Below are 128339 nucleotides of genomic sequence, written 5' to 3'. Positions count from 1 at the left end.
GGAGGCAGAAATGGGCGATAAGAATCTAAAATGGCGAGGTGATTTAGAATTCGCAATTGTTGATCTCCCACTGGCTTACAACATAATTCTGGGACGGCCATTCCTGTCGGAGACGGAGTCGCTCATCTCAATGAAGCATTTGACGTTACATTTGCCAACACACCAAGGGCGAGTCATAGTTGAAGGTGATCAACTTGTATCTCAACAGGCCTATACATTATCACTTGAACCAAAACCGGAAGAGGGGGATAAAGTCGAAGAGAAGCTGCCGGCGGAAGCATTGGGAGAAACGAAACTATTCGCCATCTCGAATGACAAGAACGTGCGAATAACGGCTGGACTCTCAGAAGAAACAAAGAAAGCCATTACCGAGGTATTGACCCAATGTGAGTCGGCATTTGCCGCCCCAAATGAAGTTCTAAAAGGAATAAGCCCAGACGTAGTAACCCATCGGTTGAATGTAGACAAAGGGGCAACCCCAGTGCGGCAAAAGAAGAGGGGACATGCTCCTGAGCGGCAAAAGGCGATTGAAAAAGCAGTGGCGGACTTGCTAAGGTCGGATGCGATTCGAGAAGTCACCTATCCGGAATGGCTAGCCAATGTGGTGCTAGTCAAAAAGCCAAATGGAACGTACAGAATGTGCGTCGACTTCAAAGATCTGAACAAGGCATGTCCGAAGGATATGTATCCGCTTCCTAACATTGATATATTGGTAGATGGAACTGCAGGATATGAAGCCTTATCATTCACCGACGTGAAATCCAGTTACCATCAGATACCCATGGAGAAGGCGGATGAAATCAAAACATCGTTCATAACTCACCAGGCGACTTATTGCTTCAAGGTGATGCCCTTCGGATTGAAAAACGCGGGAGCAACATACCAGAGGATGATGAATAAGATATTTTCAGACAAATCCGGCGAGAACTTCTCGATCTATGTTGATGACATGATCATCAAAAGCAAGAAAATGCAAGACCACCCGCGGGATATCAAAGAAATCCTAGAAGTGTTGATCAAATATGGCCTCAAATTGAACCCAGAGAAATGCACATTCGGAGCAAGAGCGGGAAAGTTCCTGGGTTTCATTGTTAGCGGCAAAGGGGTTGAGGCGAATCCTGAGAAGGTTAAAGCAGTAATGGAGATGAAGACGCCAAGGAACATAAGGGAAGTACAGAGACTGAACGGGCGGTTGGTGGCATTAGGGCGATTCATATCATGCTCAGCTAGGCGATGTCTACCTTTCTACAATGCCATCAAAAAATCCAAGTCCTTTGAATGGACGCCGGATTGTGAAGAAGCATTTGAGGGGATAAAGCGATTACTATGTTATCCGCCCTTAATGAGCAGGCCGGAAGACGGAGAAGATTTGTTTCTTTATGTATCCGTCACCAGCATGGCGATATGCACTGTGATGGTGCGAGAAGAAAAAGGGCAACAATATCCAGTGTACTACGTGAGCAAAGTCCTGAAGGATGCAGAACTCCGGTATTCGAAGTTGGACAAAATGGCCCTCGCAGTGATAACCACGGCGGCTAGATTGAAACCATACTTTCAGGCGCATACTATCATTGTGAGAACTGGCATCCCAATGCGAAAGGTACTGCAGAAACCTGACGCATCCGGCCGGTTGATGGAATGGTCAATTCGCCTGGGCGAATTCGATATCCGCTATGAAGGAAGACCAGCGCTAAAGAGCCAAGTGCTCGCCGACTTCGTGAACGAATTCACTTGGGATGATGATGAATGTCCAAAGGCACAAAAAGAAGAGTGAAGCATGTACACAGATGGGGCCTTATCTGCAGACGGAGCTGGGCTAGGAGTCGTCATCAAGGGCCCGGAGGTTATTCGCCTGTGCTATGCAGCAAAATTAACTTTCAAAACTACCAATAATGCCACAGAGTATGAAGCAATGATATGCGGATTGAAGTTGCTCAATGAACTCACCCCAGAAAGAGTGGTAATCTACAGCGATTCCAAACTCATGATAAACCAGATCACAAAAAATTATCTGGTGAAACAGGAGGAGCTCGTAAAATACCATCAGGTAGTCGGCCGATTGACACAAGAGTTAACACACAAGGGAGTCGTTTGGGAGATGGTGCATGTTCCGCGAGGCCAAAATGCAAAAGCTGACGAATTGGCAAAGGCAGCGGCAAGTAGAGAGCCATGGAGTCAAAAAGCATGCAGCTTGGAAATAAAATCGGCACCAGCATTCGAGGTTGATCAGATTATGATCATCGAGGAACTGGAAGACGATGAAGATTGGCGGATGCCAATCCGTCAATATCTGGAGCAGGGAGATTTGCCGGTTGATAAGAGCTTGGCCAGAAAAATAATTGGGCAGTCGGCACGATACTCAATGCGGGATGGAAATTTGTATCGGAAATCGTACACATGTCCATGGTTGAAATGCGTTAGTCGCAATGAAGGAGACCATGTGCTGCGAGAACTACACGAAGGAATTTGTGGCGCGCATGAAGCTTCGGCGGCATTGGCAAGAAAGGTCAAACTGCTGGGATACTACTGGCCCAAGGTGGTGGAAGATTCCCAGAAGATGGTTGCGGAATGTCACAACTGTCAAATCCATGCGAATGAAAAGCATGTTCCCAGAGCTGAACAAATCACTATAATGACGGCGTGGCCATTCGCAACATGGGGAATTGATATAGTGGGTCCATTGCCAGAAACAACAAAGAAAAGGAAGTATTTGATAGTCGCAGTGGACCACTTCAGCAAATGGGTAGAAGCGGAGGCAGTAACCGCACAAACACCTGAGCGAATGATCGAGTTCTTACGAGAGAACATTATCATGCGATTTGGGATCCCGCAGAAGCTTATAACCGAAAATGGCACCCAGTTCAACTGTGCCAAGTTCAAAACATACTGCGAAAGCATGGGAATCAAGAATCATTTTTCTTCTGTAAACCATCCCCAATCAAATGGTATGACAGAAGTTACCAACAGGGCCATGGTTCAAGGCATCAAAAAGCGGCTAGGTGATAAAAAAACAGGTTGGGCGGATGAGATACCCCATATGTTGTGGGCATACAGAACCTCTGTAAAGGCAGCAACAGGCGAAACACCTTTCTCGCTAGTTTATGGAGCCGAAGCAGTCCTACCTGTTGAAATCAAGTCGCCCACAGATCGGACAATTTATTATTGCGACACACAAAATCCTATCAACATCAGAGATGCTTTGGATTCTGTGGAGGAACGAAGAGAGAAAGCTTACATGCGAATGGCAATGTACCGCAATAGAATCAAGAAATACCATGACAGAAGAATGCGAAAAGTAATAATCAATGAAAACGACTTGGTCTTGAAAAAAGCGGATAAAATACAATCCAGAGATGGCAAAGGCAAGCTGGGCGTCAACTGGATCGGACCATACAAAGTATCCAAGAAGCTGGGACCAGCCACTTTTGAAATAGAAGAAATGAGCGGAAAGAAGCTCCCGCGCACCTGGAATCTAGAGAATCTACGCCTATATAGAAAGGCCGAGTAGTTCGAGGAAATGACGAGTACTCTTTTTCCTTTTATGAGTTTTTCCCACTGGGTTTTCTGATAAAAGGTTTTAATGAGGCTTCGATCCCGCACAATTGGTGTACATATGTAATAAACTTTTTCTCGTCATCAATAAAAATTATTACATTCACTCAGTATGTTACAACAAAATGCGGATTCTTTACAAAAACACATAAATGTGTTGCCTCTTAAAGAAAGGCGGATGCATGATTACGCATCACTCGCAAAAAACCTTAGGGTTAAAATCAAAAACACATAAATGTGTTGCCTGTTAAAGAAAGGCGGATGCATGATTACGCATCACTCGCAAAACCTTATGATCAAAACTTATGACTATTTTCGAAAGAAGAATTATAAGTTAAGGCATAAAATTAAGCGAATAAACGAGTACTCAAAATTGCAAAAAGGGTCTGGCCACCCTAGCTATGAAGAAACACAAATATGGAGTCGGCAAAAAGACAAAGGGCACATATAAACGGCAAAAAAGTGACAATCACACACATATGAAAAGCAACAACCGAAAGAAAAAATATATATCAGAACGGTTTGTTACATGGTTTTTACATAGAAAAGTCCAAATATAAGTTAAGCTATGCTACAGCTTCCTCTCCTTCGCCCCTAATGCCCTCCTGGACTGCGGCGACTCCCTCATCTCCTCCGATAGGAGGATCTACTTCAAGCGAATCCTCAACCCTTGAATCGGTAACCGCTTTAGTAACCTCTTCGGCGAGAGGTACCTCTTGCACAGGCTGAGAAACGGCTTGGGGTGCCTCTCCTTCCGCGGGCTGAATAGGGATCTCGCAGCCAATCGGAGGATCCTGAAGACTCTTCCAATCTAAGAAGAGTACCTCATCCATATCAGCATCCTCGGCTTCCAGCTTATCCCACTCCCCAGTTAAATCCTTTTCAGGGATGGGAACTTTGGGGCGGTTAAGTACTAGACCCTGATGCCCGTGCTCATAAGCCGCATGAATCCACTCCCCATACCAGTAGATGCGGGCGCCATCTTCAGCCAAAATCTCCTCAACCCTCTTCTTTTGGGCCTCCTTGAAAGCAGCTAGGTCGTCGAGGGCTTTTTTCAGTTCATCGGACTTGGCCTGAAGGGATTTAAGGGCCTCCTCCTTCTCGCCCACGGCCTTCTGACAGGTGCCCTCTGGGACCTTCACCTTCCCTTGGACATCATCATAAAGCGACTTTTGAGTCGCCAATTCCGTACCAAGACTTTCCAACTCCTTGGCTCGCTCTGTATCCCTTCGGAGAATGCCCTCAGCGAAATTGATAATCTGCATATAACACGTCTCACAAATAAAAATGGGCGAATAGAAATATGCGGTTACAATGAACACAAGATATTTGAAAGCGAAAGGACAAAGCAATAATATACTTCTACAGAACGCTTCTCGATCCCTTCCACAGCAGTAGGGAGCGATACTTGCTCGCGCACACGGGAGGCAGAGGGAAGTCGCCCGAGGACATTGCATATGGAAGATACAATATCCTTGCAAGAGAAATTCACGGCCAGGCCGAAAGTCCTAGTCCACCATCCGCTAATATCGGGGATTGGCTGCAAAAGCATAAAGAAAAATATCAAGAGAATGGCAGATAGCTCATGAGGAAAAAGTAGCAATACGAGAGGGAGTAGATCAAGATACCTCGTGAATGGGGGTACTGCTCTTTCCTTTAGATGAGGCGGATACAGGTGCGCCGCCAACAGTAAGGGACACAGAAGTGTTCTTCTTTTTAGAACGAGAAGACTCTGTATCCGCACTTATCTTCCGCTTCCTGGTTAAAGGAAGATCCTCAGAGGCAGAAGCGGGACCTTGTGAAGCGGAAGCCCTAACCGGGGAATCCGCCCCAATAGAAGGAATCGTCCCTCCAGAAGGATCCGCCCCTACAATGGGAGCGGTTTCCGTCATCCGCTTCTTTCTTCTCGCCAGGGCTTTGGCCTCCCGATCTGCAGCGATTTGAGATAAAGGATCACCCCTGCAAAGGGTTAAAAGAAACCATCAACTTGGAAATAAAAAGTACCTTGCACAAAAACGCGATAAGGAATATAGACAACACGATCCCCCTCGCGGTATGCAATCGCTACTCGGCTCCTTAGCATATGAAAGGCCTGATCGTATGTCCATACAAAAGGTGGAGTGCTCTTCAGGAACTTGATAACGGCGGATTCTTCCTGGCTGGGATACCCGAAGTTCAAACTCTTTACGTTGGGTTGGCTCCAGCAACGAAGGAAGTTCAGGTTCTCCTCATTAAACTTGATGAAAAAGTAAGATCGATCCCACTCGCGGATCTTGTTCAGCTTCTCGTCAAAACCATAGTATCCGCTCTGGCGGATGAAAGTGAAATACCCCGCCGAGCTTTTGAAATGGTGGAGCTTGGAGAAGATTTTGGGCGAAAAGGGAACCTCCAAACAATCCGCCAAGAATTTGTCCAGAGTCAAATCGGCCCAGCCGTTAGGATGCAATTGCCCGGGCGCGATTCCGTAACCGCCTAGGACGGAAGCAATCTCATCCGCCAGCGGATAAGTGAAGCCGCAGATAATCTGGGCCACGAAAATAGTGAAGTACCCCTTTGGGTAATCGCCCGGTCCCCTATCCTCCCCAGGAATGATAATCTCGAGACCACGGAGCCAGGGATAATGCTCCCGCAAATCATCGATTGTCTCTTGACAAACCAGACTTCCCGACCTGTCCTTCTTTGGTAACAAACGAGGGGTTGGGACAGGTGGCGGAATCAACTTTTTGGGGTCAAAACCTAAACCCTCGTCGCTTGTATTCGCCAGATGAAGGAAGTCGGCGGGATGAGAATTACACCCAGGAGAGCTGGTCGAAGCTTCCTCAACCATCTCTTCGACCTCGTTAGAGACCTCGCGGACATAATCGTCGTCAAACGGCGCGAAGTCGAGGTCTGACATGATCGATAAAAGGAAAACAGAAGCAAAAAACTGAACAAGGAACAAATGTGAAAAGAAAAACTTACATGAAAAAGACAACACAGTGAAGTGACGGGATTAAAAGGTCAACGCCGGAAAAGAAGTAACGAAATTAAAAGGTCGACGCCGGAGAAAACGAAAGAGGGGAAATGCACAAGTTCAAAACTTTGAAATAATCGGACAAAGACGAAGCGTCCCCTATAAAAAGACCCTAAAAGGGCTCTTACTAGACCAAGGGGGAGGCATGTGATAACCCGCGAAGCCCAAAACGGGTTATATTCATTTCGCAAGCCCAGCCCATATTAAAGCCCCATGGACTAAGATTGGACGGGACCCGAATGAAGGAAGCGGGCGCAGCGAGTAAACCGCCCCGAATTCCTAAACGGAGCGCCAAGACTCCCACTCAGAACCACGTTCGTTGCCATGAAAACCACGAAAGGGACAGGGCCTAAAAAGGGATAACCGCCCTCAGAACGTGGCCCACTAAGGAGTAACCACCCTCGGCGGTTATCCAAAAAACACCTATAAAAGGCCCTAAAAATAAGGGAGGAGGTACGTTCACATTTTTTCCCACAAAGCTATTGCTAAATTATAGACTCATTCTGACAAAAACTGACTTGATCGTCGGAGAGTTTTCCCGGAGATCCTGTCTCCGGTTTTGTTTTGCAGGTAACTCCGGCAAAGGATATCAAAGCGGATCCAGCAAGTTATAGGCTTTGTTGGGGAAAAGGTTAATGAAGTTAAATGGAAGTAATAAAAATAAAACATTAATCTTGTTTGTGATTTTTTTTTTTGTGAATAAATAAAGATTAATTAAAGTTATTTAACTTTTAAATTCTAACCTCTAAATCGGGAATTAATGGAAATAACTAAAATTTCATTAAAATTTTGTTTTTTTTGCAGAATAAATTTTAACTTTCATTCCACTTCATGTTAAACTCCTAAACGATAAGTTAAACTTTTAACTCTAATTTACATTTTATAAGTTCCCAAACAAAATTAGTTTTTAACTTTCATTTCCATCACGTGCATTTCCTTTCCATTACCATCTTTAACTCTAACATCCATTAACCTCTAACCTCCCAATTTAAGTGACAAATTGAAGGATTCAATGTTAAAAAATTTGAGAGAAAGTACATGGATTAGCCCTCTAAAGAAAATGTGCCTAAGCCATCAAAGGTTAACTCCTATTTTATTTTATTTTATTTTATTATTTTATTTTTTTTTGGTAGAAAAGGAAAGGAAAGCAATGCAAAACAAACAACTACACCGGGATTAGCCTAGGAAAGCTAACCCCAATCCTATCCTCTAAAAGAAGAGGAGAAAGAGCGATAGGGGGAACGGTAAGGGTAGAAACACCTAACACTCCCTCATGGCCTGCCGCCGCCAAGTGATCTGCAATACGGTTCTACTCCCGGAAAATGTGGCTGAACTCAAGGATATCAAATGAGGGGCTAAGCCTCTTAATAGCTTTAATAAGGTTGCGGCTATGAAGACCCATGGCATGACTACCCAAAATCATATTGATGGCCTCCAAGTTATCTGACTCCACAGAAAGCCTCTTAACACCCAGCCTAATCGCCAGCTGGATCCCAGAAAGAATGCCCCAGAGCTCCGCAGAGAAGGAAGAACCCAAACCCAAATTCTGGGTAAACCCAGAAAGCCAGGCGCCTCCCGCATCCCAAAGAACACCTCCGGCAGCAATCTTACCATTACTGAGGCAGGAACCATCAGTATTCAGCTTCACAACCCCCTCTCTCAGCCTGCTCCAGCTCACGAGGTGGACATCACTACTCGGGGAAGATCTGGCAAGGGACTCACCTTTGAAACTATCAATAATAGAGGAGAGTTTCTTCAAGAAGAACTCATCTAAGTTAGGCAAAAGCACAACTTTATTATCAAAAATCTCCTCGTTCCTCCATTTCCACACTTGATGACAGATAATGGCAATGAAAATGTCCCCATGCTCCATATAAGACAATAACTTTCCCCTAATACCATCTGAGAACCAGTCGTTCACAGAATGGGACATGAAGGAAGAGAAAGTATGATGAGGGAGAATTTTCTTCCAAACCTCTTCACTCTTAGGGCAATCCCTAAGAGCGTGGCACAACGATTCAACATGGCCTTTACATCTACCGCAAGCTCCAGAGGTCGCCAAATGCCTTCTGTATCTATCTGAGTTAGTAAGTAATCTGTCTTTAACGCCCAGCCACAGGAAGCTCCTCATGCGGTAGGGGATTTTAAGGGACCAAATGGTCTTCCAAATATCCGAGGGATTATCAGTCCTGTTAAGGGAAAAAGCTTCAAAGGCAGATTTGCAAGAATAGACTCCATTGTTAGTCAGCGCCCAGCAATGCTTATCCATGTCTTCCTCTTGATTACTCACCTTCACTCCTCTAATTTTTGACAACCAATGAAGCATATATTAACAATCAAGAAGAAGCATATTACAAATAAAATCGAGTAAATTACACCCATGGCCACTGAACTATACTCATTTTCACATTATGGCCACTGAACTTCAATTCTTCCCGGTATGGCCATTGCACTTTACACTATGTTACACCGGTGGCCACTATGACCGTTGACCATCAATTTTTACCTTTGACTCTCATTTTCTACTGGTTCTCTCTCTCCTCCTCTCTTTCTAAAATTTTATATTACCATTTTACCCTAATTCTTTTCTTTCTCTCTTCATCATTTTCTTTCTTTCTCTCTCTTCATTTCCACCATTAAAGCTTCTTCCTTTCTCCTTTCTCCCTAGACTCCTCCTTTTGGGTTCAAATGGGTTGTGCTCTGTCTAAGCAAGAGGAAGAAGATGATGTTTTGTCTCTGTGTAGGGAGAGAAAAAGGTTTCTGAAATTAGCTTTAGAGAGAAGGTTTGGTTTTGCACATGCTCAATTTAAGTATAATCGATCTCTTTATGCTTTAGCTATGACTTTGAGATTGTTTGTTGGTCGGCATTCTTCTCATTCTTCTCCTTTTCTCATCACTTTTTCTGATGCTCCCAATGAAACCCCTATGAAATGCCAGAAATTATGGATAGAATTGTTGTCAAATTGAGAAATTATATTTAAATGACTCTCTTTGAAACCACGACTCTTTGGCATCGTTGTTCATTTCCATATAAGGTTTTGCAAAAATGAAAAGCTAGAGGCCAATGATTTGATTCCTCGTCATCATTGTTGACATTTCAATCTTCTTTTCTAATTCTTTCAATTGGTTTTGTTAAAATCATTCAAAAAAAAAGGGTTTGAGCCTGTGGACACTAAGATCTGAAAACACATCTTTCAATTGTCTCGTACTACGACTAGAAAAGACATCGGACACCGTATCTAAGATCGTATTCGAATCTCTATCCAAGATTTTGAAAATGCTATTGTAATAAAATTCTTTTTCTGAAGGAGCAGCACCTGAACTTGATGTCGAAGAAGAGAAATCCAAGCAAGAAGAAGAAGAAGGGAGTGAGGATGAAAAAGATATTTGAGGGGTAAAATAGGAAAAAATAGAAAAGTTAACCTGTTGAATATGAAGTCAAAGGTAAAATTGTTGGTCAACGGTCATAGTGGCCACTGGTGTAACAAAGTGTAAAGTGCAGTGGCCATACCGGGAAGAATTGAAGTTTAGTGGCCATAATGTGAAAATGGGTATAGTTCAGTGGCCATGGGTGTAATTTACCCAAATAAAATCAGGGGGTACAGAAAACAACTCACCCCGATGTAAAAGTAAAATACTACTTCTAGCTAACAAATGAGCAACAGAATTTGTAGAACGACAGACAAATCGAATAGAGTAATTAAAAAGCTCGTTCAATAAAAAATGACAATCATTGGCTAAGACGTTAAAAGGAGATGAAACCTCTAACGGCCGGACCATAGACTGAACCACGATCAAAGAATCTGATTCAATGATAACATCCTTCCATCCGCGATCTTTGATCCAACTGAGAGCTTCATGGACCGATAGCGCTTCAATGAACGATGCATCTTGATAATTCTGCAAGATACCATTTTTAGCCGCAACAAACCTGCCCAACTCATCCCGAACGATACACCCAAACCCAGCCATATTCTCGTTTGCAAATGATGCACCATCCACATTTAGTTTTAGAAAGCCTGTTGGAGGACGCTGTCACACCGTCGGGTTTGGCACAACCGGACAGCCAAAAGGAGAAACCGATGCCTGCGCTTTCTTCCATGCCTGTAGAAAGGAACCGGCCGAATGGTACAGGATCGAGGTGTGTGAATCCTTCTGACTCCACACAACGTCGTTTCTATAACACCAAATAATCCACCATAAAACCGCTACAAGCTCAACAAGCTCCACCGGTTTAGAAAAGATCCAACCCCAATAATAAAAAAGGTTATAAAATTGGGTTCCACATCCCCAATAGGCGAGAGAGTCCAAATAGCTCGAACCATAGTACATTTTGTTGAAACACCTTTCCACATGATTTTGATTTGACAAAATTATTTAAGTAATTGATAAAAAAATATTCTAACACATTAAATTTAAATGCTTTGATTTATTTACACTAATGTGTTTGTTCAATGTTGAGTTTATTGATTTATAAGACATTAAGATATAAAGCCCATAAGTGGAAGTCAAGCCCAAGTCAACACATCAAGACATCACGGCCCAAGATTTCAAAACGCGGTCGTTTTGTACAAAGCACAAGCTCAGCATGAAGAAGGATCGAGAAGCCTTCTCTCAATTGCTTCAAGATGAAGCTGCTGGGTGTATCGACAAGAAGTACAAGACAGTGGCAGACAAGAACCAACTTCTAGACAAAGTATTTCTACTTTGGGTAAAGTTCAGAAGGCGCAGGAAGCTGTCTGGAAGACTTTGCCAAAAATGTCGAAACATTCTGTTTATCGGACGAAAAGCTGCCGAGCACTGCCGTGGACAGAAGATGCAAGAATCTCATTGGCCAACGACACTGAGCACGTACTGAGTGACAACGACAGGAAGCCGTTTCCCTCCAACGGTTATTTCGAAATTCAAAATTACTGGTGCCTCAAGTGTCACTATATAAAGGCCTCTCATTTGCTTCATTCGATGCAGATCTTCAATTAGTCGAAACGCTGACCAAATTCATACACGAAGTTCTGTGAGAAAAGCAAAGCAAAAATCTTACACCAATTTCCAATTATTGTGTAAAAGTCTAGAGTGATTTCAATCATCTAAAGTGTCTTAGCAATTGTTGTTTAGGACAAACACTTTATCATTTCTAGAAGAATAGAAAGGAGAGGCTGAGTACTCGGTTATAGTACTCAGCGGTAGTTATAGGAGTGAGTAGAGGTATAGAGGAAGATACTCTTGTATACTCAGCTTCTATCGTAAAAGGTTTCGTGCACTACCTTTAAAGAGCTCAGTAGAGAATTCAAAAAGCTCGGAACGAGTTCCGGGGACTGGACGTAGGCGGAGAGGCCGAACCAGGATACGTCTGCTGAGTAACATATTTCTAACCCTTAAACTTCTTTATATATTGCTTGCTATAAAACTGGCTAAGTAACGAACTCACGCTGAGTTGAGTGCACTAAGAAGCTGAGTTCAGGAATAGACTTTAAGTGCTATCTCCTGACTCAAGTAAAGAAACAGACTTAGTCACAAGTTGACTAAGCTTGTGTCTTAGAATTACTTAGCGCCGCTGTGTAAACCTTTTCTTAAGAAAAGAAGTCAGTCTCAACGGACAAAATTTTAAATAGTTCTTATCCCCCCCCCTTGGAACTAACCTTGTCACGTTATAAGGGACCAACAAGTGGTATCAGAGCTTAACAGCTCACTGAGCAAGATATAACTATCTTGAGCTGATCCCCACAATGGCTGAGAACAGCACTCGTTTCCTCCCAGGAAATCAGACAACTCAGATTTTACCTGAGGGACTGTCCATTACTCGGCCTCCTCTGTTCTTCGGGTCTAACTATACCTTTTGGAAGAACAGAATGAAAAATTTCATTCAGGCAACAAATATGAGTGCATGGCTTTCTATAGTCCAAGGCCCATTTGTTCCTGTTGAAACTATTGACGGCCAAACGGTTGTTAAAGCTGAGACTAAATGGACAGAGGATGATCTCAAGAAGCTACAAAATCATGCTTCGGCTATAAACATGCTTCACTGTGCGTTAGATGCTGCAGAGTACAACAAAATTTCAGGTTCTGAGTCAGCGCAGGAGATCTGGAAGAAGCTGGAGGTCACCTACGAAGGAACCAACAAAGTGAAGGAGTCCAAGGTGAATCAGCACATGAGGTTGTACGAGCTCTTTGAAATGAATGATGATGAAGGAATCTCTGACATGAACTCAAGATTCACAAACATAATCAACGAGTTCAAGAGACTTGGCAAGATCTTTACTGAGGGAGAGCAAGTCAAGAAGATACTAAGGAGTCTTCCTAAAAGCTGGCAAGCCACGAAAACTGCTGTTGAGGAAGCTCAAGACTTAACCACCTACAAGTATGATGAACTCATTGGCTCGCTACTGACCCATGAGATCTCAATGAAGAACTTCGAGGTGAAGGAGAAGTCTGAAGACAAGAAGCAAAAGTCTCTTGTCATGAAAGCTGACTCCACTAATGGGAGCTCAACAGAAGATGAAGAAATGGCAATGTTCACTAGAAAGATGAAAAGGTTGTTCAGAAAGAATGATAAATATTCCAAGAAGCCTTACAAGAAGTTTGATAAGTACAAAGCTGAGTCAAGCGACAGCAAGTACAAGAAGGACAGCTCAAAGCCCATTACATGCTTTGAATGTCATCAAACTGGCCATATCAAATCAAGCTGTCCTACCTTGAGGAAGGAAAGGAAGAACGGCAAGAAGGCAATGGTGGCAACCTGGAGTGATAGTGATGAGTCATCATCATCAGAAGCTGATGCCACTGAGTCAGCAAAGATCTGCTTCATGGCAGATGAGCTTGCTGAGCCTTGTGTTTCTGAGCATGCTGACCCCTCCATTGCATCTGACGATGAGGTACACTCAACTGAGGTAATATCACTACCCTTGCTCAGAAATGAAATGGTTAATTCCATGAGTGACCTCTACACACTTGTCAAAAAGTGTAACAAGAAGGTTAGAGCACTCAGCAGGCGATGTGACGAGATTGAGGAGGGCAGCACAGCTTATCCCATGATTTCCAGTGTAAACTACCTTTACCTGAATTATCCGATCCCCACCAAAAAGAATTCATCAACTTCTCTAGATCATCACAGATATTCATAGGAAATAGGAAGAGACTCATAGCATAAGTAGGAAGCACCTGCACAACAGATTTGATCATAATCTCCTTTCCTGCTCTTGATAGAAACTTGGTTTTCCAACTCTTTAATCTAGACCGCACCATGTCCTCAGCAAAGCCAAAAACCTGTGACTTATTCCTTCCTACCACCGAAGGTAGACCCAGATACTTATCCGGGAGGGCTACAGTGGAAACGCCCAAGATATTACTAGTTTCTGCACACCCACCATCTGGGCAGTTTCAACTGAACGATATAGAGGATTTTGATAAATTTATTTTCTGTCCAGAAGCACACTCATAGTCATTTAGAGCTTGTTTAATTGTTGAAGCTTCTGATCGATTGGCTCCAAAGAAGAAGTAACTATCATCAGTGAAGAACAGATGAGAGATTACTGGCGCTTGGTCCGCAACAACACAACCTTGGATCCGACCCTCTGACTCCAGTCGAGATAAGTAGAGAGAGAGACCCTCCGCACAGATAATAAAAAGATAAAGTGACAGCGGATCCCCTTGACGGAGTCCCCTCTGTGGAACAATAGGGCCCACTACATGCTTCCCATGAACAACCCTATATTTAACCTTTGTAACGCACTGCATTAAAAGGTTAACAAAGCTTGATGGGAACCCAAGATTCAATAACATCTCCTGAAGAAATCTCCATTCCACCCTGTCATATGCTTTAGACATATCAAGCTTAAGAGCAGCCATACCACTTGAAACCCTTATAGTCCTCTGATGGAGATAATGATTCACCTCAAATGCCAGCATAACATTATCAGTGATTAGTCTGCCTGGGATAAAGGCACTCTGGGATGGAGATATAAGAACATGAAGGACTTTCCTTAACCGATTAGCTAAGACTTTAGAAACAATTTTGTATATCACATTACAAAGAGCTATCGGTCTCAAGTCAGAAACCATCTCAGGTTTTGATTTCTTAGGGATTAATACAATATTAGTTTCATGAATCACATCAGGCAACACTCCAGAATTTAACCATAACAAATAAGCTTCAGTAACATGACCTCCTACTACATCCCAAAATTTCTGATAAAATCCGGGGTTAAAACCATCAGGACCAAGGCTTTTGTCAGGGTGCATTGAAAACAAGGCTTCTTTAATTTCCACAGCATTAAAAACACCACAGAGCATATCACAATTTTCCACAGACAACTTCGGCTCCACATTTTCAATAATAGGACCCAAAACACAACCATTCGAGGTAAAAAGCTGGGAAAAGTAAGAGAGAATAACAGAATCCAAACCTGCACCCCAGCTGCGCCATTCTCCATCTGCATCACGAAGCCTCTCAAAGCTATTCTTTTTCCTCCTATTATTAGCAGCTGCATGAAATTTTTTTGAATTCATATCACCGCCAACCAGCCACAATTTTTTTGCTCTTTGCTTCCAATACAATTCCTGTTGGTACATGATATTTTCCAGCTTTTCCCGAGCTTCTATGAGTAACGGTTGATCTGCCCCGTTGACGCAATTCTGCAGCCTTTTAATCTCAGCTCGACAATCTACAAGTTTGGAAGAAAACCGACTGCGCAGCTCGGTTCCCCACTGATACAGCGCCTGCCCGCACTGCTCCAACCGAACCAAAATGTCAGCCGAGCCATTCACATTCTAGGAGCTTACAATCCGATCACGGCAATCAGGTTCTTGAGTCCAGGCAGCTTCGAATCGGAACCGGCGAACAAACACCCATTCATTAGAGGTCGGATATAGCACAAGAGCTGAATGGTCAGAGGTTGAAGCTTCCTCATTAATAACTTTGCCCGAAGGAAACAATTGAAACCAACTGGACGACGCTAATCCCCGATCTAACTTCTCTTCAACAAAATTATGACAGCCTCTGCTCTTTTCCCAAGTAAACGCATGCCCAATCATAGGGACCTCGAACAGCTTACATTGCTCAATCACATCAGAAAAACCATTAATTAAATTAGGTGGATATTTGCGACCACCACTCTTCTCACTCTGTAAAGCCATGTCATTAAAGTCTCCAATAATTACCCAAGGCAAAGAATGATTACTACACAGATCCCGGATCATCTCCCAAGAAGCTGACCTTCTAGAGCGCTCAGGAAAACCATAAAAACCGGTTAATCGATACTCCGGCAAACCCAGTAAAGAGACTTTGACATCAATAAAATTTCTAGAAGCACGTAGCAAACTGATTGAACCATTAATTTTCCAAAGTAAAGCCAACCCCCCACCTTGGTTAATAGGATCAATGAAAAAGAGACCAGAATAAGAAAGACTACGCTTTATCACCTCAATTTTCTCGCGGTTGCATTTCACCTCCATCAGAAAAATAAAGTCGGGCTTGAACCTAGCAACTAAGTTCTTTAACATACGAACTGTTCGAGGGTTGCCCATACCTCGACAGTTCCAGCTTAACGTACTCATTCTCCTCGGTGGGTCTGGTCTCCAGAGCCCGCCTGCTGTAAGTTTTTTGAACCAGTCACCATTGGTGTTGTATCCATCACCATATCAGAGGTTTTATCCTCAAGTACCTCCTCTTTTCTTCTCCTCTTTGTCTCCATTACAACCAGGCTATCCTTCTTGTCTCCTTGCTTTGAGACAGTCCCTTTATTATTTTCAAACAAGGAAACAGTATTCTTTACTGTCTTTGTTCCAACTCCTTGTTTCATAATCCCTCCAATAGGACTTTCCAGGGCCGCAATAATTTCCATCGGATGAGCAGTTTCAGGCGGCTTTGTCAAGAGCCACTTCGACTGTGGTGGGGGCTGCAACCTACGGGGCAGAGCACGTAGTTCGACCGAGAATGGCCGTATGACAGTAGCCGGATCAGGCACTTCAAGCAATTTCAGACAAAATCTCTCAGCATGCCCTAAACAACCACAGAAGAAACAGAATATAGTCAGGCGTTCATATTTGAACGTAATGGTTTACGGAGTCTCACCCGCTCTGCCGATAGGCATGGAAGCACACAAGCTTTTCCGAACATCAAGAGAAACCCTAACCCTCATATACGATCTACCGACGCCATTGAAGTTGTTCGGATCCGATTCAACGAAACTCCCTAAAGTATTGCCAATCAATACAGTCACCCTCTCTGACATAAAACCACTCGACAAATTATGAACTTGAACCCACATTTCCGTATGCATTAGTTCTTCATCACCACGTACAACATCCCCTTCAAGTTTCTGCATGATTAAAAGATGTTGGTCAAAAGTCCAAGGGCCTCCTTTTAAGATCTGTTCACGCTCCCATGGATGATATAGATCAAACCGAAACAGATTAGGACCCAATGGTTCCACCGTCAAACCTTTTGCCGGCTGCCAGATATCAGCCAAAACACTCGACATTTTTTGGGTCTTTATAATCCTCTCTGTCAAAAAACGCCCAAGAAAGCTCCAACGTTGAATTGGCGCCGTTTGTACCACATCATCTGCTTCAATCACAAGTCCCAACTGCAGATTTCTTTCCACCCCATCAACCATATCATGATTACTTGAAGACGCTATTGAAATGAATACAACGACAGGATCGGAAAGCAGGAAGAAATTACAGTAAAATTGACCGGTAAGATACTCAAGTCCTAACCCTACAACTCCTCATACGGGAGAGATTCTTAAATCTTACTGTTAAAAATAAACTTGTTCAATGACCAATTAATAATGAAATAAATCCCTTTTTATCTTTTTACTTGTACCAAAGGTTTAATATAATTATTGTTCTTTTCCATTTTTCAAAATAAACTCAAAATTATTTATTCCAAAAGAGCCGCAGATTCTCGAATACGGATCGGACCGGCACCGGAGCAGAACCGCGAGCCAACAGAGAAGAGAACGACGATTAGGGAGAGCAGCGAATAGAACGGCGGCAGGGGAACAACCACATAAGCGAACTTAACGGCAACAGGGAGAGAACACACAGGTCCACGGTCTAAATAGAAGGGAACGGTGGTGAATAACCTTCACGATTCCGGATCGGAACAGCGCCGTACAGATCTGCGAAACTGAGTGAGTATACGGCGACGAAGAGACGGCGGCGGACGAGAGAACAGATCCGTGAATCTAATCGAGGAGACGACGACGAGAAGGGAGCGGCGGCGGAGAAATACAAAACCCTAGCAAAACCATTCTTTTCCTCTGTTGCGATTTATTACTCCGGTTACTATTGTCTGAATCTAAGCGGGGAGACGACGACGAAGAGAACGACGACAGACGGGAGATCAGATTCGCGGAACTAATTGAGGGGACGACGGCAAGAAGGGAGCGGCAGCGAAGCAATATAAAACCCTAGCAGAGCCATTCCTTCAATGATGGCTACTTTTGTTATCCACTTGATTTCAAGTATATTTAACTCCTATTTAGTATTTGGGATAAGGTATAAATTTAATCTCTAAAGGGCGGCCCGGTCGCATTATGCGTCCCCGCTGAGCGAGGGTCAGGAGATGGGTCCCACCACAAGGGTGTATTGGGAGCAAGCCTTCCCTTGCCAATTTAATTGGCAAGAGGCCGCTCCTAAGACTCGAACCCGTGACCTCTGGTCACACGACAACAACGTTTTTACCGTTGCGCCAACAACGTTTTAATCTCTAAATAAAAAAAAATACAATCTTAAATTTAACGTTTACCAATTCGTAAAATTTCAAGCTTAATAAATGAAAATAGTTTTTTTTCTACATTTGTAATTTCCTGTTCTGATTGCATTCCAATCTACCTCCCAATCAAGTTTGAAACTACATATCTTCTATTAATAAAAAAACCATTTTTTTTGTCGATTAATCTTGAAATTGCACCAGCTGGTAAATATTAATATTAAAATTTCATCGTTGTATAAGTGGAGACTAAATCTGCTCTCCTCTAATAATCATGTCTAAATTTGTACGTTACTCATTATTATTTCTACGAGAAGTTTGAATAACAATGACAGATATTTTTTTTATGGAAACTATAGTGTGAAAACATGAAAATAATCACAATTGAAGGTGGACTCTCTCTCTAATGTATTGGGTACTTGAAGGAATGGCTGTGAGATGGTTTGCGTGTCGATTAAAATGGATAATACATCCAAGCAATGGAGAACCACAAAAGAAATAAGAAAAAAAAGCATGTAAGGTTGTGGGGGTCACCTGCAACAAGACAAGTCTACAACAGTAAGCATACACAAACTTCCATGAAGATTATCATTTGTATTCATGACAATGAACCAGCTACCTTCTCCGTTAAGGTAAGACAAAATAGAGGACTACTACTATTCTACCAATTAAAATTGATTTCATATACTGATGCACATCATTTTTCATTACCTAGCAAGCAAAGCAATCAAAGGCTAGGCTATGATTCATTGTTTTGGAAGCAGAGTTTGAAAAATACAAGATAATGGCGAAGAATGCATTGTTTATGAGACAGAGAGAGAACTTACAAGAGATAAGATTCCACAGACACACAAACATTCCATTCACAGGTCAAGAACTTGAGGGAAACATCAACTAAACTCTACACCGACTGCATCTTGATAAATACTAACAAATATTCAATGTAAGTGGCTGAGTCTTGGCGTTGTTGTCGTATGACCGAGAGGTCACGAGTTCGAATCTTAGGAGCGGTTTCTTGCAAAAAAAAAAAAAAAAATTAGCAGGGAAAGACTTACCTCCAATACAACCTTGTGGTGGGACCCCTCTCCGGACCCTCGCTTAACGGGGACAGGGCCGTCCTTTATTGAGGACCACTGTAATTAACAATTAAAATATGTATACTTTATCTTTGCCGAGCAATTCAATAAACTAACACTTCATTTTGTGGTTCTCGCAATTCTAAAATTAGAAAATGATTAAATATGAAAAGCAAAACATAAATGAAGTACTATTGCACAAGACTATAGACCATAAAGACTACATAGAATACTAACCTCCTACATATGACTAGCTTCAAATGTACAAGACTATAGACTATAGTAGACTAGCGCAAATCAATAATACAAATTTAGTAACTTCAATTATTGATGATAAAACAGAACAATAATACAAATTTTAGCAACTTTAATATTGACCAGTATATAATGACAAGTGTTCTGAGTCCACTAAATTCGTAGAATATCAAACTACAGCAAGTAAAACCTCAAACAAAGTCTTAAAATAGTAAAGATCAAGGAACTATTTAGAAGACCAAGACTCGAGATCCATAATTTAAATAAAAGTACATATATTATCAAAATAAGTTAAAAGAAAACAGAAAAAAAAAATACACAAACAAAACCGTGCAATCAGCATAAAAAATTTAGCTAAATCCCACGCTAGACTTTCACTATCTACAGCCTCTAATAACGGCTCGGCGTTTGGCTCAGTAAAAGTTCGACAGTGTTCGGCTCGAGTTATAAACAAGTCAAACATGAGCACGGCAAAACTTGGTTCGGAAGCTCCCAGACTCGGTCATAGATTCATGAGCAAACTCAATTATAAAATTCATGAACAGGCTCGTGCACAAGCTTCGTTCGATTATTTTTTGAATAATAGTACTCTATAAAATAGGAAATGTACAGTTACGTAGTTTTATATGAAACTTTAATTTTGTAGGTTTCAAAAAAATTTCAAATGGACATAATTAACGAATTGTTCGCGAGGAAAGTACATTAACAAAATTAATGAGCTACTCCCGAACAAAGCTCGAGAACAAATAAACGAGTTGCTCGCGAGCAGCTCACAAACAGGATCTTAAGCTCGAGCTCGAGCTTGTCAATTTTTTGCTGAACCAAGCATGAGCTGGACAAAGCTCGACTCGGCTGGATTACAGCCCTATTATCTACCATAAAAATACATATTGCAAATTTGCAATCACTTGATTGTTTCCATTTCAAATACCAAGTCCCTTTTGTCTGTTGCTTATAATTTGTAACATGCCATAAATATGGGACTACTCATGTTTGCAATTACCATAATTACCAATCATGAATAATGAAGCCTAGGGTTATATTCGACATTAATACCGCTTATGATGGCTACTTGGCTACCTAATGCTTTCAATACACGAAGAGAGAAATTCAAGCCATACATAATGCAAAAGTACATGACGTTGGATCTTATCAACAAAGATTAGCAAGGGATTGGTCGAATCACAACTTCAGTGGACCAACGCCCCAGTAATCAAATGTAAGGAAATGCCAATTAGTAAAATTGTTAAAAACATATTGAAGCAAAATGCCAATAAGAAAAGCAGAGACCTTATTACGGCTTCGGCCACATGCTTTCCCAATGAAAAAAGCACCTCCAAACTTATCCAAAGCCAAACTGGACCAAGATATATTTTAAATTTCTCAAGCTTTTATTTCCAGCCACATAAATAGGAGAGCACAGGAAATGAAAGCAAATCCGAAGGGGTTTGCTGCTTTGCTGGAAGAAGATGAAATGAAACATAATCACCCATCAGTTATGACACCAAGAGATTATATTTGCAAGTTGGACAAATCACAGAGGAAATAACAGTACCTGTCTGTTAAAAAAATACAATAACCAGTAGCAAGTCCAATGTACTAACAGTAAGCTAACTGGAAAATCTATATGCATCAACTATAATTTCAGAGCATTGAATGGAAGTAGAAAAAGGCTGCAGGAATCCAGGAAAATAATCCATTGTCATGATATACAAATTTATATTTGTTGGCAATGTTGCTTAAATTGCAGCTGTTTACACAGTTTACGCTGTTGCTGGAAACAAATTCAAAAGCCTTAAACCAGGACTAGTGAAAGGTAGGAGTACTCCCCAAAATATCAGAGTTCTTCATCATTGGAGATATTTCAACATTTTAATAGGAAGTTTATAAGAGTGAAAAATACAGGGGAAAATACTCAACAGATAAGTTTTGAAATGCAAGATGTCAAATACAACTTGAGTCGACATCATGAAATCACAAACAAAACTCACCAAATGAATGGATGAAAATTGATATCGAAGCATTAAATTTTTTTGGTTTGATTCAATGTCGATAAAGAGCTACCGCGTATGGTAAAAAAGACTGTGAAAAGGTAGGCTGACTAATTTTGATTTTTTGCACTTTTTCACTTTTTAAATCAAGAGCTGTCTCCATCAAATCCTGAATCAGACTTCTCTTTTATAAATAAACACATCCAACCTTCATTCCTTTCTACAATTATTCTCTCTTCAATTCTAAAAACACCAAAGAGAAATATGGCTCTAACATTACGTTCTTCAACGTCTTTCATAAATCTGAAAGACCCCAAAAACCTCAAGAATCTTGATGGAATCTCTAGCACAATTTGCTTTGCACAAATGATGCCATCTTGCCGTCTTCGTGCAAAGAATTCAACACAAGAAGCACAGCTCTCAGGTGATAACATTTTAATGCTGGAAGGCAGTAAAAGCAATAAGTGGGAGAAGGCAAGTGCAATATCCAGTCCTCAAACTAGCAATGGCCCCAAGGTACCAGTGTTTGTGATGTTGCCACTTGACACAATAACAGTTGGAGGAAATTTGAATAGGCCACGAGCACTGAATGCTAGTTTGATGGCTTTGAAGAGCGCAGGAGTGGAAGGAGTAATGGTTGATGTTTGGTGGGGTCTGGTGGAGAAAGATGGACCTCTTATATACAATTGGGATGGGTATGCTGATCTAGTGCAGACGGTACAAAAGCATGGTCTGAAACTTCAAGCTGTTATGTCCTTCCATCAGTGTGGAGGAAATGTCGGAGATTCATGCAGGTAATTTAGGATCTATGTAGTGGACTTTTAATTGATAGTTAACAGCTCTCAGTTTCAATCTTCTTTTTCCATTGAAGATTCTTCACCTGGGCATATTTTGCACATCACTTTGAGATCTAGGCTATACATATGATTTCATTCTTAGATTCCCTAATGACTTATTCCTTCAGTCCTGGATTACTTTGCCATCTTTAGGCCTTCTCAATTGTCTGCTAAACAATGAACTGTATTCTAAGAAATGATTGAACAGTAACTGATCCATCTTTCTCTTGAAATTTTAGCATTCCCTTGCCTCCATGGGTGCTTGAAGAGATTAGCAAAAATCCAGATCTTGTCTATACAGACAGATCAGGTAGGAGGAATCCAGAGTACATCTCCTTGGGTTCTGACTCTTTACCAGTGCTAAGGGGAAGAACACCAATACAGGTCTATGCCGATTACATGAGAAGCTTCAGCAACAGATTCAAAGATTACCTTGGAGAAGTTATCGTGGTAAGCTTTCATACTTCATACCTTTTGATATTGCTTCATGAGGGAGGCTAGAATTCATGAAAGACAACCCAAATATCATCAAATCATTTCATAAGAGGAAACAATTGGTACATATTACTACCCTGTGATTTGGTTAACACTTCAAAGGGTGTGCTTTCATTCATATCAGATTAATATATGCTATGAAATCAAATCATATCCATGGAGTATCACGCCCCAAACCACATGATAGTTTAGTGTATATGGAATTTACAAAAGATTAATATTATGTATGTCACTCATTAGAAATCTATAATCTAATTTAGAAGAGGGAAGATTTTTTTTTTAAATCACTTTCTCTATTTTAAGACAAAAGACAGCTGAAAAGGTTAAAACCCCAACATATAGTTTCACTTGAAACTTGCCACCGTCATTTGTATAAAATATTATTTTAAAGTGCTCCCAGGATTTAATTATAGTTTTTTTTCAAACTGAAAATTAGCTTCTACTTTAACTTGATCAAAATAACAGAAGGTACAAATATATATCTTTTGTCCTATCCATCCTGCCACCCTTTTCTCAGGTCCACCCAACATTTCTTTCTTTTATATGTATGCCTAGACTAGATGTTATGTCTTTTAGTTTAAGAAACTAACTCAACTCGATTGCAGGAAATCCAAGTGGGAATGGGTCCTTGTGGAGAGCTAAGATACCCAGCTTATCCAGAAAGCAATGGAGCATGGAGCTTTCCAGGAATTGGAGAATTCCAATGCTACGACAAGGTAAAGTTTCCCAGTGATCATGGAAAATTACATAATTAAAACAAAATGAAAGAAAAATTAACCTATTCTGGTTTGCTAGGGTTAGTTCCTAACTAAAATTATATTTTGAACAGTATATGATCGCTTCACTGAAAGCATCAGCTGAAGCCATTAGAAAGAAGGATTGGGGTCTGGGTGGACCTCATGATGCAGGCCAGTACAAGCAATTCCCTGAAGAAACTGGATTTTTCCGAAGAGATGGAACATGGAAAACTGAATATGGTCAGTTCTTCCTAGAATGGTACTCAGGCATGCTACTAGATCACGGTGACAGAATCCTAGGAGCTGCACAAGGAATATTTCGAGGAAGCGGAGCAAAGCTATCAGGAAAAGTAGCTGGAATTCATTGGCATTACAGAACAAGATCCCACGCAGCTGAACTCACTGCAGGATACTACAATACCAGACACCATGATGGCTACCTACCAGTGGCAAGAATATTTGGCAAACATGGAGTTGTATTTAATTTTACCTGCATGGAAATGCGTGATCGAGAACAACCTGAAAGTGCAAATTGCTCACCAGAAGGACTAGTAGAGCAAGTCAAGATGGCTACAAATGCCACTGGAATTGAACTGGCTGGAGAAAATGCACTGGAGAGGTATGACGCAGGTGCATATGCACAAGTTTTGGCAACAAGTAGATCAGAATCTGGCAACCGATTGATTGCATTTACGTTTCTGAGAATGAATAAGAAGGTGTTTGAAGGGGATAATTGGCGAAACCTTGTGGAGTTTGTAGAAAGCATGTCAGAACATGGTCAAAACAAAAGATTGCCAGAATGTGACACCCGAGGAACCAACCTTTACGTTGGCTTTCTCATCAACAAAAAAGTTGGAGAAACCGATGAAGTTGCTCTTATGTAAATATACGTGCAGCTTAAGATCTGAAGGTGCACACCTCAATGTATTATAGATAAAAGAGGGGAAACAACAAAAAGGAAAAAATGTTCTCTGATATATACACCTCACTTTTGGCATTACATGTCATCCTCTTAGATGGTTGAAAAATGAAAATGTTATAAGAGAAAAGCTTGGAGAATCTATCGTGAGATTTGGACTTTCAAGTAATGGATGGGTTGGGATTCAAAAGGTTTTCCATTCTTCTATTTATAGTTGTAGATCAGTAATTGCTATTTGGAAGTTGCAGAGAAAATGAACATGCAGTTTCCACTCCTCCAACACTGCTAGATTCTTCTCTATAACTGCTCAACTTCCTCAACTGTAAAGAAAACCTATAGCTCCCACTTTCTCCACCTCTCTTCCATTATTGGAATTAAAAAAAAAAATATGGTGTAAATAATAACAATAGCAGCTTCCACAAATCAATTGAAACAGTTGGATATAATGATCAGAGACAACCAGTGCTGCTGTGAATCTGTAATACAAATTCTCAAATTTGTAGTTTAACAAGAATTTTACTTTACCTAACAAGTTACAACTAAGAAATTAATAATCTCAACAATAAAAATAACATTATTTCCTTATTATAATTGATAGAGCAGCAATAATAACATTTAAAGTACACTATAACAAAATTTTAAAATATGAGAAGGATATACTTAAGCTAATGAAAAAAAAAAGGATTTAAAGGAGGTAAAGACAAAAGTATTAATACATATAAGAAAGAGGTCCTTCCACCAGTTGCAGCCTTAATAGCATCTACATGCCTTCTCTTTCTCAGTTTCTTGTTTTTCTCTTCTTTCTTTCTTTTTTCTTTTTTGAAATAAATTATGTGATATTTTCTTCTCACACCACATATTATAATGGCCATATAAATTGTATCCGGCTATTTTCATGAAAATTTGAAATCACCAAATATGATAATACTGTAAAATTACTGCCCAACTTTCTGCTGCATAAAAAGAACAGTACTTATCAACCAATACATAAACCTTGCTTATAACAGTGTAGTCAGACAAATTGAGCACATGAACATCTACTGGGAGAAAGCACAAAACAATGGGCTCAACAATGACATTTAAGTACCAATCTACCAATTTTATAGAGAATTTTCTCACAGAAAAAGAACCACATGAGCTGGTGTACAGTAGAGAATTCATGCTCTCAGTATCGACTATTTCTACAAGGAATTAAGAAAAACTCTTGGCTAGAGGTACTAATTTCAGTATTTTGCATTGAATTGTTTCTAACAGGATATTACTGCCCAATCTTAACCCAATATCAGCAAAAGAAAAAAAAAAAGTAAAATAAAATAAGCAGCACATAGTTTATGGATACAACATGAAAAATTATGAGCTTATATCACTTACACCACTAAAAGTTAGAAAATCCACTACACAAATAAAGAGGTATAGTTTCAATTTTTTATGTAAATGTTAGGCATCTGCCCTTCAATAGATCAATTACATATATTACATCTACAAAAATCAGCTATCATCCAGTACAAGTAAAATGAGGAATGTTACCATCACAAGCAGACAATCACTGGAAAGGGATGATGATGTAGAAACCTAGTTCCAACACAAATTCATTCAGCACCAAAAACAATCATGCCAAAGGGTTACAACCTTCAAATTTAGAAATATAAAATTGCTAATACACACTACTAAAACTTAGAAATGAGAATTCTTGTATAAAATTTCCATCCCAAACTGTTACATAGAGGAGTTTGGCTTTCTAATTGGTCCTTTGTAAAACGAGCTTGTGATAGAAAACAACAAGCTCGCACACAATCAAACACTGAAATAGAGATCAACAATGGAGAAATAAGGCCTTTATTGATGAATGAACTCATAAACATCAGTAAGAGTAACAAACAAGAAATGAGCAAAACAGAACCTGGAAAACAATAAGGAAAATATATGTGCAAAGCACACCCAGGAAAACTGGCCTATCAATGAGCCAAGAGACCCATAAGCCCTAATATAACTTTCCAAAAGCTGCTGCTAAAGCACTGTTGGCTGCATATATAACTGCCAGCCTTCTCTCCTCTTGCTGTCACACACCTCACACCATAACTAACTCCTATTCCTCATTACCACATGTGTGTCTACATTCAATAGCCCCAATTGTCTTTCTCTGTAGATTCAGCTGTTCTTCAGTAGATCCATTATGTTTGTACTTCCTGAGAAGCCATATTTTCAGCTAAGCAACCTGCTATCGTTAAAACATGATCTATCATTTTCAGATCCATTTTTAGGTAGTTTAAAAGTCTAAAGATCTTTCTAGGCTAGTACTAACCTGTTAGGTTCTCTTGGCAGTATAGCAGGAAAATGTTTCTGCCGTGCTTTTGTCAAATTTCAAAAGTGAATTTAACTCATCTTAAGAATTGACAAGCCATCTCTCTTGCCGAATTAGAACTACATCATCGGCTAAAAACTACAAATTCCTATTTCTTTTTCTTCCCCCTTCATTCCATATCCACCATAAGAATGTCTTGTTAGAGACTCTAGTATATTCATGTGAAGACCAGTCCCAAACTATATTAATGGTTACAAATTAATCTAACAGTTGGATTGGATATCGGAATTGGACTTTAGATGGTAGCTACTGAAATATATAAACCCATTAATTCATATTCAACTCTTTCTTAGCCTGAAGATCAAGGAACTATGCTGTATGTTGATCAACTCACTAGAGCAGTTTTTCACTACATACAAAAAAAATTGAAAGATGATAAAATTCATAGAAAAAAAAATTGGGATAATTTTTAGATTCAAAATGCAGAAGGCACGCGGATGAATAAAAAGAACATACATACTGAAACAATAAATAAATCAAAAGAATTCATTTGGCAACTAAGAGAATGAGCGCCTTAACAGTCTTGCTTTCTTTGTACCCATAAATAATCGAGTAACATAGAAGTAAAGCAACAAAATCATACATTTAAAAACAATTAAGTAACCACTCATCCACATCACCCACAAGGCTCATTATCATTAATAAAGATTACATTTCGAAAGCCATATATGCTGAAATTTAACCGCATAAGTACCACTTAAGAATGCGAAGGAGGATCTGAAGTGGGATTTCCACGGCGAAGATCATCAATCAAATTACCGAGCTCTTTCCGAGCTGATTCTCTTCCAAACGTAAAACCATACCTGAAAAGTCCCCCAAAAATATAAAGCGAAAAATTCATAACAGCACAGTCTCGAGAGAGTGAGAAAGCAAGTAAAAGTTAGAGATAGAGATAGAGCTAGAGAAACTTGAGATTGACCAGAAGGAAATAGCAGAGAAAACGCCTGCAGTGGCAACCGTTTGAAGGAGAGTTAACGTTTTCTCCATTCTTGTTCTTCGATTTAATTCGTTCAAACAAATTTTGAGTGAAAATTATATTATGGGTCTCGTGATAAAATAAGCGGGGTAGACATTTTACTTTTAAAATGTAGTGGAGCCTACTTAAACGGGGCTTCTCAATTGGCCTACGAATCCTCTAGAGTTGAAATTCTCCGGAGTTGGTGGAGTTATAATCATCTCAACCATTAATTGCAAAATGAATGGATGAGATTTGATTGATCAATAAATGACTAATTAAATATTAAAATTTATCAATTAAATCTCATCCATTTATTTTGCAATTAAAATTGATAGTGGTGTGACTAAATTTTGCAGCTTCTCTCGTAAAATAAGATAGAAATGGGTCAACCCTGGACCCGATTCTGGTTAACCCATTTTGGTGTTTAAGTCATTTTTAGGGATGAATTAAGAATGAACGCAATAAATAAAAGTTAGGATGAAAGCTTAGTGAATATGAATAATATAGTGTACCTTAAAAGGTGTCTTACTGTGATCGAATTATGAGAAGCACTTAAGGTGTCTCTCGATCAAATGCACCCTCTCGAAACACCGGGATAGGATGGTATGCTTATTTTATTTTTTCCCTCATATTATTGATGTGACTGCGCCGGTGATTAGGATTCTCCAATGTACTGAAGTCCTCCGTAGTCTCAATCACATTTTCATTACTTTGATCTCAAAAATTTGAGCTCCTGTTTCAATGAAAGGTTACGTCATATTAGCATCTGTAATGTGATTTATAAATTGGTCTGAGAAGGTGCTAGCTAATAGAGTAAAGTTAGTTTTCGACTCTATCATTAATGAGATTCAATGTGCTTTTGTTCGTGGAAGATTAATGACTGATAATACTCTTCTTGTGTTTGAACTGTTTCATGAAGTATGTGGAAGGGGGCAAGGGTTTTCGTGCTTTGACGGGCAAGAATCAAACTTGCTGAGCTTTTATGGTCTAAAAAGCTACCCAAGTAAATATCTCACTGATCTTCACTTCTCTCAAACTTACGTACCGAGTGTTTAAGAAACCCACATCTTAGTAAAACAAACTCTATTGAGAAACTTACGACTTTATGCTTATGAATGCATAAGAACGTACACTTTTCAAATGATCTAATAAGGAGAACAAAAAACTCAAACTATCTTTTTACAAATGATTGAGAAATATTTAAATTCTAATTACTCTTTTCTTTTAAGTCACTAGGAAGGAAAAAAGATTGCAAGAAATACAATAAGAATTTTCACAACAATGTAGTATTTTCTCTTTCATATTTTTTGTATTTTTTCCATAAGCAAATGAGAAGGATGCTTTCCTATTTATAGGCAAAAATGGTGATGTATCCGATGGAGAAGGAGAGGGAGCTTTTTGTATCTTTTCCAAATCAGTCTTGATGGATAACTTAACATTTAGTCCCTCTTTTATCCCATTTTCAAATTTGGCAGTCGACATCAACTTATACATTACCTTTGATATTAGCCTCGGTCTTTATCTTGAACTTTAGTTTGAATATTGGCTTGAGATTTAGGTTGAGTTTTAACTTAAACATTAGTTTGAGCTTTAACATGAATATTAGCTTCCATTTTCAATTTTAAATCCGAACAAGTACATGATGAAGTTGATTTTAATTTGAAAGTTAACCTTTACTTTACCTTGGAAATTAACTTGAACATTCGCTGTCATTTTCAAATATGTAAATGATGAACAAAAAATAAATATAAAGTATCATTTCATTGAAAGTGCAATGTATATATGAAAGTGTTATATGGATATAATTTACGGATAATATCATATATGTTAATTACTTTGAGTATAAAATAGTTTGAAACCTTACAACCTATTCAAAATAATTTGTATGTTTAAACTTTACTTTAGATTTTAGATTTTAACTTTGATTTAAATTAACTGAACTGTGATGTTGCAGTTAGGCCATCTCCAAGGGCTCTTCAAGGAGGGGCGTATTACTAAGTGGAGCTTGTCCGGTGGGGAGAATATGGTTCATGGGAAAATTGCATGCATTATTACAAGGTCTCGTCTCCACCAAAAATGATTGCCTTTGTTGTGACAGTGATATGAGTTATATCGAATCTATTGTTCAAATTATCAAGACTGAAATGGATTTATTAGATGAAGTTTGTTTTATCCATAAGGATCGGAAACAAAATTATGCTGCTCATAATCTCCTTTAAAATGGTACTAGAATTCAAAAAACAAGAGACAGCAACCAAGAGAATGAAATTGTATCGTATTAATTTATAAGAGAAGTAGTAAAGTAAAGATCTCATTTGGAACAAAAGTTCCTACCTAATTTAACAATTTCTTCTTCTCCAGTCCACATATAATTTTTACAATCAATGAATAGTTACATATAATTTCCAACAACATCTACAAATATATATTGCTTGCTCAATTTCCATGGATTTATACCTGCCACAGATTCAAAACATGAATTATTGGAATGATTTCTTGATAATCTCACTCTGATTAATAAACAAAGATTGCCATAAACTAACTAACCTTGTTCATCTTTCCATTACTCAATCTATGTCCAGATGATTTAACATTTTTCGTATCAGAAGTGCTTGCGCCTTCTATTTCTTCTATTGCTTTCTTTAAGCTATCAACCACCTCAATCATTGTCGGCCGCTCTTTCGGAGTTTTTATCAGGCAGCTATCTGCTAACTTAGCAATTCTCTTTGCTGCTGAAATGGAGTATTCATTTCGGAGTCTCGGGTCTATAATCATACTGAACTTTTTGCTGTCTGCTGGGAATTGTTTCACCCAATCCAGAAGCTTTTGCTCCTTTGTTGGCAAGTTTCTTTCCAGAGTTCGTCGTCCTGTAAGTATTTCGTACAGCACCACACCGAAACTCCATACATCACTATGGATTGTTAGATGACCTGTCTCAACGTATTCTGGGCAAGCATACCCATATGTCCCAACCACCTAATACCAAACACAGTTCATCAGTCAACTAGAGTATAAATTCAAATGAGGAGATAAAAAAATACTGTATTCATAATCCTTTTCGAAGTTCTAAACACGTAACTTGGGGTCCTTGGAATCAAACAAACATATACATATAGCAGGAGGAGCTACTTACCCCTGTGGATACATGAGTATGGTCGCCTGTTGGCCCTTCTCTAGCAAGTCCAAAATCTGAGAGCTTTGCCTTAAAATTCTCATCCAGTAGCACATTGGATGATTTAAAATCGCGACATATTACCTTCAAAATTAGGGAAATAAATGGGAAAACAGAGTCAACAACTATCATCATGTACTCTAATGTTCCGTATCAACATTCGACTCTTGAGACATTTATAAGAATAATTTATTACCTCATTGGCTAATTTTTACATGTACATACTTCAACATTGCTATAGAACTACTAAGTTGTTCAAGAAAGTTTCACACATTAAGCTTAGAAGAACGGTACTCAATTAGCTGATTCATACTCAGTAATTCAATGTTGCAAGAACTAGTAAGTTGTGTGAATAATACAACAGTACCTGAACTTCCATTCCTCCATGCAAGTAAACCAATCCTTCAGCTGCACCGAGCATAATCTCTAATCTTTTTCTCCATGGCAAAACAGGTAAGCCTCTGTTGAAAAGATGGTCCTCTAGGCTCTTATTAGGCATATATTCATACACCAACAATCGTTGGATCCCTCTTTCATCGTCAACCGAGCAGTAGCCTAAAAGTTTTACTAGGTTGGGATGACTAACAACTCCAAGATATTGAACTTCTGCAAGCCATTGCTTATGGCCCTATATCAACAAAACAAATAACAGATTAAAGCAACAAAGTGCTAAAGAAGTCTAACATTTATTGTGTTATACTTGAAGTTTAAGCAGGAGATACTCCAAAAATCGAAATCAGTTATGAGAATAAGTCACATTCATCACTGTTCTCAGCCAAATTCACATTAAGTAAAGCCAAAAACTGTCAGAGACTATACTATATAGTCAACACTTGAAGAGAAAAAGATACCAAAGCAGCTGCTGCTGAAAACTGATATCCAACAATTTTCATTTCATAATATATCCTTGTCATAACCCAATACACTCTGGAAAAATCAACACAAAAGAATGGCAACTGCAGAATATAATCGGGACGGATCCAAGGGGAAGGGCAGGAGGGCTTGAGCACCCACTCACTAGTCACCCAAAAATGCCAGAAAACGAGCTTTAATTTTTTGTGTAAACATGCCCAAAACATATTTTTGAGCACCCATAGATCACCCGAGAACGCCTCAAAGCAAGTCGAAGTATCTCTGTCAGCGAATCATGGATCCATCACTAATAATCCACACATTGGGAAAACAAACTTAGCAACAGCATTTATCAGTTGCATCATGCCTTTCCATATTTTATCCAAAATTTCCCCTGTCCCTCAGTGTTTAATCCAAGACCATCATCAAAAAGTTTCTTTATGTTATTTTCTTTTTTCATTCTCTTTTCCCTATTGTGAGAGTTGGAACTGAGTGAGGAATAAGCCAGCTCAAATGGAATTATCATGCCATTTGATAAAATATATTATTATCAAGTAGTCAAACTCAAAACATGAGTCCAATTTATAAAATCACATTTAAATTCCTAATCTAAACCAGTTTCAACACTTGTATTATTTTATTATCACTACAAACACAATAATGGATAAGGCATTACAATCTACATTATTTTCAATCCAAATGAATGAAAATGTAAGAGGTAACTAATGAAAGTATACCTGCAGGCCGTGCTTGTTAAGCTTCTTAATGGCAACAACTATAGAATCAGATTGACCATTATTAGGTCTTATTGAACCCTTATATACACTGCCAAAACCACCTTCACCAATTTTCAGTAATCTGCTAAAACTATGAGTTGCCTCTTTGAGCTCTTGAAAAGAGAAGACTCTCAAGTTTTGCTCCTTTTCTTTGTACAATTCAGTTATGCTTCGTCTTGGCGATGGTAAAGATCTCGATGTAAGGTTCGATTTTGAGGTTTCTGGTTTGCTTTGATTGCTCAATTCTGGGGCTGATCGTGAATCTCCTTTCTTCTTCTTCTTTGATTTATCTTTAAAAATAAGAAAGCAATTCATATTTGATCTTGTTCTTCGAAACACTCAATTGTACCTAGAACTAGAACAAGAATGATCAAATTGTACCAAGTCATAACCTACGGGAGCTGCAAACAATCTCTCAACGTATCGGTAAATAGCAGCCACGTTTGGAGGATGACTGCCAACGCGAGCTATATCTCCAATGGAGACATATCTGGATTAACATAATATTCAGTTGTCAGAAGGATACGAGTGAAAAACTAAGATGCAACTAGACTCTAAATGGAGAAATGCCTCACAATACCATGCTGTTACAGAACCTTGCAATAGTTGCATCATGTACCTCGGGCTATTAAAATAATGCAATATCTTAAAACAAGCAATCAATTGACTCTTATTTAGCGTGCTTCAAAGACGCCTTGAAGATTATATTTCTACGGGATCAAACTCATTACACACCTTCTATGAATATCATTGTCCCTTGTCCTCCTATGCTACACAATATCTTACAACTTCACTATTTGCTATACATACCAACTCTTTGTTACTTCAAAATTCCAAAGACATGGTTGAAATAATTACAAAACAAGATGGTGTCAGTTCATGTTTCTGGTTTACCTGATTGATGATAGAACCCTTACCTAAATCTAAAAGAGAGAAAAAAAAGACTAAAAGAAGTAAAAATTTCATTAACCCATCTTCAAAACATAAATAGCACTATGATAGAACCCTACTTAAATCTAAGAGAAATAGAGACTAAAAGAAGTAAAAATTCCATTAACCCATCTTCAAAACATAAATAGCACTAATTAAAATTTTCAGCCTACATCATAACATATCCAAGAAAGACGAAAAGTTTAAATCATACAAGGTTACAGCAGAGAATTTGAATATGTAATAATGTAAAAGTAACAAACAGCAGTTACCCGTTGGGACAAATGGGTCTCCAAATGCTACACATTCTGTCATCCTCCAGATCCTGAAAAACAAGTACATGCTTTATTTTAAATTTCAAGGAATGAAACGAAACATAATCTAGCAAGCAACAGTGTATACCACCCAATTCAAAACATCTATTAGACCAAAATTGAGCGATCTTTATGTGGAAAAGCACCTGTTTCCTGCATAATTTGTATCGGCCTTTAGGTTCTCGCTCGCTGCTCCAAATCTTTGAAAAGTTGATACTATGTCTGATGAACTTCCCTTCATCAGATGCAGAAATGGATGAAGATGTCTCCCTTAACTTGAAAATTGTTTTACTTGGGATATGTTGTTCTCCTCCATTGGCTTCACCCGGAGAAAAGTAGACATGTCTCTGACTTGAAGGAACCTAAACAAAACACCATGGAGAAAAACTTATTAGAATCACATAATAAAATCACTCATCTCAGAATCAATGCAATCCAAATCACATGTATGCTGTCTAATATAATTACAAATCTTTATCTACGCAACAACCTTTAAAGTTGATCTTTTTGTATCAGACTGGTACATTTTCCACACCCTACGGATTGCAGAACATATTCTAACAGCTTGAGGTTCATTCTCATCAGACTCATCTTCAACATTACATTTTATGACTCGAACAAAATTTTCTGATCTTTTAAAGTGCCTGAGATGGAGGAGCAAGTGAGAAGCTTGACCATGCCCCGCTTTTGCCAGCTCCAAAGCCATAAGGTCCTCCCATGGCACATCCCACATGATCTTGGAAGGTTTCTTGTCCATCTTGTCTAGAGATGAGCACTGGATACAAGTAGAACAGAAAGAATGTTTGTCATGAAACCCTATCTAGAAAGAAAACAGAATATATATTAAATTAGAAAACTGTTTGTGAAAATGTAGGGATTATCCTCTTTTACTAACCTGCAGCAGCATGGCCCTTTTGTTGCTCACTAACACAATCCTTTGATAAGGTACGAAAAATAGTTCTTCAAAATAATCAGACCAAGCAAATTTTGACGGCTCCTTAAATATTTCAGTACAGCCAAAACGCCGACTTGCCTCCGCAAGGTAAAGTATCATCTGGACACCAATAGGAGAAAATTAAGAACTTATATACTAAGAATTGTATCAGTATTTTCAGAGAAACTTAGGTTATTACTGATCTTGGCGGTAAAATACAATTTCAAGTCCTAACTATCTTTAATAAGCTGCATTTTGGTCATTGTCATTAGCACAAAAGATTCCCACTCTCTCCTAATTTCTCAACCAATATCCAAGAACAGCTAAACTGTCTCAACCACATCACCAATTCACTTATTTGGGTTATTCAGAAATTGAGATAATGAAGAATATGTTTATATTTTTCACTGGAATATTGTGCTAAGCCAGCTCAAAACTCATGTGCAATATGTCCAATATGTTCCGTGCTGTGCTAGTACGACATTTATTAGGGAATCGAAGGGGGAGGTGGGGGAGAAGGAGCTAATATATTCTCGTTCCTAATATCTCATGCTATAACTGCAAGGAACAAGTTACGTCATGTCACTTTTTTTATCCCTCCTTTTTGAGGGATCTATATAAGAGAGATTCACATTTTTTGAATGAAAAAAAAAAAGCCAATTCAGTTGTCATATACCAAAAAGTCATTCAAGCCAAAACGCTAGGAACTCCCTAAATTAAACTTATACATAAGAAATAGCAACTGTACCTGCCCCATAGCTTCTTTCTCAGAATAATCTCTAAGTATACAATCAGCATGAATTGCCCGGGGGTTTCTAACTCTCTGGAAGGTGGTCTTATTACTCAAACCCTCTAAGCAGTTGGAACAACTTGCACCGATTCCATCAACAGTAAGTGAGAAAAAATCAAATGCACCACTAACTGGTTGCACAATAAATCCCAAAAATGCACGCCCAAGTCCATGAGCAAGTCCTAAGAGACCATTTTGCCTGGCACTCTCCATTGGCTTTGTCAGCACTCCAGATACTCCAAAGGCAAAACCTTGTGCCAGAGCTTCTGTTCCTTTTACAATTCCATCACCTACCCCTGTGATTCTCCTTAATCCCACCTGTTCACATGTTTTAATATAGTTTATGACTAGGATTAGCAAATAACACAACTGGGTTTTAATATAGTTTATGACTTGGATTAGCAAATAACACCACTGGATATAGTAGTTTAACCAAGTCACCTGCTTAGAGCGTAAGTGCAGAAATTGTCCATCAGTTGAAAGTTCAGCAAATCCTTTACTTAGAGAAGCCAATGTTGAACTTGTCATACCAAGTACATCTACAGAAAATATTAGATGCAAAGGATTATGGATCAGGTCTCTCCAAATGCGGTTTCCAATGGCAGGAACAATGGAACTCTTTCGCATAAATCTGTCTTTATGCATAACCCTCCTCAAATGGACCTAAATAGAGAGACAATAATGTTACATCTCTTCTCTGAAAACTCTGAGTCTTGACATCATTTTAGTTTTTAGAAGGATAGTTGTTAAAAGCATCAAGAAAATAAAATAAAGCATCAAAATGCAACATCCATTCACTGATTGGATAAAAAAAGGCACTCTAGAATCATTGCACACTTCACAATGTATAATGCACCAGTTTTTACATTTAAGGCGGGTCACTGTATTGAATTATGCATTCATTAGTACTAACAATAGAGAACAAGCATCAGTCAGGAAAAGAAAAAAAAAGAACAAGCACTTGCAGGCCTCCAAATATATACTGTAATCAAAGCAGAAGCTACAGAAGCAAGCTTGAAACAATCTATGCAACAGTTAGAACTCCCTCTCCCTCTCAGCTCTAAGATGAAACTATGGTCTGCAAGTTCATAGATTGTTCAAAGTTGTCTGTTGATTTTCTTCATCAATATTGTATTCTTATTAAACTTATTTTGTCAAACAGTTGGAATGTAGATCTATTTCTAATGTTTTCTCAAAAATCACAATTTACTTGTCTTCTACTACCATCATCTAATAGACTAATTCCCCAATTTTTGCAAATAAATTTTGTAATAAAACTAAATTACTGCACAATAATTCTCCAAACTTCTCCTTTGGAAGCTCACCCCTTACGGCACAACCACATAGAGAAGGCAGGATAATGGAATCAAACGTAGCTATCATTAGCACTAATGACCATTTTATGGTAATATGCAAAAAATATTATGATTTTAGGGTAGCTGATAAACAATTTGCAATTTTAGGGTGATCAGCAGAGTCAAAACAAGCAAACTGCCAGTCTTACCAATGTTGACTTACCAACACGAATGATAGATCTAAAATACATTAATGAAACTGAAAATATACGGAAACATAAGGATTTCTAATGTTATTTGCCCAAAATAATGGCAGACAGGACCGTTACAACATGCTACTTCTGTAGCTAGTTATTTTGTATCAGTCATCATTGATCAGTCAACAGCAACCATTGTTCTGCTAGTTTGATTACAATCAAAAGATATATACTCCCTTGGTTCTTTTTTATATCCCATTTAATGTTTATCAATTTGTTCACTTTTATATCAAGTTTTGTACTACCAATACACTTTTGACAAATTTTCCTTTATTTATGGTAAGAGAAACGTTTAGTATCAATGCACACAATCCTATAAGAGCATCTCCAAGAGGCTCTTAGTTCACTCTCTAAAAATAATATAAACAATTGACTCTTCATTAAAATACATGCCATCCCCAACAATACTCCTCATCTCACTCCTTATTTATTTATTTTTACCATTAAAATTATTATGTATTGTTACATTTACCAATAGTGAGAGGAAAGAGACTCCTCAGCAATAAATTATTAATGAAAAGTGAAATAAAGAGTGGATTAGGAGGGGAGAGAGCCTCTTCAATAATAGAGAGGAAATAAAGCCTCTTAGTGATTTGAGGAGGAACTAAGAGGCTTTTGAAGTTGGATTTTGCCACAAAATTTAACTTAAAGAGCCTAAAGAAGAAGTCTCTTGGAGATGCTCTAACTAAGCCATAATAATTAAGAGGAAAAAGAATTTTCATCTAAAAAGTAGAGTTTTAAGAGAAAACTATCAAGGGTAAATTAGTCATTTTTAATATTGTAATTAATACTTCATTAGTCGTACTGAAAAACCTTAAAACGACATACAAAAAAAGAAAGGAAGGAGTAAATTATAAGGACTTTGCAATGATCAATTTTTTTTGTATAATCCAATTTAATTCACAAGAAATTTATGCCATAGTGCAAGTGTTTAGGACAGAAAAACAAACACTTAAAAGGTAACTCATACATTTACATGTCCAGAATTTCAAGAGAACAAATTGGGTCTTCTTGAAGTAACTGAACTGAATAACTTTTTCCATTACTTTATGGGTAAATTGCATAGACCATCTCTAAACTTTGAGTCAGGTTTCACAATACAACAAAACTTTAATTTGTTGCAAAAAGATCACAAATTAACTTAGTTGCATAGAAAACCAAAATCCACCATTAACCTGACTGAAATTCTAACCTAACAGGAAAATCACATTTCTTTCATGTCACGTCCTTTGAATCTCACGTAAGCACTAAATAAGAAAATTAAAAAAACATTGATGTTGATGAGGATAAATTTTCTCTCATTGATAATCTTTTATGTTTTAATTTTCTTACTAAATGCTTACATGGAATTCAGTGACATGCCCAAGTGTCATATTGATGTCAAGCATTACGATGAATTAAGGGATGATGGTCAAATTTTCCCTAACGTTAATGGGAAAGATCAATTTTACCCTTACCGTACAAAATAGCTCAATTTTTCTCCCATGGTAGAAACTTAAGCTCAATTTAACCATCATGATAGATAACCTAGTCCAACTTTAAACTTTTGTAAGTAAATAGGTACGGAAATTAGCGACGGAATACTGGGAAAGGGAAAAATTGAGCTGTTTTGTAGGATGAGGAAAAAATTGAGCTTTCCAATAACCTTAGGGGGAAAATTGTCCCTTATCCCATGAAAAAAATACCAATTTTTAATGACTTTGATTTTCTACACAATGAAATTGAAGTTTTGTGATTTTTCTAAATAAATTGAAGTTTTAAGGCTTTTGTGAACCTTGACCCAAAGTTTAGGAACAGCATGGGCAATTTACCTCTATTTTAATAGTAAGTTTCTGAACTGACCTGAATTTTGAATGCATTTCCAACAGCAGACAAAATAGGACTCCAAACACCTAGAACACCATGAGGTCTCTGTGCTGGTGCTGTCTCTAGGGAAACCTTCAGCCTTATTTCTGAAACATCTATTAGCCTGAACAGATGAGAAGAACAGCCTTCTTTAAATTCAAATCGAAAAAAGTATCCATCTTTGTATCTCTTAGACATAAAAATTCCATAGGCAGGATAAATTCACTTCTTGAAGGACAAGGATGTTTAACTAATAAACTTCTTACAATGAGTAACATAGAGAACATGAATCCCCCAATCAACTATAAAGAAAGCATCCCAATACAAACTTTATGAGCTTGGCACACGCACAATTTCAATGAAAACAAGGTGAATAAAACAAGTAGAAAAGAGGGCTGTAATCGAGCCGAGCCGAGCTGAGCTGAGCTTTGACTTGCTCAGGCTCGGTTCATTATAATATTAACAAACTCGAGACGAGCTTCGAGCTCAAATTTGTGTTTGAGCTCGGCTCATTTAGTAGTTCGTTTGTTCACGAGCTGCTCATTTATTTTGTTCGTTAAGCATGTTCATGAACAAAGAGGAATGGGAGGAGGAGAAGTGAATGTAAGTGAATGACAGGGTTATAGATCAACGTTTCAACGCAATATATCTTCTCATCATTCTATCACTATGGAAGAAGAGGGAAGAAGCCTAGTGATAGAATGATGAGAAGCCTAGTGACAGAATAATAACACGTAAAGTACACTATAACAAAATTCCAAAATATGAGAAGGATATATTTAAGCTAATGAAAAAAAGAGGATTTAAAGGAGGTAAAGACAAAAGTATTAATACATATAAGAAAGAGGTGCTTCCACCACTTGCAGCCTTAATAGCATCTACATGCCTTCTCTTTCTCAGTTTCTTGCTTTTCTCTTCTTTCTTTCTTTTTTCTTTCTTGAAATAAATTATGTGATATTTTCTTCTCACACCGCATATTATAATGGCCACATAAATTGTATCCTTCTATTTTCATGAAAATTTGAAATCACCAAATATCATAAAAGGGCGGCCCGGTCGCATTACGCATCCCCGCTGAGCGAGGGTCCGGGGAGGGGTCCCACCACAAGGGTGTATTGGGGGCAAGCCTTCCCTTGTCAATTTAATTGGCAAGAGGCCGCTCCTAAGACTCGAACCCGTGACCTCTGGTCACACGACAACAACGTTTTACCGTTGCGCCAAGGCTCGCCCTCAAATCACCAAATATCATAATACTGTAAAATTACTGTCCAACTTTCTGATACATAAAAAGAACATTACTTATGAACCAGTACATAAACCCTTGCTTATAACAGTGTAGTCAGAAAAATTCCGCAAATGTATAATATGTACCGTGAGAAAGCACTAAACAATGGGCTCAACAATGGCATTTGAGTACCAATCTACCAATTTTATATAGAATTTTCTCACAAAAAGAAAACCACATGAGCTGGTGTACAATAGAGATTTCATGCTCTCACTATCGACTATTTCTACAAGGAATTAAGAAAAGGACCAAGTAGAAATCCAAACTCTTCTATTACAAACTTAGAAATTAGGATTCAATGCAATAGAAGAGTTTGGAGTTCTACTTGGTCCTTTGAAAAGCTCTTGGCTAGAAATCCAAACTCTTCTATTACAAACTTAGAAATTAGGATTCTTGAATAAAATTTCCATCCTAAACTGTTGCATAGAAGAGTTTGGATTTCTACTTGGTCCTTTGCAAAACTAGCTTGTGATAGAAAACAACAAGCTCGCCCACAATCAAACACTCAAATGGAGATCAATAATGGAGAAATAAGGCCTTCATTGATGAATGAACTCACAAACATCAGTAAGAGTAACAAACAGGAAATGAGCAAAACAGAACTTGGAAAACAACAAGGAAAATATCTGTGCAAAGCACACCCAGGAAAACTGTCCTATCCATGAGCTAAGAGACCCAAAAGCCCTAATATAATTTTCTAAAAGCTGCTGCTAAAGCACTGTTGCCTGCTTATATAACTGCGTGCTCCTCTTGTTGTCACACACCCCACACCATAACTAACTCCTACTCCTCATTATCACATGTCCGTCTACATTCAATAGCCTCAATTGTCTTCCTTTGTAGATTCAGCTGTTCTCCAGTAGATCCATTATGTTTGTACTTCCTGAGAAGCCATATTTTCAGCTAAGCAACCTGCTATCGTTAAAACATGATCTATCATTTTCAGATCCATTTTTAGGTAGTTTAAAAGTCTAAAGATCTTTCTAGGCTAGTACTAACCTGTTAGGTTCTCTTGGCAGTATAGCAGGAAAATGTTTCTGCCGTGCTTTTGTCAAATTTCAAAAGTGAATTTAACTCATCTTAAGAATTGACAAGCCATCTCTCTTGCCGAATTAGAACTACATCATCGGCTAAAAACTACAAATTCCTATTTCTTTTTCTTCCCCCTTCATTCCATATCCACCATAAGAATGTCTTGTTAGAGACTCTAGTATATTCATGTGAAGACCAGTCCCAAACTATATTAATGGTTACAAATTAATCTAACAGTTGGATTGGATATCGGAATTGGACTTTAGATGGTAGCTACTGAAATATATAAACCCATTAATTCATATTCAACTCTTTCTTAGCCTGAAGATCAAGGAACTATGCTGTATGTTGATCAACTCACTAGAGCAGTTTTTCACTACATACAAAAAAAATTGAAAGATGATAAAATTCATAGAAAAAAAAATTGGGATAATTTTTAGATTCAAAATGCAGAAGGCACGCGGATGAATAAAAAGAACATACATACTGAAACAATAAATAAATCAAAAGAATTCATTTGGCAACTAAGAGAATGAGCGCCTTAACAGTCTTGCTTTCTTTGTACCCATAAATAATCGAGTAACATAGAAGTAAAGCAACAAAATCATACATTTAAAAACAATTAAGTAACCACTCATCCACATCACCCACAAGGCTCATTATCATTAATAAAGATTACATTTCGAAAGCCATATATGCTGAAATTTAACCGCATAAGTACCACTTAAGAATGCGAAGGAGGATCTGAAGTGGGATTTCCACGGCGAAGATCATCAATCAAATTACCGAGCTCTTTCCTAGCTGATTCTCTTCCAAACGTAAAACCATACCTGAAAAGTCCCCCAAAAATATAAAGCGAAAAATTCATAACAGCACAGTCTCGAGAGAGTGAGAAAGCAATTAAAAGTTAGAGATAGAGATAGAGCTAGAGAAACTTGAGATTGACCAGAAGGAAATAGCAGAGAAAACGCCTGCAGTGGCAACCGTTTGAAGGAGAGTTAACGTTTTCTCCATTCTTGTTCTTCGATTTAATTCGTTCAAACAAATTTTGAGTGAAAATTATATTATGGGTCTCGTGATAAAATAAGCGGGGGGGCAAGTCTGTTCGAGACCATCTAGATAGTTAAGATTGGCTCTCGCTTTTGTCGAGCTAGTTCCGCCGCCCTCGCCGTCTACGTTTTCTGGACCTGCAGCTTCGCCGGATTCTTCCCTGCCGCTCCGCCTCGTCTCTGCTGTCTCTCTTCCGTCGCCGCTGTCGCTTTTCCTGTGGTTTCCACCGTCGTCGCCTTCCGGTAGTTGTGACCTAAAACTTCGCCTGCCTAGTTCCGTTGTCAACCGCCGCTCCGTTTCGTCTCCGTTCTGCCTCCCTCCGTTCCGCCTCCGACTCCGATCCGACTGGTTCTGCCGTCGTCCTCCGCCTCCGACTACGATCCGCGTGGTTATGCCGTCGTCGTCCGCCTCCCTTAGTCTTTGGTTCAGTTAAACGCCTTGTACTGAATTTCAAAAAGACAAATTTGGCCCTAACTTGGAACCTGAATTTGGAGTTTTATTAATTTACAAAAAAGAACCTGCAGATTTTAATCCCTAAACAGATTTAAGCATTTAATATTTATTTGTAATAGGATGGCGAAAGGGAAAGAGAGAGCTAGGGCGACAGGGGCGATTGGCTTGGCGAGGACGGTGGGGTGCGCGGCGTGGGAATCGGCTGGTGCGGATGGGGATCGGTCGGCGGGGAGGTTGGAGGCTGCCGATCCAGGGCTGGGGTTGAGGGGAGCGAAGGGGTGGCGGTAGGGTTTGCCCGCTACCGCCGTCGGAGTGGGGATAGGGGGCGGGACCGATCGGCTGATCGGTCTTGGCCGGTTTTTTCGGAAGGGGACAGGGGCGTTGAGGGGATGGGCGATGGAGGTAGGGGAGAGGGAGAGGCGGAGCCGGCTGTGGTTAGGGTTTCGGCGGGTTGCGGATTAGATTCAGGCGGGGATTTGGGGAAGGCTGTGGGGGAGCCGGATCTGTGGCTTGGGGCTGGGTTTGAAGCGAAGCGGGTTGGGGTTGGTGCGGGGGCGACACGTGCCCCGGATTTCTTGGCGCCTGTTTCTGGATTGCATCAGGCTGACCCGTCCGTGCCGGCGGCTCCGGCCACTCTGTCCTCACAGGACATTCATGCCTTGGCGGTTTTACTTGCTGGGCATTCTGCTCAGACAGATCAGTCCTCGACAGTTCCTATCTCGGGTTCTGCAGGACAGCTTAACCAAAGTTATAAGAAGAATGGGGGTTCTCCCTCCTGGAGGGATAAGGTGTTAGGGGTGGTTGAGGAGGACCCCTTGATGGATGAAGACACATTGGATGTTGATTCTGATGACTTCCTTTCCGACTCCGATGTGGAGGATGGAGAGCCAGAAAACCCGATGTGTCCTAGAATTCGTCTCTCCTCAGAATGTCGCGCCCGTGCCCGCAGATCGCGAACTGTTATATCTCAAATGGCTCCCGCTCTACTGGTTTATTAACGGTGATGGACAGTCCCTCTAGGGAGATAAATCCAATGGGTTTTTGAGTCGCCACCAATCAGTTTGACGGTCTGATTGGACACCGATTTGATTCCGAATTGACCCATTCGGGTAAGCTCGGATAAGGTAATGGTCTACGGTGATTCTAAGCTCGGTTTCCGGTTACGTGTAGGGAAGAGACGCAATCTCACCCTACCCCGCCCGATAAATCGGTACTGTTGTATTTCTATGTGCTTGTTTTACGTGTTTGTTTACTATTGCTTTGAAGGGTTAATTGTATATATTCAAGCCATTGACGATACTCGTAAGGTTGTGGTCATATGACCGTAATAGAATCGTTATCCAACGATCAAAATCTATAGAGGAACTCGTAAAAAGGTCGTGGCCATACGACCGTAATAGAATCGTTATCCAACGATCAAAATCTATAGAGGAACTTGTAAAAAAAGGTCGTGGTCATACGACCGTAATAGAATCGTTATCCAACGATCAAAATTGGTAGAGGAACCCGTAAATTATTTTTATTTGTTGATTAAATATAGTTTAAAACATTAATTAATGTATATATATATATATATATATATATATATATTCTTTTTAAAGATATAATAGTTTATAGTTTGTTAATTATTTATCATTCATTTATTTAGATCATTATTCAACGATTTGGATAATCGAGTCAATTTGCAATCGCTATCCAGCCATTAAACCCGATATACTGAAATTATCATGTTTTTATTATTAGTGTATGGTTTATTAATTATTTACCGAGACCACTATTCGGTGATCCAGATAAACCAATCACGTTATTACCATATTAAAATTGCTATACAGCAATTTGAATCCGATAAACGAGAATAAAACACAAATTATTATATCATTTGAATAAGGATTACTATTGTCAAAATTTTAATTAAAGATTAACCAATCTAACTCTAAACTAAAATCTAGTTCATTTGAGTTAACAATAATTAGCTAATTAACCTAAACCTTAATTGAACTAAAATAATCTAATATGAATTATAAATTAACTAACTAAATTATTTATCAATTATTAAAGAGAATGGATTAAATTGAAGCTTAGATAAGAGAAAAGAAAACAAAACGAATGGGCTTTAAGTTAAATAGGGATGGTCTGCCCTGAGTTGGATTCGGGCCCAAAACCCTTGACCCGGTTCGAACTTCCCATTTTAGAATTAGGGATCCGTAATGTCTGTCTCTCTCACTCTCGACATTCGCTCGATCTCCTCCGTCTTCCAGCCTTCACCATCTCTCTCACCGCTAGTTGGTTCTAGTCGCAGCGGCGGGGGTCTTTTCATGGAGTCTGCCGGTGATGACTTCGTCTGAGGAACGACGATGAGGAGGCGCTGTACTGGTCGGTCTTTATTTCCGACGGTGAGGGATGTTCCTCTGGACCAAACGAAGAGAATGAGCGGCGTCCGCCGCATCAGACCAGCGTCGGATTGATTCCGGCAAGAGCTCTTATTCCGTTTATTTATGGGTGAGTTTCTGCGTTCCCTTTCTCTGCTATAACTTCACTTACTTCGTTTGATTTCGTGCGAGGTCTAAATTAAGGTCTTTTTTGGTTCAGAGACTTGAATATAGATTACAGGCACATCCCAAACAGAGGAAGGCGTCCGCAGCAACAGAACGTTTGGTTTCGTTTTCTATGGTTCTAGCTAGGGGGTCTCATCTCCCTTATCGGTAAGTTTCTGTAACCTCACCTCACTGTATTCGTTTGATTTTTGCTGGAAGCTTCGATTAATGCTTAGAATGTGATTGATTTCCTTTGTTTGAAGCTTAAATGAGATTGATTCTTGTATGTTTAAAGCTTAGATGAAATTGATTCCCTCTGTTCAGGAATTGATTTACAGGTTTAGGCACATCACACGTTGTTCTTCTCTAATTTTTATTCGAAGCAAACCTGAACTACTGATTGTGATTTCGTGGATGTTTATGCTTGTTTTTTTTTTGGAATTGTATGTATATGGCTGCGGTTCTTTGGTTGTTCATGTTTTTTTTCTGGGTCATTCATGATAATAGGTTGGGTATTTCGATTATCTTTTTGTTGGAATGCATTCAACAGAAAAGGGTATTTTGAAGGATTCCTATCAATTTCTGGGTCTTAGCTTTCTAAAAAGGGTAAATACAGTGGTTTTTTCTTTTACAATTTGATGTTATTTTGTGTCCTTGTTAGTTGGAACTTTAAATGGGAAATAGTTATTTAGTAGATCACATTTTACACCAATATGGAAAGATAAGAAAAGGCTACATTTTATTTAATACTATGATAGCTTAAGACCTTATTAGAGCTTAGGACAAGTAAGTAAATAGAAACTAGTAAAGATTTAGATCAGGCAACGTACAGATGACATATATGCTGAATATTTAAAAAGTGCAGAACTTAAAAATGAAGGTTGAAGCTGCTAAAGCAGAATTATATTACACCACCAACCTTACAAAGCGGTACCGACTATGAGTTTGGAACTCCTTAGCACGAGTATTGCTTTCCAATTACAGAGAGGAACCGACCAGATCACTTCCTAAAGCTAGAACTCTCTCTATTACAATTTTAATTGATCTTGCCTCTCTTTTTTTTTGCTTTTTCTGCTTCCTTTTTTTTTAAATGTTGCTGCTCTTTTTGCTGTATTTCCCTTTTTCTGCCCTAATGTTCCTAATCTTCTTTTCTTTTTTGCTCTAATCATTTTTTCCTCTCTCTTGTTCTTTTTTGTGTGTCCTTTTTGTTGGAGAATTCCTCCTTTTATAGCTTTATTTCATCATGGGTGTAGCTGCCTTAGTATGGGTGTGACTGCTCCCTTGCCCCCAAATTGGGACACTTTTTTCAAATAATATATTTGTCTCTTGTGTTTTCTGCAGGACCTGCTCTATATAATTGAAAAAGGATCAGCTTGACTTTGCTTCATAACTGTGCTTGGAGTGGTCTCTCTGTGCTTGGAATGGTCTCTTTTGTAGCAGGATTTGGGAGCCCATAATGTTGTCTAATTAGATGATTTCTCCATTATTTGAATTCTGAATCATTGCTTTGGGAAAGTTTCATCTAAATTTGGGCTTCATTTGAGTTTGGAATGCTGGAAAAACAATAGGCAAATTGTGATTAGTTTGTAAATATCATTATTTATTAATGAAAAATCTTAATTTATTTTAATTTGCTTCCAACTTCCATCTAATAGCTTGATTTAGATAATAATTTTAATTCATTGGTCATTAATTAAGTTTGAAGATAAATTATATTCTGAACATAATATATAATCAAAAATCATTCTTAAAATTACATGAGTAACTTTAGCGAATAATTTTCTAATTATAACTTACATTTAGACTATATATATTTCTAACATAATCTCACAATTAATGAATTAAAATTGAAAAATTAATTTAACCAGTTAGATACAAGTTGAATTTAACTAATAAATTTGAAGCATAACAATTTCAAAGATTATATTTAGACACAACATATTATATCTCAAATGTAATTTATAACTTTGGAAAAATATATTTTCAACTCCAATGAATTATACCTCTAATATAATTTGATAATTATATTAAGATATAACGAATCGATATAAAAAATCTAATTTTCCTCATAAATTACATTCATGATAGAAAGTTTGTATTTCTAATATAATTTACGAATTTGTTAGAATTTCAAATATAATCAATTAAAGCATAAAAAAAATGCCCGGATAAAAATGGGTATCTACACGGAAGACAAGCGTGTCCTCAGGTCACAGTGGAAATTGGCTTTAATTGTCACTGTTCTGGGAAAAAGGATCAGCTTTAATTACTTTGCCCAGAGGATCCAGGCCCAATGGGCGAAGGTTGGGAAAGTGACCATCACTGACCTTGAGAATGACTATTATGTTATCAAATTTTCAAAGGCTGAGGATTTCAATGCTGTGGTTAATGGGGGTCCCTATATTATCTCCAATCATGTCTTGGCTCTGAGACCTTGGGTCCCAAACTTCGATCCCCATGATTGCTCGGTGAACCGGATCCTTACTTGGGTTAGATTTACAGGCCTTCCTCTGGAATATTACAGTGAGAGATTATTGAATAAGATTGGTAGCCTGGTTGGGAAGGTGCACCATGTTGATAAGACTACCATTGGGGCAGTAAGGGGCAAGTTTGCCAGGGTCTGTATTGACATTGATCTCGCTAAGCCTCTTCTCTCTCAATTCTGTGTTCAGAATAAGGTTTTTCATATTGAGTATGAAGGTCTTCACAATATATGCTATGAATGTGGTATTTTTGGCCATACCTTTGAGGGGTGCCCTAGTAAGAGGAAGGTGGGGGAAGAGATCGTGCATCCTGCTATTGGCAGGGTGGAGAAATGCCAGGGGGAGGAAAGGAGTTTTGGCCCATGGATGCTTGCCAAGAGGAATGGGAGAAGGAAGCCACGCGCTAATGCTACTACCAGTCATTCTCCAGATATCAGTCAGAAGATGATTGCTCTCCAGATTGCTCCTAAGATCAAGGTCAAGCCACCGGATACCAAGAAGGGTAGTGAGGTTGGTGTGGTTTCTGCCTCTGGTTCGGGGTCTAGGTTCGGTGTTCTGTCCATGGAGGAAGGACAGGGCTCGGATAATTCTGATGAGCAGAGTGATTTAAGCATGCCAGGTCTGGAATCAGCTGAGCCTGTTTCTAGTCTGGGTAAGGCTACTAATCCCCTCTTTATTCCTAATGCGGAGGCCGAAGGTAGCTCCCAGTCTCTTCTCTCAAAAGGGAAAGGGTTGAACAAGGAGGGTAGTAATCTGATTCCTCCTGCGGAGGTCCCTATTGGGAAAGCTATTGGAGTGAATAAGTTGAATATGAAGAAACCCAAACCAAAAGCTAAACCTAAAAAGAACCTTAATAGGTTAGATTCTTGGGACAAAAGGGGGCCTTCTGGTTCTTCTGCTAGGCTCTCTGGAGCCCCGAATAAATACCGGATCTAGGGTTTGGGCTTGTGTCAGTAGTTTTCCTTCCTGATGGATTTCTTTGTTTGGAATGTTAGAGGTGCGGCGAGCAAGGCAACCTGCATTCATGTTAATGATTTCATTAAACAATTTAACCCTTCTTATTTTGTTCTTCTGGAGACCAAGGTCAGTGGTTCTAAAGCAGATGAGGTGGTTAAAAAGTTTAAGAGTTGGAATTGTGTCAGATCGGAGGCTACTGGCCGGGCTGGGGGGATTTGGCTCTTCTGGAAGCCAGGTCGAATCAATATTGATATTGTTACTATGGACTATCAATTCATCCATTGTAAGGTGTGTTTCCCTGGGAATAAACCTTTCTTTGTTACCTTTGTTTATGCTGATCCTATTTTATCTAACCGGAGAAGACTGTGGGAGGTTCTTCATTCTGTTAGTTCTAATATGGTGGATGCGTGGTTGGTTGCTGGGGATTTTAATGACATTGCCCTTCTGAGCGATCAGAGAGGAGGGGGTAATCATTATGTTAACCGGTGTCTGAACCACAAACAAAGTATGGATCTTTGTGGTCTTTCGGACCTGGGAGCTGCCGGTCACAAGTTTACCTGGAAAAGGAATAATGTGTTTGTTAGGCTGGATAAGGTGTACGCCAATGTTGCGGCTATCTGTAGGTTTCCTGAGGTCAATGTGCTTAATCTCCCTTTTCGGCACTCTGACCATTGCCCTATCCTCATTAGGATGGTTAAAGGAAACCGGCTGAAAGGGAACAGACCTTTTAGGTATCTGGTGGCTTGGGATTCGCATCCTGAGTTTAAGAATTTTGTTAAAAACAATTGGCATCCTCACTCTGATGTCCTTCTTGCTGCTGAGGAGTTCAGGAGGAATGTGGCTGGTTGGAACAAAAACATCTTTGGCCACATTATCAGAAGGAAAAACAAGCTTTTAAGAAGGATGGAAGGCATTCAACGTTGCTTGGAGGCCCGCTTCGACCACAGCCTGAATGGTCATCTTAGATCTCTCCAGAACGAGTTGGAAGCAGTGCTTAGACAGGAAGAGCTTCTTTGGTTCCAGAAATCTAGGAAGGCTTGGATTCAAGACGGGGACCGGAACACCAGATTTTTCCACCTCTCCACTATCATTAGAAGACAGAGGAATAGGATCGATGCTATCAAGGACACTAATGGTGTTTGGGTCTTGGAGGAGGAGGACATTCGGCGCCTTGCTCTTGATTTCTATAAGGACCTGTTCAGGGAGGAAGAGGTGTTCTTGGAGAGGGCCTACTCTGATACTTCCTTTCCTCGGTTAGGGGAGGATGCTATTAAGGAAGCTTTCCATCCTATTGACCTAAAGGAAATTGATCTGGCCTTTGCCAGTATTGGTTCCACTAAGGCGCCCTGCTAGCTTCTACCATAAACACTAGGATACTGTAAAAGAGGGAATTTACAGCTTTGTGTTAGGTGTTTTTGGTGGTTCTAACGATATCAGGTTGGTTAATAAAACCCTCCTTGTTCTGGTTCCTAAGGTTGACAAGCCCTCTTCCTTTCTTCAGATGAGACCTATCAGCCTCTGTAATGTTTTGTATAAAGCTATCACCAAGATTATGGCTAATTGGATCCGGAAGATCCTGCCGGACATTATCAGCCAGAATCAAGGGAGCTTTGTTCCTGGCAGACAAATGATGGATAACGTTGTTATTGCCCAGGAGGTTGTCCATTCTATGAAGATTAAGAAAGGGAAGAAAGGGATTGTGGCTCTCAAACTGGATCTGGAGAAAGCCTATGATAGACTTAACTGGAGCTTTCTTCTGGATAGTTTAGTCAAGCTGGTATCCCGGAGAGCTGGAGGAATCTGATTGAGAAGTGCATCTCCTCTCCTGTTTTCCAGGTTATGATTAATGGGGACATGTCTGATGAGTTCTCTCCCTCCAGGGGTATTCGCCAAGGGGATCCTATGAGCCCTTTCCTTTTTGTTATTGCCATGGAAAGACTTTCTCACCTGATTCAAGAGGCGGTTAGCAAGGGGACTCTCCACCCTGTCTCCATCAATAGACATTGCCCACCTATTACCCATTTGTTTTTTGCTGATGATGTGATGTTTTTTGTGGAGGGGAATGTGGAGCAAATTAAGGTTGTTATGGATATCCTCAAGTGCTTTTGTGATGCTTCTGGCCAGAAGATTAACATCCAAAAGTCCTGTATGCTGTGTTCTAAGAACATGGATAACGGCTTGTGCAGAAGACTTAGTGAGCTCTCTAGCACCCCCTGACCCAATCTTTGGGGAAGTATCTCGGGGTCCCTCTTCATAGTGACAGGGTCTCTAAATCCTCCTTTAAGGACATTTTGGATAAAACTAACGGTTTGTGTGCCAGCTGGAAAGCTAATTCTCTTTCCCTTGCTGGTCGCCTTACCCTTATCCAATCTGTCATCTGCGCGGCACCGAACCATATCATGCAAGCCTGTAAACTTCATGAGCCGGTTCTTAATGACCTTGATAAGATTAATCGGTGTTTCTTGTAGGGAGAGTCTGGTGAGGGTAAAAAGGTTCACTTGGTTCCTTGGAAAGAAGCCTGCCAGCCTAAAAGCAGGGGGGGTCTTGGCATAAGGCAGGCGAAGGATAACAATAAAGTCCTCTTAATGAAACTCCTTTGGAGAATGTGGCAATGCCTCTCCTCTCTTTGGGCCCGTTTTCTGTGCGGCAAATATTGGAAAGATAAAATTTTCGGAGGTCCTAAGGAGAGGGTTGTCAGCTGCTCTTTCCTTTGGAAAGGGCTTAGTGATGTTTTTGCGGAGTTCTGCACGGGGGTTGGCCTAGAGGTGGGTAATGGTAAATCCATTAGCTTCTGGGACGACACCTAGATTGGTGATAAACCTCTTATTGATGTGTGTAGCTCTCCTCCTCCTAGAAATATCCGTCACTGGAAGGTTGCTGATGTGGTGGACTCGGAGGGAGACTGGATCTGGTCTAAGTTTGACTCTTTCCTTAGCCTTGAGATCCTCCTTAAAATCAGAGGAGTTAAAATTAGCAACCTCGAGGAGGATAAAGACAGACACTGCTGGGCTTTGACTAAGAATGGCATCTATTCTTGTAAATCGGCCTATGAAGCTTTTTCCCCTAGTAGGGAGAATCCTCATTTGGAGATTTGGAAGACTATTTGGGCCCTTAAAATCCCTTATCAAATTAGGAGTTTCCTGTGGCTGGGGATTAAAGACAGGCTGCTCACTAATGTGGGTAGGCAGAGAAGGCACTTGATGGAGTCAGGAGCCTGTAGTAGATGCAGAGGTCATGTGGAAACCTTATGCCATGCTCTGAGGGATTGCCCTAATAGTAAAAAGATTTGGGAGGGGATTCTTCCTAACCACACCCTTCCTTCCTTCATAGCTCATTCTGCAGTTGATTGGTTCTCTGATGGCGCTAAGGGGAAGTTATTGGCTAATTTGGAGCACGGTGACATTCTCTTCGCTATTATCTGTCACCATATTTGGAAATGGAGGAACGAAGAGTTATTTGCTGAGAAGACTACCCTTATCCCTGACTTATTTGATTTCTTCTCGAAGAAACTCTCTGTTATTCTGCAAAGCTTTAAAGGGGAGCCCCTGGTTAATCCTTCCCCGGCTAAAGTGGTTCATTTAGTTGGTTGGAGTAAGCCTAGAGAAGGGGTGGTGAAGTTGAATACGGATGGCTCCTGCCTTAGCAACGGTAGAATTGCTGCCGGAGGAGTTCTTCGGGACGCTGGAGGTGCTTGGGTGGCTGGGTTTACCCATAACTTGGGGATGGGCTCGGCCTTTTCTGCGGAGCTCTGGGGGATTCTGTCAGGCATTAAGCTTGCCATTCGCATGGGTGTTAGAGGCTTGCGGTGGAATCTGACAATTTGGAGGCTATCAACAGGATTTCTGCTAGCCAGGTTTCTTGTCTTTCTAGCCAGAATCTAATCAAAGCTATTGTGAGACTTCGTCCTGCTTTCGAGGATCTTAGTTTCTCCCATATCTTTAGGGAGCAAAACCGGGTGGCGGATTGCTTGGCTGCTGCTGGGCATGGGGGGATGTTAGGTGTTTCTACCCTTTCTACTCCTCCTTCTTCTATTTTGTCCTTTCTGCTTGAGGATAGGGTTGGGGTCAGCCTCCCTAGACTGATCCCGGGTTAGGTTTTTGTGGTTGTTTGTTTTCTTTTCCTTGTCCTACCAAAAAAAAAATAAGCAGGGTAGACATTTTACTTTTAAAATGTAGTGGAGCCTACTTAAATGGGGCATCTTAATTGATAGTGATGTGACTAAATTTTGCAGCTTCTCTCGTAAAATGAGATAGAAATGGGTCAATCCAGGGATCCGAATCTAGCTAAACCATTTCGATGTTTAAGTCATTTTTAGGGATGAATTGAAAATGAACACAATAAATAAAAGTTAGGATGAAAGTTTAGTGCATATAAATGAAATAGTGTATTTTGAAAGGTGTTTTACTATGATCGAGCTATGAGAAGCACTTACGGGGTGTTTGTTAGGAGGGATATAGGAGGTGGGATAGGAATAAAAAACACGAGATAAGTTATCCCGCGTTTGTTTGTGAGATAGAAGAGTGAGACAGATGAGGGATAAGTCTCTTATCCCTTAAATCCTTTACCCAGGAAGGGAGTGGTATAAGGAGGTGGGATAAACTCCTGCGATTTTAATAGGATGAAAAAGTCCATCTTATCCCTCAAATTAATGTTATGTAGTTTAAATAAGGTTAAAATAGTAAAATGTATTATTTTATCCCTATCCCTATCCCACGTATCAAACATTGAATAATAATTCTAGAATTATATTTTTATCTTTATCCCAACTATTTATCCTTGTACATATCCCAACCTTTATCCTTATCCCTATCCCAATAGAATACCAAACGCCCCGTTAAGGTGTCTCTTGATCAAATGCACCCTCTCAAAGTACCGGACAAGATGGTATGCCTATCTTAATTTTTTCCTCATATTTTGGGCAATGATATGATTTCATTGGTGATTAGGATTCTTCAATGTACTGAATTCCCCTTTAGTCTTAATCACACTTTCATTACTTTGATCCCAAAAATTCGAGCTCATGTTTCCATGAAAGATTACGTTATATTAACATCCGTAATGTGATTTATAAATTGGTCTTAGAAGGTGCTAGCTTTGGTAAAGTTAGTTCTTGACTCTATCGTTAATGAGATTCAATATGCTTTTGTTTCTGGAAGAATAATGACTGATAATACTCTTATTGTGTTTTGAACGGTTTCATTCTATGAAGTATGTGGAAGCGGGTAAGGGTTTTCGTGCTTTGACGGGCAAGAATCAAGCTTGCGGAGCTTTTACAGCCTAAAAGCTACTCAAGTAAATATCTCACTGATCTTCACTTCTCTCAAACTTACCAAGTGTTTAAAAAACTCACCTCTTAATTTTTACAAGCTCTATTGAGAAACTTACAATTTTATGCTTACGAGTACTTAAGAACCTACATTTTTTAGAGAATCTAATGAGAGCGAAAGACTCAAACTATCTTTTTACAAATAATTGAGGAATATTTAAATTCTAATTACTCTCTTCTTTTAAGCTCATTAGGAATGAAAAAAGATTTCAAGAATACAATAAAAAAATTCACAACAATGTAGTATTCTCTTTTTTTTTTTTTTCATAAGCAAATGAGAACGATGGCTTTGCTATCTATAGGCAAAAATGGTGATGTATCCGATGGAGAAGAAAAGGGAGCTTTTTGCATCTTTTCCAAAGCAGTTGCTGGGCTTCTGATACACGACTCGGAGGGAGGGGCATGTTACTAAGTGGAGCTTGTCCCATGGGGAGAATATGGTTCATGGGAAAATTGCTTGCATTATTACAGGGTCTCGTCTCCACCAGAGATGATCGAGTGATATGAGTTATATCGATTCTATTGTTCAGACTATCAAGACCGAAACGGATTTATTAGATGAAGTTTGTTTTATCCATAAGGGTCGAAAACAAAATTATGCTGCTCACAATCTCCTTTAAAATGGTACTAGAATTCAAAAAAACAAGAGACAGCAACCAAGAGAATGAAATTGTATCGTACTAATTTATAAGAGAAGTAGTAAAGTAAAGATCTCATTTGGAACAAAAGTTCCTACCTAATTTAACAGTTCGTTCTTCTGCCTTCTTCTCTAGTCCACATATAATTTTTACAATCAATGAATAGTTACATATAATTTCCAACAACATCTACAAGTATATATTGCTTGCTCAATTTCCATGGATTTATACCTGCCAGAAATTCAAAACATGAATTATTGGAATCATTTCTTGATAATCTGACTCTCATTAATAAACAAAGATTGCCATAAACTAACTAACCTTGTTCATCTTTCCATTACTCAATCTATGTCCAGATGATTTAACATTTTTCGTATCAGAAGTGCTTGCGCCTTCTGTTTCTTCTATTGCTTTATTTAAGCTATCAACCACCTCAATCATTGTAGGCCGCTCTTTTGGATTTTTTATCAGGCAGCTATCTGCTAACTTAGCAATTCTCTTTGCTGCTGAAATGGAGTACTCATTTCGGAGTTTCGGGTCTATAATCATACTGAACTTTTTGCTGTCTGCTGGGAATTGTTTCACCCAATCCAGAAGTTTTTGCTCCTTTGTTGGCAAGTTTCTTTCCAGAGTTCGTCGTCCTGTAAGTATTTCGTACAGCACCACACCGAAGCTCCATACATCGCTATGTATTGTTAGATGACCTGTCTCAACATATTCTGGGCAAGCATACCCATATGTACCAACCACCTAATACCAAACACAGTTCATCAGTCAACTAGAGTATAAATTCAAATGAGGAGATAAAAAATATTGTATTTATAATCCTTTTCGAAGTTCTAAACACGTAATTTCGGGTTGTGGAATCAAACAAACATATAAATATAGCAGGAGGAACTACTTACCCCTGTGGATACATGAGTATGGTCGCCTGTTGGCCCTTCTCTAGCAAGTCCAAAATCTGAGAGCTTTGCCTTAAAATTCTCATCCAGTAGCACATTGGATGATTTAAAATCGCGATATATTACCTTCAAAATTAGGGAAATAAATGGGAAAACAGAGTCAACAACTATCATCATGTACTCTAATGTTCCGTATCAACATTCAGACACTTGAGACATTTATATGAACAATTTATTACCCCATTGGCTAATTTTTACATGTACATACTTCAACATTGCTAGAACTACTAAGTTGTTCAAGAAAGTTTCACACATTAAGCTTAGAAGAACGGTACTCAATTAGCTGATTCATACTCAGTAATTCAATGTTGCAAGAACTAGTAAGTAGTGTGAATAATACAACAGTACCTGAACTTCCATTCCTCCATGCAAGTAAACCAATCCTTCAGCTGCACCAAGCATAATCTCTAATCTTTTTCTCCATGGCAAAACAGGTAAGCCTCTGTTGAAAAGATGGTCCTCTAGGCTCTTATTAGGCATATATTCATACACCAACAATCGTTGAATCCCTCTTTCATCGTCAACGGAGCAGTAGCCTAAAAGTTTTACTAGGTTGGGATGACTAACAACTCCAAGATATTGAACTTCTGCAAGCCATTGCTTATGGCCCTATATCAACAAAACAAATAGATGTAATCAAAATTACTAAAACAATTTGTTTATCCAAAAAGGAAAAAAAAGCATATCAAATAACAGATTAAAGCAACAAAGGGCTAAAGAAGCCTAACATTATTGTATTATACTTGGAAGTTTAAGCAGGAGATACTCCAAAAATCGAAATCAGTTATGAGAATAAGTCACATTCATCAAGCCACATCCATCATGCAGTTCTCAGCCAAATTCACATTAAATAAGCCAAAAACTGTCAGAGAGTATATTATATAGTCAACACTTAAAGAGAAAAAGACAGCAAAGCAGCTGCTGCTGAAGACTGATATCCAATGATTTTCATTTTGATATGGTGTGTAATGAAGAGTGGACCTCGAATGGTTCTCAAAAGCCCACTAATCCATACTTTTGGGCCGGCCCATCTAGGGTCCCCAAAGGTTCTTAGAAGAAATGATAAGTATGATGTCTTCGGATCTCAATCATACGCTAAAGCCATTTGGTATGGGAATTTAGATTCCGGACCAATATGATGATGACACGTGTATCCAAGCCTCAGCTCAAATGTCTATAAATAGGAGCCAAGTTCAAAGAGGAAGGTACACAATTCTAGATACTAAAACTCATTTACATCCTCCTTAAGCTTTGTATTCGGATACTAACTTAGGCATCGGAGAGGGTTCGCCGGTCTCCAGCCCCCAGTCTAATTGTTCACTGGAAGCAGAATTCATATACTTTGAGCATATTCCGATATCACATTTCATAATATTAGATAATCCACTTAAATGCTTCATAATATATCCTTGTCAGTAATAACCTAATACACTCTGGAAAAATCAACACAACAGAATGGCAAGTGCAGAATATAATCGGGATGGATCCAAGGGGAAGTGCAGGAGGGCTTGAGCACCCACTAGTCACCCAAAAATGCAGAAAACGAGCTTTAATTTTTGGTGTAACCACGCACAGAAGATATTTTTGAGCACCCATAGATCACTAGAGAACGCCTCAAAGCACATTGAAGCATCTCTGTCAGCGAATCATGGATCCGTCACTAATAATCCACACATTGGGAAAACAAACAATCCACATATTGGGAAAACAAACTTAGCAACAGCATTTATCAGTTGCATCATGCCTTTCCATATTTTATCCAAAATTTCCCCTGTCCCTCAGTGTTTAATCCAAGGCCATCATCAAAAAGTTTCTTTTTGTTACTTTCTTTTTTCATTCTCTTTTCCCTATTGTAAGAATATTGGAACTGAGTGAGGAATAAGCCAGCTCAAACGGAATTATCATGCCATTTGATAAAATATATTATCAAGTAGTCAAACTCAAAACATGAGTCCAATTTATAAAATCACATTTAAATTCCTAATCTAAACCAGTTTCAACACTTGTATTATTTTATTATCACTACAAACACAATAATGGATAAGGCATTACAATCTACATTATTTTCAATCCAAATGAATGAAAATGTTACAGATAATTAATGAAAGTATACCTGCAAGCCGTGCTTGTTAAGCTTCTTAATGGCAACAACTATAGAATCAGATTGACCATTATTAGGTCTTATTGAACCCTTATACACACTGCCAAAACCACCTTCACCAATTTTCAGTAATCTGCTAAAACTATGAGTTGCCTCTTTGAGCTCTTGAAAAGAGAAGACTCTCAAGTTTTGCTCCTTTTCTTTGTACAATTCAGTTATGCTTCGTCTTGGCGATGGTAAAGATCTCGATGTAAGGTTGGGTTTTGAGGTATCTGGTTTGCTTTGATTGCTCAATTCTGGGGCTGATCGTGAATCTCCTTTCTTCTTCTTCTTCGATTTATCCTTAAAAATAAGAAAGCAATTCATATTTGCTCTTGTTCTTCGAGACACCCAATTGTACCTAGAACTAGAACAAGAATGATGAAATTGTAAAGAAAAGAAAGCAGATAAGATATATAGTGGGAACGGAAGAACACAGCAGGAGGAAAATTGAAGTGGGGAATCATAAATAGGAAAGGGAAAACGAAGCAGGGGAGTAATTTAATTTGATTGAAGGAAATATAACTAGAAAAAGAGGAAGGAGAAAAGGAAAAAACAGCTCAAAAGATTGGAAATTTTGGGGCAAACAGACACAGGAAGAGAAAAAGAAAATGAAAATGGCGTGTGTGAAACGGAAAAAAGAAAGAGAAGGTGATATTAGTGAGACAAGGATTGAAGTCGACTGGACTAATATTTTATTATTATTTAATTTGAATGGGTTTACTTCTGTCTCCATTATCATAATCCTACAAGAAGACCAAGAAGAAGACCCATATTTCTTCTCTTCCTCTTTAAGAGATAGGCGAATTGTTACATTTGATTTGTACCATATAAAATAATATTATTTTAATCTCGATGTTTATAAAAGGGTGTTGTTAACCCAGTCCCAAATTCCCACCCCTAGCCCTGTGAAAGGACGAAAATACACTTTCATGAGTTTTGAGGAGGAAAAAGCTCTTTTTTTTGCTCTTCCGACACGCGGACGTGTGCCTATCACGCCTCACCTTGTGGTCGGGCGTGATAGCCCCACGCCTCACCGTGTGGCCGGACGTGATCGCTACACGCCCGACCACACGGTGAGACGTGGGGCTATCACGCCCGACCACAAGGTGAGGCGTGATAGGCACACGCCCGCGTGTCGGGAGAGCAAAAAAAATAGCTAGTCCGCTATTGAATTAAATCCGTAAATACCTGTTACGTAAAAAAAATTAGTCTGCCGTTGAATTAAACCCGTAAAAAAATTAGTCCGCTATTGAATTAAATCCGTAAATACCTGTTACGTTAAAAAAATTAGTCCGCTGTTGAATTAAACCCGTAAAAAAATTAGTCCGCTATTGAATTTAACCCGTAAATACCTGAATTAACAAAATAAAAATTTAACTAAAATTAACAAAATAAAGATTTAGTTAAACTAAATTAAACAAAATAAAATTTACAACAACTAAAATTTACGATATAAAAATTTAGTTAAACTAAATTAAACAAACTAAAAATTACAAAAAATTAATTAAATTAATTAAAACCCCTCGGGCGTATGAACATCACGTCCGAACCATAGGTCGGGCGTATAAACATCACGCCCGACCTATGGTGCGGGCGTATGAACATCACGCCCGAACCATAGGTCGGGCGTGATAGCCTCACGCCCGAACCACAGGTCGGGCGTGATATTCATACGCCGGAACCGTAGGTCGGGCGTGATGTTCATACGCCCGACTGCGATTCCGGCGTTTTTAAAAAATCACCCACAGATTCAATTTTTAAGCTTAAATCAAAAAACAAAAACGGTAAATCTTATTATTTTCGCTTTCCCTTTACGGTTGTTGTTACACTCCATGTTTTGGTTCACAAATTAGTCCGGATTTGATCAAAGAGTGTGTAGGGTATTTGAGAGGTTTTGTGTTTTTTCAAATTTTGGGTAAAGGGTAGTTTGGTCTTTTCATGGGGCTAGGGGTGGGAATTCATGGCTGGGTTTAGTAATCCACTTATAAAATGATCCCCCATCCGTTTTTTATTATATAACTCATTTGTTTTACTTAGTCTTTATTTGGGAGTTTGGAGGTTAATGGAGGTGAGAGTTAAAGGAGGTAATGGAAAGGGAAGGGAAGTGATGAAATGGAAAGTTAAAAGTTAACCTTATTTGGGAGTTTATAGGATGTAAATGAGGTTAAATGTTTAACCTTATTTGGGAGTTTAAATATGGAGAGGAAGGAATGTTAAATTTACACTGCAGAGATAAGAAATTTTAAAAAAGTTTACGTTACTCCCATTAACTTCCAATTTGGAGGTTAGAGGAAGTAAAGATTTAACCCCATTAACCTCCATTTACTCTCAAAAAATAACTCTCAAACAAGGTTAACTTAATACTTAACCTTCCATTACTTCCATTTACTCCCATTAACCTCCTCCCAAACAAGGGCTTACTGTTTATTGCTATGGTTTGCTATTTGCGTGTTTCTGTTTGTTGTTGGTGTTTGCTGTTACCATTTGTTTGCTATTGAAAAAAACTGATTTTCCAAAAAGCAGAAATTTTCTGCTTTTGTAAAAGGCTGTTTTTCAGGTGTTAAAGATAAATAGGAGGTCATTAACCAAACACATAATACTATTGTTCAAATGTAAAAGGCAAACAAAAAGTCACTAACCAAACACCTAAATCTCAAAAGGCGTAGAACATGAAAAGGAGCATACAAAATTTTCTTTGGAGAATAAGTATTGGAATATTAAACACGTATAGATATATTGAAAATCAAAACAAAAATACAATGTTTGAAATTATAACTACTTTGGAAAAAAATCATTTTCTAAAACCACTTATAACCACTTATGTATAATGGGACAGAGAATAGTACTTCTCATATTCTATTATTTAAGGCATAATTGATATCATTTTACGGATATTATTGGTTATTTTGCATGTTGAAAATAAAATGGTAGACAGTTTTATTATTTTATTTTTATCTTTTAATCTTACTCTACAACAAAAAAAACAAGAGAGTTAAACCTCGTTTATTTGCCCGAAAATATTGGATAAAAATTTATGTTGAAAATAAAATAATTTTTTATGTTTAGCTATAGCATCAGAAATAAAAAGAATTAGTGAGTACTATTGTTTTTAAAAGGATGAGAAATAATGAAGTAGAGTTCCAAAAGGTTAGAAAAATATTTTATTCACTTTTTTCTTATGTTTTTTCTGTTGACTAACAAAAAAAAAAATTCATTGACTTGTTTTTCTGAAAAAACAAACAGTGAAAAATAAAAAATAAAAAATTCTACATACTTGTATTTTCTGATAAATAAATAGACATTAATTAATTCAATGCCTTATTAAATGTTCCCCATTTCAAGAGAAATACATGACTTTATAAAAGTAATTAATTTTGTTAAATATATCATTATTTAATAAATGATTCATTAAATAGTGAATGAAGTTAATATAAAGATTAGAAAAAAATTTAGTTGAAATATTTGATCAATTAATTATATTTTTTTAATCCTTGTGCATTTTTTTTTATGGTTTGTCCAATTTTTTGGTTCAAGACTCGTGAGATACTCTTTAGATAGGTCTTCTTTCAATTGAAGTTTTATGTTCGAACACGAAATTTCTAGCTTAAACGATTTAAACAAATGGAATAAATGGTTTAAGGTTTATTTATCTTGACCAATAAGATATTAATTACTTTGTTGAAATTATTAATTTAACTTTAATATTTGTCTCAATAAAATTTTATTTTGCATGCAAAAATAGTCCAGTTTTTTTTTAATGAAAAATGCTTCTCATTAAGAATTAAGATTAAGTAAATCATTACAAATGACACTCCAAACAGGAGCAGACAGTCTTCAATGAAAACTAATAGGGAAGATAAATTACTAGCCCATTCTGCCATGGAGTGAGCTGCAAAATTGCTCTCTCTATAAGAAAAAGAAAAGGACCAGGATGGAAAAATGGTACTCCAAGCAGTGACGTCCCTGTACAGGAGTAGGAGTGAAGCTCGTGGGGGGGTTTCAGCCTTGAGCGCATCAATCACGATCTTGGCATCTTATTCTATAATAATGTGATTAAAACTACAGTCACGAGTTAGGAGGAGACCTTCCAAAATAACTATGAGTTCCGCTTCCTCAACCGTCTGCGATAGGAATTCCTGCCGAGGCCATCACATTCCCTATCGAGTCCCGAGTAATCAACCCCACTCTACACGCAAGGCTATTATCTCCAAATTTGACGTCGCAGACGACACCGTCTAGGGAAGGATACCAAACTTTCGTAGAGCCAGGAGGAGAGAGCTGAGTCTCAAAGGCAACTATTGTTGTATACTTGCTTGTATCGGTAAGTTATTGATTTCAGCAATGTACTCTCGAACTCTGGACAGTATCGCTCCCTTTTCAATCCAGAACTTTTCGTGAACCCATCTGTTCCTCCTATACCAAAACCACTATAACGTTACAACAACCAGTAGGAGCTCCTTCGAATTGACTATATTCACGCACAGTTCCAGCCACGACTGAAAATCCGGCGCTAGGAACTTATCTACACGAATCGGAAGTCCAATTGTTTTCCATATATCCCGTGCTGATCTACAGCCAACGAACGCATGTATGGGCGTCTCTAGAGTCAATTGGCAAACTGGGCAGATTTGATCATAATTTATTCCTCTTAGAAAAATTGTTGTGAGACAAGGAAGCGTGCCAGACAACAGTTTCCATTTTTCTATGGGAAATTTTCGCCGGGCAACACAATTTCCAGATTCTCCGGTGTATCCCATAATTTTGGTCAGAGCTTGCTAGGACGTCCGCAAGCCCCCTCAGTCGTTCCTCAACAAGATAATACGCACTCTTAACAGTCAAAAGTGTATTAATAATACTAAACATATATAATAAATGAATAAACTCATAAATTTTAAACTATACTTAAAAAAACAAAAGTAGTGAAAATAACAAATTGGTAATTCTTAAATAAATTAAAAAAATACTAATTTTGAAGAAGCTGTTTCAGGAGGTTTTTCAATTAGCTTATTGATTCATCTCTTTCCAATGGCATTTTCACCCTTTATTACTACACTTTAACCTCAAATAAATGATTTATCATGTCATTATTTGTCATTTTACATAAACAGTTATTAGCAATCAACTAAATTTTACCAAATAATTTTACACAATCAATTAATCAAATCAAATAGTTAAATCAGCTAACAGAAAAAATAATCAACTAACAGCCAATGTAATAAGCTAACAGTTATTTGCCAAACATGGACATACTCTTTATTAAAAAAGTGCATGTACTTTATAAAGTTTTAAGGCCTAATGCTTCCACAATCCCCTTAACTTGTCCAAATTGGTCATTTTACCCCCTCAACTCATCGAATGTTCTATTTACCCCCTTAACTCCATAAAAGTGGTATTTCTCACCCCCTCAACTTGTCCATTTAGGCCCCCAATTCATAAAATGTCTTATTTACTCCCTTAACTCCATAAAACTGGTATTTCTCACCCCTTACAATCCGTTATCGATGCCTAAATTGATACCATTTTTTAAATGTTAAACCTATATTGGTGCTATTTTGTACGTGGAACCTAAATTGATACTTTTCCAAAAACTATCGGCCTATTTTAGTACCGTATCCCTACATATAATGTCTTTAACTTGTTTAACAAAATAAAAAGTTGATATTAAAAAATATATATTTTCAAATTCATTTGAATAAGTCCTATTAATTTTTCACTATAAAGGGTAAGAAATACTACTTTTATGGAGTTAACGGCGTAAATATGATCATAAGGGGTGAGAAATACCACTTTTATGGAGTTAATGAGGTAAATAGAACATTCAATGAGTTGTAAATGAGTAAAATGACCAATTTGGACAGGTTAAGGGTGTAAGAAATATCATTTTTATGGAGTTAATGGAGTAAATAGGATATTCGATGAGTTGAAGGGGCAAAATGACCAATTTGGACAAATTAAGGGGCTGTGGAAGCATTAGGCCAAGTTTTAATGACACAGCGCGTTTACTTGTTGATTTTCTAATATATTAAAATATTAACTTTTACAGATATGATAAGTTAACTTAATGACGTGATAAATGATACTAATTATTTTTTTTTTAAGAATAATTGTTTCATTCAAGAAAAATTAGTATATCTTAACATAAGTAATTAAAAAATTACAATCAAAAAATACATTAGAGAAACTTGAATCTTCATTTTCAATATCATAGATCGTGATAAAACAATAATAGACAGTGTTTGAAACTGTTATTGGCACAACAACGAGTAACACATTTCACTCAGAATCGACTTCATGGTATTTTTATGGGTAAATTCCAAAAAAAACCCCTGTGGTTTCATGTTCTTCCAAAAAAACCCTTGTGGTTTGTTTTTACAAAAAAAAACCCCTGTGGTTTACGCCGTTACCCGAAAAACGGAAAATGGCTTAACACCGTTAAAAAAGCTGACGTGGCACATGGGTAAAATTGGAAAATCGAATTTTTTTTTTTATTTTTTTCCCTCTCTCTCCTCCTTCTTCCTCCTCCTCCTCATTCTTCTTCCTTTTCTTCTTCCTTTTCTTCTTCTTCTTCTTCTTCCTCTTCTTCTTCTTCTCCTCTTCCTTCTTCTTCTTCTTCTTCTCCCCTCCTCCATTCTTCTTCTTCTTCTTCTTCTTCTTCTTCTTCTTCTTCCTCCTTCTTCTTCTTCATTTTTTTTCTTTTTTTTTTAAGTTTCGGAAATTTCCAGATTTCTGGAAAATTCCAGATTTCTTCGGAAATCTGGAAATTTTCCAGAAATCTGGAAATTTTTCAGATTTCCGACGGAGAAAATTTTCAGAATTCCGTCGGAAATCTGGAAAATTTCCAGATTTCTGGAAATTTCCAGATTTCCATGCGATGCCAATCCCTACAATTTCTTTTGTTATTTCTTATTCTCTCTTCGCCTTTTGTTTATTCGTTCAATTTTGATACTGCGAAGAGGAGGTTGTGGATTAAGCTCGGATAACATACTCTGAACCCAACCAGAAAGATCGGAGGGGTTATAATGAACGGTATCAGAAAGAAGAGAAATCCAATCTTGATGAGCAGTACCCATAACCATTTCAAGTTGTTCAAACTTGTGAGCAACATCGGCCATATCTGAAGAACGAACCTTGTAACCAAGAACAGCGAGCAATTCATCCATACCTCCAGCATCTGAGTCATCTTCCCACAATTTTGGTTTGGGCAAGGAAGAGGAAGAGGAAGAGGGTTCTCCCTTGGTGGTGGTGGAGGCGGCGCCGGCAAGGCAGGTTTGTTGATGATCTCTCTTCATGTTATGGTGAAGTTAGGGCAACATCAACACAACAGAGAATTTTATTGACTAGTGACTGATGGATAGATGGAAAGAGGAGGGAGGGTTGGTTAATGGAGGAACGAACAAAAGAAACAGAGAGGAGAGAGTGAAAATGAAAAAGATAAAGATAAAAGAAGCAAACAAGGCCACAATAATGATAAGTATTTCTTTTTTTTATATTATTATATAATTATTATAAGGGTTGGTTATATGCTATTACAGTGATTTTGAAGTGCTTTTGAAGCTTATAAGGAAGAAGAAGAATAAGTAGGAGGAAGAAGAAGAAGAAGTAGGAGGAAGGAAGAAGGAGGAGAGAGAGAGAGGGGGAAAAATTAAAAAAATAAAAAAAAAATCGATTTTCCAATTTTACCCCTGTGCCACGTCATCTTTTTTAACGGTGTTAAGCCATTTTCTGTTTTTCGGGTAACGGCGTAAACCACATGAGTTTTTTTTTTTGTAAAAACAAACCACAAGGGTTTTTTTGGAAGAACATGAAACCATAAGGGTTTTTTTTGAAATTTACCCTATTTTTATTTAGGAATGACTTCATGATATTTCAATGAGTAAGATCTATGTGATAATAGACAAAATGTTTATATTTTTTCAATGAAGGAAAATATGATAAATACTCGGGAGACATACTACAATCATTCATAAAAGATAAATAATAAAAAAACTAAAAACAAAAAAGAATTACTGAATTTTTCTAAAAGAAAAATTAACTGAATCCATAATAATAATAATAGATCATTCAAAAATTTATTAAATGAAAAAAAGAAAGCAAAACAAATCCATGAAAGAAAAATCCCCAAACAAAATATTTTTATTTTTATTTTCCCCAAGTAATTAGAGTTGCAAGGGTTAAATTAGTGAAAGTACTACTTTGCTTAAAATGTCAATGTATTTTTTTTTTTTTTTTCAAAGTAAGGGTCAAAATCTTAGTACCTTGATATCTGTTTCCTTTGCTTTTACTGATTTTCATGTCTGATTCTATTAAAATGACGCGTTTGTTTGCTGAACTCTTTTTTTAATGGTCACATCATCTGGAAGCTATTTTGTTCTTTCTTAATTTTTGATTTCATACTTTTATATCCTTAATTAAAGTTTGACCGGACCTTTTTTTAGCTTACAATCCACTGCAGCCGGTCAATTTGTTCCAATACTCACAATTTTTTTAGGTTACGTTAAAAAAGGTTACAAACTTTGGTATTGTTTTAATTAAGCACTCCTTATTTTCATTAAGATATTCTAAGTTCAGTCAAATATCACATTGAAAAGAATATTGTTATAACCGTCCATACCATGAATATTCATGTGGATTAAATAAACAATAAATATAATTCTATTTTTTTTTTATTATTTAATGTCAATCATTTCCAACGTGGTTATTATGTCACTATGCATGTGATAACCATACATCTAACTTGGACAGAGAGTTTGAATATCTTGTTGAATCTTCCTTGACCAAAACCTGTAAAACATAACTAATGTTAGAGCAGGACTGGAGTCCGACGAATCCAGTCTTATGTCTAAGTCAGTCAAGTACTTGGAAAATGGTTGAAGAGTATCAACTAGTTGTAAGATAATAGTTAACGTCTGTGATTATATATGTCTATATGTATATATATAGGATTTAAGTTGAACCTTTCGTTAACTAGTAGTCCTTTTAGATTTAGGATTTATTTCTTTTGTTATGAAAAGTCATTTACCATTTGGAGTTCTAATTGTTCTAAAACATTCCCCTTATAGGAAAATAGAAGTTTCTAAGGATTCTGAATACCTGTTTTTATCACGCATAGTGTAATAGCGTTGTGAGCACGGACTTTTTCCGGCCTAGGGATGAGTCTATGTTACACTCTAGCTAACAGTTTGTGTATGTGGGCTTCACACGATGCACTGTGCGAGATACGAGCTAAGACCTGGACCCCATTTTCTGAGTTATTTAGCTTTTTTTACTTCATTTTTATCAAAATTCTCTTAGATTTATACTTTCTGAGATTTTAAAATACTCGTTGCCACGTAGGTCTTCGATCGGCTACCTAGTCCCGATCGGTGATCTTCGGGCAGTTTTCTGGCAATTTTTGTCTCTTTCCCACTACTAAAAGGGAAGGAAACTGCCAGACAAAGAGAGATGAAAGTTTTCTATCACAAAAATCAATTTTAGAGAGAAAGAAGAAAGAAACTTAGTGAAACTTAGTGAAATTGAGTGAAAAAAGTGAGGTTTCTACACCAAATCTTACCAAATTAGCCATTTTTAGAGATTCTAACACCCAAATCCAACATCATTTTAAGGTTATTAGTCAAGGAAACACGTTTACTACAACTTTTCCTCACTGATTATCAATTCTGAAGTCACTAAACTTCCACAGTTGAACTTTTGGGTCAAAATCTCTTTTAAACCGGTGAATTCCGGTTCAAGTTTGTGGGATACCACATTCTGATCATTTTAAGACACTTGCTGCACGGATCCGGGTAGGGGTGAGCAGGAACCGAACCGAAAACCCAAAGAAAAAAAAATCGGGCTGAATTATATTTTGGTTTGGTTCGATCCTAATTTTTAAGCTAGTTTGGTTTTTAGTTCGGTTTGGTTTGGTTCGATTCAAAACCGAACAAAACCAAACCGAAATACGATATATATACTACTTTTAGTTTTAAGGTTTTAAATTAATTAACTAACTATGTATAGAAAAGAAAAAACAATTAAAATGTTTCTTCTCTCTTAACTAATTATATATACAAAAGAAAAAACTAATTATTTGATTATTACCTTTATATAATTATTTAATTAGTGAAAGGACAAGTAGTAGTATGGCTCTAATGCTTTGTTTGGTCCAAATATGAACCAAACCGGACCAGGCCGAAATAATTCAGTTCGATCCAGACCTAACCGAATAATAATTTGGTTTAGTTTTTAGACTGAACCGGACCGTGATCACCCCTAGGCCTGGTGTCACACCCGACCCTAAACGACCTCAATCGGCATCGGGCGTGAAATAGAAAGATCATAATCAATACTTAATAGTCTCCAAATATCATAAATATCACTATATTACAATTGCAATATCAAAGTTCTAACCATAATTCTAACAATAAGTAGTCAACTTCCAAACTTCGCCTAATCTGTCGTTAACCTTCTCTACATCCTGTACTTTCTCACCTAAAAACATTAAAACATTTAAAAACGTGAGACAAAAATCTCAGTAAGAAATTATCAACTATAAAAACCATCTTTACTTAACATAGCTACATATATACGTTTATAAAGGGATTTAATCAAAACCTTATAAAATATACTCAAAACTTAAGTTTATAATATAATCATCAAAACCTTATAACATATACTTAAAACTTAAGTTCATAATATAGTCAAAGTAGTAAACCAAAAACATATAAAATATATAATATTGTATCCATCCTCGAATTCCACCCGTGTAGATCATAACATCAATCATAACAATATCGAGATATCTCATTTATATCTCGTTCCTTGCCTAACAGTTAGGACTACCAGCCGTGCACTCTGGCCATACCGCCATTAGGTATGGTCTTACAAATACAACTCCTACCTCGGGCAATCCTAGATGGACAAAACCATTTAATCTTCCGAAATATCACAACTCATAAAAATCATATTTGGACTTTAATCCAAAATAATAACAACAATAACCGCAATAGATTTCTCAATCCAAAAACAATTCGTAAGAAATCCTCAAATTCATTTTATACATTGAAACCAAAAACATATATGTATATATGTAAATCAACCAAATCAAGCCTTAAATCAACATAATCAAGTACAATCTGAAATTCACATAGAAGCATAATCAATAGCTTCATTTGAACCATAATTTCACAATAAAAAGCAAAATCATGAAAAACCTAAATTTTACAAAATTCATGCATAACCCTAAAATATCATTTTCTCAAAATTCTTTGATTATATATATATATATATACATAAAACTCAAAATATAGTTGATAGTTACTTACCTTGGCTACTAATTGAGGAAAACACACCTGTTCAATTCTCCTCTAAATCCTGTCTAAGACGTTTCCCTCCAAACACTGCCGAAACTCAAAAACTCTTCGGTTAGGACTTAGATCTATATATAAGGATGCTATGGTTCCAATTTCAAGTGATTCGGACGGTCAAATCTTCGTAAATCAAAGAAACGGTGGAGAAACGGTTCAAGAACGATAAAAGCTGATGACAGAAGAAGAAAAGGAAAAAAGAAAAGAAAAGATAATGAATACATCATCTGGAACCTTTCGCGGTATACATATCCAAATTTGGCAAAGATCCAGTTTGATCCCTCATCTTTATATAATCTTTAAAAATTACTCTAAACTTTTAATTTACACATAAAACCATCAAATTAACTCCAAACTTTTCCTATAACACCGATTTAACTTCACACATCCAATAATTATAATATATATTACTATCAAGGTATAAATTTTAGAAATTTAGACCCGGACGTGACACCTGGGTTGCTGCTCAAGTCACAATCACGCATACGTCGGTCTACTTTGCACCAAAAACTGGAAAAACGTTTCAGATGTAACTTGTGAAGGGTTTTAAAAGCTCATCCCTACTGTCTGAAACTTTTTTTTCCTTTTTTTCTCCTTCTTTCCTCTGTTTTCTGGTCCTGACATGTAAAACAAAGGGTCTACCTGAAAGGCAGTCACTGATCGAAGATGTAGTCTTCGATCGGGAACCCCTGTTACCGATCGGGGACCATCCCAAATCAATAACAGGGAACAGGCGAGCAGACCCATGTTTTTCTATCTGGGTAGTTTAGGTTTCATTTTCGGTGAATTTATTATTTATGTCTTATTATAAATGAGGATAAAAGCAATCCTGGATTATAAGGGTATTTTAGTCATTTCTATTAAAATCTACAAGATAAATGGCCTAGGCTTCGAAATAATTGCATGTTGATGTGTTAGATCATAGGAATAAATGAGTCCTATTTGATCGAGTCTGACGTCGTAGTTAAATCCGAAAGATGAGTCCCAATGTCCCGCAGCTAGCGTTTATTATCTTGCAGGTTTAATAGATTTACTTTCATAGAGCTAGATTTGATGTATTAGGGCAGAATGGTGCCATTTATGAAATGATGTAATAATTTTACATTTCAATATTTATTTATCGCTTTTGAACGCTAAAACGATATCTAATTGAATCTTAAATAGATATATTATGGTATTTTAATAAAGACAAGTCTACATGTTTATTAATTAGACCCTTGAACCGTTTAAGTCACGAGTCTAACTCTGAATAGATAGCATGTTGCGGGCCCATGTGTCATCTAGTTGTTTGACATGTTCCCAAGCACTAAAAATCGGATGGCGACTCTGATATAAGTATTCTAACCTTCAAAACATGATAAAAAGGGTTAGGATATAACTAAAAGAATGCATGCACTGGAAAGGACACGCTAAGCATCGTCTTTAAAAACGGTAAGTGACGGTGACATGTAAAAACGGAACTCTATTTGTCGAAATCCTTCCCGATAGTAGGATAGTCGGGTTCTGCGGCCGCTCACAAGCGTAGATGGCTGTGATGATGTCACACATATGATGTCAAATGTCACTTTTGACTTTTAAATTCTTTCAGGATTAAACTGCGCACATGAGGGATGCAAAAAGGACCTTTTTAGTTTTTAGCTTGCTTTGTTTTGGTTTTTTTTTATTTGGACATGTGTCATCCTACGCATTTTTCAGAATTGATTGCTTTTCTTAACACGCCTTGCCAATGTATTTCTTTTTAACTGGTTCGGAGGATTTGTGTGGACCATATTTTCTCGAGAATGACAATTGCTCTTAATGATTAGCAACATTTATTTCTCTACCTTTCTATCTTCCATCTCTTCCTCTTCATATGCTTTCATCGATTTTCTCATTGTCTTTCCACATCTTCTACTTTCATTAAAGTCTTCTAGTATCACTTCCACTTCTCTATTCTTAATCTTTTTCTCCTTTGTTTCCATCTTTTCGCCATTTACCTTCAAAGAGACCTTCAACTTGATTAAATCTACATCTCGAAGTGGCATCAAAATCCAATCAGATTGCTATAAAACATTATGTAGTATATACTTCTTATCTTTATCTTCATATGTTCTTCTTGATTGTCTAAAATTATTTAGAGATTTGGATAATTGCTCTATCTCCTTTGTTAGACGTTCAATGAACTTGACAACTCACTCCTTAATGAGAGCACTCACTTTTAAGTCTGTTCACGGTGTGTCATGTCCACCACCCCTCCTCATTGATATTCTTTCTTTTGATTCGTTATTTCTTAAATAAAACAAAAAGTTAAGGCGAAAGGCACATCCTTGTGGAAGCAAATGAAACCCACGGCCTGATAACCATACCATCCTAACACAAAGCATTATTTATGGATTTGTAATTTAATGCAATCTTTGGTTTTCCGCTTTATATAATATAATGGATCACGTAACAAAGCAATATACATATTTGAATTTGGAAACATATTATGTAGTATTAAATAATCCTGACATTAGGAGACCAAAGTAATCTGCGGTTTTGGACAGGAGGTGCTAATCCTGGAATATCCCGAATCTCCTTGTTGTTTGGGTTCACTATCTGAAACAACCAAACAAATCAAAATCAAAATCAACATAATCTAATCTAATCTAGTAAGAAATAAATAAAAAGAATTGAAAAGAAATAGGTACCTTGACAATAATGATAGAAACGACACCAAGCACAATGAGAAAGAGCATTGCGACTATACATTTATCAGTTGCAATCTGCCTACCTATCTCTTTCACTAGCTTTGAAGCTTTCTTTATTGAAAAATTTATAGTGTCTAATTCATTCACTATTCTACTCATTTGTTCTGTCTGCATATACATACATATATAATTAAATTACTTTAATTTCATTTGTTATTTCATAATAATATTTATTAACTGATTTATAGGTATACCTGAGACTTTAATGCTGCTGCTGTTTCTGTCCCAATACTGATCGTCTCTTGAACAATCTGTCCTCATAAATACCAACTTCAATTTCTTCAACAAACACCCCAATAAATTTTTATTCTTTTAAAATTTAAAATAAGCATACCTTCTTGCCTCTCTCAATTGCATTGTCAGTATCATCCATCATTTGATGTCCATGATCCACTAATTCCTGATTTGACATTGCTGCAATTACATTTTTTTGAATCCTTCAGCTTTAATCTTTGATTCAATTTGAGTTACTTTTATGCTTTAAAAGGATTCAATTGAAAAAAATAAAAACTTACAGGAACCAAGTAAGACATTTTGTTCATATGTTTCTTCACTAGGCCCATCAAATAAATCAACTCTCTTATTATTGTTCTCTAGATTTGTTGAATATCTGTATTTCATAACAAAATAAATAAATATAAATTCACAAAAAATAATAAACAATAATCCATAATAATCAGATAATAGTATATTTATTTATGAATATATATGAACTTACTTCTTTTTAAGAGCAACATATGAATTCAACTCTTTTATCTGCATTACAACAAAAATGTTAGGACAAAATTAAGCTATGTTTAAATAACAAATAATAGAACTTAAAGAACATAATGAATAATAAAAACCCACCATTGATTGTTTTTTATCATTCAATAATCTAATTGTGTTTTGATCATGCAATCTCTCCATGTTTTTTACTTCACTGTCAAATTCTTTTATAAGTCTAGGAGATAAGAGAAAAAATAAATATTATTAGGCTTTTATTTTAAGAAAAAAAAATCAAAAAAGAAACAGAAATAATAACAACAATTTATGCAATTAGTTTGACAAAAAAAAGAAAAAACTACCTTTTACAATCTCGCATTTTTTGGGTAAGTTCTTCCAATTGTCGACTTTGCCTGTTAGCATCCTTAATTTTTTCCATTTTCTGGAACCCATTTCTGCAATAATAATTCAATTAGAATTTTTCAGTATATATATCAATTATAAATACATTCTAACTTTTAGAAAAATGTATAATTATAATTCTCACGGATCAATTGATATATAAAATATCAATTTGACAGTATGAGCTTTTTTTTTTCTTTTCCAGATTCAAATTATGCATATTAATAGCTAAGAAAAAAAATATATGTAGCTGCTCAGAACATAAATTCTTACGATAACATTCGAAAAACGTCAGCTATTTCTCCATCAATTTGTGCTAACTCTTCGTTTTCCGCCAATATGGAATCCATCCTTTAAAAAAAAAAATTTGAAAAAAAACCTAATTTCCTCTAAAATTTCAAACTCCAACCAAAAATTTATTTAATTTTAGAAAATGGAGGTCAGAAACATAAACTGTAAATGCATGCTTCGAACTTTGATCCGTATAGTCAAAGAATCTTTAATCTAGAAATTTGAATTTGTAAATAAAAGTTTCAGAAATAATCCAATAGCTCTAAACACGAAATGCCTGTACCAAATTTAAATAAAAAAACAATTCTCAGAATTGGAGTTTAATTCTGAATTTTGGCCAAAACAAATTATGGTTGTTATAGGGAAACCAAAACTATAAGGAAAACAAACAAGCAAAAAAAAAGATCAAAGTATCTATTTTATGTTTATTTTTGTGATAAAAAAAACTGCTTTAACTGTAAAAAGAATTTTTTTTTTTTTGGAAAAAAAAGAAATTGATCTGGAAATTTAGAAGTATATATAGCATGGAATGGAGGGAGGGGTTTTGTCATGTAATTAAAAATTGAGAGGATTAGAAAAATTATCTATTTTTATGGGCGTTTATTAAGGATTGTTGGCGGCAATGCAATTCCAAACCCATCTACTCAATTTTTTTCTTCTTTAAACAATATTTATTTTCCATTTATATAAAGTATTAGTTTTTGTATCCGACTATTATTTATATATAATATAAAACAGTAATGATGGAGCTGAGGTGTCACTTCCTCCTTTTTTTAGTGATAAAAAAACATAATATAATATATAATTTTAATTATATTATTATATTTATTTATAAAAAGATTATTTTATCCGTACTATATCTAAGAGTTCTACAAGATTTAAATTAATCCACAAAATCTCTCTAATTCTTTGCATATCTATATATAATATAAAACAGTAACGATGGAGCTGATGTGTGATTTACTCATTTTTTACCGATAAAAATATAATATAATATATAATATATTAATTTTAATTATATTATTATATTTATCTATAAAAAGATTATTTTATTCGTACTATATCTAACATGGTGTTTGTTAGAAGGGATATAGAAGGTGGGATAAGGATAAAAAAATACGAGATAAGTTATCTTGCGTTTGTTTGAGAGATAGAAGAGTGAGACAGATGAGGGATAAGCCGCTTATCCCTCAAATCATATACCTAAGAGGGGGTGGTATAAGGAGGTGAGATCAGCTCCTGCGATTTTAACAGGATGAAAAAGTTCATCTTATCCCTCAAATTAATGTTATGTAGTTTAAATAAGGTTAAAATAGTAAAATGTATTATTTTATCCCTATCCCTATCTCACATACCAAATATTGAATAATAATTCTCGACTATCATATTTTTATCTTTATTTCAACCATTTATCCTTATCATTATCCCTATCCCAAGCTTTATCTTTATCCCTATTGTTAAGCCCAAAATATACCTAAAATATCATTAATATTCACATCAGTTTTGTCATGAAATCGTGCTATTTATATCTATTTAGAGTACTTTTACGTCCGAATATGTTTCTTTGATGCAATGTACCTAAATATTTGGTAAAATCCAAATAGGAGCGAAAATAGATCAAAAACAAAGAAAAAACCCTAAGTTACGAGCCAAAAGTACGAGAAAATCAGCGCACCAATACGAGAAGATGGGAACGGAGTCAGAACCGGGAGGAACATCCCGTGCCGCGATCGAGATTCCCATATCTCGGTCGCGACACGCTGTTTTCAGACTCCGGAAACAAAGTCGTTCTGAGGAAATTTTTGTTCCCCATGTCATGACAGGGATCCCAGAATCTCGGTAGGACCAGCAGCCTTTGCAACACTAAATTCACTTGTTGAAATTCCAAGAAGCGCATCTGTTCGGGTGGATAGAAACGACTCTTCACAGTGGACACGACCTTTCAAACACGACTCTTCAACATCTATAAATAAAGAGTTTATTTCAGAGTTAAAGGGTTGAGTTGGTAGATTAATTAAGAGTTTAGAGAGTAGATATTATGTTGAATCTCTGACTCAGAAAAGAGTCAGAGATTAGTTTTCAATTCTGTAAAGCAAACTTGCCGTACACAAGATTGTTCTTAGATTATACAAACACAGTAGCAGTTAAGTTTAGATTAAGAATTGTTCGAAGACGAGTTTTCATTCTGGTAGAAGACAAACAATCTTTATTCTGAAGATTCAACGAGAAGAACAAACAGCGGAAGCGACCCTAGAGTCTGACAAACTCCAACGAAGTTTGAGGAAAGGATTGACAACCCGGAACTCAAATTAGTTAGAATGCTCTCATGTTTTCTTTTCTCTGTTAACTTGTTATGATTCACAAATTCTATAATAAAAAGTTTACACAATTCAATATACATTTCTGTAGTTACTTTGATAATATCTTCGAAGTAAGATTCTGGTGTTTCCATTAAAATGTATTTAATTTCACATAGTTACAAAGAAACTTAGTTGAACACTTGAAAGAATTAATGTTTATAGATGATATGATCGTTAGGTCGGCTTATCGGAAATAAATACCAATTTGATTAAGGTGGAAATCTACTCTAAACCAGAGAGATTTCTACGGTTCAAAGCCTATTAATTGAAGGAATTTACCTTTTATTACATGCTTATAATCTTTACAAAGTTTAAGTTTATATCTTTGCTTAATGCAAATAAGTTTAACGCTTTTCTTACTTTAAACGCTAAAAGTTTCTGTCTTGTAATCCAATCTCGAGACAGAATTGATTCTAAATTTCTAACATAAAACTCTCATCTGATTCTGATTAATTCAATTCAATATAATCCAATTCAATTAAACGATTTTCTATAATATAAACCTAAAGACGTATTCAAAATTGTATCAAAAAAAGTTTTTGTGAAAAAACGTTCCCTGTAGGATCGATATCTTTTTATTACTACAATCGAAACCATGCACTTGTGGAAATCGTTCAACAAGTTTTTGGCGCCGTTGCCGGGGAACGCCAAAATTTTTAACAAAAATTTATATTTTTCATGTTTTGTTCCGAACCTTGGTTTATAGTATAAGTATTTATTTATTTTATAGTTTATTTATTTATTTATTGAGGATGGTCGCTAGGACTAAATCCTCGTTGTTATTTAACGTTTGTATTTAGATGTTTGCAGATTAACAGAAAAAAAAATCCAAGTTTCTCAAAAGATAACCTGAAGATTTGATTATCAATGAAATTCACAGAAGGAGTCTACAGAAAAGAAATTCGGCTAGTCGATACATCAGAAGGGAAAGGAAATTTTTGAAAAAGCTTGTCAGACGTCACAGATGGTTTTTCCAGAGAAATTTACCTCTTCCCAAACACCTCTAACTCTTTTCTATAAACTTAACCCTTCACCAAAACATCATATCTCTTTGTAAAAAATTTATTCAAATCCTACATTAAAACCAAATAATTTCTTTTTCTTTAGACATATCATTTCCTTAAAACACCTACATTTATCTCTCTAAGAAACAGTTGATCAACTCTTCTCAGACAGATATATCAGAAAGTAGGAATGAGGAATACAGTCGATGAAATTATCTTATCCGTCAGGAAGAAATTATCTACTTTTAGTGTAGTTTTGAAAGTTTCGGTTCATGTGCGTAGTTTTTGTTCGTGCGCAGAACTAGAAGTTCGGGCATTTAACTGAAATTACTAGATCCTTAATTTGAGAAATCGCAAAAAAAAAATATAAAAAATAAAATAAAAGAAGGAAAAAACAAAAAAAAAAAGTTTTTCAAAGTTGTGGATATAGTTCTATTATTTCCAAGTAAGTTAAAATGGAAATGACCATATTTAGTTAATTAAACGTTTGAGTATGGAGCTTTGGAATTAGAAAATTCTAAAGGCGATCGATTTAAGATTAACGGCAATCGATGCAAAATTTATTACGAAGAAGCTCCAATTCAAGCAATTGAATCAGTAGACGAATTTTATGAAAATTAATCTAATTAGTTTTCGTACTTTAATTTTTCATTTTTCTTATATTTTGTTCGTCATTTTAATTTTTACTTAGTTTAGTTTCATTTATTTTCAATTTCTATTATTGATTTTTATTTTTAGTTTAATGTACAAGTAAGATTCATTAAATAAAAAAATCAATTCAGTCATGTTTATTAAATTTATTTCAGAAATTATTATGTGTTTTTGAAAATTTCAAGAATCTGAGTTGAGATTCAGGAAATCTCAGTAGAGATTTTAAGTATAGATTTTTCAGGTGTAGATTAGGAAGGTCCTGCTCGTACCGAGATTATAGAATCTCAGTCATGACGAGGGGATAGGTTTCGACGTGTCTTTACCCAGGATGGGTAAAGCGTGTCGCGACCGAGATTCCAGAATCTCGATTGCGACACGGGCACTGTGACGACCTGTCACCTTTGTTTTCTTCATTTTCCTTAAACTCTTTGCTGAATTTCGAAATTTTTGTCAGTTTTTCACCCAAAAGGAACCAATTGACACCATTTCGTTCCTAATAGACATAATTTTTCATTTTGTTTAACTATATATATTTCAGAAAGGATCAAAATTCTTTTACTTTCATTTCAACTATTTCAGAATTCTGATATTCTTCACAAACTTTTAAAAGTTACAGAACATATCTTCTCCAAACATGACTTCCTCTCTCAAAATTTCAAAGAAAACTGCCTCTGCACGCACCAAACGTACTGACATATCAGCACGCTATGGAGCACCATTTCCATCTATAACACTGATGAGGGCAGATGCTACTATCGATTCCGATATGCAATGTTCGTCGGGATGATGTATATGGACGAGTTCTTTAATGATGAACTCGGGATCAGCGATGATATGGATCGCTATCTGAGGTCCAAGATACAGATTTGTATGTATTGGGAGACATATTCCAAGGCAACACTGTTAATTCCTCAAAGATTTTAATGGAGGGGTTAGTTGTCGCATCACGTTCAAAGGAAAGAAAGCTTGGATATGGGAACATTATTTGTGGAATCATCCTTGGAACGAAAGGATCAGTTTCGGTTCCCTGGACTGATAAGGAACCATTCCCTATCCTTGACTATGAATTCCTGAAAAGTGAGGAACTTGTCAAACGAGTGTTTAGAGTCGGCCCACGATTTCTTTCTCCTGAAGAAAGACAGATCTTCGTACAAGCAAAGATCAATTAGGCTCGTGCAATGCGTATTCCAATTCAACAGGATACCATTTGATTTTGTTTTGTTTTGTTTGTTTGTAAATATATGTATATAGGTTTGTTTTATAATTCCATGTATATATGTTTTCTTTCATTATTAATCATGTAAATATGTTTTTCTTTAATAAATTTTCATGTTTGAATTTATGTTAATTGCATATATATAAATGATTAATTCATGTTTCTTATTGTTTCTATATATATCTGTTTATGAATATTAATTAGAGTATTAATTTTAAATTCAATTCACTTAAGGTATTAATAAACATTTATGATTAATGACAATTCATGTTTTAAATTCAATTCACTTAAGGTATTAATGAACATTTATGATTCATTTAATTCACTTAAGTCATTAATTGGTTCATTAATTTAGTATTTATCAAGGTTAAACCTTTGTTTCCCTTCGTTTAATGTTTTAATTGTGTTTTTAAGTTACATGTATTAATACATGCATTAATAGGACATAATTGCAAGAAGAATTAGTTAATGCGGAGTTAAAATTACGCGTTTTTCAGCCACCAGGTCACGAATCTCGGTAGGGATTTCATAATCCATACACGAACAGCGAAGGAACAGATTTCAGGGAAATTTTCTTCCCCTGAAAAGCTCTTGTCGCGACCGAGATTCATGAATCTCGGTCGCGACACGCGTCCTGCAGGACGTGATTAGGCACAATTTGAGACAATTTTCTACCTTTTCCTATTCCTACACTAATTCCTAACCCCTATTTTCATACCTATATATACCTATCTCTTACACAACCTTACATCACCTCCAATTTTCACCAATTACACACTCAATACTCTTCCCAATACAAAGATCTTTTACTCTTCCCCATATATTCACAACTATTCATCATCTTCCTCCCTCATTCAAACATAATTCTCATTCACAACCCTTTCAACTGTCTTTCATCTTTTCCAATTCTCTCAACTTTCACACCATTTTTCAAGTTCAAACACCATGCCAAGAACTAAGAAAGTCGCTCACAAAACCAAGGCAACCGAAGCAAACCGTATTCGAGTTCAATATGGAGCCATTTTCAATATCGAGTCCGAAGCGGAAGGAAAATGTTATCTTCACTTCAACGGAACCAAAATGGAGTTCATAGATATGTCGTTCCTACACTTTGACACGGTAAATGTACTATCTTTTTCCGACCGCATTAATGAATTTCTCAATGCTCTTGGATGGAATAAGTTTGCTAGCTTGAAGTTTCCACATAATGATGAATATATTATAGAGTTTTTAGTCACTTTGAAGTATGATAAGAAGAAGAAAATTATTTCTTTTAGAAATAATGGGGTTAGATATGAAATTGACTATGAAGGTACGAGTGAAATGTTCGATTTTCCTACTAGCAATTTTGTTCAAAAGCCAAAAATAATTGAAACACATACCATTTGGAATGCTTTGTCCAACCAAGATGTTTTTTATCCCAAGAATACATCAAGCAAGTGGATTAGAGACAATTGTGTTTTCTATTTTCACAAATTTTTATCTTTTTCCTTGTTTGGTCGGGTAGAAAGTTCTAAGGTTCAAAGTAGGGATTTGTTCGTGCTAGATAGCATTCTTAAAGGTCTTCAAATTGATAGCATTGGCATGCTATTCGACAATTTGCAACGTGCCGCTGCATCCCACACTGGGCAAGTGCCTATGAGTAATTTAATTACCGGGATTGCTTTAGGTGCACGTGGTGAATTGGCGGATTATCAAAAGCTCACTTACCATGGAAATTTACCTCTTTTGGATGTTTCGTCTCTTCAACGAGCTAATTTATTACATAAAGAAGGTCCCCCCGTGTTTATATCTTATGAAGAACGCGTTAAGCATCTAGTTGCTCGCACGGGTGGAGGAGCTTCTAGCTCTCAAGGGTTAGGTACCGAAGAGGGTGATGATGATGAAGAAGAAGAGGGTGAGGAGGAGGAGCATGTTGAAGCCCAAGCACAAACACAAGAGCATGTTGAAGGAGAACACAATGTTGATGATCAAGTTGATTTGCAAAGAATTTTGAACCAAATGAATGCCCACAACTGTCAAATGAATTTGCGGATTAGATGATATTGTGGAGAACAATCAAGAGATAAGTTCGAGGATTACCGCGGTGGATGTCAACATCCATACTTTGAAGAGAGAGCACATGTCCACCCGACGTCGGTTGTTATCATTTTTCTGTCGTCAAGGCGTCGTGACCACACCGTCTCCACCGGGTTCACCTTCACAAGAATAAGTTTTATCTTATCTTTTTCTAACTCATTTATCTTTTATGTCGTTTTTAATTAAGTTTGGTACAATGCTTTTATTCTTAAGTTTGGTACAATTTCAATTTTATTCTATCATGTTGGATGATTAAATTTCATATTTTTCTATCTTATTTCGTATGCTTTATTTTCGTACAATTTTTCGTGTTTTATCAATTTTTGCACCAATGAGGACATGGTCCAAATTAAGTGCGGGAGGAGATATTTCATATATCATTTTATTTTTAGTACGAGTGAATGCAATGAATAAGAATGAATGACATTTATTTAAATATAAATGCATGTTAATAATTTTTAGTAATATATAAAATGCAACAATTATTTTATGGATATGCAACACATTTTGCAACATTTTTCAAAAATGACATTTTTAATGCAAACATTATTTTTATAAACCATAAATTTTCATATGCTTAAAAATATTTTAACTTATGATTATTTTTAGGTTATCATTATCGTTAAAAATAATATTTCTATACGGGCAATATTTTTCAAAAATTTTATAAATCTCCGAAATGATTTTATCAAAAAACGTCTCGAGTAAATGTATTTAAGTAAAAAATTCTTTATTTTAATCTCTATTTTATATCATGCAAATTCATGATACAATAAATCTTATTTTCAATTTTCAATCGGGTTTATAGGCATTAAATTGAACTAACAATTTTTAGCTCGGTTTGATTTCGTCTTACATTAACACCAATTGAAGTTTTTAAGGAAACTTTAGCCATAATACATGTTGAATTTTAAGTCAATATAGGATGAATGTGCTATTTTTCTTTTCCCAATTTACAATTTTAATTTTATAACTCGTGTTAATTAAATCAAGTAGTCATATTCTTAACTTTTGGCCACGATTGAGACCAACCTTATCACAATCGAGTTATGAAATGGAAGAAAAATAAGTAAACGGTACTTTTGGCCACGATTGCGATCACCCTTATCACAATCGAGGTATTGACGGAAGGTTAAAATTAAAGTAAATATATATTAAACGTGTTTAAAGTTTAAAGTAACGATTGCGTCCACCTATTGCATGGTCGGTACCTCTTAAGCGAACACAAAGCAATTAAAATAAAGTTACGATCGAGACCACCCTTATCACGAGCGTAACTAAGCAAATAAATTAAACCTAAGTACTTATTCAATTCATATATTTCATATAATAGTTTAGGTTTGGGAAATGAGATTTTGTGCTCTGAAATTCCTTGAGACGAAAGACTCAAAAACATGCGTGCTTATATCGTCCCGAATACTTCAATTTAAAAATTGAAATACAAGACGAATGATATATCGCCTTTATACTAGTTAGTTTGATATTTTGCGTATAAATTTTCCATGCAAAGTTAATCTTTTCTGTTTAACTAATTTAAAAAGGAATACAAAGATATATGTTTTATTTTCATAAAGAGATTAGTTAAAGGATAAATTCAGTAAAATTTTGCTCGGGACTAGCAAAAGATTAAGTGTGGAGATTTGTTAAGCCCAAAATATACCTAAAATATCATTAATATTCACGTCAGTTTTGTCATGAAATCGTGCTATTTATATCTATTTAGAGTACTTTTATGTCCGAATATGTTTCTTTGATGCAAGGTACCTAAATATTTGGTAAAATCCAAATAGGAGCGAAAACCCTAAGTTACAAGCCAAAAGTACGAGAAAATCAACACACCGATACGAGGAGACGGGAACGAAGTCAGAACCGGGAGAAACATCCCGTGTCGCGACCGAGATTCCCATATCTCGGCCACGACACGCTATTTTCAGACTCCGGAAACAAAGTCATTCTGAGGAAATTTTTGTTCCTCATGTCACGACAGGGATCCCAGAATCTCGGTAGGACCAGCAGCCTTTGCAGCACTAAATTCACATGTTGAAATTCTAAGAAGCGCATCTGTTCGGGTGGATAGAAACGACTCTTCACAGCGGACACGACCCTTCAAACACGACTCTTCAACATCTATAAATAAAGAGTTTATTTCAAAGTTAAAGGGTTGAGTTGGTAGATTAATTAAGAGTTTAGAGAGCATATATTATGTTGAATCTCTGACTCAGAAAAGAGTCAGAGATTAGTTTTCAATTCTGTAAAGCAAACTTGCCGTACACAAGATTTTTCTTAGATTATTACAAACACAGTAGCAATTAAGTTTAGATTAAGAATTGTTCGAAGACGAGTTTTCATTCTGGTAGAAGACAAACAATCTTTATTCCGAAGATTCAACGAGAAGAACAAACAGCGGAAGCGACCCTAAAGTCTGACAAACTCCAATGAAGTTTGAGGAAAGGATTGACAACCCGGAACTCAAATTAGTTAGAATGCTCTCATGTTTTCTTCTCTCTGTTAACTTGTTATGATTCACAAATTCTATAATAAAAAGTTTACACAATTCAATATACATTTCTGTAGTTACTTTGATAATATCTTCGAAGTAAGATTCTGGTGTTTCCATTAAAATGTATTTAATTTCACATAGTTACAAGGAAACTTAGTTGAACACTTGAAAGAATTAGTGTTTACGGATGATATGATCGTTAGGTCGGCTTATCGGAAATAAATACCAATTTGATTAAGGTAGAAATCTACTCTGAACTAGAGAGATTTCTAAGGTTCAAAGCCTATTAATTGAAAGAATTTACCTTTTATTACATGCTTATAATCTTTACAAAGTTTAAGTTGATATCTTTGCTTAGTGCAAATAAGTTTAACGCTTTTCTTACTTTAAACGCTAAAAGTTTTTGTCTTGTAATCCAATCTCGAGACAGAATTGATTTCTAAATTTCTAACATAAAACTCTCATCTGATTCTGATTAATTCAATTCAATATAATCCAATTCAATTAAAAGATTTTCTATAATATAAACCTAAAGACGTATTCAAAACTGTATCAAAATAAGTTTTTGTGAAAAAACGTTCCCCGTGGGATCGATATTTTATTATTACTACAAGCGAAACCGTGCACTTGCGGAAATCGCTCAACACCTATCCCAATATAATACCAAATGCCCTATAAGAGTTCTACATAATTTAAATTAATCCTTAAAATCTCTCCAATTCTCTGCATATCTATATATAATATAAAACAGTAACGATGGAGCTGAGGTGTCATTTCCTCATTTTTTAGTGATAAAAAATATAATATAATATATTAATTTTAATTATATTATTATATTTATCTATAAAAAGATTATTTTATCCGTACTATATCTAAGAGTTCTACATAATTTAAATTAATCCCTAAAATCTCTCTAATTCTCTGCATATCTATCTATATATAATATAAAACAGTAACGATAGAGCTGAGGTGTCACTTCCTCCCTTTTTTTAGTAATAAAAAACATAATATAATATATAATATATTAATTTTAATTATATTATTATATTATAAGAGTTCTACTTCATTTAAATTAATCCTTAAAATCTTTCTAGTTCTCTGCCTATCTATATATAATATAAAACAGTAACGATGGAGCTGAGGTGTCACTTCCTTATTTTTTTAGTGATAAAAAAATATAATATAATATATAATTTTAATTATATTATTATATTTATCTATAAAAATATTATTTTATCCGTGATGTCTAGCGGAGAATTTCTGATCTGCTTCCATCCCTGTGGGGGCGTCGTTGGGTTCGACGGGGGGAAGCTCCGATGCCAAAGTCCGTAAGATAGATCAAGGGAACAAACTGAATTGACAAAGGGTGTGAGAATGTACCTTGATAGCCTAAGGATGTAGGCTATATATAGCTAGGAAGTCGTAACCTTCAGCAACTAGAAAGTCGCCATTAATGCTCCATTAATGGCGGTTACAAGTTATCCTTAAACTGGCGGTTTAGCTAATTGATAGCTCATTAATGGCCTTTATGGCCGAGTCGGCCTTAGCCGTTACAGTGACGAATCATGTAGATGAGGAGATCCGCTATATAGGTTCGCCAGCGGATCTCTTCGAGCGGGATCGTGGAGATCCGCCATCCGGATCCCCTTTGGGGATTAATACGCGGCGTTCTTTAGGTGAATATCCTTTTTGGTCCTTAGGATAATATCTCAATGTTATCAGAAGCCCCCCCAAAGTTCCCTTAAAGTCCTTTAGGGCTTTTGATCTTCTGGGCGCCGTCATGATTACCTGCATTAATAGACACTCCGCTCGATGCCAATCGTAAAGTGACACGTGTAAGGAGCGCTCTGTTCAAAGAAAGAAAAGACGCCTTCTTCTTCCTTCTCTCTTTCCCTCTTACTCATTTCATCTTCATTTTCATCTGCGTGAAGCTTTTTTCCTGGGAATTCCGAAGTTCAAAGCTTTTTGATTTCATGTAAGTTCATCTTTCCTTACTCAATTTGTTCTGAATGTTTAGGAGTTCTTCATCATCTTCTAGATCAACTTCGGAGCTCTTTAAATCGACCCCTTCTCCTGAAATAGTAGTTAATTTTAGTTGGACCACTTCATCATCGGAGAACTCATCTTCCTCCGAGGCTTCTGTTAGCTCTGAGTTAGCTGGGTTATGTAACTCGGTGCGTAATCGCTATCAGACTCGTTCAACCAGAAGTCAAGTTCTTTTTACTTCTGTTTCCGGTGCCGCTCCGGCCATTAAGTCTAAGTATTTTCCGGGGGCAATGGCCTCTTCTTCAATCCAACCTAAGAAAAAGAACCCTCGAGCGGATTCAACTCCGTCTCGTATGAGTGCCGCGGATCTAGCGGATCTGGCGAATCGCTTCCCTTGGATCGATAATTACGAGACTCAGTTAGCCGCAATACATCAACGACCCTCCTATCCTCCTAGCGATTTTCTGACCGTATATTGTAGTCATGTGGAGAGAGGGTTCCGACTTCCTCTCCCAAAGATGATGGCGGATATCCTTTCCTACTTTGATATTACTGCCAGCCAACTACACCCTAACGGTTGGTTGGATATCGCTTTAGACTGCTACCTCGCCTCAAATTTAGGAGTGGTTTATACGGGTCGTGTCTTTAGAGCTTTCCATAAACCCTCAAAACGGAAGTCCGAGTCTTATCTCACTTTCGCCAAATTCGGAGTATATTCGCCATTCAGTGACAAAATGTCTAATGTCCATTGCTGGGATGAGAAATTCTTCTATGTGAAGATAAAAGAGGGCGAATCACTGGGTTTTCCCTCGTTTTGGAATCCCAAGCCTTTACACATGACAGGCGATATGCGAATATTGACCGATAGCGATGAAGTGGTGGCGGAGCTCATGAAGAAGGTCAAGGCGGATGCATGGACATACGCAGATGCTTTAGCCTTCATGATGAGTGATATTCCGTTGATTCGCCGTGAGGGGGAGCAGTTCATTTACTCCAAGATTGCGCAATTTGACCAAGGTAACTTTTATTTCTTCTTGAACTTTGATTACTTTATTGTTTTCTTTGGCAGGGGTTTATCTAAGGCCAATCACGCTATTGCAGAGAAGCGTAGGAAGTTTCTAGAGGCTGAGGCGCGTAGGAAAGATCAAGTGGCGAATCCCCAAAAAGATGACGGGAAGCGTCCCGCGGGAGTAGTGGTTGAACCGCCACTAAAAAGGAGGAAGCCTATAGCCACTGGAGGCCCTAAGCTTATGGCGGATGCCATGAGGTCCGCCATGCCTGTAGGGGAGATAGAACAGGTAAGTTGCCTTTTATCTTTATCTGTTCATCAAATTTTGGATCTGAGTTTTGATCCTTGAATATTTGTGCAGATGGCGAAGCCTGATCTGGGCGGATACTGGTCCGCCAAGTATGGTGCCCAAGGAACTTTGGAGAATGAGTCCATCATAAATGACTTAGATGAGGCCCTGGGCCAGTTGGGCGAAGTGCAAAGGAATCAGAACCAGATCCCCGGTTCCATTCATGCACAAAAGGGGAAGACGGAGCTCCTCACGGTAAACCCCTTCACTACAAAGGATTTCGTTTCGCTGAAAAAGTTGTTCTTTTCTTTTGACGAAACCGTTTGTTTTTGACAGATGTATACTCGCATACGTTCCATGGAAGCTGAGCTTGTCCAGAACGTGGCTGATAAGGCTACCATTGAAAAGTTGGAGAAAGAGGTAGCGGATGCCAATGCGAAGATCGCCTCTGCGAATGCGAACATTGCCTCTGCCACGGCTGCTTTGGTTCTTAGAGACGCGGAGATCAAGAAGTTGAAGGAAAAGATCGTGATAGACGCTAAGAACTATGAGGTGGCGATAGGAGAAGCAGAGTACACGGCTGGTGAGCAAGCTTTCTACTATGGCGAACTACTCATGGCGTACTTCTCTCTAGCGCATCTCGAGGTTGATTTCACAGACCCTCAGTTCGCCGTTCCAGACCCAGATGATGTTGACAAATATAACAAAATGCCAGACGCTAAAGACTACCTCCGTGACTACGTTCGGAGATGGATGAAGGGACCCATGGAAGAAAGCAAACCTCCCACTAATGTGGAATTAGTAGAGCTTGAGGAAGTGCCCCCTAAGGCGGGTGAAGAACCGATCAATGATAACACCCTTCCTCTTGGTCCCACATCTTCCGTGGAAAAAGAAGCACCGTTGGTAGGCGTATCTGAGGCTGGGGAGAAGGAGGCTTCTCAGGCAAGTGCCGTAAGCGAGAAGAGTGCAAAGGAGGATGCTCCCATTATTACTTAGCTGTTTTTACCTTTTGATTTGTAAAAAATCGTTAAGTACAATTTGTTTAATCCTTTATGGCAGCTATTTATGTTACTTTTGCGTAAGTAAATATATAGGCATCTAGGATTTATTTTGGAGTAGGTGGCCAGCCATACTCCATTGCAGGAACCTTTGTGAAGGTTAGAAGCTGTTTTATTCCATTGAAGGAAGTAAAGCTGCCTAGGGGATCAACTTGCTACCTATCTTTGAGGTGAAGTGATCCGCCCGTAGGACTTGTGAATCCCTTTTTCGGGAAGGATGCAAGAGAGTGTAAAGACCTTGCGTCCAAGGATCGTTTTAACTCTATCAGAAATGGGGATCATCTCAGAGATGGATCCGCCCATGAGATCGATTCTCCTATGTCTGAGGAGAAAAAGTGGCTATGAGATAGCAATACTTTTTAATGCGGAGAGCGTTGGGTGCCCCCCTTCTTTTTAAGACTGGAATATTAATATTGCTGCAAGACAAAACCTTAAAAAGAACATAGAGAATGGAACAATATTTGTTTATTGATAGGAGAAATGCTTTATTATAGTAAGCAGGTCTTATATGTGAGCCTTGTTAAAACCTTTAATAAGAAAAACCACATGGGAAAAAGCTTACTAAAGGAAAAAGAGTACTCAAGACCGTATGTACACTTTATTTTCTGACAAAATATTTGCGGAGATTTTGGAGGTTCCATGTGCGTGGCAATGTGTTCCCCTCCATGTCTTGAATTTTAAATGTGGCCAATCCAATCTTGTCCACTATCTGATACGGACCCGTCCAGGTGAGCCCTAGCCTGCCTTTCCCTTCTCGAGACTGGATTTTGTCGGCCTTGTGGAGCACAAGATCGCCCATATTCAAGTCCACAAGCTTGGCATTTTTGTCATGGTAAGCGGCGATCCGCTGCTTGTAGGCCGCCATACGTACGTAGGCCTGTTCTCTGCGATCTTCCACTTGATCAAGACTCTCCTTTAACCTGTCACCGTTGTCCTTCTCACAATAGAAGGCAACTCTATCACTTGGAACCTGTATCTCAATCGGGATCACGGCCTCTACCCCATGAGAGAGGGCAAACGGTGTTTCTCCTGTGGCCGTTCTAGGAGTTGTGCGATAGGCCCATAAGACGCTGGTTAGCTGATCCACCCATTTTTTATCATGCTCCCCCAATCTCTTCTTTATGCCTTTTACGATCGTCTGATTCGTAACTTCAGTCATTCCGTTGGATTGGGGATAGTAAACGGAGGTGAATCTGTTTAGAATGCCTAATTCCTCACAGAAAGTTTTGAACTCGCCACAGTTAAATTGTGTCCCGTTATCGGTGATGATGGTGTGGGGGACGCCATATCTTCCCACGATGTTGTCTTTAACAAATTCCACCATTCGTTCAGCAGTGATGGAGGAAACAGCCTCGGCCTCTACCCACTTTGTGAAGTGATCTACTGCCACTACCACATACTTCCTCTGCCGGCGGGTAGGAGGGAATGGCCCTACTATGTCAATTCCCCAAAGGGCGAATGGCCGTCCTTCTATGATGGGCCTCTAGAGATTCTTGGCTGTATGTGATTCATTCGCATGAATCTGACAATTGTGGCAAGTTTCCACCAACTTTTGCGCATCAAGTTCGGCCGTTGGCCAGTAAAATCCTGCTAACCTGGACTTTTTCAAGATTGAGGCGGATGCTTCATGGGCCCCACACGATCCCTCGTGCAGCTCCTTGAGGACCTGTCGTCCTTCTTCTGGCAGGATGCACTTTAACCAAGGATGGCTAAAAGATTTTCTATAAAGACCATCGTTGATTATAGAGAAATAAGCCACTCTTCTAACTATCCGCCGTGCTTCTTCCTTATCCTCAGGTAAAGTTCCACATAGCAGATATTGGCGAATGGCCGATCTCCAATCATCTTCTACTGTTGTGAGTAGGGATACTTCCTCTGAGGCGAAGGCTGGAGCTATTTTAACTTCGAAGGGACATTGTGGATCTGTCCAGTTCTCCTCACTAGAGGCCATTTTGGCTAAATGATCCGCCTCAGTGTTGGACCCCCGGGGTACATGAATCAGTTCCTATTTAGTTTCTTTTGCCTCAAGGTGATCTAGTAATTTTTTGACTTCTGCTACGTATTTGGCCAAAACATCATCTTTTACCTCGTAATTCTTGATCACTTGATTGACCATTAGTTTGGAGTCACTATAGATCATAATTCGCTCGGGAGTGATTTCTTTGAGTAGGCGTAATCCCAATACCAGAGCTTCATATTGAGCAGCATTATTAGTTGCATGAAAATTCAATTTTGCTGCGTACCGTAACTTTATGTATTGGGGACCCTTGATCACAACGCCTATGCCAGCTCCATCCGCCGAGGAGGCACCATCGGTGTACATTGTCCACTCTTCCATTGGAGGCTTGGGATGATCTATCCCCTCTTCAGTGAATTCATTCACAAAGTCTGCCAAGACCTGACTTTTTAAAGTTGACCTGCTTTCATATCTCACATCGAATTCACCAAGGCGGATTGCCCATTCCATCAACCTTCCAGAAGTGTCCGGCTTCTGCAACACCTTTCTCATCGGTATATTCGTTCGAACCACCACAGTATGAGCCTGAAAATATGGCCTAAGGCGGATTGCTGTGGTGACAACAGCCAGTGCCATTTTATCAAGCTTAAAATATCTGGTTTCGGCATCTTTTAAAACCTTGCTCACATAATAAATCGGAAACTGCTGGCCATCCTCCTCTCGTATCATGACCGTGCACACAGCTTTATCCGTAACCGATACATACATGTAGAGGTCCTCTCCCTTCACCGACCGACTCATCATGGGCGGCTCCGTGAGAAACCATTTGATCCCTTCAAAGGCCTTTTCACAATCCTCGTTCCATTCGAACGCCTTTTGCTTCTTGATGACCTCGTAAAAGGGCTGACATCTGCGCGCTGAACAAGAGATAAACCTGCCCAAGGCTACGATCCGCCCGTTAAGGCGTTGCACTTCTTTGATGTTCCGTGGTGCTTGCATTTCTAGGACAGCTTTAACCTTGTCAGGATTTGGGCTAACTCCTTTCTCACTGATCATGAATCCTAAGAATTTTCCATATGTCGCACCAAAAGTATACTTCTCTGGGTTCAGCTTAATATTGTGGCATCAGAGTACGTCCAGTACCTCCTTCACATCATCTGCATGCTTTTCTACGGTTCTGCTTTTAATGATCATGCCATCCACATAGACTGAGTAGTTATCACCTTTGCTTTCCGCGAATATCTTGTTCATCATCCGCTGATAGGTGGCTCCTGCGTTTTTAAGCCCAAAGGGCATGACTTTGAAGCAATAAGTGGCTTGGTGAGTCACGAACGAGGTTTTGATTCTGTCTGAAGGCTCCATGGGAATTTGATGATAACTCGACTTCACGTCTATAAAGGAGTACATGGCATGCCCGGCAGTTCCATCCATGAGTATGTCAATACATGGCAAAGGGTAGTTGTCTTTGGGACAAGCCTTGTTAAGGTCTGTAAAGTCGATACACATGCGGTAAGATCCGTCTGCCTTCTTTACCAGAACGACGTTTGCCAACCATTGAGTGTAAAGTACCTCCTCAATGGCGTTCGCCCGTTGAAGCTTGGTGATCTCTTCTTCTATCACCTTTTGTCTTTCAGGCCCATGGTTTCTCCGCTTCTGAGCTACGGGAATTGCATCTTTGTCAATGTTGAGCTTGTGAGTGATCACGTCGGGACTGATCCCGGGGAGAATTTCATCCTTCCATGCGAAGACATCCTCTGCTTCACGGAGTACCTTGGTGATTGCATCTTTAATTTCGACCTTGAGCCCTTTAGCCATTCGCACCTGTTTTTCATCCGCCATAAGGTACGTTTCTGTCTCGCCCAAGGCCATTATGACGAGCTCCTCCTCATCCTCTTCTTTAGATTGGGGGCGAATCATTAGTGATGCCGAATACGTCTCCTGGGCCACCTTTTGGCTACCTCTGATCATTACACCTCCCTTGGCCGTGGGGATGTAAAGCGTTAAGTGGCGTATGGAGATAAGGGATGCTGCTTCGGAGATAAAGGGCCGTCCGAGGATGATATTGTAAGCTAATTGACCATCCAAGATAGAAAATTCCAGATCACCTTTCCAGACCTGATCATCGTCTATAAGCTCGCAATCCAGAGTGACTTGGCCTTTCGTTTGGATAGTGTGTCCTGTCACTCCTAGGATATCTACCACAGTTGGCTCTACTTGGACCGGGTCAATCATGAGTTTGGCGAAAGCTCCTCTGGTGATGACATTACACGAACTCCCAGTATCAATCATCACCCTTTTCATCTCCCAGCCTTCTACCATCATAGTGACGACCAATGCATCCGCATGAGGAGAGATTTCAGGACCTACATCGGCAAAGGGGCGATTTAACGATGCCCTATCAAGAGCGGTGGTTTTTGCCTTTTTCAGCATTGGTTGATATCCAGGTCCGCCTGCTATGACATTAATGGTACCCTTTCCCTTCTTCTTTGGGTCCTCTTTGGATCTATCGCCATCTCCCTTCTTGCCATCATTTTGGATGAACCGATCCAATTTGCTTCTCTCAATGAGACGCTCGATTTCCCGAGCTAACTCCCAACATGCATCGGTGTCATGGCCATTTTTCCTGTGATATTTACAATAATTTTTAGGATTTTTACCAGTATTGGTGTACTCCCCCCCTTTTGGTTCGGGGTATGAAATGCTCCGTTTGTGTTGACTGTTCTCGATCCACATAAGTACTTCACTTTTAGAAGCATTGAGAGGTGTGAAAGAGGTGCCAAATGCCGATTTGTTCTTAGAACCTTTTCGCCGACCCCTAGAGGAGGAATCCTGGTGCTTATCCTTTTCTTTATCCCGATGAGAATAGCCTCTATCCCTTCTAGGCGGAGATAGAGATTCGCGGCGAATGTCATCAACCTCCATAAAGTCCTTGCAGCGCTCTATTAGTTCCGCCATGCTAGTAGGCTTCTTGCGAATTAGATCCTCCTGTAAACTTTTACAAGTGGTATTTTTTACCAGAGATTCCACTACCATGGAGATATCTACATCCACGATTTGTATACACAATTTGTTGAAGGAGTTTATATAATCTCGAAGGGATTCATTTGCCTTCTGCTTTAATTCAAAAAGCTTCCTGGATTTGACCACTGGAGGGATACAGCCAGCGAATTTAGCACAGAACTCTCTGCTTAGTTGGTCCCAACTATCAATCGAACCAGGAGGCAGGGATTGAAACCAACCATAAGCGGGGCCTCCTAACATGGTGATAAACATTTTGCACAACACTGGCTCGGTTGCACGATTGAGGCGAAGTAATATTCGGTATTTTCTGACATGTGCCTCCGGGTTGTCAGCACCTGTGTATATAGCGAGATTAGGTATTTTAAAATGCCTATCCGTCTCCTCTGCCTCAATCCAAGCCATGAAGGGTGAATCCCGATTGGCGAATGGGTTGTGCCTGGGATTCTCCTCATTCATGCGAAGCACCGCTGCTCGAACTCTATCGTCAAAATTCTCCGGATCCGCCCGTGGGCGACCCCTCCGTGGAGATCTGCTTGGAGAAGATGACGAACTGGATCCTGAAGACGGATCCGAGGGGGATTGTCCGCCATGTCCGCCTCCGCCTCCATGCCCGCTTCCACCTCCACCTCCACCTCCTTCGCCTGGGGGAGCCTGACCGTTATCTCCTCCAGCGCCTCCTGAAGGAATATGCCCATCATTCCCCTGGTGTGGTGGTGGTGGTGGCAGCCCATATGAATGGGGTGTGTTCGCTGGCCTTTTACTCTATCTACGTCCAGGGGGTGACCTGCCTCTACGGGAAGATCTCGGTTCTCGAGGCGAAGGTGATTCAGACCGCCTGCTTTTCTCCTTTCTACGCTTCTTATGCTTTCGCCCTTCCGATCCGCCCAAGGAGAGGTTCGTCCGCGGTCGCCTTGGGATATCCGATCCGCCCAGATCAATCCTCTGGCTAGTAGACCCGCCCGCCAGAGTTTGAGGGGCCCTTTGGCTTCCTTTTGCGCCAGCAGGGAATAACTCTCGATTGATTGGTTGCTCTCCTAACGTTGTCGTGGTGGTTACCATGGACTCCATATTATGGACTTGGAGAAACGAAGAATTGTGGGCGCCTGGTCCTAGAGTCATCTGGGGCCAAGAGGATATTGTAGATGAAGGCGGCAAACTCCAAAGTGGGGGAATGGTCATGAATGACCGTAGGCGTTCACCTGTTTCTGGGCCAAATTTTTCCCCTATAGCTGCTACACACATGTTGATGAATGCATCCGGAGGCATACTACCTTCTGGGGGAGCATTGGAATCAGTGCGACCAGCACTAGTTATTAGTGGTGTCTCAACCCCTGAGGAAGGGGTATGATCTCCATTTGTCATATTTCTTTTAATCGTGAGTGAAAACCCTTTATTTGTTTAAGAATTCCACGTTCACCGCACCAATTGATGTCTAGCGGAGAATTTCTGATCTGCTTCCGTCCCTGTGGGGGCGTCGTTGGGTTCGAGGGGGGAAGCTCCGATGCCAAAGTCAGTAAGATAGATCAATGGAACAAACTGAATAGACAAAGGGTATGAGAATGTACCTTGATAGCCTAAGGATGTAGGCTATATATAGCTAGGAAGTCGTAACCTTCAGCAACTAGAAAGTCGCCATTAATGCTCCATTAATGGCGGTTACAAGTTATCCTTAAACTGGCGGTTTAGCTAATTGATAGCTCATTAATGGCCTTTATGGCCGAGTCGGCCTTAGCCGTTACAGTGACGAATCATGTAGATGAGGAGATCCGCCATATAGGTTCGCCAGCGGATCTCTTCGAGTGGGATCGTGGAGATCCGCCATCCGGATCCCCTTTGGGGATTAATACGCGGCGTTCTTTAGGTGAATATCCTTTTTTGTCCTTAGGATAATATCTCAATGTTATCAATCCGTACTATATCTAAGAGTTCTACAAGATTTAAATTAATCCCTAAAATCTTACTAATTCTCTACATATCTATCCATATATAATATAAAACAGTAACGATGGAGCTGAGGTGTAACCTACTCATTTTTTACTGATAAAAAATATAATATAATATATAATATATTAATTTTAATTATATTATTATATTTATCTATAAAATATTATTTTATTCGTACTATATCTAAGAGTTCTACATAATTTAAAGTAATCCATAAAATCTCTCTAATTCTCTGCACACATATATATATATATATATATATATATATATATATATATATATATATATATATATGATATAAAACAGTAAAGATGGAGCTGAGATGTCATTTCCTCCTTTTTTAGTGATAAAAAATATAATATATTAATTTTAATTATATTATTATATTTATCTATAAAAAGTTATTTTATCCGTGCTATATTTAAGAGTTCTACCGAATTTAAATTAATCCCTAAAATCTCTCTAATTCTCTACATATCACATAATATAAAACAGTAACGATGGAGCTGATGTTGGTGTGCCCTAGTTCATAGGCATTGGTTCTTATAAAATGTATTTGTGTCACATTAATAAAGGCATTAATCTAGTTCATTTATATCTTGTGCTATAATATGAATAGAGAATCCATTGATTGATAATCATAAAACCATATCCCAAGTCTATTCTATCATGGGAATGATTAGGACCACAGACTTGTATATTCGACGACTGTATGGTAGCAATTTATACTAGCCATAGCACTTGATAAGTCAGTTGTGAATATGGGTACATATTGTAAACATGTGACTGGATCGATCCGCCCGAGAAAACTACATAGTGGTTGTGTCATTAGTTTTTTTAAGTAGGTCTCTAACTATCTTCAGACCAGATTTCATTATAATATCAATATGGGATCCGGTTCACTTTGACATACGCCTAACAGGTCTGTAACAGGATGCTAAATACGGGTATGATTGGGTGAACAGGTGAACACGTTGGTATTGATATTGAAGTGATGGAATTACCACTCATGTAATAGTGAGATGATATCACAGGCCACTTGATAAGTGAGATTGATAAGTGTGTGGCCACACCCTGATAAGTAGTTTACTTATCTGTTTCATCAATCTACTTAAGATCAAGAAGTATCATAAACATTAGAGAGGATGACAGCCGCCATGCCTCTAGTTTATAATATCGATATCAAATGGCAAAAGAAGTTAAGAGATAACTACAGGGTCTCTGCATCTTTAGACTGCTGAAACTCTGTCTTGGTTAGGGGCAGTAATGGTTTGCTAGAACCCACTTATTGTCTGTGGGCCGTGAGCTCACTGCTAGCTAAGGACAGTCCCATAGGATCGTGCACATCGAACATCTGAGTTAGAACTTATAGAACGGTACATTGGAGAGATGAAATTAATTAATTGATAGTAAAATATCAAGGTAATTAATTGGTGGTTAATTAATTAATTAATTGATACTTTGTATCAAGGTAATTGATTAATGGTCTTAAGTGTTGAGTATTTAATTGATTAATTAGTTTACGGGATGTAATTAATTAATTTGTAAATTAATGAAATTGCGTTCGGTGAATAATTAATTAAACTAATACGTTAATTTATTAATTAGTGTTGTTTGTTTAATTGGGGTAATTAAATTTAATCTAATCATAATTAATTGCATAGAATAAATATTATTGGTATTTATTTATGTAATTAGATTAGGATTGGATTAGTTTTGTAATTAACCAATTAATCCTAAACCAATTAGGTTTAGGAATACACTATATATATAAATTAAAACACTAAAACCCTAATTAACCTAACATACACATATTCGGCCAAATATATTGCTAGGTAAGGTGAGCAACATGAATGTAGGCGGCCACTAATTTGTGAATGTGAAGAAATATTTGGATAATTGCATAATCTCTCCTGTTCTTCATCCGTTCTTCGGCTAGCACCGGTTCTGACTCAATAGCTGTTCGTGCACCTGACTGTGGAGATCTTACTACCTTGTGGATTCTTCAGCCGTCTCTAGAAGAGACAGTCCGGGTATGTTTATATCCTTAAACGGATCAAAAGGTTTTATTCAATCAATGGTTAACGGACAAAGATCAAACTCAAAGGGATTAGAAATAAATTTTAAACCGCAATTCCGCTGCGCTACAGTTGATTAACTGGCTTTAATCCCTAACAGTGGTATCAGAGCCATGGTTTAGTCCGTTTTGATTGATTGAAAATTAATAAGATTTGGTTTTTATTATTTTTCCAAATCAGTTTTGAGAATTCCTATTAATTCCTCATGTAGAAATTGTTCTAGGAAGTTTTCTATTTATTATTTCTGTCTGTATTTTGTATTATTTGGTTCTGAAATTATTTTTGAAATAATTGAAAATTAAATAAAAACAGATACAACAGCCATTTTAAACAATAAAAGCAAAAAAAATAGTTTCGGACACGGAACAGCGGTCACGGGACTGCTGTCCGCGAACAGCAGCCCCGCGGCTGCTGTTGGGCGGACAGCAGCACTACTGCTGTCCGCTAGACAGCAGCCCCATCACTGTCACGGGTCCGTTAAAAATTCCGAATTAGTCTAATTTTGGATTTAACGGGACTGATTTTAATCTTTAAATTTTTCACGGGTAATTTAATAAAATTAGGGCCCTAATACCGTTTAATTTATTAAACGTGTTTTAATAAAAACTAATTGGTATTAAAATGTTTTTGATTGGCATGCATATTTAATTTTAATCAAATTGATAATTTGTATAAAATTGAATATGGTTAATTTGTGAAATTGGCCCAATAGGCCGTGACACCGGTTTAAATTGGGAGGGCTAAATTTTAGATATGTGACGACCCTAAAAATTCAGTGGGAGCGAAATTGTAATTTTGCATACAAATGGATGTTAACCGTTTGGGCCTTTATGGGCCTTAGTCACATATGGAAAAATTGGCGATTTCACCCTAAGTAACTCGGCTTAACTTTATTAGATGATTTTGGAATGCCATGATCATACATTATATTTGTATGTCTTACCATGCAGCAACGTGTTATAGAGTTCTATGGGCCCTAAATTAAAGTCGGTTTGTAATTTAATTATTTTGGGAAATATGGCCTGCGTGCCATTCTTTTATTAATGTAATTTTAGAATAGATTCTATTTATAAAATTCTAATTGATCGTGAAGAAGCCCAGATAGTCCAAGCCCATGGTGGGAGCCCAAGGAGACTTGAAGCAAGCCCGTGAAGATTAGATAGTTTATCTAGTTTCACTAGGATGTATTATAAGGCCCATAGAGTCTCTATGTTTATTTTATTGTACAATTGCTTAGTATAACATGAAATATAAGTAGCAACGATCACCAGATCATCACCCGCGATAATTATATGTTAAAGCTGTATCACTTAATTAATCCGGATAATGAAATATTGAGTCGCTTAAAAGTGCTTTCCAGATTCACACCTCTTCCTCCCAGGTAGTGCTATAGTGTATGACGTGCCCTAGCAGGTATACTGTAGTAATTAGTGGGCCGTCGAGGGTTAGGATACTTCGGTATGGCTAACACGTGTATGGTGGTTGGACTCAACATGGGTAGCATTAGCTCAGAGCGGGCCCTAAGCATAGATAGGCTAAGTGTCACAAAGCCCATCAAACCAAGAGTCCTTAGGGAGGATTAGATAGTTTATCCTATCAAATCGTCAATGGTCGACGGCGGAGCCCTAGCTCGGTCGATTGTTGATGGATTGTGGATCTTGGTCAAGATAGCCAAATAAATATCACCAATAACGAATTAAAATGGATTATTAATTTGATCTTTGGCTTAAGCCCTTTTATTCTAACTCTAATGTAATTTTTCCACATAGATTAAACTCCACATCAAAATTACACGAAAAGAAAATTAAATGGCTGCAACAAGCAACAACTCACTCAGACCACTCCTGGAAAAGGAAAAGCTTTCAGGGACTAATTTCCTTGACTGGTCCAGGAACTTGCAAATAGTTCTTAGACACGAGTCGAAGGAATATGTGCTGACTGCTGCCTTACCAACAGCTCGTCCTACAGGTCGGGGCGTAACCGCTGATCAAATGGCGGAGTACGACCGACATGTTAAGGATGATAGAGATGTGTCATGCATTATGCTGGGTACCATGGTTCCTGATCTTCAGAAACAGTTCATGGAGCAGCACGCCTTTGAGATCATGGATCAACTCAAAAGGATGTTCCAAGATCAAGCTCGTCAGGAAATATACTTGACAACAAAGGCGTTATACAACACTACGATGCAAGCCGGGACTTCTGTTAGCACACATGTGCTAAAGTTGAAGGGTTTTATTGACACATTGTCAAGGCTTGGCTCACCAGTGCCTGCACAACTAGCAGTCGACATCATTCTTGGATCACTTCCGGCATCCTACAATCAGTTTATCATGCACTACCACATGCAGGGCGTTGATAAGTCTGTAGTAGAATTGCATGGCATGTTGAAACTTGCTGAGCAATCCTGCAAGAGGACTCTAGAAGTTTTGATGGTTAACAAAGGGAACGTACCTAAGGGAAAGGCCAAGTCCAAGTCCAAAGCAAAGGCCCAAAAGGCCAAGCCCAAGGCTAGGAAGGCGGCAGCTTCTAAAGGTAGGTTGGCCTCAGCAGATGATATCTGCCATGAGTGTAATGAGAAGGGACACTGGAAAAATGCGTGTCCAAAGCTAAGGGAGAAACAGAAGGACGAAGCTTCTGGTTCAGGTATTTATGTTGTTGAATTTAATCTGGCTATTTCTACATCTTGGGTTGTAAACACTAGATGTGGCACTCACATTTGTTCAAATGTGTAGGGACAAAGAAATAGGAGATTGCTGGGATCTGGTGAAGTGGATCTTCGAGTTGACAATGGTGCTCATGTAGAGGCCTTAAAGATCGAAGATTATTCTTAGAGATACCTAGTGGATTAGTTTTAGAAATTAGAAATTGTTATCTTGTACCTGCAATGCGCAGGAATATTATTTCAGTTTCTATGTTGGATATTTATGGTTTTAATTTTAATATTGGACGTGGTATGATTTCTATACATCGTGGCAATATTGTTTATGGAACCGCATTTCTAGAAAATGGTTTGTATATCCTTGATCTAAAACGTAGTGAATCAATCTATAACATAAACGCTAAAAGGATTAAGACTAATGAACTAAATCCTACATATATTTGGCACTGTCGTCTTGGCCACATAAATGAGAAACGCATAACTAGGCTTTACTCTAGTGAAGCGCTAGGGTCATTCGACATACAGTCTTATGACACGTGTGAATCTTGTTTAAGAGGGAAGATGACAAAGGCGCCTTTCACCAAAACTGGTGTAAGGGCCACGGAGCTATTGGAACTGATACACTCAGATGTATGTGGTCCAATAAGCACTAGTGCTAGATCTGGTTTTCTGTACTTTGTTACCTTCACAGATGACTATAGTCGGTATGGGTATATGTATCTGATGAAACATAAATCTGAAACTCTTATGAGATTCAAAGATTTTAAAAATGAAGTAGAAAATCAACTTGGCAAGAAAGTAAAAGCGCTCCGGTCTGATAGAGGGGGCGAATACTTAAGCCAAGAGTTTGTCTCATTCTTGAGAGAGTGTGGGATTGTATCCCAACTCACTCCTCCTGGTACACCCCAATGGAATGGAGTGTCAGAAAGGAGGAATAGGACCCTACTCGACATGGTCCGCTCAATGATGAGTCAAGCTTCTCTCCCTATCTCCTTTTGGGGATTTGCTTTGGAAACTACTGCTCATATAATTAACAATACACCGAGCAAGGCAGTTGAAGGAACACCATATGAATTATGGACAGGCCGAAAGCCCAACGTTTCCTTCATGAAGATTTGGGGCTGTGATGCACATGTCAAGAAATTGATGAGTGGAAAACTAGAGTCCAAATCTGTCAAATGCCAGTTCGTGGGTTACCCTAAGGAAACTAAGGGCTATTACTTCTACAACCCAGCTAAGAATAAAACATTCGTGGCTAGGTTTGCAAACTTTTTGGAAAAGGAATTCCTTTCCAAAGTAGACAGTGGGAGTGATATTGATCTCGTTGAGATTCAAGACTCACAAACTCCTGCAGCTCATGCTGAGGATGCTTTGGGAACCGATATAGATCCTCAAAACATTGAGGAGGCTAAACCGGTAATACAGGTGGTGTTTCAAGTAGATTCATACAGAATTCTAATGAACCATGTGTGTATATGAAATTCAGTGGGAGCATATCCACTTTCCTAATATTGTATGTCGATGACATACTGCTCATTGGAGGCAATATATTAACACTGCCAGATCAAGCAGTGGTTGAGTAAATGCTTCACAATGAAAGACTTAAGAGAAGCTGATCAAAATCTACAAGGTTAGATCCAACCGACTTCTAGGCTTGAGTCAGGCATCGTACATAGACAAGAATCCATCATGTACTCTATGTTATGTACAAAGCCATATGTTGCGTGTTGCACCAAACATGACTAGTCGGTGCCAGTTAGACCCCGATAAGGAACACTGGAAGACAGTCAAGGCAATCCTAAAGTACCTTAACCGTACCAAGGATGGTTTTTCTTAGTATTTGATGGGTAGAAGGAATGGAAATATCAGGTTACACTGATCGAGACTTTGAGGATGATAACCAGTCACATACTGGTTATGGATTTCTCCTGAATGGCGATGCCATTAGTTGGAGATCCTTAAAGTAGCCAACCATTGCCGATTTTATGACGGAAGCTAAGTACATCGTTGCATACGATGATGCAGAGGAAGTAGTTTGGATTAAGAAGTTCATAACTGATTTAGGAGTAGGTCAAACTCTCTTAAGATCAGTTGATGTTTTCTATGACAATATAGGGGTCATAGCACAAGCACTGGATCCCATGTCACACAAGAGATCCAAACGCATACTTAGATAGTAACACCTTACCCGGTGACATTACATTGTAGAGGGTTGACACTGAGAACAATGTCGCTGGTCAGTTTACCAAGGCAATCGGTAGTACTAGATCTATAGTGTTTAGGGCAATACCCGCTTGGAACTAGTTCAAGTGGGAGACTGTTGGTGTGCCCTAGTTCATAGGCATTGGTTCTTATAAAATGTATTTGTGTCACATTAATAAAGGCATTAATCTAGTTCATTTATATCTTGTGCTATAATATGAATAGAGAATCCATTGATTGATAATCATAAAACCATATCCCAAGTCTATTCTATCATGGGAATGATTAGGACCACAGACTTGTATATTCGATGACTGTATGGTAGCAATTTATACTAGCCATAGCACTTGATAAGTCAGTTGTGAATATGGGTACATGTTGTAAACATGTGACTGGATCGATCCGCCCGAGAAAACTATGGTGGTTGTGTCATTAGTTTTCTTAAGTAGGTCTCTAACTATCTTCAGACCAGATTTCATTATAATATCAATATGGGATCCGGTTCACTTTGACATACGCCTAACAGGTCTGTAACAGGATGCTAAATACGGGTATGATTGGGTGAACAGGTGAACACGTTGGTATTGATATTGAAGTGATGGAATTACCACTCATGTAATAGTGAGATGATATCACAGGCCACTTGATAAGTGAGATTGATAAGTGTGTGGCCACACCCTGATAAGTAGTTTACTTATCTGTTTCATCAATCTACTTAAGATCAAGAAATATCATAAACATCAGAGAGGATGACAGCCGCCATGCCTCTAGTTTATAATATCGATATCAAATGGCAAAAGAAGTTAAGAGATAACTACAGGGTCTCTGAATCTTTAGACTGCTGAAACTCTGTCTTGGTTAGGGGCAGTAATGGTTTGCTAGAACCCACTTATTGTCTGTAGGCCGTGAGCTCACTGCTAGCTAAGGACAGTCCCATAGGATCGTGCACATCGAACATCTGAGTTAGAACTTATAGAACGGTACATTGGAGAGATGAAATTAATTAATTAATAGTAAAATATCAAGGTAATTAATTGGTGGTTAATTAATTGATTAATTGATACTTTGTATCAAGGTAATTGATTAATGGTCTTAAGTGTTGAGTATTTAATTGATTAATTAGTTTACGGGATGTAATTAATTAATTTGTAAATTAATGAAATTGCGTTCGGTGAATAATTAATTAAACTAATACGTTAATTTATTAATTAGTGTTGTTTGTTTAATTGGGGTAATTAAATTTAATCTAATCATAATTAATTGCATAGAATAAATATTATTGGTATTTATTTATGTAATTAGATTAGGATTGGATTAGTTTTGTAATTAACCAATTAATCCTAAACCAATTAGGCTTAGGAATACACTATATATATAAATTAAAACACTAAAACCCTAATTAACCTAACATGCACATATTCGGCCAAATATATTGCTAGGTAAGGTGAGCAACATGAATGTAGGCGGCCACTAATTTGTGAATGTGAAGAAATATTTGGATAATTGCATAATCTCTCCTGTTCTTCATCCGTTCTTCGGCTAGCACCGGTTCTGACTCAATAGCTGTTCGTGCACCTGACTGTGGAGATCTTACTACCTTGTGGATTCTTCAGCCGTCTCTAGAAGAGACAGTCCGGGTATGTTTATATCCTTAAACGGATCAAAAGGTTTTATTCAATCAATGGTTAACGGACAAAGATCAAACTCAAAGGGATTAGAAATAAATTTTAAACCGCAATTCCGCTGCGCTACAGTTGATTAACTGGCTTTAATCCCTAACAGCTGATGTGTCACTTCCTCCTTTTTTACTGATAAAAAATAGGAAAAAGTACAAAAATAAACCTTGTGGTTACACCTGTTTTCGAACAACACCCATGTGGTTTAAAAGTTTGCAAAATGATACCTTGAGGTTCATTCCGTTAGCAAACACATACCAAATTGACTAACGGTATTAAAAGTCAAAGGAAAAATAGTTAATTTGGTCCTTATATTTATTTTATAAATTAACCCCCTTTATTATCTAATTATCACAAAAAAAACCCAAAATAAAAAATAAAAATCAATTATACCATCTTCTCTATCTCTTTAATTTCTTATTTTTTCTTCTTTCTCTCTCTTCCCTCTTAATTTTTCTCTCTCTAAAATCAATTGAACCACCAAACAAACACCACATTATTCCACCCTTACACATCAAAACCTCCCTCCTTCTCCTCATTCTCTTCCAATTTTAGGCCATTTTCATCTCCTCAAACAACCTCTTCACAGAACTCTTCACTCTCTCTCCCAAAAACACGGTCCAATTATCTCTCTCCGGTTCCCGTCTTGTGATCGTCATATCTCCATTCTCCGCGGCCGAAGAATGCTTCACCACAAACGACATCGTTTTCACCGACCGTCCAAAATCTTTGGCGGGCAAGTACTTAGCCTACAACCACATCATCATCGGTGCAACATCATACGGTAATCACTGGCGCAATCTTCCGGGTCGACGCACTCGAGATATTCTCTTCGAATCGGCTAAATATGTTTATGTCCACTAGAAGAGATGGGGTGAAGATTTTAATTGAAAAACTTTACCGAAATTCAAGCAACGGATTTGCCGAAATAGAGATGAGAACGTTATTTACAGAGATAACGTATAATATAATAATGAGAATGGTGGGTGGGAAGAGGTATTTTGGGGAAGACGACGATGATGATGAAGCGAGAAGATTTAGAAAGATGTTAGATGAAATAATGAGGTGTTCTGGTTCAGGAAATGTTGAAGATTTTTTACCAGTTTTACAGTGGGTTGATTTGGGAGGGATGGTAAAGAGGATGAAGAGAATTGGTAAAGAAAGTGATGTGATTTTGCAGGGTTTGGTTGATGAGCAGAGAAATTTTAATGGTGATTTTGAGAGTTAATGTGTAATGGTGGAATAATGGAGTATTTGTTTGGTGGTTCAATTGATTTTAGAGAGAGAAAAGTTAGGAGAGAAGAGAGAGAAAGAAGAAAAAAAATAAGAAACTAAAGAGATGGAGAAGATGGTATAATTGATTTTTATTTTTTATTTTCGGGTTTGTTTGTAATAATTAGATAATAAACGGGGTTAATTTATAAAATAAATAAATATAAGGAACAAATTAACTCTTTTCCTTTTGACTTTTAACACCGTTAGTCAATTTGGTATGTGTTTGCTAACGGAATGAACCTCAATGTACGATTTTGCAAACTTTTAAACCACATAAGTGTCGTTCGAAAACAGGTGTAACCACAAGGTTTATTTTTGTACTTTTTCCTAAAAAATATACTATAATATAATATATATATATATATTAATTTTAATTATATTATTAAATTTATTTATTAAAAGATTATTTAAAGTAAATGTGAAAATAAAATAATAATATTTAATTTATATGACACATTTATATCATTAATTGTAATTATTAGACTATATTTTTGTTACTATTTATATGTTAAGATGAATCCGTGCATCGCACGGGTCAAAAACTAGTTTATTAATATTTATCTTTTCGATTTATAAAAAAAAATCAATCTTTATTCTATAATTTATTATTTGATAGCATTTACCTCCTAACCTATTAATATAGCCGTTTTGGGCTTTTAAAGAGGTCTAAAACGAGATGACAAAATTGAACTCCTTCGTATATATATTATAATTTAGTCTAATGCTCCTCTAGGCCCCTTAACTTGTCCAAATTGGTCATTTTACCTCTCCAACTTATTGAATGTCCTATTTACCCCATTAACTCCATAAAAGTGGTATTTCTCTCCCCCTCAACTTGTCCTTTTTTTTAACTAAAGGATGGGACGCGAAGGAAGGCCGGACATCCCAACTAGGTTGGCACCTACAGCACAAACCAACACCCCGAATATTATTAAAAAGAATAGAAGAAATTAAAAAGAACCAGGAGAGGAGAGAAAAAGAAAAGAATGAAAAAAATGAGTTTAAAGGAAACGAACATGAGCTAAACCACAAATATCATCAAACACAAAAGGTTGACAGAAGAGAGGGGCGGACGACCACCAAACCATCGACGAAGCTGACTTGCCAAAGTTTGCTAACCTATCTGCCGCTTGGTTACCCTCCCTAAAAATGTGTGTGATCCGGCAGTTCATAGCGGAGACTCGGGCAAGGCATCTGCACCAATCCTGCTTAACTTTCCAAGGGACCTCCGCGGACTTTGAATTCAGTAAATTAACAACATAAAGAGAGTCCGATTCAATCCATAGGCAATGCCAGTCCCTTTCCCAGGTCGTATCCACGGCAAAAATAATAGCTAATAACTCAGCAACATGCGCGTAGGTGTCGGAAATTGGAAACGCATAACAGCTCCTGACGAATCCTCTGCAATTTCTGAAGATACCTCTCGCACCACCTACTCCAGGCGCACCAGACACGGCTCCGTCCATATTAACCTTTGTCCAACCAGCTGTCGGTCAAAGCCATCGCACAAAAAGGTGATCCGGAGCCGGAAGAGGACGATCACGCGGGCGAAATTCACAAATAAGAAAATGCAGGCTACGCTACATATTTTGGATCGAAGGCAGCTCGTCTTCAAAGATTGCAGAATTCCTGGTCTTCCAAATAAATCATAAGCTGGTAATAATTGAATGATTCCAACCAAGCCTCAGCCCACGCCTAAGACGCACCGTCCGAACTGACAAGAAAAATTCATCAAAAATCATATCGCGACAGCAATGCACACCAAACATATTAAAGACCATGAACCAAAGGCTCATTGCAACCGGGCAGTCAACAAAGAGATGATCAATTGTTTCAACACTGCACTTGCACAACTCACACCTTGAGGCAATTTGGATACCGCAACCCTGGAGGCTTGTCTGAACCGAAATGCGCTTGTTGATGATAAACAAGCAGACTACCGATCTTCTAGGAGGAATAGCAGCGTTCCAAAGGAAACGATGCCAGTCGACAGTAGCAGCACTACGAAGGTAACGATATCTCTCACGCACCGTTAGCTTGCCAGAAACCGATGGCTGCCACACACAGGTGTCTGTATCCTCAAAATTAGGAGAAACCTGTCTGATATTAAGTTGAACATGCTCGGGCAGCTGCTGTAAATTGGTCCATTCATTATCCATTCGGAAATTGCTGATAGGCTCAAAAAGGCTGCGCTGATCCTTAACCAGGATTGCAAGTTGATCCGTAACCGACGGAGAGATCCAGAGATCCGTCCAGAAATTCAGAGAAGAATTACTCCTAAACCACCATACCATCTCACTCCTAATCTGACCAATAGTGTCCCACATAGAAGACCAAATCGTAGAATTTAATATGTACCTTCGAGGGATCCCTGAATGCTCAAAAAATCTCGACCGTAACAAGGAGGGGATGAAGGAATTACTTTGGATTAAATCCCAGCTAAATTTCCCCAATAAAGCAAAGTTGAAGAGCTTAAGATCCTTGATGTCTAAACCACCCTCATCCTGTCTATTGCAGCAAGTTTTCCACGGGATTGAAATCAACTTGCGAGTGTCTCTGTTGCCCGTCCAGAGGAAATTTCTGACAGCTTTGTTGATTTTAGAGAGAAGGGCAGCAGGCCATCTGTAAATCAGAAGTGAGTGAATCAACGCACCTGTCAAAACCAATTTAATAAGAGTGAGACGGCCCACAAATGAGAGAGTTTTCCCCCACCAGAGACTGAAATTAGCTAGGAATTTGTCCACCAGAGGCTGCACAAACCATGGTCTTAGAGCCCATTGGAATAGTGGCACGCCCAGGTAGTGATAGGGGAGAGAAGCTTGCCTGATACCCAAGATATTCATCAATCTGCCTCGACGTTGATTGCTGATATGATTACCAAAAATGGCATCTGATTTATCCCAATTTACCGATTGACCTGAAATAGAGGCATAAAAAGCGAAAAGCTCCCGAACACAATGCATATTACTAACCGTAGCTTTCCCAAAGAGAAGCATATCATCCGCGTACAGAAGATGCGACGGAAAGATGGACGACCCGGAATAGCCCATCGGAGCAAACTTGCCTTCCCTCATAAGACCTGCCAACCAACGACTGAAGAAATCCTCAGCCAAACCAAATAGAATAGGAGAGAGCGGATCCCCCTGGCGCACACCGCGAGAACAGGCAAAGTATCCTTTATTGCCCCCACTGAAAGCAATAGAGATCCGAGCAGATCGTAGGATTTCAAGGATCCAATTTCTGAACTGTAAGGAGAACCCAAATGCTTCAAGAACAGCAAGCATAAAGTTCCAGTCCAGAGTGTCGAAGGCTTTCTTAATATCTATTTTCAAAGCCATATTCCCACCATAGCACTTCTTTCTTAACATATTGATCCCCTCAGAGGCCGCTGCAATGCAATGATGGATGCTTCAACCATCAATGAAACCGAACTGGTTATTAGAGACAATCCGTGAGGCAATGGGCGCCAATCTATCAGAGAGAATTTTGGAAATTATTTTATAACTCAAATTCCCCATAGCAATGGGCCTAAATTGGTGAATTTCATTAGCGCCCTCAACTTTTGGAAGAAGCTCCATAATACTGGAATTCATGCCTGGCAGCATGTAGCCCGTGTCAAAGAAACCCTGAACCATGTTGCATACATCAGTTCCGATAATGCCCCAAAAATGCTGATAAAACACTCCTCCATATCCATCCGGGCCAGGTGAACTGTCACGGCTCATGGCGAAAACAGTAGACCGAATCTCATCCTCTGAAGGACGATGCAAGAGCTGACTGTTAGCCTCGTCAGTGGCGCAGGGAGGGATTACAGCTGCGACGGCAGGGTAATCAATATTTAGAAGGTCCCCAGTGAATAAGGACGAATAATAGCCAACAACACGCTGGGCAATAGCATTCTCATCAGAAGTTAAGACCCCATCAATAATCAAGCTATTCAGAGAGGATTGCACCTTTTTGATTTTGATAGAACGATGGAAGTAGCTTGAGTTTCTATCCCCTGCAGCCAACCATTTTTCTCTGCTTTTCTCACGGGCCAATAGCTCCTGTTTGTATAACTGGAGATCCAACTCCCTCTGCGCCTTGGCTTCCAGGTCTCTCCTCTCCTCATTCAAACCAAGATCAGAAATTAGGTTTTGAATGTTTCCAAGACCAAGTTTAGCCGCGGAAATGTTCGAATCTACTCTCCCAAAAACATCCCTATTCCAAGGACGAAGCTTGGGCTTTAGAGATTTTAATTTGTGACACAGAAGCTGTGCCGGAGGTAATGATATGTGCGAGTCCTGCTAGTGATTAGCAACTAGTTTATTAATCGAATCTGCAGTAGTCCACATCTCGAAAAAACGGAACTGCGGCCTCCTGATAAGGCCCGTCGTGCAAGAGAGGAGGAGATGACAATGATCTGAATGGTGACGAGGCATAATGGAGCAATTGATTCTATCCCATGAATCCACAAAATCCTCATTTACAAGAACTCTGTCAATTTTGCTCTCCACATTCTCAGTTCCCAACCTGCCATTAGACCAAGTGTATTGAGGTCCAGTGCTATCAACATCCACTAGGCCATTATTATTGATAAAATCACGGAAATCTCTACAACTTACCTCAGATGGAGCCCTGCCAGTTTTCTCATGGGCCCTAGTGAGAGCATTAAAATCCCCCATGACCACCCTCTTGCCGCAAGCTCTAATATTTCCAACCGAATTCCAAAGGAATCGTCGTCTGCCAAAAAAGTTGCTACCATAAACAAAGGAGAATTGAAAAGATTCATTACCCAAGGAAAACCTTATTGTAATATATTGTTCATGCTCTGCAATAATTGTGTAACGACTGAGATAACCAGTACGACAAAAAACCCATATAGAACTAACCGGATTACTGCATATCAGCTCCAGACCAAGCGAATTCCAAAAAAGATGAGGGATCCTGTCAAAAGTCACCATAGGTTCAGAAAGGCAAACCAGGTCGGGGCGGTTAACGTTGCAAATGAGCCTTAGAGCCCTTTGAGTATCGCGGTTGCTGATCCCGTGACAATTCCAGTATAACACTATCATGTAAAACGGATTGGGGGTCTAATCCGCACTTTAGAGCAGGAATCCAAGGACATACCAGTGTTTTTTGTTTTATGCTTTTTTCTGGTTGTAATCCAGTCAGAGGTTCCCGGTTCAGGAGTTCCGGAGTTACCGTCTACATCGTCCTTACTCGCTGCGTCACGTCCCGATCTGGTTGCCGTAGTTTGTAAAGTACCTTCTTCAGAGTCTGACTGTTCCTCCTCACTGAATTCTCCCTATTTTCTTGCTTCATCCTGTTTACTGACTCCTTCAGTACCCGTCTCCAGCTGGTGTAATATCATTTGTCAAGGATTGGACGAGTTCTCCTCATTCCCAGAGGCAGTATTATTGGTCCCTTATAACGTAACAAGTTAGTTCCAAGGGGGGGGGATAGGAACTACTTTAAATTTTAATACGTTAAGGCTGACTTCTTTTTCTTTGAAAAAGGATTACACAGCGCGCTGAGTAAATTAAAACACTAGCTTAGTCAACTGGTGACTAAGTCAGCTTCTTTCTTTGAGTCAGGAGATAGCACTTAAGTCTATTCCTGAACTCAGATACTCAATTCAACACAACTCAGTGTGACCTCTTTACTTGGTCAGTTTTGTTTAAGCAAGCAATATATATATTAAGGAGTTTAAGGTTAGAAAGATGTTACTCAGCAGATTTATCCAGGTTCGGCCTCTAAGCTTACGTCCTGTCCCCGGAACACGTTCCGAGCTTTCGAATTCTCTACTGAGCTCTTTAACGGTAGAGCATCAAACCTTTTACAACTTAGAAGCTGAGTATAACAAGAGTACCTTCCTCTATACCTCTACTCACTCCTAATCTCTCGCTGAGTACTATAACCGAGTACTCGGCCTCTCCTTTCTAATCTCTAGAAATGATAAAGATTTGTCCTAAACAACAATTGCTAAGACACCTTAGATGATTGAATAATCACTCTAGACTTTTACACGAAAGATATATAATTTTGTGTAAGAATTTGCTTTGCTTTTTCTCACAGAACTTTGAGTAGATTTTTGGTCAGCGTAATGGCTTGATCAAGTTCTGTGTTGAATGAAGCAACTGAAGGGCTCTATTTATAGACACGTCTGAGACATCAGTCATTTCGAATTTCGAAATAACCGTTGGAGGGAAACGGCTTCCTGTCGTTGTCACTCAGTTTTGCTCAGAGCTCTCGGCCAATCAGATTTGAGTATCTTCTGTCCTCGGTCAGCTTTTAGTCAGTTCGGCAGAATGTCTCTCCATTTATGGTAAGGTCAACTAGACAGCGTCCTGTGTCTTCTGAACTTTACCCAAAGTGGAAACACTTTATCTGGAAGTTGTTCTTGCTCAGCTGCTGTCTTGTACTCTTTGTCGATTCAACTCAGCAGCTTCATTCCGAAGTTGTTCAACGAAGGTCTTCTAGATCCTTCTCTCGCTGAGTTGCATTTTGTTCATAACGACAGCGTTTTGCACAAGCGGGCCGAGTGGTCTTGATCTGTTTGACTTGGGCTTTGACTTCCGTATTGGGCTTTAAGCCATTTAGTCTTTATGTCTTATAAACAATTTAACTCAACATTGAACAAACACATTAGTGTAATAAATCAAAGCATTTAAACTTAGTGTGTTTAGAATATATTTAATTTTACTTAAATAATTTTGTCAAATCAAAATCATGTGGAAAGGTGTTTCAACAAACTCCCCCATTTTGATGTTGGCAAAACTATTCAGCTAGGAACTCAGTGTTGAGCTCCCCCATGATAGTTGACCTATTATTACTTAGCAAACTCCCCCGTCAGGGTTGAGCTACTGACTTAGTTTTACTCTAAACATTTTAAGGTTTAATTGAGTGAGTCTAAGGTCAGTTTTCAGATATAGGTCAGCTCATGGAACATATTCTATTTTACTCAGTATTAAGCGGAAGGTTTAACATTCAGAGAGCACTGAGTAATCATTTTGTTCAACGGGTCTTATGAGACAGTGTTTTAAAAATATACAGGACAATGTCAAACATTTAATCAGCATAAGATACAATCAACAAGTATTATAAGCATTAAACATAGTTGATGTATTTGAAGATACATAATAACATAATACTCAGCATCATATGAAATAACTCAAGTTAGGATAAAAGATGCAAGTATTGTATTGAAGTAAAGTAGTCAGCATACATAGCAAAAGATGAGCATAAAAGAACATAGAGACTACAAACTAAGCTAGCCCATTTCTACTTCTTTTTATTTTGCTTAGACTGACTGCTTCTAAGATCCTCCTGCTGAGTCCTAGCTTGTTCTTTCTCCCCCGTTTTGTCAGCATCGGGTGGAGGAGGAATTCTAAAAGAGTCTGTTAAGACTGCGGTGGTCAGTACACCGGACAGCTCCTTAAGTTTATCGGCACTTTCATTGATGCCGTCGAAAACAATAACGCCTTCATCCAAGACATCTTTAGGTATACCTAGTTCAGCGGCGCTGAGTAAACTCAGGATGTAAGCTTGAGACTTACCTACCCAAGTAATTGTATCTGACAGCACAGCAAACACTTGATGAAACGTCTTCAGCAGGGCTGAGTCATAGTATTGGCACTATATATTATTATGACGCACATGTGTGAAGGTCCTTTGGTTAGTGACCAGAAACTCATTATGCTTCATCTGATCAGTGTCCATCTCTTGTTTATTTAAGTTCAGCAGACAAACTGCTTCGCTTATTTGCTCCACCGAGCATTGAGAGTAGGAAGCCAGCTGATGGTTGGTCTTGGTTTGCTCAGTGTGAAGCTGGGCAAAGATCATCAGAAGTTGCATAGTGAGTGTTCGCAGCTGACAAGGTCTGGAATTAGCCTTGAAGAGTGTTAAGATGTTGAACAGTTGTCAGTTGAGGCTCAGCCAGCTTAGTGATTGAGTCCTGCTTAGGCTGATGTGATTGAATTGAAATCATATCACTTAGCAGATCCTTCAGTCCTTTAACCTCATTTAAGAGCTGAGTGACTTGGGACAGCTGAGTTGATGCATTGCCACTAGACCCAGCAGTAGGTTCAGCAGTTTGATGAATGTCCTTAATTAATGACTGCACCGAGTTGATGAGTTTTCTACCAGACTCGGTGACATGCAAATAGCTGAGTGATCCTTCATCATGTTGCCTAGTTTCCTCAGTATGACCAGTTTGTGGAGGAGTCAGAGTAATGACGTGGTCAGTGACTGGAAAGGAGTTTTCAGTCTGCACTTGGTGTTCTGGAAGAGATGGTTGATCGGCAGGAGTTATGGTTGGTGAAGTAGTAACCCTAATGGATTCAGTGCTGACGGGGGCAGGAATGTTCTGAGTCAGCACAGTGCTTGGAGCAGCAATATTGACAAGAACTTGCTCGATTTGGCTTGTAGAGTTGGCGGAAGCATTCAAGTCGGCTTGTTCCTTTTGTGAAGAAACAGAGGCTTGCTTTTCAAGAGAAGCTTGTTGAGAAGAAGGGGTTTGCTTACAGAAAAACTTCAGCTTAAGAGAAGAAGGATCTTTATTCGGCTTTTGAACAGGGAGGTCAATGGCAGTTTTCTGACTTGCCTTTACTAATCTTCTTATGCGAGGAGGAGTAGGGTCAACTTGGATAGATTCTCCTGAGTGAGAAGGAGAAGTTTCTTCTTGATCAGCATTATGCTGGTCAGTTTGTTCTTGTTCTTTATCTGCAGCCAACTCAGTATTAGTTGGCTCAGCAGCTTCCTCTTCACTAGCTGTCTCCTCAGCGTCATCTTGATCACTTTCTTCTTCTTCTTCTTCCTCCTCATCCTGATCTTCGTTATCTAATTCTTCTTCCACATGAGTGATGAAGTGATCATCTAGTTCCACATCATCTTCTTGATGCTCAGCTTCAGTTCCCAGACATTGGGTGAAGTGAGAATCACCAGGAACAATGATGTCAGTGGGGATAGCATCAATTGGGGTCAGCTCTGAAGAATTCTTCTTCTTCAGAGGTTGCTCAGCTTCCACTCTTTTCTCTGTATCAGGCTCATCTTGCCTGCTTCTCTTCTCGGCTGACTTAGGTCTCTCCTGACCTTTTTGAGCAGCTGACTTTAGCTTCTTGGCCTGAGGCTCAGCCTTCTTTGAAGGAGTCCCAACAACTTTCCTTTTTCGGGCAGCTGGAGCCTTTGTCCTTTTCCCCTTCTTTGAGACAGTTGTCTCCTCATCAGCCTCATCAGCATTTTTGCCTTTCTTAATCGGTTGGTCATACTTCAAGGCACGCAGCGCAGCAGCTGTGATCTCAGAGCCTTGGGCCTCAGTTTCCTCGAATAGATCAATCTGATGGTCTTTGGAAGCTAGCAATTAAGAAAACTGGCATATTGATGGGCTTTAGGTCAGCATATGCCATATGAAGCATTGCTCGAAATTTGTCGCTGAGCTGGTGCAATTAATCTTGGGGTAGATGTAATTGGTCAGCAGATAGTGTGCCATCTTTTGGTGCAGGCCCATTGATGAACTTGAGATTTCTCCAGAATGGCCAGGGGGTTTGCAGAAGGTGGCTACATACCCAGTTCCTTCATGATCACCAGTTCTCCTCATCTTGGTTCCCTCATTCTTCAGTTTTAGCAAGTTGGCAAGGTAGGTAGGGTTGATAAAGATGGTTTTCTCTTTTACCACAGTTACTAGGTAGTCCTGGTTATCGTTAGCAACCTGCAAGTTATGGTAGAATTCCCTTACAAGGTCAGGGTAAGTGGGATCTCTAATGGAGAACAGCTCGGTCCAGCCATTCTTCGATATCCATTCACAGAATGGTTGCTCGGTTGTTACAAAAGCCTCAGAGAACCATCTTGAGAAGTCTATCTTGCATTCTCTTACGTCTGCGAAAACCTTAGTGTAGGTTCTGACTTTGGTCGGTTTTCCCTTAGAGGAGGTGGCTTGGCTGGTTTTGCCTTTGCTCGGTGTAGTGGCCTTAGTCATTTCAGGCGAAGTAGTTTGCCTGGATGGTTCATCGGAACTGGTCTTAGGGTGACCGGCACCGGAGATGTTCACGGAAACCTTAGTCATAGCTTCAGAGAGAGATTAGGAAGTTTTTAGAGTTTTTAGAGAGAGAATGCTTATGCCAGAGGATTCGGTAAGTGTAAAGAGATAACAATGGGGATTTGCCCATTATTTATAGCGGTGAAAAGTGGATCTTATTGAATCCATGTGTCAGTTTTACCTTGGGATTGTCAACCGACAATGATCCTGGCTTTTATGACACATTCGGCGCATACGTCATCCTAGGTGGCTATTCGCGTGCTCTAGCATTAAATGCAACGGATCTTATACTCAGCATTTAGAATACTAAGCGTTTTATATTATGAGTGGTCAGTTTTATGCAAACGGATGATTTCTCAGTTTGAAATAACTACTCGGTGCCAATGTTTGCTCAGTATGTGATATTCATTCATTTAGCATTAAACACTCAGCATACATCTATTCACTCAGCAAATAATAGATCATTCAGCATGTTAATTCACTCAGTATGAATCTATAGAGAGCTGGAATTTACTGAAGAGGATTAAACATACCAATGGCATCTCTCAGTATGCTAAACTGCTCACGAGCCAGTGGCTTTGTGAAGATATCCACAAGCTGCTCATCCGTTGGGACGTAGCTCAGCTTTATCTCACCCTTGAGTACATGATCTCTAATGAAGTGATGTCTTATTCTGACATGCTTCATCCTGCTGTGTTGAATTGGGTTCTTGGATAGATCAATTGCACTTTTGTTGTCACATTTGACCTCAATTGTCTTTGTTTGAACACCATAGTCTTCAAGCTGTTGCTTAATCCATAGGACTTGAGCAACACAGTGTCCAGCAGCAATGTACTTAGCTTCAGTGGTAGACAAGGCTACTGACGTCTGATTCTTGCTGAACTAGGATACAAGACAGCTTCCTAAGAAATGACATCCTCCAGAGGTGCTTTTCCGTTCTAGCTTGTCTCGTCCATAGTCAGCGTGAGTGTATCCAACGAGTGTAAAACCATGAGTGTTGGGATACCATAAACCTGCGTTCACTGAGCTTTGCAAATATCTAAGGATTCTTTTTACAGCTATGTAATGAGATTCCTTAGGGTTAGATTGATATCTAGCACAGTAGCATACTGAGAACTGAATGTCCGGTCTACTTGCTGTTAAGTAAAGTAGAGAGCCTATCACACCTTGATACAATTTGCTGTCTACCGACTTACCATTCTCGTCAGCGCAGAGGACAGTGTCAATGCCCATAGGAGTGGATATTGGCTTGCAATTTTCAAGATCATATTTTTTCAATATCTCCTTGGCATATTTAGCTTGACTGATGAAAATGCCATTTTTCCCTTGTTTGATTTGAAGTCCAAGGAAGAAGTTGAGTTCTCCCATCATTGACATTTGAAACTCAGTCTACATTTATTTGCTAAATTCCTTGCACATTGACTCATTAGTAGCACCAAATATAATATCATCAACATAAATTTGAGCCAGCAGGGTGTCTTTACCCTTTCTCTTAATGAATAAGGTTGTATCAGCTTTGCCTCTGACATAATTTCTAGTCAGCAGGAAACTGGTCAGCCTCTCATACCAAGCACGTGGTGCTTGCTTGAGGCCGTACAGATCCTTTTTGAGTTTATAGACGTGGTTTGGGAACTTAGGATCCTCAAACCCTGGAGGTTGATTAACATAAACTTCCTCGTTTATAACTCCATTAAGGAATGCACTCTTAACATCCATTTGAAACAGTTTAAAGTTCATATAACTTGCATAAGCGCATAAAATTATAATAGCCTCTAGCCTTGCCACTGGGGCAAAGGTCTCACCGTAGTCAATACCTTCTTGCTGACTGTAGCCCTGAGCTACAAGTCTTGCTTTGTTCCTGACTACATTTCCTTGTTCATCCAGCTTGTTGCGGAAGACCCATCTTGTTCCAATGGTCTTCTGACTCCTTGGATGTGGCACTAGCTCCCATACATCGTTTCTTCTGAATTGATCAAGTTCCTCTTGCATTGCGCTCATCCAGAATTCATCTTCCTCAGCATCAGTTCTTTGGTTCCTGAACTGAGACGAAGGCTACGTTGCTGAGGTATCTCCTGAGTTGGTTTCTTGTCATCAGGGTATTCTCAGCGGCATCAAGAATAGCACTCTCTGAGTGTCCTCTTGGTATCCTTATCTCCTTTGGTAGATTGATGTCTTGTGCTGTTTGTGTTTCAACATTCTCTACAGGTGTAGACTGGTCAGTGAAAACAATTTGAGGTTCACTTTTACCTTGGGTCAGCCCTTGAGGGAATGACTCAGCGGCTGTATCTTCATCAGCAGGTACTGAGTGTGGATCATCCTCGGTCAGCGGCCGATATCTTCCTGCAGGGTTAGTTTCGTCGAACTCAACATGTACTGACTCTTCTAAAACTTGAGTTCGTTTATTGCAAACTCTGTATGCTTTGCTGTTTGTTGAGTAGCCTAAAAAGATAGCTTCATCAGCTTTTGATTCAAACTTAGCTAGGCTATCTTTGGTGTTTAAAATAAAACATCTACAGCCAAAGGCACGAAAGTATCCAATGTTGGGCTTGCGTCCTTTCCAAAGTTCGTAGGGGTTTTTTTTTAGTATAGGTCTAACAAGAGCCCTATTAAGAATATAGCACGCTGTGTTGACAGCTTCTCCCCAAAAATACTTTGGAAGCCTATGCTCACTCAGCATTGTCCTGGCTATTTCAACCAAGGTTCTGTTCTTCCTTTCTACAACCCCATTTTATTGAGGCGTTCTAGGAGCAGAAAAATTATGGTCAATGCCGTTGGTTTCACAGAATTCAACAAACTGTTGGTTCTTGAATTCTCCACCATTATCACTTCGGATGTGAGCCAGCTTTAGGTCTTTATCATTTTCAAGTTTTCTAACCAAATTTGAAAATGTCTCAAAGGTCTCATCCTTGCTACTCAGCAAGATGATCCACGTGTACCGAGAGAAGTCATCTACAATGACCAAGGAAAATCTTCTTCCACCCAGACTCAGCGGCTGGACTGGACCGAAGAGATCCAAGTGTAGTAACTCTAACGGCCGCTTAGTTGAGACAATATTTTTACTATGAAAAGATTGTTTGGTTTGTTTTCCAGCGTGGCAAGCGTGGCATGATTGATCTTTTTCAAATTTAAGTTCTGGCAGTCCCTCAACCAATTGCTTTCTTGCTAATTTGGCCAGGAGGTCCATGCTTACATGACCAAGTCTCCTGTGCCATAGCCAGGAATTTTCTTCCTTTGACACTAAGCATACAGTTTTTGAAAACTTTTTCTCTAAGTTCAGCATAAAGACATTATCAATGCGAGGGGTAGTTAATATTAACTCATTAGTCTTACCCTCGAATATTTTACATCCAGTGTTATCAAATATAACTTTTCTCCCATTATCACATAGCTGAGCTACGCTGAGTAAGTTATATTTGAGTTCGCTGACTAGGGAGACTGACTCAATAGTAGGATTACCTCCAACGGTTCCTGACCCTACTATCTTACCCTTTTTGTTGTCTCCAAAACTTACGCTTCCTCCTCGTTTACGCTCAAATGTGATGAACTGAGTTTCATCACCAGTCATATGCCTCGAGCATGCGCTGTCAATATACCACATCTTTGACTTCTCAGCACATCTCAGGCTTACCTGCAATGTAACTAGTTACTCTTAGGTACCCAATTCTTTTTGGGTCCTTGCTTGTTAGGTTCAATAGATAAAGCATCATTTTTTATTTTATGGTGACATACTTGAACAGTATGGCCATTCTTTCCATAGAAGTCACAGCTGACCTTCCGTTTAGGATTTCTTACTGACTGGTCAGCACCCCAGTGCTGAGCGTGCTAGCACACCTTTGTGGTGTGTCCTTTCTTCCCATAGAAGTCACACTGGACTTTCCGCTGAGGATTCCATCTCTGCTGACCAGTACCTCGGTACTGAGTTTTCAGAGGAATATTTCATTTGTTTGGAACCTTTAGTTGGTTCTGGATAGTTGTGACGTCCTTTCTCAGTTTCTTAGAAACTGATTAGACTTCAGAGACAGACTTATGTATGATCTCCATGTTATCATGCAAAGTTGAGTTGTCCTGAAGAAGGAATCTGAGGTCACTCATCTTGACCTCTTCAACCTCGTCACAGCGCCTGCTGAGTGCTCTAACTTTCTTATTACACCTTTTGACAAGTGTGTAGAGATCACTCAGGGCATTAACCATTTCATTTCTGAGCTGAGGAAGTGATATTGCCTCATTTGATTGCTCCTCGTCATCAGATGCGATGGAGGGGTCAGCATGCTCAGAGATGCACGGCTCAGCAAGTTCGTCAGCCATAAAACAGATCTTTGCTGACTCAGTGACATCAGCTTCTGATGATGAAGACTCATCACTGTCGCTCCATGTTGCCACCATTGCCTTTTTGCCGTTCTTCCTTTCTTTCCTCAGCGTGGGGCAGCTTGAATTGATATGGCCAGTTTGATGACATTCAAAGCATGTAATGGGCTTTGAGTTGTCCTTCTTGTATTTGTTGTCGCTGGACTCAGCTTTATACTTATCAAACTTTCTGTAAGGCTTCTTAGAATATTTATCATTCTTTCTGAACAGCCTTTTCATTTTCCTGGTGAACATGGCCATCTCATCATCATCTGTTGAGCTCCCATCAGTGGAGTCAGCTTTCATGACAAAAGATTTTTGCTTCTTGTCTTCAGACTTTTCCTTCACCTCGAAATTCTTCATTGAGATCTCATGGGTCAGCAGTGAGCCGATGAGTTCATCATATTTGTAGGTGGTTAAGTCTTGAGCTTCCTCAACAGCAGTCTTCTTTGCTTGCCAGTTTTTTGGAAGACTCCTAAGAATCTTCTTGACTTGTTCTTCCTCAGTGAAGATCTTCCCAAGTCTCTTGAGCTCGTTGATGATGTTTGTAAACCTTGCATTCATGTCAGAGATTCCCCCATCATCGTTCATCTCGAACAGCTCGTATAGTCTCATCTGCTGGTTCACCTTGGACTCCTTTACTTTGTTGGTTCCTTCGTAGGTGACCTCCAGCTTCTTCTAGATCTCTTGCGCTGACTCACAACCTGATATCTTATTATATTCTGCAGCATCAATTGCACAGTGAAGCATGTTTATAGCCGAAGCATGATTTTGTAGCTTCTTGAGATCATCCTCTGTCAATTTGGCCTCAGCTTTGACAACTGTTTGACCAGCCACAACCTCAACAGGAACAAATGGGCCTTAGACTATTGAAAGCCATGCACTCATATTTGTTGCCTGAATAAAGTTTTTCATCCTATTCTTCCAGAAGGTGTAGTTAGACCCGAAGAATAGGGGAGGCCGAGTAATGGACAGCCCCTCATGTAAGATCTGAGTTGTCTGGTTTCTTGGGAGAAACCGAGTGCTGTTTTCAGTGAGCTTTCAAGCTCTGATACCACTTGTTGGTCCCTTATAACGTAACAAGTTAGTTCCAAGGGGGGGGATAGGAACTACTTTAAATTTTAATACGTTAAGGCTGACCTCTTTTTCTTTGAAAAGGGATTACACAGCGCGCTGAGTAAATTAAGACACTAGCTTAGTCAACTGGTGACTAAGTCAGCTTCTTTCTTTGAGTCAGGAGATAGCACTTAAGTCTATTCCTGAACTCAGATACTCAATTCAACACAACTCAGCGTGACCTTTTTACTTGGTCAGTTTTGTTTAAGCAAGCAATATATATATTAAGGAGTTTAAGGTTAGAAAGATGTTACTCAACAGATTTATCCAGGTTCGGCCTCTAAGCCTACGTCTTGTCCCCGGAACACGTTCCGAGCTTTCGAATTCTCTACTGATCTCTTTAACGGTAGAGCATCAAATCTTTTACAACTTAGAAGCTGAGTATAACAAGAGTACCTTCCTCTATACCTCTACTCACTCCTAATCTCTCGCTGAGTACTATAACCGAGTACTCAGCCTCTCTTTTCTAATCTCTAGAAATGATAAATATTTGTCCTAAACAACAATTGCTAAGACACTTTAGATGATTGAATAATCACTCTAGACTTTTACACGAAAGATATATAATTTTGTGTAAGAATTTGCTTTGCTTTTTCTCACAGAACTTTGAGTAGATTTTTGGTCAGCGTAATGGCTTGATCAAGTTCTGTGTTGAATGAAGCAACTGAAGGGCTCTATTTATAGACACGTCTGAGACATCAGTCATTTCGAATTTCGAAATAACCGTTGGAGGGAAATGGCTTCCTGTCGTTGTCACTCAGTTTTGCTCAGAGCTCTCGGCCAATCAGATTTGAGTATCTTCTGTCCTCAGTCAGCTTTTAGTCAGTTCGGCAGAATGTCTCTCCATTTATGGTAAGGTCAACTAGACAGCGTCCTGTGTCTTCTGAACTTTACCCAAAGTGGAAACACTTTGTCTGGAAGTTGTTCTTGCTCAGATGCTGTCTTGTACTCTTTGTCGATTCAACTCAGCAGCTTCATTCCGAAGTTGTTCAACGAAGGTCTTCTAGATCCTTCTCTCGCTGAGTTGCGTTTTGTTCATAACGATAGCGTTTTGCACAAGCGGGCCGAGTGGTCTTGATCTGTTTGACTTGGGCTTTGACTTCCGTATTGGGCTTTAAGCCATTTGGTCTTTATGTCTTATAAACAATTTAACTCAACATTGAACAAACACATTAGTGTAATAAATCAAAGCATTTAAACTTAGTGTGTTTAGAATATATTTAATTTTACTTAAATAATTTTGTCAAATCAAAATCATGTGGAAAAGTGTTTCAACAAGTATTCTGTATCTGATCCATTTGTTGTTCCTCTTCAGCATCCTTTTCATTTCCTGTCTCAGTCCCTTTATCGGTATGCAAAGGGCTAATATGTTCCTGTTTATCCCCCTATAAGTTAACATTTGCTTTCTGCACCTTCTTTGGCTGATATTATGGGCGATTAGTATTCCGCCTGCAGGATGCTGAGGTATGACCAATAGCAGAACATGTTCCACACATTGCCGGTAAGTTTTCATATTCCACATACACCTAGTGCTTATGGTTATCTGTGTCAACACGGAGCTTTGTCTGAATATCCTTTGCAAGGTCAATGTCCACCAAAACCCTTGCATAATGACCAAATTCGCCATTTACTGTGTTATGATCAAATCGAACCGGAGTTCCCACCACTCGAGCAATGCTAGCAATAATCCGAGTGTCCCAAAACTCCCAGGGTAGATTGTAAAAACAGACCCAAACCTGTGCGGAAGTGGATTTATACGAGTCTGGGTCAAAACCCGGGCTCCAATGAGAGAACCTCATTACACCAGGCTTTAGGGAAATTGGACCTAGCCCCCAAACCGATTGAATAGCTTCATTACTAGGCATAATGATTTGATAAAATCCTTGACTGGGGGAGATAAGATTCCAATCCATGTTTCGATTCCATACCTGGTTCAATTTTTGTTTCAGCTCTGCGTGTTTCCAAGGGCGATCCCCCTTGCTAAGCGTTAATCGACCGATGAACGAGTGTTGAAAGGACTTAACCCGTTCTTCGTAGATAGCCTAAGGCACTTTGATTGATTTGAAACCCCCTTCCTCTGATACCTCAGGTTGAGATGGCGATGGAATTACAGTTGGTGCGATTGATTTCTTCAGAACATTCGTTAATGACAGCGAAGGCTTCTTGCCTTTGCCCAGTTCAGGTGTTACCAGTCGAGAGAAGGCATGTCGGTCGAATAAATGAGCAATGGAAAAGGGTGCGGTATCAGTCATGACGGCGGCGGCGGCGGCCATGGCAGGAGAAATCGGAGACGGTGCTAGGTATTCATTTATCTTTCCAATTATGTCCAAGTCAAAAGAATCCAAAAACACGGAAGCCTTCTCATTAAATGATGTACATATTATAAAGGGCGGCCCGGTGCATTATGCGTCCCCGCTAAGCGAGGGTCCGGGGAGGGGTCCCACCACAAGGGTGTACTGGGGGCAAGCCTTCCCTTGCCAATTTTTTGGCAAGAGGCTGCTCCTAAGACTCGAACCCGTGACCTCCCTCAACTTGTCCATTTACCCCTCCAACTCATAGAATGTCCTATTTACCCCTTTAACTCCATAAAAGTAGTATTTCTCACCCCAATCCATTATCAAGACCTAAATTAATACCATTTTTTAAACGTTAAACCTATATTGATGTTATTTTGTACTTGCAACCTAAATTGATACTTCTCTAAAAACTATAGGCCTATTTTGGTACCTTATCCCTACATATAATGTCTTTAACTTGTTTATATTAATGTTCTTGTTATTTGTATCTTTTATTCATTCTTTCTCTTTTCAACTTTTTTGGCTAGTTAAATTTTGATTATCTAAGTATTGTGATAACTTGCTGGATCCGCTTTGATATCCTTTGCCGGAGTTACCTACAAAACAAAACCGGAGACAGGATCTCCGGGAAAACTCACCAACGATCAAGTCAGTTTTTGTCAGAATGAGTCTATAATTTAGCAATAGCTTTGTGGGAAAAAATGTGAACGTACCTCCTCCCTTATTCTTAGGGCCTTTTATAGGTGTTTTTTGGGTAACCGCCGAGGGCGGTTACTCCTTAGTGGGCCACGTTCTGAGGGCGGTTACCCCTTTTTAGGCCCTGTCCCTTTTGTGGTTTTCATGGCAACGAACGTGGTTCTGAGTGGGAGTCTTGGCGCTCCGTTTAGGAATTCGGGGCGGTTTACTCGCTGCACCCGCTTCCTTCATTCGGGTCCCGTCCAATCTTAGCCCATGGGGCTTTAATATGGGCTGGGCTTGCGAAATGAATATAACCCGTTTTGGGCTTCGCGGGTTATCACATGCCTCCCCCTTGGTCTAGTAAGAGCCCTTTTAGGGTCTTTTTATAGGGGACGCTTCGTCTTTGTCTGATTATTTCAAAGTTTTGAACTTGTGCATTTCCCCTCTTTCGTTTTCTCCGGCGTCGACCTTTTAATTCCGTTACTTCTTTTCCGGCGTTGACCTCTTAATCCCGTCACTTCAATGTGTTGTCTTTTTCATGTAAGTTTTTCTTTTCACATTTGTTCCTTGTTCAGCTTTTTGCTTCTGTTTTCCTTTTATCGATCATGTCAGACCTCGACTTCGCGCCGTTTGACGACGATTATGTCCGCGAGGTCTCTAACGAGGTCGAAGAGATGGTTGAGGAAGCTTCGACCAGCTCTCCTGGGTGTAATTCTCATCCCGCCGACTTCCTTCATCTGGCAAATACAACCGACGAGGGTTTAGATTTTGACCCCAAAAAGTTGATTCCGCCACCTGTCCCAACCCCTCGTTTGTTACCAAAGAAGGACAGGTCGGGAAGTCTGGTTTGTCAAGAGACAATCGATGATTTGCGGGAGCATTATCCCTGGCTCCGTGGTCTCGAGATTATCATTCCTGGGGAGGATAGGGGACCGGGCGATTACCCAAAGGGGTACTTCACTATTTTCGTGGCCCAGATTATCTGCGGCTTCACTTATCCGCTGGCGGATGAGATTGCTTCCGTCCTAGGCGGTTACGGAATCGCGCCCGGGCAATTGCATCCTAACGGCTGGGCCGATTTGACTCTGGACAAATTCTTGGCGGATTGTTTGGAGGTTCCCTTTTCGCCCAAAATCTTCTCCAAGCTCCACCATTTCAAAAGCTCGGCGGGGTATTTCACTTTCATCCGCCAGAGCGGATACTATGGTTTTGACGAGAAGCTGAACAAGATCCGCGAGTGGGATCGATCTTACTTTTTCATCAAGTTTAATGAGGAGAACCTGAACTTCCTTCGTTGCTGGAGCCGACCCAACGTAAAGAGTTTGAACTTCGGGTATCCCAGCCAGGAAGAATCCGCCGTTATCAAGTTCCTGAAGAGCACTCCACCTTTTGTATGGACATACGATCAGGCCTTTCATATGCTAAGGAGCCGAGTAGCGATTGCATACCGCGAGGGGGATCGTGTTGTCTATATTCCTTATCGCGTTTTTGTGCAAGGTACTTTTTATTTCCAAGTTGATGGTTTCTTTTAACCCTTTGCAGGGGTGATCCTTTATCTCAAATCGCTGCAGATCGGGAGGCCAAAGCCCTGGCGAGAAGAAAGAAGCGGATGATGAAAACCGCTCCCGTTGTAGGGGCGGATCCTTCTGGAGGGACGATTCCTTCTATTGGGGCGGATTCCCCGGTTAGGGCTTCCGCTTCACAAGGTCCCGCTTCTACCTCTGAGGATCTTCCTTTAACCAGGAAGCGGAAGATAAGTGCGGATACAGAGTCTTCTCGTTCTAAAAAGAAGAACACTTCTGTGTCCCTTACTGTTGGCGGCGCACCTGTATCCGCCTCATCTAAAGGAAAGAGCAGTACCCCCATTCACGAGGTATCTTGATCTACTCCCTCTCGTATTGCTACTTTTTCCTCATGAGCTATCTGCCATTCTCTTGATATTTTTCTTTATGCTTTTGCAGCCAATCCCCGATATTAGCGGATGGTGGACTAGGACTTTCGGCCTGGCCGTGAATTTCTCTTGCAAGGATATTGTATCTTCCATATGCAATGTCCTCGGGCGACTTCCCTCTGCCTCCCGTGTGCGCGAGCAAGTATCGCTCCCTACTGCTGTGGAAGGGATCGAGAAGCGTTCTGTAGAAGTATATTATTGCTTTGTCCTTTCGCTTTCAAATATCTTGTGTTCATTGTAACCGCATATTTCTATTCGCCCATTTTTATTTGTGAGACGTGTTATATGCAGATTATCAATTTCGCTGAGGGCATTCTCCGAAGGGATGCAGAGCGAGCCAAGGAGTTGGAAAGTCTTGGTACGGAATTGGCGACTAAAGAAGTCGCTTTATGATGATGTCCAAGGGAAGGTGAAGGTCCTAGAGGGCACCTGTCAGAAGGCCGTGGGCGAGAAGGAGGAGGCCCTTAAATCCCTTCAGGCCAAGTCCGATGAACTGAAAAAAGCCCTCGATTGGCTGCGAGATCCCTATTCAGCCCGCGGAAGGAGAGGCACCCCAAGCCGTTTCTCAGCCTGTGCAAGAGGTACCTCTCGCCGAAGAGGTTACTGAAGCGGTTACCGATTCAAAGGTTGAGGATTCGCTTGAAGTAGATCCTCCTATCGGAGGAGATGAGGGAGTCGCCGCAGTCCAGGAGGGCATTAGGGGCGAAGGAGAGGAAGCTGTAGCATAGCTTAACTTATATTTGGACTTTTGTATGTAAAAACCATGTAACAAACCGTTCTGATATATATATTTTCTTTCGGTTGTTGCTTTTCATATGTGTGTGATTGTCACTTTTTTGCCCTTTATATGTGCCCTTTGTCTTTTTACCGACTCCATATTTGTGTTTCTTTATAGCTAGGGTGGCCAGACCCTTTTTGCAATTTTGAGTACTCGTTTATTCGCTTAATTTTATGCCTTAACTTATAATTCTTCTTTCGAAAATAGTCATAAGTTTTGATCATAAGGTTTTGCGAGTGATGCGTAATCATGCATCCGCCTTTCTTTAACAGGCAACACATTTATGTGTTTTTGATTTTAACCCTAAGGTTTTTTGCGAGTGATGCGTAATCATGCATCCGCCTTTCTTTAAGAGGCAACACATTTATGTGTTTTTGTAAAGAATCCGCATTTTGTTGTAACATACTGAGTGAATGTAATAACTTTTATTGATGACGAGAAAAAGTTTATTACATATGTACACCAATTGTGCGGGATCGAAGCCTCATTAAAACCTTTTATCAGAAAACCCAGTGGGAAAAACTCATAAAAGGAAAAAGAGTACTCGTCATTTCCTCGAACTACTCGGCCTTTCTATATAGGCGTAGATTCTCTAGATTCCAGGTGCGCGGGAGCTTCTTTCCGCTCATTTCTTCTATTTCAAAAGTGGCTGGTCGCAGCTTCTTGGATACTTTGTATGGTCCGATCCAGTTGACGCCCAGCTTGCCTTTGCCATCTCTGGATTGTATTTTATCCGCTTTTTTCAAGACCAAGTCGTTTTCGTTGATTATTACTTTTCGCATTCTTCTGTCATGGTATTTCTTGATTCTATTGCGGTACATTGCCATTCGCATGTAAGCTTTCTCTCTTCGTTCCTCCAAAGAATCCAAAGCATCTCTGATGTTGATAGGATTTTGTGTGTCGCAATAATAAATTGTCCGATCTGTGGGCGACTTGATTTCAACAGGTAGGACTGCTTCGGCTCCATAAACTAGCGAGAAAGGTGTTTCGCCTGTTGCTGCCTTTACAGAGGTTCTGTATGCCCACAACATATGGGGTATCTCATCCGCCCAATCTGTTTTTTTGTCACCTAGCCGCTTCTTGATGCCTTGAACCATGGCCCTGTTGGTAACTTCTGTCATACCATTTGATTGGGGATGGTTTACAGAAGAAAAATGATTCTTGATTCCCATGCTTTCGCAGTATGTTTTGAACTTGGCACAGTTGAACTGGGTGCCATTGTCGGTTATAAGCTTCTGCGGGATCCCAAATCGCATGATAATGTTCTCTCGTAAGAACTCGATCATTCGCTTAGGTGTTTGTGCGGTTACTGCCTCCGCTTCTACCCATTTGCTGAAGTGGTCCACTGCGACTATCAAATACTTCCTTTTCTTTGTTGTTTCTGGGAATGGACCCACTATATCAATTCCCCATGTTGCGAATGGCCACGCCGTCATTATAGTGATTTGTTCAGCTCCGGGAACATGCTTTTCATTCGCATGGATTTGACAGTTGTGACATTCCGCAACCATCTTCTGGGAATCTTCCACCACCTTGGGCCAGTAGTATCCCAGCAGTTTGACCTTTCTTGCCAATGCCGCCGAAGCTTCATGCGCGTCACAAATTCCTTCGTGTAGTTCTCGCAGCACATGGTCTCCTTCATTGCGACTAACGCATTTCAACCATGGACATGTGTACGATTTCCGATACAAAGTTCCATCCCGCATTGAGTATCGTGTCGACTGCCCAATTATTTTTCTGGCCAAGCTCTTATCAACCGGCAAATCTCCCTGCTCCAGATATTGACGGATTGGCATCCGCCAATCTTCATCGTCTTCCAGTTCCTCGATGATCATAATCTGATCAACCTCGAATGCTGGTGCCGATTTTATTTCCAAGCTGCATGCTTTTTGACTCTATGGCTCTCTACTTGCCGCTGCCTTTGCCAATTCGTCAGCTTTTGCATTTTGGCCTCGCGGAACATGCACCATCTCCCAAACGACTCCCTTGTGTGTTAACTCTTGTGTCAATCGGCCGACTACCTGATGGTATTTTACGAGCTCCTCCTGTTTCACCAGATAATTTTTTGTGATCTGGTTTATCATGAGTTTGGAATCGCTGTAGATTACCACTCTTTCTGGGGTGAGTTCATTGAGCAACTTCAATCCGCATATCATTGCTTCATACTCTGCGGCATTATTGGTAGTTTTGAAAGTTAATTTTGCTGCATAGCATAGGCGAATAACCTCCGGGCCCTTGATGACGACTCCTAGCCCAGCTCCGTCTGCAGATAAGGCCCCATCTGTGTACATGCTCCACTCTTCTTTTTGTGCCTTTGGACATTCATCATCATCCCAGGTGAATTCGTTCACGAAGTCGGCGAGCACTTGGCTCTTTAGCGCTGGTCTTCCTTCATAGCGGATATCGAATTCGCCCAGGCGAATTGACCATTCCATCAACCGGCCGGATGCGTCAGGTTTCTGCAGTACCTTTCGCATTGGGATGCCAGTTCTCACAATGATAGTATGCGCCTGAAAGTATGGTTTCAATCTAGCCGCCGTGGTTATCACTGCGAGGGCCATTTTGTCCAACTTCGAATACCGGAGTTCTGCATCCTTCAGGACTTTGCTCACGTAGTACACTGGATATTGTTGCCCTTTTTCTTCTCGCACCATCACAGTGCATATCGCCATGCTGGTGACGGATACATAAAGAAACAAATCTTCTCCGTCTTCCGGCCTGCTCATTAAGGGCGGATAACATAGTAATCGCTTTATCCCCTCAAATGCTTCTTGACAATCCGGCGT

The 128339-nt window shown here is 38.8% G+C and overlaps 5 protein-coding genes and 2 long non-coding RNA genes across 7 annotated transcripts; 2 read left to right on the top strand and 5 right to left on the bottom strand.

Moving 5' to 3' along the window:
- The first annotated feature begins 21821 nt into the window (after positions 1–21821).
- LOC136232477 (beta-amylase 3, chloroplastic) lies at positions 21822–24740 on the top strand. Its single transcript, XM_066021659.1, has 4 exons — positions 21822–22397; positions 22679–22889; positions 23540–23650; positions 23764–24740. The coding sequence occupies exons 1-4, from the start codon at positions 21868–21870 to the stop codon at positions 24553–24555; spliced, it is 1644 nt and encodes a 547-aa protein (XP_065877731.1). The 5' UTR covers positions 21822–21867; the 3' UTR covers positions 24556–24740.
- Positions 24741–27409: 2669 nt separating this feature from the next.
- Positions 27410–28011, bottom strand: LOC136232480 (uncharacterized). Its single transcript, XR_010690504.1, has 2 exons — positions 27872–28011; positions 27410–27755 (listed from the first exon to the last, which is right to left on the bottom strand). It is a non-coding gene; the product is annotated as an uncharacterized lncRNA (long non-coding RNA).
- A 2155-nt stretch (positions 28012–30166) lies between these two features.
- On the bottom strand, positions 30167–33025 carry LOC136232479 (probable serine/threonine-protein kinase PBL19). Its single transcript, XM_066021661.1, has 5 exons — positions 32672–33025; positions 31450–31710; positions 31044–31166; positions 30458–30886; positions 30167–30367 (listed from the first exon to the last, which is right to left on the bottom strand). Exons 1-5 carry the CDS (start codon positions 33023–33025, stop codon positions 30362–30364), a joined length of 1173 nt encoding a protein of 390 aa, XP_065877733.1. The 3' UTR covers positions 30167–30361.
- Positions 33026–33049: 24 nt separating this feature from the next.
- Positions 33050–42928, bottom strand: LOC136232478 (uncharacterized). The gene is made up of 10 exons (XM_066021660.1): positions 42339–42928; positions 42114–42222; positions 39073–39199; positions 36120–36341; positions 35637–35996; positions 34850–35008; positions 34445–34729; positions 34101–34316; positions 33913–33965; positions 33050–33200 (listed from the first exon to the last, which is right to left on the bottom strand). The coding sequence occupies exons 2-10, from the start codon at positions 42164–42166 to the stop codon at positions 33050–33052; spliced, it is 1626 nt and encodes a 541-aa protein (XP_065877732.1). The 5' UTR covers positions 42167–42222; positions 42339–42928.
- Positions 42929–45105: 2177 nt separating this feature from the next.
- LOC136231902 (uncharacterized) lies at positions 45106–47065 on the top strand. Its single transcript, XR_010690177.1, has 3 exons — positions 45106–45394; positions 45485–45597; positions 46771–47065. It is a non-coding gene; the product is annotated as an uncharacterized lncRNA (long non-coding RNA).
- Positions 47066–54807: 7742 nt separating this feature from the next.
- LOC136232724 (probable serine/threonine-protein kinase PBL19) lies at positions 54808–58566 on the bottom strand. The gene is made up of 5 exons (XM_066022097.1): positions 57909–58566; positions 56144–56404; positions 55739–55861; positions 55155–55583; positions 54808–55064 (listed from the first exon to the last, which is right to left on the bottom strand). The coding sequence occupies exons 1-5, from the start codon at positions 58260–58262 to the stop codon at positions 55059–55061; spliced, it is 1173 nt and encodes a 390-aa protein (XP_065878169.1). The 5' UTR covers positions 58263–58566; the 3' UTR covers positions 54808–55058.
- Positions 58567–71755: 13189 nt separating this feature from the next.
- LOC136233625 (novel plant SNARE 11) lies at positions 71756–73466 on the bottom strand. The gene is made up of 9 exons (XM_066023353.1): positions 73390–73466; positions 73077–73169; positions 72859–72952; positions 72728–72765; positions 72525–72619; positions 72344–72423; positions 72204–72260; positions 71950–72117; positions 71756–71857 (listed from the first exon to the last, which is right to left on the bottom strand). Exons 1-9 carry the CDS (start codon positions 73464–73466, stop codon positions 71756–71758), a joined length of 804 nt encoding a protein of 267 aa, XP_065879425.1.
- Between the last annotated feature and the right edge of the window lie 54873 nt (positions 73467–128339).

The sequence above is a fragment of the Euphorbia lathyris genome, chromosome 6 (assembly GCF_963576675.1).
Source record: "Euphorbia lathyris chromosome 6, ddEupLath1.1, whole genome shotgun sequence".
NCBI classification, from domain to species: Eukaryota; Viridiplantae; Streptophyta; class Magnoliopsida; order Malpighiales; family Euphorbiaceae; genus Euphorbia; species Euphorbia lathyris.
The sequence above is the reverse complement of the archived record's forward strand: the minus strand, read 5'-3'. Positions and strand labels throughout refer to the sequence as shown.

Coding starts and splice junctions, on each gene's coding strand:
- LOC136233625 (XM_066023353.1), bottom strand. CDS start 73,466: ATGGATTCCATATTGGCGGAAAACGAAGAGTTAGCACAAATTGATGGA. Junction 73,170..73,389: donor GACGTTTTTCGAATGTTATC/GTAAGAATTTAT, acceptor TTATTATTGCAG/AAATGGGTTCCAGAAAATGG. Junction 72,620..72,727: donor TATGTTGCTCTTAAAAAGAA/GTAAGTTCATAT, acceptor TATGAAATACAG/ATATTCAACAAATCTAGAGA.
- LOC136232477 (XM_066021659.1), top strand. CDS start 21,868: ATGGCTCTAACATTACGTTCTTCAACGTCTTTCATAAATCTGAAAGAC. Junction 22,398..22,678: donor AATGTCGGAGATTCATGCAG/GTAATTTAGGAT, acceptor TTGAAATTTTAG/CATTCCCTTGCCTCCATGGG. Junction 22,890..23,539: donor ACCTTGGAGAAGTTATCGTG/GTAAGCTTTCAT, acceptor ACTCGATTGCAG/GAAATCCAAGTGGGAATGGG.
- LOC136232724 (XM_066022097.1), bottom strand. CDS start 58,262: ATGAATTGCTTTCTTATTTTTAAGGATAAATCGAAGAAGAAGAAGAAA. Junction 55,862..56,143: donor ATGGAGGAATGGAAGTTCAG/GTACTGTTGTAT, acceptor CTAATTTTGAAG/GTAATATATCGCGATTTTAA. Junction 55,584..55,738: donor ATACTCATGTATCCACAGGG/GTAAGTAGTTCC, acceptor GTTTGGTATTAG/GTGGTTGGTACATATGGGTA.
- LOC136232478 (XM_066021660.1), bottom strand. CDS start 42,166: ATGATCTTCGCCGTGGAAATCCCACTTCAGATCCTCCTTCGCATTCTT. Junction 35,997..36,119: donor TGCACTTACGCTCTAAGCAG/GTGACTTGGTTA, acceptor ACATGTGAACAG/GTGGGATTAAGGAGAATCAC. Junction 34,730..34,849: donor AAAGGGCCATGCTGCTGCAG/GTTAGTAAAAGA, acceptor ACTTGTATCCAG/TGCTCATCTCTAGACAAGAT.
- LOC136232479 (XM_066021661.1), bottom strand. CDS start 33,025: ATGAATTGCTTTCTTATTTTTAAAGATAAATCAAAGAAGAAGAAGAAA. Junction 31,167..31,449: donor ATGGAGGAATGGAAGTTCAG/GTACTGTTGTAT, acceptor CTAATTTTGAAG/GTAATATGTCGCGATTTTAA. Junction 30,887..31,043: donor ATACTCATGTATCCACAGGG/GTAAGTAGCTCC, acceptor GTTTGGTATTAG/GTGGTTGGGACATATGGGTA.